Below are 107,607 nucleotides of genomic sequence, written 5' to 3' on the forward strand. Positions count from 1 at the left end.
TGCATCGTTCAAGAGAACGATTTTATCGGCGATGACTATTCTTGTAAATATCAACAGTAAGTTCAGAGACGCGCACGATCATAATATTTTCATCGTGACCTAGAATAACTCTGTTTGTTTAAACAACACCAATTTGTCGATTAGTTATGATCGAATAAGTAGAATCAGATATAAATCAATTGATTTACACAATTTTCTAATTACTACAGATAACACAATCGTTAACAAGACAGAAGTATAAATATTTATGTTTGAACGTTCTTATCAAGAATACTGTCACTTCTGCTATACTACAAGTATATTTTAACACAAAATCGATCATCGCGTTAAAAAATATAAATATTTAACTAAACTATTAATTTCATATTTTTTACAAAATCAAAATTAAACCTGAGAAAACCTTAGACACTTCTGAAATGTTCATGATAATAATACAACATATTCCAGCGAATATGAAAACAATATTTTTATAACAAATCAAATCTCTCTTTCTCTTTCTCACACAAAATCAACAAAAAGAACATTTGAGAGACAAGTGGCAAAAGGTGGTCAAGCATCTAAATCAGAAGAAAAAATTCGTATAGCTAGTTAACATTTAAACTTTATTAAAACCAACAACATTAACAAGAACAACAAGAACACACCATTCCGTCTGAAACAGTCCATAGAAACTCGACTTTAAACAAATTCAATTGTTCCGCCGCATTTCGGTCGACAACGCCGTGTACATTGGTTAGTTATGTGTGAACTCAGAACTCATCTAGAGCGGTTCGCATCATGAATGATCAAGTGCCGGGAGACCTACGACATTAGTAACATGATTGAAAATAATAATAGCCTCAAAATAGTGGACGCCTCTCTGTATCAAACCTTCTAATCACACAATGCGTTAAGACACCGCCGTTAATGAGCCGGTCATGATGCTGCTGCTAAGGTCGCTAAAAGCAGTGCGAGGAAACAAGCCAGCAAAACCATAGAATACGTGGTTATCGTAACGGTTATGAGGTTAGTGACATACGAAATACGCATTCCAGTCGAGCGAACGATCTTGTTGTTGTGCAGTCCACAAATATTTTCGCATTCTGTGCTCTCACCTTCATCATCTGGGTCATGTTCATCGGTCTGCGACTTAACATCAGTCGGTACTACAGTTTCCTCTTGATCGCATTCTAATTCCCCGCCATCATTCTCCACCGTACAAAGTTTTTCCGATGTTGACAACGGTGTTTCCCCTGCGACCGCGATCGAGGCTTCGGAAGGAGTATTGCTGGTGTCCTTCTTCCATAAAGCCTCTAACTGCTCGATCTCTTTTTCATGCTCGCACAAACTCGCTGCAGCTAACTGTAGATCATGAACAGCTTTGGACAGATCCAATTCCAGATCGATATTCGAGTTATTTTTCGCCTCCTCTGACTCAACCTCCTCATGGTCCCAGTCTATGTTTATCGGCGTATTTTCTTTAGGAACTATGTGTTGCGTATCGGTAGACTTCGACGAAGAAGACAGGTCGTCGTTCACATCGTCCGGGCTGTAGGTGATGGAGCTACGCGTGCTCGTATTGGGCGCCGTACTATCGGTTTCTATTTCAGAACGCCGCGACGTCAGCGAATTCTTTTGGCTTAAACGGCTATCGCGTAAGCGATCCGCCACGCTGCTGAACGCCTCCGCAATTAGTTTCACATTCTCGTCCGCGACACGCAGATAGAAGTCAAAGGCATTATCGTCAGTCTTCTCGGGATCATCGTTCCCATGATTACCGATGGATCCCGCCAGTCTTTCCGCGTCTCCATTTCCTTCGATCTCCTTACAATCTTCTACAGTGTGTTCAGTATACTGACTACCTAACGTCCTAATATGCAATATCGGGCTGTCGTCAGTTTCATTGATGTCCACTGGACTGTCCACTTTCGTCGGTTGCTCCGATTCAGCGTCATTCGCTTCTGTAGTCTCTCTTAAATCCCCATTCTCTTCCCCCTGTATCAAATTAACTAAGTCTTGGCACAAATTGCTATAAGCGGTGAAATCAGATTCCGTATCTCGATCAGCCGGCTCATTTGATTTTAAACGATCCTGCCAAAAGTCAGTGCTCAAAGCCTGCGACAGTATGCCATTCGACGCCGAGTTCTGAGCTACCGCCTCGTCCTCGCTGTTCTCTCCGGAGGTCTGTATTCTGGTCGATGGCGAGACGTAAACGCGTAGCTTCCTTCGGCTTATGTTGGAGACAGTATGATTGCCATTTATGTCGGTTCTCCTGTTTTTCAACAAACCATCCTCGCGCCACCGGGTGTCGTAATCGGAAAGCTCACCGTCGCTAACCACACGCCTAAAACAATCGGATCTAACAGGTAGTAATTTAACATCATTCATCGACGCGTCACTGACCCCGACCTTGATCTCCTGAAGACTGGGTTCCCGTCGAAGATGTATGCGATCCTGGTTTATCAGACCATACAGATTAGCGGACAGAGATCTAACCGCCCGTTTTTTCTTCATGCCGAAAGTGGTTTCCTGGTCTTTCGCAACGCCGCTTTTACTTTCGGCGGCATTCCTTGCCATGCTGGCATCCTTCCGCAAGGTTCTATATGCCAAATCGTCTGTAACAATGTCAGGCTCGCACTGTGGTATGTACGACGAACGAGGATGATCCGGCTTGGTTGGCGTGGTGTGCAGGTAGTCGCTCTCTGTGGCCGCAGTTACGGGTCCCAGAGGTATCCCGAACGGTGGTTGCGGATCGGCCACCTTCAATGTATTATTCGCGTGATGAATACTTCGGTAAACGACATCGTCGCGTGTTACGTCCGGCTCGTCTTTGCGGACTGGGTAATTTGAGGCGTACGGATAATCATCAGTCGCGTCTTTACGTGACAAGATAGGCGAGGCCATCAGATAGCTGATATTAGAGAGTGCGGATTGACTGATCACTTCTGACAAGGATGCCGGTCTTTCCTTAGGGTGCATTCGTCTATAGGCCATATCGTCTTTCGATCTGTCCGGCGAGTCCACCAAGTCTAACGCGAGGCTGCTATCGGCCTTACCGCGACGGAGACTAAACTCCTCCATACTACGTCGCTCCGCCCGATCGAGAAGATCCTCGTCTCCAAGGCACAAACTGTTGTATATCGCTTCCAATTCGGACAGCGCCTCTTCCAGGTTCTTTGAACTTCTTCTCCTTTCCAGAACATCTTTGTCGCTCGCTACTACTGGTTTCTCGTCCTTCTTTTCTGCACTTGGATTCGAGACGAATTTATCGTTTGATGAACTGTACGAACGTTCTCGGACAGTTCTCTCGGAAGGGGACTTTGCCGAAGGAGAGTTTGAACTCTTGTTGTAGATAAATGCTGAATTACTGTACATGTTTGGCGGTGAAATTGGAGAAAACTTTTGCTCGCGTTTTTGAATGTTACGATCGTTGAATTTTGAGTTGAGCTGGTCGTTTCGGTTGTTTCGCCGTTGACACTTCATCGCTTCTGTCTCGTGATACTTGCATTCGTCCATATGCCTGCCAGTTGAATTGTGCCTATTGTTTGTACATTCTGACGAATTACAGGATTGCGTTGGTATCACTGTTAAAGACAGTGGACGTCGTGGGCATTGTCTAGTTGAACTGCACCAGCTGATTTCGTTATTCGAGTCGTATGATCTTATGCCTTTCAAGCGATCCCATGAAGCTTCGTGCACATTGTCCACTCTTGGATGTGGAGATTCTGTGTGTCTTGGTACTCTGTATTTCCCACTAGATGGAAAGGAATTGCAACTATAAGCAAACACTTTACTACGTGGATTCCTTGGTGGGGGTTCTGGTGGAGAAGAACTTCGATATACTGACTGATCATTCCTTACATAATCATAGGATTTTGTATAATCACTGTGTAGTGGTGGAGAAGTTGAAAAGTAGTTGTGTTCTTCCTGGTTCATGTAATGCTTATCTTTGTACAAAACATTTGGTTTTGTGTACGTGTTATTCTGATTTAAATCTGTAATGTATCGATTTGAAGAATGTCGTGTGAGTTCAGTAGACGATTTGGTTTGATAGCTACATGATGCTGCCTGTCGTATGTTTTCCACAGATCTTTGTACTGGGAATGTGTAACTATTAGGCTGTGTAATAGAACGAGGTTGTACTTCAGGTTGAAATAAATCACTTTCACTGATATTGAGTGACTGATGTGCATCCATAAAATCAAGGCTATTGCGTTTGTTGGTTACATTGTTCATGTGTTCTGAAAATCTGTTACCCTCATCTTTTGATAAACGTTTTATGTAACGTTCTGTACGTGCAGCACGACTTTTTCTATTGCAGGAACTACTTTTCTGCATATTTTGGGTCGTAGATTCGCTCTGAAATCTAGTCAATGAATTACAAGACACTCGAGAATCTTCATCTGAACTACTATCTGCACAAATACGATCTCTCTTTGCTTCTACTCGAGCTTTGAGTACACTTTTACGTAACTTTTTACTTAATCTATCCAATGATCCATCACTACCACGAACATGCGTGGAATCTCTTTGTAGACTTGATGTGTCCACCAAGTTATCAATAGTACCATTGCTTGAATTATTTTTATTTAAATGTTCATCGGTACTTCTTTTAACTGGATGAAGTGTAACATTGTGTGATTTTCTATTAAACACTGAAAGAGGTCTCTGTTGCCTCGTGCAATATACCATTTCTTCATCATTCGAGGAACTGTCATAATCACGTATCGAAGATATTCGCTTTAAAATTCCACCAATAGACCACTTCTTTTCTTTCTTTTTATCCGACAAAGTTACTGCATCACAGACAGGCAATCGCCTTGTTGGTGGCAAAAGACCATCCATTCTTAGGATGTCTTTCCCAGTAATACTTCTCTTTTCCATTATAAATAATTTATCTACTTAAATACAAATGCCTGAAAGAAGTATACAAGCTATTTAATGGTTAAAAGTCAAATTATTCGTTAATTAGGGTCACTAGACTGCATAACCATATAAACATATAACATTTACAAGTCTACTTACGAATAAACATGTATGTAAATGCAGAGAATATATAAACGTGTAAAAATGTTTTGCAAAAATACTTTGCAACAATAGCCCAGTAGATTACATCTTACATTAACGACAAGTTTAATCTTTGATTCCGTTTACGGATATGTTTACAGTACGACCACCTTGAAACAGTACTTCCATTATAAACAATTATATAGTATTACGTGCATGTATATTAATAGAATATTGTCTGCTAACCTCCACGCAGACGTTCAGCCAAACGATTCAGATATGTATTTGGCGAAGGGCGAATTCTCTGTCTGTTTGCCAAAATTTTAATATGACTCACGAGTATCGGCCACGATCATTCACATCGTGTCCGCGCGATTGAAGAATGCATTTCTATAACTGTGGTCAGTATGCATTGGGTGCAGTGTCGATAACGTTGATAAGATATTCACACCTCCTTTCCTGCCTTTCGCAATAGGTCTGTCTCGCTCGTTATCTTGACAGATGATACGCAAGGGCGTATATAAACTTCACTTTCCTTGAGACACTGTTCGAGACGCGCTATTTTCGTCGTTCGTCAAATCGAAAGAAAAATATATTTAGATGTTGCGGCTGGGTTTCGGTCGGGTGCTCGAAACGTCTACGTTTTGCGACCGATATTTACCTAACCGCCAATTTAGTGCTGCCATTACATGAACATCGGTGAACGCGTATCACGCGTCGAACGCAAGGATACTGTTGGACTACACGAAACCGACTCGAATCAGCTCGAATCAGATATGAGAAGAGAAGGGATTCATCGTTCAAACCCCACCCATTACCAGATTCCCCCTAACTCTCGCGCAGAATCACACACTAAATACTCCACGCATCTTGCACACCCACACATTATGGGTATATACATTTCAGAGATGTGTCAGCGGTAATCTGTTAATGGGTAGATTACTTAGCAGACCTTCTGTCTTTGGGAACAGTATCACGTAAACATAACTGCAACAATTCCGCTAATAAGCCGCCATCTTTTGAATGACAAAGGAGGAAAGCGAATCGAAATATTGAAAATTCAAATATCAGTTCATTAATTTTTTAATTCCTACACGAAAAGCTGGTAATAATTTCTATTTAAATATTTGAAAATCAATTTATCGTTAATAGCAATATTCTATGCTATGTCAATGCTCTGAACTGATTCTTATTGTAACTGATACGTAGAACTGATAAAAAGTTTATTATTAGATGAAATCGTAACCTTTTATAATAATTATTTTTCATATATTTTTCACTTTATAAAGATCAATGGATTCACAGAATAAAATTCTATGAAAATATAGGTCAGAGTAGCGCGCAAAGTAAACGGTGGGGAGCCTTGTCAATGATCTCGAGAGGTTAATTCAGTTTGCTCCCACTGTATGAATCCAAATTGTGATTCATACTAATTTTAACGCGTGTATAATTAAGAGAATCATCGGTGCAATCGCTACACAAATTATCGATAAATACTACAGAATATTTGTCAAGATGACTTGAAAAAAATGCGACCGTTCTATTTAACAAGACAATTAGCGTGATCCAGCTATGCGACACTCTCTTATTTAGAAAGCCATGTTCTGCTCTTCTGATACCCGCAATCTCAACGACGAAGATGACTGGCGATATTACACCGTGTATATCGTGCAAGGTGTTAAAGGTCCAGCAAAAAAGATTGTTATTCCCTCGAAATTAGGTATTCGTGCTGCATCATTCCAGTTCGGGTACCATATACGGATGACCAAAGACACAGCATGATGTATACGTACGTATCTCATGGAGCACCAAGGAGAAAGCCGCTTTCAACATTAATTCAGGACGTACCTTGACTCTATATGGCAAAAACTCCATAAGAAAAATCGATGAGCGGCAATCAACGCCTGAAACATTGTGCTTTTTCCAACGCGACAGGATGTACCTAGTAATAGTTAAAATCCTAAACACGACGACATAGTTATCAAACGAAATGAAGAAAAAGGAACAAAGAAATGAATATTTATAAGAATATGTTTATAAAAAGAAGGAAAGTTTTATATCGAGTGACGCAGATACATTGTACCCTACCGATTCAAAGTTCCAGCCAGTATTATCAATTTTTCCATTTGTATGGACACACCGATATCTAAAAGCGAGGGTGTAAGATTAGAATGTCGGATTATCGAAATACTCGAATCACGTGATGCAACCGGTTATCGCATATTTTGGACCTAGCCTAACATTTTTGGCACTTGCGGGTGAAAAGTGGGGGCGAGGATCTGATGTGGTCACGTAGAGGGGAGTAACCTTCAGCGGTCAATTGAATTTGACGCGACTTTATAGTGTCAGTACCGTGCTGTCGTAATCAGCGGCCACGGGTTGGTATTTTCGTTTCTCGCGGGGCGGCTGTACAATTTACGGGAGCAATGAAAATTCCGTGAATGCAACAGGGTCAAGTGATGGCAAGGACAACAACCGTATGAGTGTTAAGCTTTTTCGTTTATTGAAAATATCTCTGTAAAACGTGTGTATATTGTGGCCGGGCGAGGTAAGCCGACAAAACCGAATCATTCGACAACGAAACGAAATCGGGTAGCAAACGAAGGAATACGGTGAAGACATTGAAAACAATATAGAGTCGAATCGTATTTAGTATCTACATAAGTAAAGGACGAATCAACGATGCATTCGCTTACTTTTTTCTTTTTTTTTTTAATCTTAGTATATTAATTATATTATGTATAACAAAGCGGTAACAACTTGTTAATTGTAACTATTACGGTAATAATCGTTTACTTTATATAATTACAATAATGTAATGTAAGGATGATCGTTAACTAATCGATAACAAACGAATCGTTTCCACCTCCATCCTTCCTTCGTCTTGATCATCATGTTCTCGTCACTTTTGTTCTCTTGTTGTTTTACTTTATTTTTTGTTTTGTTCTCTTACGTTTATGCTCGCTTCTTTTGTGGTTTTTTCTCCCCTATATTTTTATTAAATCCGATATCGGTCTTCGGTTGAATCTCTTTTTTTTTCGTTTATATTGTTACATTTTTTTTCTTATATCGCTCATCCTCTCTTTCGTATTAATTATTTAACAACAGTTTTTTCATCCCTTTTATTATTTGCTCTTTAATTTAATAATCGTAGTAAACATAGTAATTATTTATAATATTGTGCAAATAATCCATATTTTATTCTGTTTAATAGTAATGAATGTCATTCAACGGAGGAGCTCATCTACGTTTTCTTTTTCTCTCGCTTGCTCTCTATTTCTCTCTCTCTTTCTCTCTCTTTCTTTCTCCCTTTCACTCCCTCTCTTTCTTTCTCTCACTCTCTCTCTCACTCTCTCTATTTCTTTCACTCACTATCTTTCTCTCCCTCTCTCTATTTCCCTCTTTTACTCACTGTCTCTCTCTCTCTATTTCCCTCTTTTACTCACTGTCTCTCTCTCTCTCTCTCTCTATTTCTCTCCCTCCCTCTCCCTCACACACACATACACGCGCACGAACACACACACACCTCCTCGATTTCTTCCTCTCTTTCTTTCGGTAACACTATCATTCCTCATTCGCGCGAATTCTCTTTCTCTCTCTTTCTCTCCCTCTCTCGCTCTCTTTCTCTCTCGTTCTCTCATTCTGGCATTCTCAGCACACACGCACGTTATCTCGGTGTCTCTCGGTTTGCTTGCTCGCGCGCATCCACGATACGCGTCGGCGCACGCGCGCAACCACGACTCGTGTCCGTGCGCACGTGCAACCGCGATTCGCGTCCGCGCATGCGTACGAGCGCGCGAGCACGCACGGAGCACGCATTTAAATGGACGAACCTTCGCGCGTAATGTTTTGTTTTTTGGTTTAAATATGTATTTTTTTTTGTTTTCGACAGCTAGCTCGTTAAAATTGGATTTTTTTTTCTTAGCACATTTCGTCTATCTAGCTTGTTGACCCATGGCAGTTGCTTGTTCATTATACTGGCCGACAGGCTCCGCAGCTTGACACTTTTTTACGGTGATTACTTGTGTGTTTTATTTTATCATTTTTTTTAGACCAGCTCTAGGATCTTTGTGTTTCGTTATAACATTTTTTTTGCTTTTGTTCTGTACTCATTGTTTATTGTATTATCATGACGACGTTAGGTTAATGAGTTTCGAGAGTTTTCTTCGAGACACTACAAAGCCCTTTCTGTTTTATTTTATTTTCTGTATTTTCTTTGTTTTCTGTATTCGCTATCCGTTTAAGAAAAATTTCGTGCATTTACGATTAGTTAACTTAGTTTTCATTCTCTCTTTATACAATGCGTAACGGCAGTATCGTCCACGGAGAAAGTACGTTTAAACCTCGCCTTACCTCGCTTAAACGAAGGAAAGCCCTATATGTATATATTTATATTTATATTTATATTTATATTTATATTCATATTCATATTTATATGTATATATATACGTATGTGTGTATATATATATATATATATACATATATATGTATATATTTGTTTTTCTTTAATTATCTTACAGCCGTCGTCGCGCAAAAGCTGGTATTTTTTTTCATCTTTAATGTACGTTTCGGTAAAACGAACGAAAAAAATTCAATGAAGCACACCATGCATACTCGTCCACCCCCTTCCCCCTCGTTTCTTCTCTCGTTATCGTAGCAATTTGGCCGATCGAACGAACGTCTCCCCTCCCCTCACAGATCCACCTATCCCGAGCGTCACGACCAAACGAATTTCCGGACGATCCTTCGAGTACCCGTGTTCCTGACTTTCTTACGCTTCTCCTTTTATTTATATACCTATTAATTTATTTATTTATTTATTCATTTATTTATTTACGTTCCATCTTCCTTTCTTTTTTCTTTCGTTCCAACCAACGATTCGACGGACCGAATGTTCAAGCTCACCGACCGCGATCGGCGAACGCGATTGAAGACCGGGGAAGTTACGATTCAATCGAATATTCGATCGCGGCGAACGCGTCGATTACCGCGTCACGATTCAGAGGAAAAAAAAAAGGTCGAGAAAAAACTCCGGGCGAGAAGGAAACAAGACTTAGCCGAAGAACGAGGGGATCTTCATTTGCCCGTATCTCTCGGGGCGGGGACATAACCGATTTCCACGTGCGAGATCCGTAAGGTCTGGTACGCCGCGAAAGAGGCCAGTGTGTTTCGGGACACTTTCTGCGCGCGCAACAGGCAATTACGCCTCGTTCCATCCCGTCACGCCCTATTTACACTCTTCGTGTGTCTCTTTCAATCTTTTTCTCTTTTTTTCTTTCCGTCTCCCTTTTCTGCTTTCTTCTTCTTCCTTTTTCTTATCGTTTTCCATATATTTTCTTGCCGCTCTCTGTATCTTTCAGTTTCTCTCTTACTTTCTTTCTTTCTTTCTTTCTTTCTCTCTTTCTCTCTCTCTCTCTTTCACTTCTTTTTTTTTTATTGCTTCTAGGAGTTTCGCGGTTTGCCCATTCGACAAAGTAGTATCGAAAATATATGTGTATATTATATGCGTACAAACCATTTGATTATTATCGAATTATTTGCACATATTACAGCACGGTTAGGGGGGTCGAAACTGAACAAAAGGGGGCGAGAGGGGGTATCGGAGTAATTAGACAGTGAGCCGGACGGACCATCAGATTACGTCGTGCTTCGATAGAAGAAGGATCGACGAGATTTCTTATTTTTTTTGCACAAGACCCCGAATGAATAATTCTATTTAATCGTCGATCGATCTCGTGTGCCTCGATTCGTGTCGTTTCGTCGTCGTCGTTGTCCGTCGTGCTCCGTGTATACCGGGTTGCGCGTTAATAATTTGCTGTCGGTAAGTATTAATCGCGATCGTTCTGACCTCTGCGAGACAACGATAGAAACCTTACGTTTACGTTTACAACATGCGCCTATAGAAAAATTCGATGAGATTCGTGGCACGCGCGAGCACGCACGCACGCACACGCAATGCTCACACGCGGGAACAGCAACGGTATATAATAATAAACACTTGTGTACCATTAATGAATTCTTTTGCTTCATCTTTCTTTTAGGCGTAATCTTTCTCCGTTTCCGTTGCGAGTGGGATTGCCGATAATAATCATGAATAATAATAATAATAATAACAGTAATAAGAGACGTGTCGAGCCGATTCACGGTTTGTTTGATCGATGATCGCGCAGAGATATCGGAATCCCGGGATTGCGTGCCGATTTTTCTTTCCTTTCCAACGATATTCTTTCGTTTTTTTTCTCATTTTCTTTTGTTTCACTTTGAATTTCGCGTAGAGAGGATTCAGAGCGTAAGAAAGCCGAATCCCGCCGAGAAACGAAGAACGACGACCTATTCCGAACGAACGAGTCGCGAGGACGCAGCCACGCGTATACGCGGTATACGTTTGAAGCGTGCTCACGAAAGGATCATCGAATGGCCCGCGACGAGAATCGTGAAATGCAATTTATAATATACGTAGAAAAGGTACGAGGACATTAATATCGGACAGGCTTGTTTTTTTGTTTTCTCTAAAATACTTTGACAAAGCGGACTCGACACCGATAGTGTGTGTTTATGAATTATTTGTACGAGTAATATACAATGGATCCTCACCCTCTTTGAGCCTTCGTAGCTTAAAATAATGAACATTTTTTGTATTTTTGTTGCAGGTTTGCTTACTTGCTTACTTGCTTGCTTGCTTGCTTACTTGCTTACTTGCTTGCTTGTTTCTTTTCATGTTGCTTATCGCGTTGCGTCCCGTCCACCACGCGCCAAACCCCTACTACCACCCTCTTCTCGGATTACATAGTGACAACCGTTATACAGCATTTCTCTATTTTCCCCCTGGTTTCCTCGTTAACGTCCGTAACCGTCGTCCTTGTCGTCTGCATCGTGTTAATTCCTGGCCACGTTTCGGATAACGATCCTTCGAGCGAGCTGTCAACTTCCACGTTACGTACGTTTTCGACCAGCGAGAACGATCCCGTCCGTTTTCACTAACGCGCGCGTTCGTTTCTATATCTATAGTGTATACGCGTCGTATTGCCACGACATCTACTCACGGTTGCCGCGCGCGAACAACGTTACCGATCCTCGTTCCTTTTCTTCTTATTCTTTTCTTTCTTTTCTTTTTTTCGTTCAATCCGTGTGTGTTTGTGTGTGTTTTTTTTTCGTTTCCTCCTTTCGGATCGTGGATGTAAACGTAGAAAAATAACGATCGCACAGTCCGTGTAAATACACACGCATACACATACACTCACGCACTCACACGCTTGCTCTCTCTCATTCTCTCGCTCTCGCTCTCTCTCTCTCTTTCTTTCTCTCATATTTTTGTCCTATGTCACTCGCTTTCGACGCGCCATTTTTGTTGCGCGCGCGCGACCTCGAGATAACGTTCATTCGTTTTCGTCGAGTATCCTACGTGTGTACGATATACATACGTTCATCCGTATTCTCGTACGTATATACGGTGACGCGTGGGTCACGTGGAAATGGCAAAGTAAATCGCTGAACTTTCCCTCGATTTTTCGTTTTCACGTCGGTATACATAGAAACCGCGGTTCTCTCTTCCACCGTATGCATATGTACGCCGTCCGACGTTAGTTGCTCGATTTACCTTGCGTGATCTACAGTGGCGGCCAGGGAATCACGTGCGTCTATTACAATTTCGAGAATCGTTTGAATCGAGAACGGGGGAGGAACGTTTGTTTTCAAATGCTCGCTGGAAACAAAGATTTCTTGGCACTTTAGCTTCAGGTAGAAAACGAACTCACAGTGGCAAGAAACTTTTGGAAACGAAACTCTGGAAGTGTCTGACGAAATTTGAGGTTAGGTGTCAAGGACCGCCGAGCGATTGGTTTGTCGCGTTACGCTACCGAATGAAATTGGAATTGTAATAGAGACGTGACTGCACAGACACCGCTGTATGGGTACGTACTTACATTGCGCGATGCGATTTAGATATATTCACGGGAGAACCGCGCGCTGAGGTGGTCTAAGTACCTTTTCGTGAACCATGACGCGTTCCATCGCCTTCTATGGCGGCCGAAGATCGCCGGTACATGTCAGACGCGCGGTTCTCCGCGATATTAAGCACGTAAACCCGTTCGAAACCGACCTCGGGAACTGGAACGATCCCCTTCGACAAACGAAGCAGCGTTATTCCTTTTTTTTTATCTGTTCGCTCGGGCGCGATTATATCTCTGTTCAACCACGAACGAAAACACGGCTGCTTCATTAGTCGCGGCGTCGAATCGTAACCGTCCTTGAACGATCGTGCGGCAGTTCGAATTACGAACGAAGATCTCGGTTAACAGTTTTCCCGGCTTTCGTCATTTCCCGTTGAACACCACGGAGAAACGAGAAACGCTCGACAACGTAACGAAAACTACACGGTAAATATTTGAAGCAACGAACATCAAAGTGGTAAACGCTTTAAAATCTTAACAAACAAACCACATCGAAAACTTAACGTTTTTCGTTTTGGCATCCGCGATTTCAGCTAAATTAAAAGGAATGGCACAACTTCCTCGAACACTGTTCCATTATTTTCCTTTTATTTATTTATTTTTTTCAACAAGATCGAAAGCGTTTTTGGAACAGGATTAGATTGATTTCTCATGGTGTCACTGATTGGTTACCGATCAAGTGGTTATGGCAACTACCGGAAACGATGTACGCTTCATCTTTGATTTCAATTGTCAAACTTTGAATAGATCCTTGCTTTATAATCATTTCAAATACATCTTTCGTATCAATAACGTTCTCTTTAATATTTATTTTATTATCGAAATCATCACGTTCAGGTACTTAGGAATTAATCTGACTTCGGAAGAAACGTTCATCGGTTACGTAACGAATGGTTCAGCCCTACGAATCGAGGATAAAACTTTTCGACAGAGATCCCGCGACTGCTAGAGATAGTTGTGCCGATCTCCTTGTTACCGGCCGAGTGAATCGTTAAAATTTCCTCGTCGTACATTTTCATTGAAACGTGATCGCGCGAAAAACCACTTCACATTAGGCGACACACTACGCGTTATACTGCGAGACGGGTTTACGGGCGCACGGTTTTTCGATTACAATTATCTTCGAAGTTTAACGTTACACTATCGTGTATAATTCATTTATTCCAAAGCGCATTACTACGTCGTGTAAAGACTGTGTGTCTGTGTTAAGTTTTGCAAATGTGTATAAGTTATCTAGCTGATGATGATTGCGAGATTCTTATTTGCTACCACCCTCTCCGTCCCTTTTGGCAAGAATCGTAACGGCTATTTCGTAGTACTACTTCGCGATAGCCCATTCCGTTCAATACAAAGTAAATATAAAAACGGTTATTGCTCTAGAATAAATATACGAAACGAATCACGGAAACGCGTACCGCGCTAACAACATCTAGGGAGAGTTTCCGGTTTGAAGGGTGGAGGGGGTGGCGCGTCGGCGCGCGTCCCTTCACCCCTGGGTCCGACATTTTTTTGGTTTTTTCTTAAAAAAACAAAAACAAAAAGAAGAAGGAGAAGAAGTCCGACTAGTTTCTATAGCTCGAGCTAGTTTCGTAATTACGATAGAAGTTACTTTGTGTCGTAGACGATAGTTAAACGAACCGTACGCGAAACGTAAATGTAAAGGCACAAGGGTGAGTCCCATTTCTGAAAATTATGCAGAGGGAAAGAAAGTAGAATTCACTAGACGTTCAGAACACGCTAGGACCGAAATCTGAATCTGGACACTTTTTCTTTTTGGTTCAATTTTTTTTCGTTTTCGTTTTTCTCCCCCTTTTTGTCTAACGATTGAGCTACCGTCAGCGCCTCTCTTTCTCTCTTTCACTCACTCACTCTCTCTCTCTCTTTCTCTCTCTCTTTCACTCTCACTCTCACTCTCTCTCTTACAGGTTAACGATCAGATTCGTCATCGGAACACGAACGATATGATTGTAAAAAATTTCCATGCTTGTTCTGTGGAAACGCGGAACATCGAAACGGTCAAGAGAGCGGTCAGCGAGTCAGGAACAGAGAGGGAGGGGAGCCAGATAAAATTAAAGCCGCGCGAAGCCGAATTCGTTCGCGCGCCGTATTGCGCAAAATTTTATCAAGCCGAGCGAATGTAATTAGCTACGCGTACATTTCACCAATGGGTCTCTCACTTGTGACATTCTTCATCACCATCATCATCATTATCATCATCAATATCATCATCATCATCCTCATCACCAATATCATCATCAATATCATCATCTTCACCATCACTATCATCATCAATATCATCATAATCATATCATCATCACCCTTCTCCTCATCATCAACATCATCATCATCATCATCACCGTCATCATCATAATCATCATCATCATTATTAATATCAATATCAATATAAATATCAATATTAATATCAATATCAATATCAATACCAATATCAATATCAATATCAATATCAATATCAATATCAATATCAATATCATCATCATCATCATCGTATCTAATCATAATCTTAATCGTCCTATTGATCATCCTCACTATTATCGCGGCAATAATGATCAGTGTCTTCTTCGTCAATGTCTTCATTTTCTTCCGTCGTTTCATTCTCGTTCCCAATCGTCCTCGTTTCTCTCCCGTGTTGCTCATCGTTTCCCTCCAGTCTATAGAGTCCTCCGCGCACCACATCGCGTTTAATGACCGAGGGCAAACCGATCGGACAAGGAGAAAAAAAATGGAGAAAAAAAAATGTATTGAACAAATAGTCATCCGCGACGCGGTGTGGCCGCGTCGTCGCGCGTTTCAGCGAATTTCACGCGGATCGCTGTAAAACCATGTAAAAAATCCAAATGTCGCGCGAGATAGAGATTTACGAGAACCGGCCTACTCGTTCTGCTTCGTGTCCATAGGGATGATACGATCCGGGTGACAATTCGTGGGGTGGGGGTGGGGGAGGGAATGCGGCGTTTTATACTATTACATGTCTCACCGTTTTGAACGTGTCTAGGTCTTCGTTTCCATCGTTTTCTTCGTTCTTCGCTCTTCGCTCTTCGCTCTTCGCTCTTCGTTCTTCGTTCTTCTTCTTCGTCGTCCCAGGGGTCCTGCGATCACGATCGATCGCGACGACTCCGTGGTTCGCGTTACCCCGATCGCGTCACCAGTGTGCGACGCAGCCGGCCAGCAAATCGTCGTTTGCCGTGCAACGGTTGAACGTTTAACGTGCGCCATCACGAAGTCCATCGAAATCAAGATGCTGAGCAGATAGGGGGATGGTTAGCGGTGAGTCGGGGGTGGGTGGTTTGGCGGGGCAGGCGGGTTGTCCTGATCGAACGTCAACCCCCGAGCCTTGCGTTATTGGGGAAGTTGACTCGGGGGTTGCGTTTCGCGTCGAGTCTAGCCACGTGTCCCCGTCGATCATCCGCACCCCCGGTTCAAAGACCGAACTTCTTCGTCGAGCATCCAAGTTCTTGACCGTCGACTCCTCTCTCTCTTTCTCTCTCTCTCTCTCTCTCACTCTCTCTCTCCCTCTCTCTCCCTCTCTCTCTCTCTCTTTCTCTCTCTCTCTCTCTCAGCTCGCAGGCTCGTGGCTTCCGTTCCGGATTTCCGAGATCGGTTCGGTGGCACGACGCATCTCAACGACGCGTGGTCCACCGATCGCGCGATTCGTGTCCACGAGCGTGGAACGTTATTTGACTCGAAGCAGCGGATGCTGATAACGTGTCGGCGCGGTGCGATGTCCAGTAATTACGCCGGTTCAGTTTTCCGGTATCGTTCGGGACGGCTGTCCCCGGACGCTCGTGATTCTCGTCCTCTCGCCTTGCGTTACAGCTGTGGCGACCTGTATGTGTTGTGTGTGTCTCCCGACGTTCGTGGCGCGTTTATCGTATCAGAGTCGATTTAAAGGCAACTCGTTGGAGGAATGTAGGTATCGTATGTATATATTCGTGTGTAATCGTGTGTGTATTCTGTATGTATACTCTCTTTCGATTCTTTCTTTATACAACTATAAGGCTGTCGATGGAGAGCGCGCGCGCGCGCGCGAGTTTGCGCGTGGGGTCCGCGAGGCCGCTGCCCGCTCCCCGAGAGCGGTGGTGGTTTTCTTTGTTTCCGTTACTTCCGTTCTTACTTCGATTCGTCTTATTTTATTCACGGCATATCTGTTGGCTGGATCGACGATCGAAGCGTGTCCTTCTTTGAAAAAGAAAAGCTCGTCGTCGCTCGGCGATGGAGCGGGGTTCTTCGTCGTGGCTGCGAGCGCGGACGCCGCCGGTCCCGTTTTGTGTTTTGTTGGCTTACGGCGACGTTGCTGCTGCTGGGTACGACGGTGGCGGTGGTTGGGGCGTCAACGTCGCCGATCAGACGTCCGCGGTTTTCGAAGTGACGCTCGGCGATTGGCTGTGTATCACTACACGGTGCCCGTTCTTTGTTACGAAACCGTCGCTTTCGACTAGGACCGCTGTCTGCCGCACGCGCGGATCCGTGTCCGCGTCGTCGCTCTCCTCGCTGGGCCCGCCTAGGCGTTGCTGTTTGTGCTTACGCCAGGCGTTCTGTATCAGGCGCGCGCAATACTCCTCCCTTTGACGCCAGAGGGTCGAGGAGACTGGCTCGTAACCGGCCTCACCCGGACGCGTCTGCACCTCTAGCTCCGACGTCTCCTCTATCGGGTTACCTTTACGCGCGAAGAAGTCCTTGGTCAAGGCGTCGAGGATATCCACGCAGAACATCAGGTCACCTTTACAGATCGGTATATCCATCGACACGATCTTGTACTTGTTCGGCTTGTGTATTTGCAATGGCGGCTCTAACACGTCGAGGAACTCGGACAACTGGTCGTATCTGATGTACTGTGTACCGTCCGGGTCGAACTGCTGCCAGATCTCGTAGTACATGTCGTAGTCGTCGTCCGTCAGCCCCTCTTGCACGTCCTCGGTCGCTTGAGAGTAGTTCTCGAGGATCACGGCGATGTACATGTTTATCACGATCAAGAAGCTGATCACCAGGTACGAGAGAAGATAGGCGATCCCGATCGTTGACGAACCGCAGTTACCCGGATATCCTATCTCGTTGTTCGGCTCCTGGCAGTCTTCCTCGTTTATTATGCCGTCGAGCACGCCGTCCCAACCGGCGGATGTGGACATCTTTGGGGAATCGGAAGTTTCAACGTTATGACTAGTTTCAAGCTGGTTATTCACGTAGACTGTGTTACAGGAGCAATTGCGTACTACTGTTAGCCCTTTGCACTCTAGAGGTGACTCTCAGTCACCGTTTCATTTGATATAACAAAATTACAAAATTTTATCAACAAAACACAATTATTGTATATAATATTAAGTTTTGTATAATTCATCAATATGTGAAATATTTGTATAAAATAGCTTTGTTTCTTAACCCCTTGCCCTACAATACCGTGTCAGGCTCGTGGCGAAGATTTCAAATAGAATTTAACAAACATACATATTACTGAATTTGTTTGAATGCAAATTACATACTATTCCTCTATTATCAGTGATTATACCTTAGAGCACACGTTAATATAGAATAAGACTGGAATTTTCTCTTGTCTTCGATAAATTATTAATAACAAAGTAGTTACATCGATTTCAGAAAGAAATCATTGGGTAAGGGGTTAATTTACGTATGTTTTCTCATTAGTTCGTTTCAAATGGTGTCGTCTATACCTCATCGGAAAGTGTCGAATGTTTCTAGAGAAAAGCTTCCGAGTGCAAAGGGTTGGAAGACATCTTTATGATTCTAGCCGTGTCAGTTTTCTTTAAAATATCGTTGAAAATGAAAATTTGTGCAAAGATCTACGATCGACTGATAACGCATTAGATGTATTAGCACAGGAAATGAAATTTTAACGTCGCGATCCACAACGATTCAGTCTAATAACAGGGTGCAACGTTGCAATAGGTTTTTATGAGTAACTATTGTTGAAGTAACGAATTGTCTTCTTACCTGGAATAGCAATATCATCGACTGTCCAAACGTTTTGAAATTGTACACATCGTCCAGTCCACTTTTATCCTTGACGTGCATGAAGAAAGACATTCCGAAGATCGCGAAGATAAACATCACCAAAAAGAGTAACAGGCAAATATTGAAGAGGGCTGGCAACGACATCGCTAAGGCGAAGAGAAGCGTTCGAATACCCTTGGCACCTTTCACGAGTCGAAGCACACGACCGACTTTTGCCACCCTCACTACACGAAGCAACGTTGGCGACACGAAGTATTTCTCGATAATGTCGCTGAGTACCAGACCTGAAGAGGACAATTGTTAATTAATACCACTGTTCCGGTGATGTCTGTCGATGTTCTGGCTAATTCTACGATGGAATTGAGAGAGGAGGTAAAATTGTGCTGTTTCAAGTATCAAGGTGCTTTCTATGTTAATGGATGTTCCTCTAATTCTCATGCAGCTCTTTGGAAAGAGGATAATTCTTGCAAGAGTGAAGGATGTCTATATCTAAGAGTCTAATTCATTCACCGAGTGTAAAATATATGTATATATATATATATACATAAACAAAAATAATCTAGTCGTTGCATTCTCTATTCCTTTAATCCGTAAGCAAAATTGCAGAGATGTTTCCTCCAGTCTGATCCGTTTTGTCCAAGAAATTTGAAAATTCTGATGCATGACTACACGTGTCTCTCGTTTGTAGAAAAATAAAAATAAATGTGTGAACATGCATCGCTGCTCTAAATACCTATCTTCGAGCTCTATTCTATATTCCCGAGGATTCGGTGTTGCCTCGACATGCATCGCAGTTTGACTTAAAAGCTCGATCACTTGTTAAATGATTCGCGGTGCTGTATAAGAGAAACATATTGAATTTTCGTGTCAGGCATTCCAGTGTTTCAGAGTTGTTATACTAGCAGCCGATCGCTCCTCTCTAATAAGATGCTAATTCTGAATTAGAAATAGTAGTGGTAAACCTTTGTAATACAGACCCGCTCTTACCCGATGTTTCGACTAATGATCGTCTTTACATCAATTAACATATGCGAAATAAGTCGGATACGATATTACATTGCCAAACAGTTAAACGGAATCGGATCCGATAACAAAATTCTAATCTACCATTTGAAATATCAAAGTCAAAGCAAAGAATAGCCAATGGACCAAACGAGAATCTAACGTTTTCTTAATTAAACATTTCAACAATATCGATTTCATTTGTTAGTAACGCTAGGATATGCTTAAGGAATAATGTGAAATTTTGAATTTAAATAAACAAGTGGCCATCGTAATATTGTATCGAACCTTTCAGCAACAAGTTCCTATACACATTGTACTGGATAGAGGAGTGTGGAGGGTCACAGGGCGGCAAAAGGGGGGTTCAATACAACATCAATGTAAGGCTACGTAACGTAATGACGCTGATCAGTCGTTTCGGCACACGTGAAATATCGACCCTGTCCGCTTTTAAGTTTCTTGAGTAAAATTGTTCAATCGTCCCTGCGTGCATGATGAAAGAGAGAAAGACAGAAAGTGTGTGAAAGATCGTAATGCAAACGACATGCTCATTAATCTGATCAAGCCTCTAATCGTAGCGATGGGTGATTGATAAGTAGAAATAGTGAACTGTGTAATTGGAAAAAGCTAACAGGATTCTTTTCTGATCAACGTTAGTCAATTTCACTTGGGCCATACGACTGAACTAGTCATTACATTACATTACCTAATATTGACAATATAACAACAACAAAATCAAAGAGGTTCCACGGCTCCTTGAAATAGTGGTAACGCAGCGCGAAGATCTTCATGAGACACTCGCTGGTGAATATCACAATGAATATCATGTTCAGATAGTCTAGAACATCGCTGAAAGTCTGGGTCTGTTGATAATGGTCCAACGTCATCGTTAACATGTTCAGTCCGATAAACAACATGATTATCATATCGAACTTTTTGTCCGTCACTATTTCAAACACTATCGCCTGCGGTCTCCACTGAAACAAATCGAAAACACATCGATTAGTTGAACAATCGGTTCATCTATATTAACAAATGTCTATATAATTTCGTATCTCATTTTAATGGGTGTAACAAGCACACTTGAACCGTTAATTTTGAAAGTGGTTCAAGTCCATTTAAAACAGATGAAAAAACTATTAACCCTTTGCGGACGGATGTCGGCATTTCGTTGAGATGAAATGTTTAGATTTGGACGATTAAGTCGTGGACAAATCTAATTAGTTGAACACCAAAAGATCAGCACGTAATTTTTTTCTCTATTAATCAAGTAATTAATATGTAATTTAGCTTTATACGTTGAAGGCTTTGTATGTTTCGAAGAATAAAAAGATTATGTAGAACTGTGACTATTACAATGATTCACTTGATTCCTTTGAAAAATGAACTTAAGCCAGTTTCAAAATAAACGGCTTATTTATGGAAACAGAATTTAACAAATATTTTGTACTTACTCTCGGGCGTGGTATAGCTTTAAGAGGCTTCTTGCTGCCCATTTTCTTCATGGCGTTGTAATATTTCTTCTGATCTTCCGTCATGAACATCTCTAGCGACCCTCCGGCCTTTTTCTTTTGCTCGTTAAAGTTGTCGATGATAACTCCAATGAATAGATTAAGGGTAAAAAACGATCCGAATATAATGAAGAATACAAAATAGAAATACATGTAGATGTTCGTTTCACGAATTGGTTGTTTGTTGAGCTGCGAACGAAGATGAATTCAATGCGAAAACTGCTCTACTACAAGAGAAACATTTTTCTCCCTCGCATGACGATGATCAACTCCTTGACTTACAATAACGTGTGACTTGAGACGAAGATTTTAAATAGAATTTAGCGAAAATAAATATTACTCGAGTCTTGTGAGTTCAAATGAAATATCGTATTTCTGTTGTCAATTATTATATTCTAGAGCAAAGGTGGACATAGAATATGTCATTATTAATGACAAAATTATTGTATTGAACACAGTTGAGAAATAAAGCAAGGGGTTAAGGAGACAAATTTCAGAACAATGATTTTAAAGTTTATCATGCGAGGGTTGAACGTGTTTTATATTGACGACCTTACCTCCCTAGAATCGATAGCGTCGTTCATTATTTGAATCCAACCCTTGAACGTGGCCACTTGGAACAAACACAGATACGCTTTCCCTACGTGGTCGAAATTCATTGGAGAATTTTCCCAAGTGTAGTTCTCGGCTATACAAGCGTTTCGATCGGGAATTATTTCGTAGCTCAACGTTGTTTTGTTTGCGTCTACACACTGCAACAACAATAATATTCCATTAATTCTCTTCCATCGACAAAAGTTGTCATACAATCGTCCTTTCGAATGGATAACGGACATATCTGGATTACACGATTGCGAGTGACGAACCTTGAAGTATTTGCCGGCGAAAAGCTGTACACCCATAATGGCGAAGATCAGCCAGAAGATAAGACACACCAGTAACACGTTGAAAATGGATGGAATGGCTTGAACCAAGGCGTTGACGACTACCTGCGTGACGGAGACGTATCATTAGTGTTTGCAGGTGTTCGCCGATCGTGGATATTCTGTTTCTCTTTTCTATGCGTTTAGGTATGCGTTTATATGCAGCTATATGCGTCTCTATGCGACTACGCTATGTGTACGCATTATCGTATGTGCAATGTAAATTTTAATTCTCCTTGTTCGTCCACGCGGAAATAAAAGAAACGACAACGTCGGCCGAAGAAAAACCGGGAACATCCGAGATTCATCCGGAACGAAAGGAAATCGTCAACATTTTCGTTCGTAATTTATCCCAGTTTCCCGTTCCGACGGCGGTTGAAAGATCAAACCATAGAATTGAAACTTAGAACGTCGCTCGAGATTTCATCGATCGTCTCGCAAATGGAAGAAACGTCTTATTTATTTGCTTCGTGAAGCAAACCGAGGTAAATTTCGCATACTTACTTCGCCAAGCGTTTCTGAGAGATCGTTCGTTAACAGATATGCCAGTACACGCCGAGAAACAATACGTAATAATCAAGAAACTCAAAGAACTCGGTGTTTCTGTCACGAAACTCGAGAAACAAGGGAAATAAATAGAACGGAAAAGTCGAAAGGAAAAGAAAACTGTGAATGCAACGTTTGGCCAATCGATGTGACGTGTTCCAGAGTATCGCATCGCGGGGTACGACGCATGCAAACAACATTTTTACAAGTGAACTGAGTAAAAAGAAAAGAAGAAAACGTGGAAAATAAACGGGCCGGGGGAAGAAGATGGCGGCACATCAAGCGTACATCGAAACGAAATGCGAGGTGGGCCGGCCATGGCAGCTCCGGTAGTCTAACAGATATCTCATGCAAGAAATGATAAAACAAAAGAAAACCATTCAAAGTACATCGACATTTGCTGAAAGTCAGTAGCATCGAACTATCATAAAAAGATAGGATGAGATAGTGTCAGGGTGTGGGCATGACAGTAACGCTACGCCCAGTATCTCAGCGACCTTGTAATTACAATGATGTAGAATCAATTCAAGTCTGTAATGAGACGTAAACTGTTAATTAACCCATCGGGCTGTAATAGATGATATATCGCTAAATATGTATGTAGGTACGTGTGTTGATATGTATTCTAGCTGTATCTAGAGTAAAAGGCACGTTATCTAAAAGATCGAGGTAGTATCTAAGTACTACTCATCCATAAGTTTGGGGTCACGCGTTCGTTTACAATTTTATAGCATGCAATTATTAAGAGTATTTCAGACTATCGTTAAAACAGAATTCAGTAAAATAATCAATGATGTTTTCGATGAGCAATTCAGCAAGATAATCAAAGAGTTTAACAGCTCAATCGAAATAACAAAGGAAATAAATATTATAGTTGTAAATTCTTCAATTTGTTCTTTATCGTTGTCTGTATATCGTGAATTTTAAAGAAGGTGCGAATAAATCAGTTGAGATGCACGTTAACGTAGTGGGGGAAGCGTGGCTCCTCCCCCGCGACACGCGGCGCAGTTCAATTGGTTAAATGTTTGAGAGAACGTTCTGTGAGAAAACGGTTTGTTTCCGAACAATGATTCCTTCTTCAATTATGAATATCTCGTCGAATCATGTATGTAAAAGTGAACGTTTGTTTTCGAATTGAATCCATGTGTTAGACAGAAGCTCTGTTTTGAATTGCAGGCGGTGACCTCGAACTTACGAACAACAGTGTACGTGTATCCTCTAAAGTGCATATTTCGCAAAAGTTGTTCACGAAGAACAAGTCTACGTGCCGTTCAAACATTCGCAGTTTTAAAGCTCAAGTGCATTCGCGATTTTCCTACGCATGTTTACGTGCAAAAGGAGATTCTGCTGAGTCTCTGACACCGCGAGGCCGAAGAATTACACTCATTTCAATGTCTAATTACTGTTGCATCGACATTTCAAAATCGTTCTGCACGATTCTTCATTACTCTGTATCTATCAAGCCAGATTTGAAGAGGAAACAAAAAAAGAAAAGATCAAGGCAATCGAGTTCTTATTGTTACAAGCTCCTGTCGGCCTCTTTGTCGAGTCTCGCGACGGAAAATAGAAAAATGGTTCCGCCGTTAATCGACGGCACCGAGAAAGTCTAAATTGAAAACATATGAACGAACCGAAGGTTTTCGACAAAGTTGGACGTCCATGCACCAATCGTATTATTCGCTAATCGCCGTTCAACTACCATTCGATCTCTCTTTCTCTTCTGAGACACGTACGCGCACATTCAACACGTTGACTACCACGTGATCGACCGAGATTCCTAAAATTTCAACTTGACGAGTCAATCGCTCGAGTGAATTACAAAAATTTACGAAGCTTTTTGGCAGCTACGGTACTAATTCTCAAAGTGGAACACCGAATAGAATGAATTCAATCGAACGGTTAATAAGACAAACGAAACCTGAAGAGAGTCTATTCTCTCAGGAATGCCGGTTTCTCGAAATTTCTCTGTTCCAATAAGGTTGATCTCATTTAGTTTGGCAGTCCAAGTGTTAACAATGGCCTCGAACGATCGAGAAACCCGACGACCGCGACGGAATATAAAGAATTTCGAAGAAGCACGATCTAGTGCCCAACTCTGGCTATCGATTCGTCCAGACAGACTCCTATTCTAAGAGAAAAACTGATCCGGATGGGATACATGGAGTAATCGGCAAGGTCCGCTGAGACTGTGGGCTACATACCCGCATTCCCTGCATTCTAGACATCGCCCTGAGTGGCCTTAGGGCCCTTAGGGTCCTCATTGTTTTGAAGGCTTGGATCCCGCCAGCGCCACAGAGCGACGCTACGAAGTTAATGAGTGACACCTGCGAGCGAGAAACGAGAGCGAATCACAGCAACAGGTAGACAGGCTACATATAAGAAGAAGAAGAAGAAGAAGAAGAAGAAGAAGAAGAAGAAGAAGAAGAAGAAGAAGTAGAAGAAGAAGAAGTAGTAGAAGAAGAAGTAGTAGAAGAAGAAGAAGTGAGAAGGAAAAAAAGAAAATGAAAAGAAAAATAAAGGAAACCCAAAAATGATTCATCGTTTCCAAACTGTGGAGTAGTGATAGAGAACTTTGGGGTTTTTATGAGGTTAGGGTAGGTCACAGAGAGAAATAGAAAGAGATAGATAGAAAAGAGAACAGGGGAGAAAAGGAGGGTAGAAAGAGAGAAATAGAGAAAGAAAGAAAGAAAGAAAGAAAGAGAAAGAACGTTGACATGTCACTTCGTTTTTGATCACATGTTCGATGGATTCGAGGATTCTCATATCGAAGCGGCATTTATCAGACACAGGCGGCCGTCCTATCTGTGGGAGAGCTCAGATATCCATTTATATAGTGTATATACACGTTCGTAGATACGGTACAACAAATATCCAGAGCAGGGGGATTTGAAGACACAGATAGAAACCAGGTAATGGCACACGTAGCGGTTAACAGTGAACAGAGATGTACAGCAGGCGAAACGAGGATTCGTGCACGGCTTCTCCTTCGTTCGTATCGTTCGCAATTTTTCGTGTGTTAGTTTTGCGAAATGTTCATTAGTTGCTGATGCCAATCGGGAATCGAATGTTTGTTAGCAATAAGTTAGAATCGTGGAATATTCGGAAAGAGAAAGCTCATCGGTGCACGAACACTATTTTCTTCGACTGTTCCAGACTGAACGCTCGTTCGCGTATAATTAAGATTTATCTGAGGAATTGACTTGAATGAATTGTTGAACTAGTTTGGAATTAACTGATTATATATCTGTTATTTTTATTAAACGTCGATCAACGTGTAGATCAAATATTTCGATTTGAAACGCGTCGAATATCTTGATTAATTATACGCAAACGCGCGTTCGCAGTCAACAAGGCAGAGCAATGTACGGCTTGACAAGAATCATTATCAATTACGAGCATGATAGTCGGCTTCGTCCTGAAACAGATGAAAATGTTCGTCATACTTGCGATCGCGATGCACAGTTAATAGATCTCGATGATTCTTAATAGAATTGTGACCGATCATTTCTTTCATCGTTAGCTTCGCTCATGTAGAAATCGAATTCAAGCGAAGACGTGGAAGTTGGAAGATATTAACACGTTGATTGTTGCGCGATTTATATATTAACCCTTTGCACTCGAGAGATGACTCTCAGTCACCATTCGATTTCATACAACAAAATTACGAAGTGTTATGTATAATATTCAGTTTCATACGATACATCAATATGTGAGATATTCATATAAAATAGCTTTATTCCTTAATTTACGTATGTTTCCTCATTAGTTCGTATCAAATAGTGTCCTCTATGCCTCATCGTAAAGTGTCGAATGTTTCTAGTGAAATGCTTCCGAGTGCAAAGGGTTAATCGCATTAAATGCTCGGTAGGTCTCGTGTTAACACGTTGAATGCCATAGGGGTCACCGGTGACCCCAACCAAATTCAATTACTATAGTCCACTCAAAACGATGATTATTTGGAAACATTTCCATATTATAAATAATGCTACCTAATGCGATGACATTCAGCTAGATGAACGTGCCATAATAACAATGCAATTCAATCGAATGGTTCAATATTATATTTGGTCCATTTTGTGTATTTTGCTCTATCAAATCGTGCGGCATTCAACGTGTTATTCATTTTCGCCAGTGAGTTTTAGAAGAAGAATCGAATTCCAGATGTCAGTGTGCGTCGCGATACGAACAACTAAAACCCTTACAGTTACATTACAGTTTATACGCGTAGACGTACGTTAATACATACAAGGAAGATCAGTAACATTACACAAAAAGCATGTTTCATATATATATGTATATATACACATATATATACAGTATGTATATGTAAATACAGTATACGTTGCACAACGATCACTGTGCCAAAAAAGACTGTTTAGGAAAGGCGTACATAGACAATAGCTAGTACGACAAAAATTCCAAGATATCAGTGCAGACATCAAGTTAGAAACGCCAGTGTACCTCTGCACACTGGGAAGCATAGGACAGGCTACAATCACTGTAGCGATCTTTCTTTTTCGTCATTTTCCCTCGGTTTTGTTTACGTTCCTTTTCGTACACATTGCACTTAGTCCCCTTTTACAGATCGACTGTTAATAGCACCTGACGGTGAATGTGACGGATCGCTGGATAATGAATTCTAGTTGTATCTCTTATCGGAACAGATTGTTGCGCGTGAAATGTCTCCCTTCTTTCGATGAAAATGAAGAAATTCAGTAATCTAATAAAAGTAGATACTCTAAAACTAGTTTTATTTCTATCATTTAAGCATGGATTTACTTGTTATACTTGTCTTTTTATTGTAACATAATAAAAACAATTTCTTTACATTTTCTCTGTAGGCTTTCCACTTATATTCTTTCTTTCTTGTTTAATCAATTATTAAAAAGATAATTTCATTTGATTAAATGAATTAATGCCTCGATAGAAGCACTCGTTTCTATAAATTTCAAAGACTCAATTGAATGGCTCTGTAGTTTTAGTGTTAATACATAATTACCCAAGAATCATCTATATCTGACTTTCTGAATTATCCTTTTTTTTATACGGTAGTATCTTCTATAAACATCAAAAGTATTTAGTACATTACAAAAATGCAAGCTCCAAGGAAGCAACATTCCACGAGCAACAATATGATGAAACAACCGAAGCTACAAGTAGAAAATGAAACTTTCTTTAGCAGATTCAGCCTTTCAGATTGACATTATATGTAAAATATCGTCACATCACCGGATCAGGCCGATGGCATTTCTTTCTTTTTTCGAATTTAGTTCTCCTCGACCAATGTGACTTACTCTCATGCCCTCCCATCGTGATACAGCTCGTAAAGGCCTCAAGGCCCTCAGTGTTCTCATGGAACGGAAGGCCGGGATGTCGGCGGCGCCGGCCCAGATTGCGCCCAAGTTGATCAGTGAGAGCTATTATCATCAAATATTGATCAGATGGAAGATGATTTTCATAATAATTAGAATTAACGGGTAGACGAGTCTATTAGAGAACTCCGCTGGAAGTTTCCATGCTGCGCTCCCGCTTTTCAGGCAGATTTTCGGGGTTATTAGAAGGAGGAGGGGCACAAGATGGCGGACGTCTTGCGTTAACGAGTTCAGATAGGACAGTTCGGTTCTTTCTAATAAAATGTGTGCAACAAGTTTACAAAGTTCCTGTTTTACTCAACTTTTAGCGTGTCTCTTTTCTTTTTTATTTCTCATTCTTATCCTAATTTCTCACGGTGAGATTTTTCGCGAGGCTCTTTGAAAAGAACATTTGTAAGCTTGTTCTGAGGAAAGAAGATAAAGTATGTAAACCAAATTATTTAGTCACATTACAAATATTCATTAACATTTTATTATATGCGTGTAATCGCTTGCTTTATCCTGCTACGTATATTTCTCTTGTTAACGCCGGGTATTGAATGTTTCGTGGGAAACAAGTCGTCGGGAAATTCAAGTCGTTTATATAAGTCGAAGATCGTACGGAAGAGATTACGCGCATTTCAATTACATAACGAGGAGGTGTAACGTAATTCTTGGATAAACTGAACTCACCATAACAATGATGAAATCAAGCCAGCACCAAGCGTTCGTGAAGTACTTCTTAAAGCCGAGAGCCAACCATTTAATTAACATTTCGAGGAAGAAAATCACAGTGAAGATTCGGTCCATGTAATACAAGATATCTTGCAGAATGGGTCGTGATTGAAGATGCACATCTTCCAAGGCCTACAAACGCATTATAATCAGATTTCTTTCGCACAGATTCGTGAGGATCAAACGTTGTTCAACACTTTAAGCCAGGCTCAAGATATTTTTAGATATTCCACTGTTTTGTTTATCTTTTAATATTTTTTTCAATACTAGAACTACAGAGCATTTAACACGATTAATATATAGGATTATAGTATCCAAGTGAAACTATTTATTTTTAAGATCACTTACATAATTCAATGCTTTTAAGGCAGCCGTTTCCAACCTTTATGCTACTACGCCGCCCTAAAAAAATTTTTTTCTGCGCTTCCCTATCTTTTAATAGATATAATAATATAGACATGTTTTAAATAATAATAAATTTATTACAAAATAAACATTACTTCACGGAATTTCTGCTGTTACGTTACGATATGAACTTTATTTATTTCTAGATATTATGGTATGAACGTTAATTTTTTATTCAAAATTTCGGCGCCTCCTCTGGTAATAGTTCGCGCCTTCCAGGTTGGAAACCGTGGTTTTAAGGTATCAATAATTACGAAACCAGTCATTGTAACTAGTATGGTAGTTCTAGTATTAAAAAAAGAAAGGTAATTATTCGATGGACTTTTGGTACAGACTTTGTGCCAGGCTCATAGCGTGAAAAACTGTGGTAAATTCGACGTATACTCACGAGAGCCAAACTACTCAAAAGAATCATCAAAATGACGGCAGTCTCAAAATACTTGTTCTCAATTAGTTGGAAGGTCTTCAGTCTCAAGTTCGCCCAACCCTGCCAGAACGGCGCGTCGTCGTCACCGGCCAGAAATGGAAACTTTTTGTAACAATTTTCTGGGCAACAATCAGCTGGATAATCGGATTCGATTGGATCCTCGTCTGCGTGAATAATGGCGTCGTCTGCCGCGCCCTCTTCGTCTCCTTCTTTCCCAAGGTCTTGAAAAACATCATGGATTCTTAATACAGCTCACAATCCAAAAAAAGGCACTAAAATATACTTAACCCTTTGCACTCAACAATATTTTTCATTACAACCATTCGTTATTCTCCGACGAAATATCAACAGTATTATTTGCAACTTATATACAGGAACATCTTGCTTATTTTTGGGGCAGAATTGTTTTATTTCTATGTTTCATGTGTTTATATCTTATTCGACATTTTATATTGAATTGTTCATTTTGTAATTCTGCTGTGTCCAATTAAATGGCGACTGAGAGTGCAAAGGGTTAAAATAAAGAAATAAGTACCATCCTCTTGCTCCAGGTCCTCTTTGCTAGCATCTTTTTTCTCTTCTCCGTCCAATGAATCCATGCTACTCTTGTGACTTTCGTCCTTGAACGCCATGTTCTTGTGGCTGCCATACGACTTGATACTATTCAAATGCGTAGGAAAATGTTATCGTCAAATTAAACGTTCGATTGATAGGTTCATTTGAAATTATAGATCTAGGTGCGTCGATTATTTTAAATAGAAAATTGTATTCACATAATCGCTAATTTGATGAATCTAAAAATCGGAAATTCGATTGGAAGACACTAACCTGATCGTGTCATCCTCGTTCTGATTAATGTAATCATGGTCCAGCCTGTAGTCACGGTGATTAATCGAGTTGCCTATAATTTTGCTGTTGTTCATGCACAGTCTGCCACTCTTCAACTTATTCCTTACATCTCCTTCGAAAAACAAGAAATCGATTGTATTCAATGAAGACTATTAAAGATGTTCGAAGCGTGACGATGGTTTCGAGTGCACGATCGTATCGAATTCAGGATTCTAAATTGAAAATGGATGAACATCGATGATATTTATTCGCATTCCACGATACGCTTACCATGAATCGTGAATTCCATTCCGTCCCCAATCGCAACTTCGAGTTGGTTTAGCTCCTTGGGGCTCTTTTTATCTCTATACGCGTCGAGCTCGCCATCTGCAAGATCTAGGTTCCCATCGCGATCAATTCCATCTGCACAGTCACACAAAATCTCTAACCCGCCCTTATCAGAACCACTTTCTCAAAAAATACATCTGAGTACGGTTAATCAATCAAAGTGACCGATTGTCTTGCTTGTCTGTTAAGTTTTCGTTTCTCTCGTCTCGAAAATATATTTCAACAGAAAACGTACTCAAAGCTGTAAATAGACGTTCCTACCGTCCGATCGAATTTTTCATCTAACTCTCATGCAACTCTTTCTTTCTTTCATCTACGGCCAATTCTTTTCATCGCGACGTACGAGTTGTACTTGTTACATCAATTCCAGAAATCAAATAAACGTGACTAACCGAGCGTGGTACATAATGGATTGCGTTTCATTCCAATGGTCGTTAAGAAATTTCTTCGAAATTTCCCTCAATAAACTGTCAAATACTGGAAATGTTATCATTTCTGTATTAAACATCATTTATCAAAGAATCTTTATAACAAAACTCTCGATTATTCGGTGAAACCGTTAGAAATGGTTTCATTAACCCCTTGACCTACGATATCATGTCAGAAAATTTTAAACCGAATTAAAATTGATCGAAGTGTTATTCATTTTAAAATATCAATTACATATTACTTTTCCGTTGTCAATCGGTGACGTTTGGCTTAATTGTAGACATAAAAATAGCACCGAAAATTTGTCTTTTCCTAATGAATTATTAGCAATAAAGTAACGGTATTGACTATAGTTAAGAAATAAATCATAGAGCAAGGGGTTAATTTGCAAACAATTGAAAATCTCAACTAAATCGATAGATCCCGTGCTACGTGATTCATCAGACACATACTGTGCACCGTAAGTTACGTTTCTGGTCAACCAGATTGCATTTGTCAACAGAAAATCGCAACAGAATCTTAAAACGAAAACGGACATTAAGAAGCGAAATCAATGTAACATCGAAGTCTCGTGAAATCTCAGGTGGCACGGGTCTCGTTCGAAAGTTCTGGTACCGAGCGGTGCAACTTCGCTGGCAGTCGTTCGCATTGTAACCTCTAATCAACGAAAACGCTATTCTAACAAATCATAGAATAATTTGAACAGAAACCATACAATTTCAGTTCCACGTTGCTCGCTAACGATCGATCGGCTGCCACAAAGCCTCTCTCGCATTCTCCAGAACATGGTCAAACGCAAATCCACATGTACAACGCAACGATCTACAAAGAACTCGACTCGACGATATTATTCGACAGACGACACGATCATATATCCTTCAACGTCAAAAAATAATAGATAAAGCAACGTATAACTGCCAGGCTAATCAGCGAAGCAAAATTCAAAACTCCCGACTTATACGCCCCGTGTAATCGTCGCCGATCTTCGCCATCGAAGATCGTTCTCGCCCGGTGAACGAAGAGAAATAGCGAACCGATCAAAAAGTCTGCGTAAAAAAGTCGGGCATGCCAGTCAACGTATTGGTTGCCGCTAAACGATACAAGAATAGAGAAAGAGAGAGAGAGAGAGAGAAAAAAAATAGAAAACAATAAACGATACTGTCAACAGAATGTAATATGAAAAAGAAACTCGTCTCGAGCCGGTCATCTCTTTGTTAGCGCTGTATCGTCGTTCCCCTTCGCGCAGTTCACCGAAGGGGACGTCCTGCTTTCTGGATCGTCGACTGGCACCGGAAGTAACAGAACGCAAGGAAAGAAGTAACGAGAAAGGAGAACAGAGAGAGAAAAAAAACAGAAGAATTTCGAAAAAGTAGTGAAAAGCAGAACTGAAAACAGTGCCACGAACTACACAGCGCACACAGCAAGCGATCTGATTTGATATAAACCTTCTTTCCAACTGTTGGACGGTCCCTCACCTGGCGCCTGATCGGATATCTGATTGGTGAGTTTGGCTCGCATCATTTTAGCCAGAAATAGGACGTTTCGCTTGATCCACTTAACGAAACGTGCTATTCGATCGATCGCCTCTGTGATCTTGTTCGTATCGTTGTCCGCGGTCGGCGCCGAAAGATTCGACGAGCCGAAGTTGCTCAGCAACAAGGCCAAGAAAAGATTCAGCACCTATTTCGTCACAGACACAACGCAAACATTCCTTCGTAATTCCCGTGTCAATGGCTGCCGCGCGGCTGGTTCGTTCAAATACACTTGGTACACATAATTGGCAAGGGATTTTCGTGGAGGGTCGTTTCAAGGTTAGTCGAGGAGATCATTGGATACATTCGCATTCTTTGGTGATCATGATATGATAATCTGTAGTTTCCTCGTTGCTGTGTCTATGTCGTTATGGAAATTCGAGAAACTTCTGTTGCCAGGAAATTATGTGAGATTATTTTTGATAGAGTTTTTTTGGTAATCTGTGGTTTCCTCGTTGCTGTGTCTATGTCGTTATGGAAATTGGAAAAGCTTCTGCTGCCAGGAAATTATGTGAGCTTATTTTTGATAGTTCGTTCCTCGTTTTAAGAGACCAATCATTGCTCGATTTAGATGAATACATAGCAATGGAGACATGAAATATTTGTGAATACACACGATGAATGTCTAGTGTTTTCAAGAAGTTTCCGTAGACTTAGAATATAATACTGTCAAGATGATTTCTTAGATTTATTAGTAGACTGCGGATTTTTATGCATTTATGAGAAATTTGGAAGTGCAAAATTGCACAGAATGCATACGATGCGAAAAAGTATATAAAGTATCGAAAGTTTAGTACTTTTCATGACATTTGCCAGGAAAAACCATTTCCCATTATAATTCTTTTCTAATTACATTCTTGAAAATTTGAATTTCCATAAAGATCCATAGTCTACTCATTAATGTACAGTTTACTGAACTTCCAATATGGCGGAAACTCCCTGGAACCACTATTATATGTGTTCTCTTCCCAACGAATGATTTGTTCATTTTCTCTGTGCTCAGTGAATGTCTGCGCGTATTCGTGTCGAAGATTATCCTACCATTTTGGAGGGAATAATAAATAGAGTTAATAAATAATACCGTAGTCTATTACTTGGCTCCCTGCTTGCGTATACTTACAACCAAATTACCGATGACGACCGTGGCCAGGAAGAATGGTATGCAAGAGACATCGCCCACAAGCATACAGTCCCACATAGACTCGATCCATTCTCCGCACAACACGCGAAAAACGATCATGAACGAGTGCATGAAATCGGTGAAATTCCATCTCGGTAGATCGCCGTCCGGGAAACGATCCACGTTATCCGTGTAATTCTTGCCGAACAGCTGCATACCCATCACGGCGAATATGAAAATGATGATGCACAACACGAACGTCAGATTACCCAACGCGCCCACCGTTCTGCCCATGATGGAGATCAGCAGATTCAACGTAGGCCACGATTTCGCTAGTTTGAACACTCTTAGCTGCGGAATAATTATACTTAGTGAATCCACATGATCAGCTATATATATTTCTAAGAAGTAAATACAGCAATGACAGTCACGTATCATCGATTTCATTTCACCCTGCCACGACTTGGTCATTTAAAGATCTTTTTGTGTGAATTGTTCCGGTAGATTCAAAGTAGTAGATTTGATGCTTTCACGGTTTGAGTTGTTACATTGAAACTTGGTTTTAGAGTGAGAGTCGTGGCCGGTAGGAAAATGTTCCTTATGATTCGCCATCATTGCAGCTGGCTTTAGCAGTGGGATCAAACACACTGATAATGATGTATATTATGGACTATCTTTATATAGATAAATACTGTAGGAATCTTATGTTAAGCAAGTTGGCCAGTGGCTCAGAAGTGAAGAATATGGAGCCGTCATTACTGTCAGACCGAGTGTCATAAGTGGAAGAATCTCCTTGCCCCTTTTCATTTCTGAGCCACAGGCTGGCTTGGTTAACGTGAGATCTCTACAATACCTTGCTCACGTTCTGGACCAAAGAGCACCATTAGTTTTTTAGTTAGACAGCTGAACAATTAGAAAACTAATGGTGTTCTTTGATTCCTATAACACCTTGCTCATGTTCTGGATCAAAGAGCACCACTAGTTTTTTAATTAGGCAGCTGAACAATTAGAAAACTAATAGTGTTCTTTATTATCAGTGTATCTTTGACCTACTATTATTATTAGTGTGTCTTTGACCTCACTGATGAAGTCAGCTGCAATGATGATGGAACGTTGGGAACATTTTCCTACCGGAAACGGCTCTCACCTGAAAACCAAGTTTCAATGTAACATTCAAAGTGAGAAGTATTAACAACTGAATTGACAATTGCTTCTGAATCAATGATTTTTTCGAAAGATTATCGCTTTTAACCTCTTTTCATGTAGAAATAGGTATGGGATTAAGATTAATAAGTTTAGAAGGTCGTGGCAGCGTCAAATGTCGTGGAGAATATTTCGTTAGTGAAGTAATAACTTGTAGAAAGGTATGTATAGTGTGACGAGTTTGAAAAGATTTCTGTGACGAGACATAGGTTTCCAGCGTTGTTACGGTTCGTTGATTTTTCGACTCGAAGGATCAGTATTTTCTGGTGGCCATGATGGAATCCTTGGACATCCGACTTTTGAATCGCGCCACTGTCTTAGGTATCTTTTCAAACTGATCTGGCTTGTAATTGTTAATTAAGAAAGTGGTGACTTACTAATCTGAACGATCGTAACACGGAAAGACCTTGCACACCTTCTAAGCCTAACTCCAGCAGCGAGAGAGCGACGATGATAAAATCGAAAATATTCCATCCTTCTTGAAAGTAGTACTTGGGACTCATTGCGATTAGCTTCAGCGTTGCTTCGATACCGAATGTAGCCGTGAAGAACTGGAATTGCATAGAAAATATTTCAATCAAATCTCACAATGTATGTTCAATTGAATTTCAAATGAAAATTTCATAAAGAATATTTCAATTGAATCTCATAATCTACGTTGCCTTGAATTTCAAACTGGAATTTCGTAGAAAATATTTCAATCGAATCTCAATATCTATGCTGACTTGAATCTCAAATTGAAATTTCATAGAAAATATTTCAATCAAATTTCACAATCTATGTTGAAATGAATTTCAAACTGAAATTAGAGCACTGATCTTTCATAAAATATTACTTTCAAGTAAAATCGATTTTATAATTACCCTTCAAAAACTTTTCCAATTGATCGTGTGTCTCAATCTAATTTTTAATCTCCGATTGAATTTATACGAGTATAAAGTATCATGGACTGAATTGCTTACGTAATTTCCGGTCTTGAGCACCCGTTCCATGTCCTTGTCCATGTCGTGATGATCCAACGCCATGAAAAGTGTGTTGACGACGATACAAAGGGTGATGAAAAGCTCTACGAATGGATCGAACACCAAAAGAGACACGTATTTTTGAAACTCAAGCCACAACCAGCAGCAGTCCCACACGCAAAAGATATCGATGCAACGCAGCACCGCGGCCAACAGTTTGTCCTTGAATGTGGGCCCTTCTTCATCGTCGTCTGTCGGAAAGTAATAGGTCGAAGCTGTAACGCGTGTTAGTAATTTTGTCTGGCACCACTCTTTTTGGGGAAAGAGGTTTTAGTTTTATTTAGTTTTTCGCTTAGTTTCTCGTTCATCAAGCTTGTTCTTTGTTTCAGACCACAGATTACGTACGAACAGGCAGGTGCATGTAGCAGAAACGAAACGGAGAAGGAAACGAAAGTAAGTAGAGAGTTCGCATTGCTTGTAAAGCGACTAAGAAGAAGAAGAGATCCTTTGCGATTGCGTACAGAGGCTTACAGATCATTTCTTTTAATAGAAGTACAATAAAATCTTATTAACATAAACGTGATCACTTTGAAAATCCACACTTTAAACGGTTTCTTTACAGGAATGTTAATTTGAAGTTCAGTTTCTCATTAAAGAAAATGTTTGTTCATTGAAGATATGAATTTATAATTAACACTAGAATTAAACAAAATGAAAATGATAACAGATGATGACAATTATTGATATCTTAAAAGCATGGAATATTAGAAATGATCTTGAAAATAAATAGTTTCACTTGAATGCCATAATGAATGTCTGAATAAACTGAAAATAATGTATTGTTGCAATTTTTATAAAAGTTACATATTAATCGTATTAATTGTTCAGTAGTTCTAGTGTAATTAACTATCAAATGGCTAGTTTCCTTTGTTTAGCAATAATTGATATATTCAATGCATTGACTATTAGAAATGATCATGAAAATAAATAGTTTCACGTGAATACTATAATGAATGTCGGACGAAACTGAGAATAATCTGTCGTTACAATTTTTATAAAGATATAAATACATATTAATCATATTAAATACTCGGTAGTTCTAGTGTTAAGTCATAAAATTCTATGTTCAAGTATTACATTTCGTTTTCATTAAGCGATTCAAAGAATCGTAACAAAACTCTGTGAGGCCCTGTGTGTATGAGATGCAAGCAGCGAGAACGCACACGCGATAGCAGAGAAGCACTATCAAGGGACTGACGTAACTAAATTAGCGAAACACAAAATGCGAATGCTGTACAGACTTGTTGTGACCAAACGTAGACTATATCCGCTCGAAAAATGTGCTTCCTAAAAGAAAAACTGAAACGAAGAAACCTTGAACGAACTAAATCGAAAGAAATGATTGAAATCACGTTAATCCTTAACTGGTACGATTTCGTTCGGTCTCCTCAATTATAATATTTTCTTCAATCCAGTAAATCTAAACAAAATATTAGAAAAATGAAACTGAAACGAGTCATCGAGTTCCTAAATGTAATGTCGTAGTTTTTCATTTCTAATAACAAAATCCATAGGATTCATTTCGTTTTCATTATTTAAACAAAAATTAAACTGAAACGGAATCATTGGGTTCCTAAATATACTGTCGTAGTTTATAATTTCTAATAACAATATCCATAAGATTAATTTCATGTTCATTATGTAAAATATAGGATTACGGCCGTCACAAATATGCGACGCTACTAGCGAACGCGTTAGTCAATTGTTATTTCCTTCCACCAGTTAAGGGTAAACTTTACACGAAAACAAAAGAGAACGTCATATGATAAATTTCATCTAAGAAACGAGCGCACTTAACGCAACGAAAGAAAACGGTAAACAATGGAATACTGAATCTACCCTTCGATAACCGCCATGTTGGATATTGCAGCAGCGGAAACTTCCACGTCGAAGCGGCCGTAGTGCGACTATGTTTGCGTGCGTCTTTGATCCTCGCTAATTCTGAATTGGTAAGCTCTAATCGCGATCTCTAGAGCATGGGGACGAGAAGTGACATGTCGTAGCTTTTTGGTGAAGCTTCTCTTTGAAGTCTACTCTCTTGTTGTGCAGCTGAGGCGGACGCGGCGGTGCCCTCGACACGGCGAAGCGAGTGTCGTTACGAAAACTCATGATGTATCAACGAACTAAAATCCGCTGCAGTTCTAAAGACGATCAAGAGACAGCTCGGCACTGCTGTTGCTAACTCTACTCATTACTTTCCACAAAATCAATCTTTTTCTGCAGAATAATCTTGCTACCTATAAAAAGAGGAACTTAAAAACGTATACTTAATATTTCCTTTCTCACCTAATTTGCCATTTCAATGTCTACTCTAGCATTTAAGTAGTCACACGAATTTCTTTATTGTATTCTTTGTAAAAGGGGCTAATAGCCGTAATACGTACATCAAAATAGAATACTCGTGTATTTTATTATGAATGCTGCCGTTGTGCAATATAAAAATGGTAAAAGTTAGCGGTACCACTACAATAACAGTCTGTGATAAATTTAATCTGTTACTTAGTAGTTTCATCGTTACACTTGTACATTTCCGTGCCTCTTAACACTTTACCGGCGAGTATCAGGTTCTACTGCATTTTCATAATATTTTATAACTTTGTAATAGATCTAAGCTGTCGCGATTCGAAGGCAGCGACAGACAGTTTCAAACTAACAGAGGAAGCATTCGCTTAACCCCCTACCCTATGAGTTCTCAATTGTGATCGGTACAACTTTGTCATTAATTTATTAGGAAAAGATCAAAATTCGATGCATATTCTATGTCCTTTACTCTAAACTACAACAAATAATAGCGGAAAAATAATATCTCATTTGAATTTAGAAGAATCGAGTAATATTTATGTTAGTTAAATTCCGTTTAACACTAAAACTACCAGATGGCTCAAAACGATCCATTCCCGAATTCTTCTTCTCGAAATTATTAAAAAGATACAGATGCTTCTCTGGGAAATTATTAAAGAAACTGATGTAGCTGTACTCAAACTGAATTGTAAATCAATTGAAGTATCAATAGATACTCTTGGAGTTTCTACAGATGAATTTCGAAAAGTCAGTTTAACTGTTCGGTAGTTTTAGTGTTAAAACCTTCACGAGTCCCACACGTTTTTTTAAGGCAAGGGGTTCAAAGATTTGAGCAAAAGACGATCTGATAAATTAAGAAGGAAGAACAGTGGAAACAATTGTTTCTCAAAAATAGCATCGATATATGTTCCTATACAAACATCAGAATGACAAAATAGCATCACCGCTAGCGAAAAGAAAGAAGTGACGCGTGACAGTAGCCGATAATAGTTGCCGAAAAGAAAGTTGCCGATAGCAACCGGTAAAGTGTTAACTGCCGATCCCCGGAACTGTCTCTTAGCCGCCACCGTCTATCAAATGTAAAATGGAAAGCGGAATCCAGGCACGAAGCGACCGGGATGTCGTGCAGCTGCAGCGAGGATGTTAATCTGTGTCATATACCAGGAAACAAACTCTGTTTCCCCAAAAGAAAACTACTACAAACTGTTCTCACTCCATCCAACGAGTTCGAGGGGCTTACACGCGCTGCGGTTATTTAGAATCACGAATATTAATCGTCGACGAATGTCTCGGCGGTGTCTCCTCTTTACTTTTTCAGCGGCGGCATAAACGAGGGTAATCCTGCGCAATACCACCGGTCAGTGTAAAAGAATCACAAGGATATACGTGACACGCACTCCTTTTCTCGGGAGTTCTCTTGGTTCGTGTCTCTTTTCTTTTTCTCGTTTGGCACAATCATCAAATGAAATCGAAGGAACGAACAAAAACAAAAGAAGACCACACGAAAGAAAGTAAAGGATTCGGTCTACTATGTACAAGGCGCTCAGACAAAAATCTTCAGCACTGAATATCAACGGGATAGAAAGGAGTACAAGAGTTTTAACAACGGTGTACATCAAAGAAAATAGGATGCTCATCACACAAGAGATACACATCGGTGATTAGAGGGTGTTCAACTGGAAGAAACAGTGTGAGCGAGATACGGATGGTGACTCGACATTACCTCCTTGCTCGGGAGTACGGCTTTGGCGGCCCGCGGCTTGCTCTATAATATCGTTCAGCACCATCACGTCTGAAAGGAGAATATAGAAGTAATTCTATGATCTGATTATGGTGTGTATATAGGATGTTAGAGGGTTATTTAGGGGGCGTACTATAAGTATTAATTGATATCTTTGCTTTGAATCATATTAAGAATGCTTGAATCTGAGGAATTTTGTTATAACTGCTTTCTTTGGTTGTCTGTTTTTCGTCAATTAGAAAAGATTACAATTATTTTTACTTATAATACTCCAATAATTGATATCTTCGTTCTCAGATAATATTAACCCCTTGTCCTATGATTTATTTATTTCTATGATCGACAGAACTTCTTCGTTAATAATTTATTAGGACGAGGCGCAATTTTTATGATTATTCTATGTTTACGTTTCCTTCAAAGGTTAATGAATAATAACAGAATAGTAATATTTAATTGATATTTAAAAAATATAAACAACACTTAAATTTCGCAAATTCAGTGCGAAATTATCGTCACGAGTCTAACACGATATTGTAGATGAAGGGGTTAAGAACATTTGAATCTTTTGAATTTTGTCACAGCTACGTTTTCTACATCCTGTTTTCGTTCAATCGAGGAAAAATGACAGTTGTTTCTACTGATAATATCCTAGTAATTATTACCTTTACTTCCGGATAATATTGAGGATATATAATAGTAAATCATGTTCTACCTTTCATGTCGACCACGGCGTGTTGTTGAGAAGGCTCTATAAACGGATTGTCTTGTTGCTTCGCCTTGCCCATGGGATCGTCCAGATCACCCTCCTGTAGACAGATCACAGTGTTTATTCTCTCCAGCTTCTAATCCAAATAAATAGCATGTGAAACACAGTTGCACAAATGTGTAATTCGTTTGGAGAAGAACATCTTCGGTCCAAAGAATTCCTCAGACGACAGAGGCTAACATTGCTTGTAGACCAAAAACAGAATAAAAAGAACCAAAACTTCATCAAGCTCCATGCATTATTCCCGGCAGCTTCTACAAGCTACAACAGCTCCAAAGTCCGCAGTTCATCAGTTACACATTCTTCCGAGTGCCAATTCTACACGACACTGCGGAAAATTCGAAAGTGCCAAGCGGCGCGATCGCGCTCCTTTCGTTTCAATCCAGAAACTCAATGACTTTTCCATTTTCACACAAAAGAATTCTAAACAGCGCGATCGTACCGTTCCTACATTTCTAACCAGACTATAACAAAAATAACAATAACTAATTCGAAGGAAAACAGACGAATAAACTTAATCTAATCCCACGGGTCGATAGGCTGTCACTTTTAGACAATGTAAAGGCCCCCATAAATACAAAACATACAGCGATAGGTTTCAACCTTTTCCCTTTTGTTCGAAGGCAACATATATAACCTTTCAAAGACTCGAACCCATCGCTTCTAGCTACATAATCGCAGGTTTCAACAAATACGGGAGCCTCCACGGAGAACCATCGCGCCGCTTGCCACGGAAACAGTGAAGGATACGAAGGTGCGCTTGTCGAGGCACGGCACTCACATAATGGTACTTCTGATTGGAGTCCGTGAAGTGTCCATTGACGGAGGGCGGCCTGACCGATCTGATCCTCAGCTGGCTCTCCTTGGTCATCGGTTTGCCGGCGTTCGCCAGCCCGCCGATCAGGTCGCCGTGGGACGTGTACGAGAACCGCGAGGTGTGCGAGGTGTACGACGAGTGCCTAGAGCCAAGATTCGCATAGTAACCGGACACCACGATGATACCGTTCTCCTCGGACATCGGCGTGACCGCGTTCGAGTCGTCCGCGTACGGCAGGTGTTCCTGCGCGTCGAGGAACGTCGACAGCACCAGCGGCTTCCGGTCGCCGCCGGGCGGCGTCACGAAACGGCCGCGGCCATTCCTAATAGCGAACTGATGGCTGCCGCGGCTGCTTCGGCGTAGATTGAACGGTGAGCCGGGCAGGCTAAGGCTCGCCTGGAATTACAACAAGGCGGACCACCGCTTTTCTCTAATCACCGTTCTCTCGTCGTTCCACCGGAAGAATGGACGCGGATTTAAGGAACAGGATCGTTAAAGGAATAAGATCGGACCGGTAAACCTTAGGATGCGGCTCTCTCTCTATACCACCTCGAGCGGGGACAATCGCGATAAGCGACTGATTTCGTTTTATCGTCGACTATCGAAACGCTCGGGCGCGACGAGCATTGCGTGCTCGAAAAGCGCAGCCTTCTTCAGCGACCTCTTTCCTCATCTCTCATCCTCCTATCCCTCGAGATATTCGAACGGTGGGCGCTATTCAAGCTGGCTAGTAGTAGGGTATGTGAATGCCTCCCCGCATCACGGCGCAGTTACTCTCTGTACAGCGGTTGGCAGCGAAAGGCTTTGCTTTTTGCTCCGGTTCGCACGGGTCGTCGTTACCGATTAGAATCGTCCGGCAATGAATCTGACTATTTCGTTTCGGTGTTCGTTTACCGGGTATCTAAACGGAGGTTGCAGGTTATCAGAAGATTGTCGTTAAATTATTCGTTCAAGCTTCGATCTTGGAGCTGGGTGGTTCTTGTTCTTTTCTCGAATGGTTGGGTACGCTCGAATGAGACTAACTAAGACGTTCTTAATTATAGTGGGTGTTCAGTGTGATGCGACAAGATGGCCGTCGGTTGATATACGCGCGGACTGTGAGGGCTACGGTGAGAGGAGGAATTCTATGATGCTCGCATGTAACGGCTGATGTGAGTCTGAATTGGATCATGATAATCTTTCCACCATCCCGACACGTCAAACATACGGACGTATTGACATGATTTCGGCATCATGGATGTCGCTGTGTACAGCTAGGTAAAGTACGTACGCTCGCCGGTGACGGACACGGTCGTGACACACGTACCTTCCGCGGGCTTTCCTGGTAGGCATAAGTAAACTGGCCATTAGCGGCGCGAGAGACCTTAAGAAAAAAACAAGAAAAGACATCTCCTACCAAACGGCTCGTAACGTGGTCTAATTGTGTACACCAAGGAGGCACTCGATACGGATATATATGTATATGTATATATCTATGTATATATATATATATGTATATAAAGAAAATGTACAAGAAAAGTATGTTTCATGTAGACAGCTAGCAACAAGCGCAACAATGACACAGAGCAAGGTCGGTTTCGCATTACGCGGAGGATGATTTTACAGCTTGCCGCGGCGGACTGGGTTACAGAGATGTTTCTAGAATTCGTGGCTCAAGAAATGGAGACACGAAGATCGGTATGGTCTTCGATTTTGGGCTTGGTGTCCTTTCATTGATCATTCTTGAACAAAGTAATTTGAGCAATTTCCTTCGAATAGGATGAATCCTTTGCATTCGAGAGGCGACTCATCACTTGATTTGATGCAGTAAAACTATCAAATTTGATATTTAACCCCTTGGCGTACTATTTACTGTTACTACTAAGCTCGTGTAATATTTTACTATCGACAATTTGAAAGAAATGCAAGGAAATTGTCCATTCTACTTCAAACGGACATTTCATTTGAAGATCATAAATTGATAATAGCAAAATAGTTGGTTGCTTTGATCCGTGGGTAATGAACAACATTGATTGTTGTTAAATCAGTCTAGAAATCTTCGTCGCGAGTCTCACTCGTTATTGTACGACAAGAGGTTAACAACAATCGATGTTGTTCATTACCCACGGATCAAAGCAAACAACTATTTCGCTGTCATCAATGTATTATCTGTATTTCTGTCGTCCATCGATTTCAAAGTAATCAACGTGTTAAACGAGTCTCTAACACAAGTTTCTTTCTCGCTTATTTTCAATCACTTTGAAACCAACCATATTTACCGCCCAACAATTCGTATCTCCCTTCTCGGCTAGAACACATGCGGTTCGCATGCAAGACAGCACAATGACGATCAAGACGACTGTTCACGTGGATGTAGCGTCAGACCTGGTTTCTGTTACGCGTAGAGCCGCGAGCGACACGTAAAACTTAAACGAGCCTCAAGCTCAGCGTTACAGCTGGGAAGACAAACTGCGAGTAAATGAACATAACGAAAACAAGATGTCTGAAAGCGTCCTAACAATGGTACCGTTACGGTAAGCATGCTACAGAGCGACAGACTTTAATGGAACGGCTCGACTCGTCGAGGTAAGCGAAACGATCCTTTTCAGTATCTTTATTCGTGAATCATCTTAAGCTGGCGGTTTCCAACCTTTATACTACTACGTTCCCTTAAAAAAATTGCCTCTTCTGCGCCTCCCCTATCTTTTAACCCTTTGCACTCGAGAGGTGACTATCACTCACTTGATTTCATAAAGTAAAACTACAAAATTTGATTCTTTATATAACACTTCGTATGACGCATTCAATTTGAGAAATATTGAAATAAAATAGCATTGTTCTTCCATATTATCACTCGTTAACCTTTGGAGTAAATGTTTAAGTTTATAATTTTTTTTATAAGATTTTTTCCTTAATAAATCATTAACTATAAAGTATGTATCGATCATATTTAGGAAACAAATTATAGTGCAAGGGGTTAATAGTTTGATATCAGTTCTCGCGGTACACTATTATTTAGTTGCTCGTGTTATTGAATATTTTCATTCAACATCAGTTTCCTTGGTATAATTGTCTTCGAACATTCTAGTAGCTCCAGTCATCGATGACCATCATAGCAATCAACGTGTTAATAGATATAATAATATAGACACGTTTGAAATAGTAACTTTATTACAAAACATTACTTCACTGAATGTCTACTGTTACGTTACGATATGAAGTTTCTAGATATTATGGTATGAAGATTAACTTTTCATTAAAAATTTTGCTGCCTCCCCCGACAATAGTCCGCGTTTCTCAGGTTGGGAACCGCTGTAAGCTATCGTTCATTGCAATTCCTCGAATCCTTCGCAACAATATCTTCCTTCCATCCGAAGCTCGTAAGCTCGCCACCAAGTTCCTTCAAGTCCACTTCACAGCCTAAGGTACCACTTCATTGATCTATCCTCTATCCTTCTAGCCTTGCTGCTAGACGAACACTTGCCGCCTTCATCATCCCGAACTCATTCAGTGAAACCGTTACATGGATCATCAAGTCCTTAAACTGTCAACATTCTATTCTTGCTACGGTCAAACTTTGCATAGGGTGTTTCATAAAGGGAGAGAAGTTTATGCGAAAACTTGTATTCCTCGTCGGAAAGTTTCTCTTTATTATGCAGTTGTTTACTTAGATACCTAAGCCTTCGTGTCCTGAATTATAGTCTCGTGTTTTACCGTTGCTTCCGTTTGAGATACTTTAACCCCTTGCCCTATGACTTTTCCCAGTCGCGTTCAATAGAGACATTCTATTGTTCGTAATTCATTGGAAAAAGAGGAAAATTCTACACTTGTCTCATGTCTACATTTACTTAGAAAAAAAATAAGAAAAATAATATTCAATTCGGAGTTGGAAGAATTATGATATTTATATTTGTTAAACTCTATTGGAAATCTTCACCACGAGTCTGCCACGATATTAGGACAAGGGGTTAAGGCCGTTCACGAGAAACACTTTTCAAATATTTAACCCTTTGCGGACGAATGTCGACATTTCGACGAGATGAAATTTTCATATTTGGAAGTCCAAGTCGTAAACAAATGATTTAATTACTCGAATAGCAAGAGATCAGCACGTAGTTTTCTATTTTTCTAATGTTCAAGTAATTGATATATAATTTAGCTTCATCTGTCGATGGTTTTGTATATTTCAGAGAATCTTCGTCCGCAAAGGGTGAAAACGGTACTTTCGAGCATCTTCAGGACATGGAGGATTAACACTTCGACTGCCACGTTAGCCAAATTTCGGTGACGCCACTTTTTACGTAACTTTAACACGTTGATTGCCACGAGAATTTCCAGCGTTTTGAATAGAAATATTTATTCTTTATAACAAAGGCAAATGATATTGAAAATAATGATTAATGATTTAGTATCACAGTAGTCGTATTATGCTATCTAGCTACTTATGTTACTAAATGTTTTTATTTAAAATCAAGTTTTTTATTGTAATTGTTCTTCAGCAATTTGGAAGCTCCGGTCATCGGTGACCACCGTGGCAGTCAACGTGTTAAACATTCATTTTCCTAATAACGATATCTGACGAATCGAATGTTGGATATATGAGATATAAGAAAGACAATAGAGCAGTTGTTTTAAAGAATTTTCATTTTTTAGTTTCTGCTTCATTAGGAGAATTTTGATGTTATTTTGCTTGCCAGTCGAAGTGCTAACTTGTACCTATTCTAGTTTATGATACCACTTTATTGGGAAAACAACGGATTATTTATCATTAATGTAATGTTCAACCCTTTGTGATCGGTGTCACAGTGATTATCTCTTCTTCTGGGTAGTATTATTTAACAATCAGGAGCTGTTATAAGTACTTATTATTCTCTACAGTACATATATTCAACAAAATACATTAACTTAACACATTGCGCGCCGGCTCCGCGACAGTGAGTGATTTTTCGTCTATCGTTTAATTGCTAGTCCCATATTATTGTAACATTTTAGATATATACAAGAAAAATCCAAAGTAAAATTACAAAATCGAATTCTTCATTCCTTTTCGTAAGTTAAAAATCTCGGTTTGATCGATATTTCAAAATATATCAATATAATCACCGACGTTCGCGTTTCTAGAAGTTGAAATTTAGCTGGCGTACAATGTGTTGAAAAAATAATCCATATATTTACTGTAAATTACCTATAGAACAAATCTATAGAGAAATAACTTTAAAAATCTATATTTGCTTCGACCAGTTGGTAATGTCGCCAGAAGAATGTGCCGATCGTAAAGGGTTAATAACGATAAGTGACCTGTCTAAGAAGAACATTCTCTGTTAGCGAAGATTATTCTTATTGGGAAAGATTTCACATAAAAGTGTCTCTTCCTCTATCGATCACCCTGAGTTCAATATACCGACGAGTCGAGTCAAGATCGAGACAGCCTCGCGTGAACTGTTCTCGTGGAAGCGAGGTCGGGGAATTAAGTTAATAGGAACCACGTACATTACGTCAAGGGAGGACAAATCGATGGTAACGTCGCCGGTCAGATACTTACGGCGCTGACTTTTCGTACTTTAGTGGTGGTCGTGTGGTTGTTGATCTGTTTCACCCTATCGGACTCGATCGAACGTATGCTCATCCTCTCCTTGTTGTTGTCGTCGTTCCCTCGCTCCTGGCCGACGAAGAGCTCGTAGCTCTGGCATGAGAAATTCGACGGCGACTTGACGATCTGGTCCGCGGCGTGGGAGGCAGCGGCTGCCGCCTCCCTAGCTGCCGCTTGCGCCGCTAGCCTGTTCTCTTTCGCCAGAGCTGCCTCTTCGGCTTCCTGTTTGTTCGTCGATCAGAAAAGATTACGATTATTTTTACTTATACATTCATATCTTTGGTTTAAAATAATGTTAAGAATGTTTGAGTCGGAGGAATTTTGCTATAGCTGCCTCCTTGGTTTTCTGTTTGTTCGCCAATTAGAAAAGATTACAATTATTTTTACTTATAATACTCCGATAACTGATATCTTCATTCACAAATAATATTAAGAACATTTGAATCTTTTGAATTTTGTCATTGAATTTTGTACCTCTTCGACTTCCTGTTTTCGTTCAATCAAGAACAAATGATAATTATTTCTACTGATAATATCGTAGTAATTGTTACCTTTGATTTCGAATAATATTGAGAACACATAATAGTAAATCATGTTCTATTCGCAAGATATGAATACAGCATATGTTTCAATTGTGGAGAATTAAGCGTTATCATGATCCTTGTGTGATCGAATGAATTTGATCAGCGTACCCTTATAGCTTCCTCTTCGGCAGCCTCTTCTTCCTCAGCTTTCTTTTGCAACTCGTCGTAGGACATCGCGACAATGGCGAGAATCAAGTTGACAAGATAAAATGAGCCAAGAAAAATGATCACGATGAAGAACAACATGTGCCACGGTCCGGCCGATCTTAGTACCAACTGATACAAGTTCTCCCAGTAGTCTTGAGTCATCAGACGGAAAGCGGAGAGTAAGGCCCAGCCGAAGGTGTCGAAACTCGTGTAACCGTAATTCGGATTGTCGCCGTATCCTTGTAAACACGTGTAGCCAGGAAGGCACTGCCTGCGATACGGAACAAACATCATTAAACACATCAAACAAGTTATAACCATGCTAACCCTTTGCACTCGAGAGATGACTCTAGTCATCACTTGATTTGATTTGCAAAATTAGAAAGTCTTACATATAATATTAAGCTCTGTATGATGCATCAATATATGGAATATTGAAATAGAATGTTTTCTCATTAATTAGTTTCAAAGAACATCGTCTGCATTTCATCAGAGAATGTTGAATATTTCTAGTAAAACACTTTCGAGTGTAAAGGGCTAAACCAACTTTTAAAAAATGATTAAACTCTTAACAGGCGAGGATTTTTTCCAAATATCCAACATCTTCGACAGAGAAAGTTAAACTATGTGAACTTAGAATACTAGCAAACTGATCTTTTGTTCCTCAAATAATTAAATTAATATATAATTATTAAACATTCTTAATCCTAGATTTACGAAACCCGTCAATGTGACGGGCATTGAATCTTTTCAATATTATTCAGTAACAATTTAAGTCGATTCTGATTTGTGTAATTATATGAATACATATTGCAATACTCTAGCTTCGAAGCTAGAATCTCCGCGTAGTTTTCTAGGGCCAACAGAACAAAGTATAGAATAAACGTTCGTAAATGTAGTGTTAAGTAACGTTCGTTCTATATTCGTCTCTATCTTCTTAAACTAGTAAAAATAATAAACAACGAAAGTTACCCTGCTCCAGATGAATTTCCACACAAGGGCATATTTTTCGCCTCGTCCACGTACCAATTAGCTAGAGGGAAGAACAGAAATGAATTATTCAGAACGAAAGCTCACGATCCGCGTCGCGCAGAGTGGTCTAATTAGAAACAGGGATAAACAGACGGAAACGTCGATCGTCGTCTACATACTTTCGTTACTAACGAATCGCTCCCAGTTTTCGTCGGTGAGATTACCCCAGGAGCCGTCCTCAGGAAAGTTTTTTATACACTTTTGCGTGAGAACCCCCATGTAAATCTGGAGGCCCATCAGCGCAAAGACGGAAAGAGAGAACATCGTCAGGATTATCACATCGCGCAGGTTCTTCACGGATTCTATCACAGCGCCGACAATGGTTTTCAGACCTAGACAACGAGAGAAAAGGACAGTGGGCTCAGTCGGGTATTCCGTAAGCTTCAGCTGTCAGACTTTGACAGACCGCTTTCGTTTCAGCGTGTGGAAAGAGGTGATGAACTGAGTCGAAGATGATTGGACGATTGACGATCGTTCAGAGAATTATTCGGGCGGACACGTTGGATGCAGAGAAACGGGGATGTTCAATGGTAAACCTGAACGTTGGGGCAACATTAAATCGATGATCAACCGTGAAACATTGATCGACGTATCGGATTTTTGGGATGGTTCTGTCGCTTTTCCGAATATTCCGTGCAACGATTCTCTACGTTCGATCACTCGCGACATAAAGAAATTTTCTCTGTCTTCTTGGGTGCACGTGCTTTCGGCTAGATCACGTAACCGCAATCGCGGCGAATTGGGTAAATTTTCCGAATTGCACACAAGAATTTCAGGTAATTGATCGTTACTGCGGACAAAAGCTTAACTAGCAATGCAACAGACATCCTATTCGGTGTTCCAGTATTTGTTCGTGTACTGTTTCTCGATCAGCTTCGAATGTATTTACCTAATTGTCATACGAAAACCACAATTGTGCTGTAATTACGAGAAAAGATACCAGTAGTATATACACTAAAAAATAGCGAAGCACAAGCTACCACAGAAATGAAACATTACGTTACGAGTGGAATAAGACGGAAGAGACCCAGCAGTGTATCAGTTAAAAACGAGACGAAACTGAACGGTGTTTCCATTAATGAAGCAACTTAAGCGGTTTCGATTGGCGGCAACCCAAAGCGTCTAACATGGCGGACGGGACGGCCCGGCGTCCGCCATGTTTCTTTGGTTTCCCAGCGCGACGCTACGATAGGTATATGTTTTTAACCAATAGGACTGTTCGAGATCGTGGATCACCTGTCGTTAATGACAAGAAAGCGACAGAACACTCCCGCGGAGCCCAATAATTCGATGAATGACTCGATATGCCGATGTAATGAGCGCGACAGATAGAAGGCTGATGAGACAAAATGGCGGCGTGGCGATAGAACAGATCAGAAAGTAGAACAGGCGTTAATATCGGTGATGTGATTTGCGAGAGATAGAGAGATAGAGAGATAGAGAGATAGATGTGTAACAGCGACCGCGACAATTGTGTTCTATGACCTCTAATAAGTATATATATATATATATATATATCTGCGTCTACGACCAATTTCTATTTCACTAAGCATACCTGGTACAATAGCGACAGTCTTCAAGGCTCGGAGGACTCGAAATGTCCTGAGAGCGGCAAGGTTGCCTAGATCTATGCCCATCGTCACATAACTGCAATACACCCGAACATCACACACATTACAGTGATACAAACAAAAAAACAAAACGTTAGAAAAGATAGTTGAGGATAATTAAAAACGTTTACTCAAAGGGTTTTACTCGCTACTGTTCCTATGGCCTACCAAAAGTCTGCTTGGTATAACTGCGTGTATCGTAAGATAGCTATTACTGCATGCACGATGGAAATTTAATGTCGCGGCAACACGAGAACCACCGGTTTCGTTTTCTCCATTGATTCGGGGAATTCAACGGACGACGGTGCCTGGTTTCAGCAAAACGGAAACTTGGATGTTGTTTCTATATACCTAAGTACACTGATCCGTATGAAAATGGCAGTGCCATTAGATTTCAATGCTCCAGCCTTCCCAGTTTGCAATTAAGAACTTAACACGTTCGCGAATGTTATATTCATCTTCATTGTCAAGTCAAATGACTTGGATGCTACAACGTTCAAATTTATAAGCATTATTACGCATTTAATTCTACATAGCCTTCATTTTTGGAAATTGTCACGCATTTTAACTGAAGAACTGAGAACTGAATCTGCTTTTTTCTATTTTTACAGCTTATTAAAATTTTACTGTTTGTGAACGTGTTAAGTATGCGCAGGCATCACCGTTTGTTTGTTCTTTGATAGTATCTGACGTCTGGTCAATCCATTAGCTGCCAAGCGGAATATTTAAATTTTCTACGTTTATATTCTATGTTTAATATTCCGTCGCTGTAACAAGAATCGACTTTATATTCGTGTTTTCATCTTATTATTGACACAATCTCCGTCTACATTTTTGAATCTGGAACTGAACATTCGTATTTGCAATGAAATTACTGTATAAGGTTGGTTAAGATTCCTCAAGTTTTAAGAATAATTAATTTACATAGGAAAAGATTCGAGTTCTCGTGGACTATATAGTCCATTGATAAAGATCCTTTTAACAACGGAGAAACGACAGTTAATGGATCAAGCATCAACGAAGCGTAGTTATCTGTAATGGAGGAAGAATCTCATTGGTTAATTCTCGTGGTGCCGGTTACAATAATCGAATACTCGTTACGCCGAAAAAATACACGTATTGACCAATCTATCAACAATTACTTAGTATATATATATATGTTATAGAAGGTATATAATATATATATAATATATGTATATAGTCTAAACTACAACAATTAATAAAAGTGATTGAATCGAATCGACGTATAGGACTAAGTCTAAACCAACATTACGATGATCAATAAAAAATGGTACTCTTCGGTCCATGGTAAACTAGACATAATAAATAAGTCTCTAAATCCCCTATCTAAGTGGACTAATACTCGTAATAATAATACCTGTTACGTATTCATGTGACTATTGCGTGTGGTTAAGAATAAAATGTTCGGACGCGTCATGTACACGTCCGCGTGTACAATCGGCCAAGTTAACGTGTGTGTAAAGTAACATGAGGAGAAGAGAGTTCTGGCAAATTACGTGAATGTGTGTAAAAAGTAATTAAATACTCGATGCTACACGAATCTTCATAGCGTACTCAAGGTATATCTAGCGAGTGTCTACGGTTCACAACCTGATTCAACTAAAACTTGAATATGTACTAATCGTAAGTCAGCGTTCCGTGGCGGACGCTTCTCTGCGGTGAACCAGCGAGATCTTTTCTCTCGGGATCGGTTCTGTCCGAACGGCTCGCCTAAGACCGTCATCTTGTTTTCCGTGTTTACGCGGAATTTCTCATAATCTGATCGTTTCTTTCGTTTAAATCATAATTTCTCGTGACGTTAAAGAAACAAAGGATTAACAAGCTTAAGATGAACAATTAAAATCAACGAAATGTAAAGGAATAATTAGCGAAACAAAAGATTCCAGTTAGCTGTTTTCTATGGAAGATATTGAATCCTAGGCGGCCGCTGATCACACCGATTCAATGAACGTCATCTTGAGTTGACTATTTTGTTAACAAGAGTCGATCATTGCCGAGAGAATGAATATCTCACTCGTATTCCCATATTACGTGAGATCGTGGACTTATCAGCCTAAAGAGGATGTCCTATGGACACTGATCGTCGATCTCAAACACTGCGACACGCGTCTCGTCGAACAAAAAGAAAAATACAATCTAGGAAAAATCGTGTCGAGATTAGAGAGTCTTTATCTTTTTTTTTCGTACTCGATCTGTCGGACTTGTCCGTTGATCGGTGATCCATTTGGAAACTATTTCAGATTCTCTTTCGCCACACGCTGTACTCTACCGTTCAATGGTCGTTCTCTTTTCGTCATTTTCCGTAACGTTCGGGTCTCGCTCTTTTCTTTTCGTCTCTTTCTCTGTTCTTTCGTGTCTTTTTTTGTTCGTTCGTTTTCTCGGTTTCTTTCTCTTTCTCTTTCTTTTTTTTCTGTTGGTTATTAAAGAATAAGTTTTTAACTACTCACGCTAAAGCTATAACTACGAAGTCGAGCCAATTCCATGCATCTCTAAGATAGGTAAAAGGCTGCAGAATGAAACCCCTCGCCATCACCTTAACGGCGGACTCAAATGTGTAGATGCCCGTAAATATCACTCTGAAAACAACAAACACACCACTCAGCTTTAAAATGCGATTCGTAGCACGCGGGCGAGCGAGCGCGCGCGCGTCGACGAGTTCTCTACTGCCTAATCACTGTTCCGTCGCACTTGCGCTGAGGCTGCATCCGCGACGCCAAAGGAAAACCTCGAAAGGATACCGTTGAAACAATGTTCTTCAATCTTTTATTTATTTTCCGTGGATCTCTTTCTAAACTGAAGGTATTATAGCAATCGAATCGCTAGGTTTTTTGAATTACACAACTCGATTACATCAAGTCTCGGTACACTCAACACGTCCGCTATCAGCGTTTATTTCGGTAACAGTCTCCTCAATTATATTTTTTTCAATCCAATAAATTTAAACAAAATATTAGAAAAATGAAACTGAAACGAGTCACTGAGTTTCTAAATATAATGTAGTTTATAATTTTTAACAGCAATATCTATAGGATTAATTTCGTTTTCATTATGTAAAATATAAAATTACGGCTGTCACAAATGTGACACTGATAGCGAACGTGTTAAACCCATCGCTATTTACCAATAAATAATAAATCTCTTTATTGCTCTGTTTCGATCCTTTCCAGTGAGTAGCGTCGCTTCAGCTAAACTAGGCGATAGTGTCTGATGTCTGATTGATCTTCAGACTGCAGATTTTTATGTAAAATCTAATCAAATAAATATTCGAATGAAATTCTACTTAAATTTAATATTCTTCCTCGCAGTTCGTCAAGTGAATTCTTGTTTATCCGAAGTTTCTTCGCATTGAGAATGCAAACTCGCATAAATATCCGCAGTCGATCGATCGCAGATCACCGTGGACAAGTAACTCTATTCAGAGCACGATCCGAGCGAACAACGATTACCCCGTCAAGCTAATTAGCGTACGTGACAAATATGTTTTCCCCGGACACTGGCGCTCTACGATCATCGTTACGATTATTCGCACAGATCGGTGGTTTTCTACGCTACCTCTATAGAGACTAGAACAAAACTTACCAACGGAATACAATTTATCACAGTCTCTACTCATATATTTAGAGCTATAACACGTAGAACATCGCTCCAAAGTATCTATACGTTACAAACGTGTACTCGCCGTAAGCTTTCGATGGCTTTCCTATCTAAACGATTTCGACAAAATCGGGGAGGAAACAGACGGAAAAAAACGAAAGAAGAGGTAGTTAGACAGGGTGAAAACCATTAAAACGCGTGCCTCGTCATCTCCGGCTTAGGCTCGTAAGCACGCTAAAGCTACGTCGATTCACAGTCACTGCAGAGCAAGCGGAAATATACGTATATTCGCTGAGAGAAGAAAAATATTCGTTGAATTCGTGTGTACGGGGTGTCCTGTGAAGTACGATACCGACGAACAGAAAATCATTCTAAAATGAAAAAGAATTTTCGTCCTCTGAAGAGATCAGTGTTGACTCAAGCTTTCCTCGCACCTTTTGTTTCCATGAATGTTAACTCTTTGCCTTACAATAACGTGTGAGACTCGTGGTAAAGATTTTAATGGAATTTAACAAACATAAATATTACTTAATTACTTTGAATTATAATTAAATATTATTAATATAATTATATGCTTAAATATGATTAATATAATGATATTATTAAATATTATTCTTCTGTTATCAATGATTATATTGCAGAAAAAACGCAGACATAGAATATGCATTGGATCTTTCTCTTTTTTTCAATAATTATTAGTGACGAAGTTGTATCGATCGCAGTTGGATAATAAATCATAGAGCAAGCGGTTAAGAAACTTATTGGTTTAGTAATATAATATAAAAACGAATGAGAACATGAATATTGTTTTCCATTTTTCGTCTGTTTTTCACGTGAATTTACCGTGCTCGTTGATACAGTACATTTTACTGGACACCCTGTACACGTAAGTCTCATTGTTTCGATGCCAAGAGTCCTAAGGTTCAGCTTTCACTGACATTGAGTCGAATCTCTCATATTTTCTTTTTCGTAAACGGTAACTTTACAAACAACGATCGTTTAATTTCGAGCCGCTCTTAATACACTGTTATGATTGTTGAATCCGTTAATAAAAAATAATCGTTCGATTGAAATACAAAACACCTGTTCGTGTACTTTTGGTTACTCGCTTCCATCCGACCGAGAATCATTCGAGTTGCCTTTTCAGTTAGAATTCTTTGTTTCTCGTACGAGTATCGTTCTTTCATCTCAAGCTGACTCATGAAAATTTATTATCAACACATTCCGTGCCACCGGAAATTTCGGTTGTATCTTGCTTATCAGTGCACTGATTTTTTCAATGAAATATTAACACGTTAAGCGCCACGAGAATCTTGAATGCCTTATGCATGATTTGTTCCTTCGTGGCAAGGGTAAATAGGAACAATTATTAATCATTTTGCATCAGAATTCTTACATTACACTATCGTTAACTTATTTATGTTATTAAATATTTTTAGTCGACAGCAGTCATCTTGTATATTGTAATTTTTATCAAGCAATTCAGAAGCGTCAGTCACTGGTGACCTAACATTCAACGTGTTAACACGTTCGCTACCATCATTTATTTCGCTGACGGTCTCAATTATCACATTTCCTTCAATCCAATAAACCTTCTAAACAAAATATTATAAATATCAAACTGAAACAAGTCACTGAGTTCCTAAATATACTGTCGTAGTTTATCATTTCTAATAACAATATCCATACAATTAATTTCGTTTTCATTATGTAAAGAAAAATGAAACTGAAACGAGTCATTGAGTTCCGAAATATAATGTAGTTTATAATTTCTAATAACAATTGTTATTTCCTTCCACCAGTTAAGGGTAAACTTCACACGAAAACAAAAGAGAACGTCATATGATAAATCTCATCTAAGAAACGAGCGCACTTAACGCAACGAAAGAAAACGGTAAACAATGGAATACTGAATCTACCCTTCGATAGCTGCCATATTGGATATTGCAGCAGCGGAAACTTCCACGTCGAAGCGGCTGTAGTGCGACTATGTTTGCGTGCGTCTTTGATCTTCGCTAATTCTGGATTGGTAAGCTCTAATCACGATCTCTAAAGCATGAGGACGAGAAGTGACATGTCGTAGCTTTTTGGTGAAGCTTCTCTTTGAAGTCTACTCTCTTGTTGTGCAGCTGAGGCGGACGCGACAGTCCCTCGACATAGCGAAGCGAGTGTCGTTACGAAAACTCATGATGTATCAACGAACTAAAATCCGCTGCAGTTCTAAAAACGATCAAGAGACAGCTTGGCACTGTTGTTAACTCCAACCACCATATTGGATATTGCAGCAGCGGCAACTTCCACGTCGAAGCGGCCGTAGTGTGCTTAAGCGAACATTCAAGTTTTTGCCGTCTTTAATTTACATTTTCATATTATTTCTTTACGTTTCCGCTGCTTCGCAACATGTACTATTATCCTTTGCCACATGTTTCACAAAATATATTTCCTCAAAAAAATTCGGCGTGTACCACAAATGGTACACGTGGCACGGAACGTGTTAAACTTCAATTGTAAACGTTTCTACGTTTCTCTAAACAAAACAGTTGCTTCGTTTCCAATGAAACGCAGCTGGGTGAAGCATTACATCGCAGTTCTCTGTCCGTTTCAAACTGGCGGACACCGGTGTAGCTTAAAAGTCCTGTGCGTTCAACTTCTCTGACAGGAACGACGCTCGTACGGGTCGTATAAATAAATAAAAGTCAAGTAGAAGGTAAAACATAGAAACGGTGAGAGTAGGCAAAGAGATAAATCGAGGTCTCGCCTTTGTTTCGGTGTTATCGGGCGCGCGAGGCGAGAACGGACGAACGATACTCACTCCGTAGACTCGATGGTGGGCGTAGTGGGCATGATCATGAGTATGCAGTTAACCAATATTGTAGTGATAATGAAGAGGGAGAACAGGGGGTGAACCAATATGTAAATGGCCACGCGTCGTATCGGGTTGAACGGGTCGAGGATCCACATCGCGTCTGTCGCTGAGAACCTGAATATATCCTTTCCCTTGCTGATGACGACGAAGGTCTACAACGCAGAATATTTCAGAATTAGAGTCAATCTTACAATTAGAAATCCCTTTTCAGGGACAATGATGACTGAGTTTCTTTCATTAGTCTTTCTTTCTTTTCACTATGTTTTCTTATTTAACCATTGTACGCCGGTACTGGGTAATTGTGGGATTTTTAGTCTGTTGTTTAATTGCTAGTTCTACGTTAACACGTTAAGCGCCATGAAAATCATGACCATTTTTCTGTACGGTTGTCCTTTTCAGCAAAGAGAAGTAGCAATGATTATTCACTGTTTAGCGTTATCAATTTAGTTACGTTATTAAACATTTTGATTCAACATTGATTATCTTGAGTGTTACAATTGTTTCAAGTAATTCAGAAGCGTCGATCATCGGTGACTGATGTAACATTTAACGTGTTAATGTAACATTTTACATATGTATAATAAAAATCCGAAGTAAATCGTTGAAATTGAAATCACAAATAAACTCAGACATCAATGTCCAAGAATTAGACAGTCTTAAAAATAGTTCCTTTATAAGAGTAACACTTCAGGGACAATATCGGTGCAACCAGCAACTAGCTATAATTCTACTTTATTTAATTAAAAATGTCTAATTAATCTATCGCAATCCAAATACCTTTAATAAAAGATTTCCTTATTTCCAGGATTAAATATAGATACAGAAACTATTGAGGTATCTGAACTGTCAATAAAGTGTAATAATTTACATATAGAAACTATCGAGATATCTAAATTATCAATAACTTATGATCATTTAGATATAGAAACTATCGAGATATCTAAAATATCAATAACTTGTAATAATTACGATAATATAAGAAACTTGATGCTCCTGAGGGGTTACAGAATAAATACTCTACCTCTAAGATAAATAATATTAACGATATTATATTAAACAATAATATTAATAATAATATAAGTAATAATTCTTCGATGTCTGCGTGATAAAACTGGTACCCTTTGGTTATGATAGAAACTATCGATATCCTCGAGAGGTGTGGAGGCCAGCTCGGGTGGAAATTCGTTGTGCAGTCGGACCGGGATCGGTGCTCCTTGCTCGAGCATCGGATCCGGCTGAGGACCCTCGTCCTCGTCCTCGTCGTCATACCGTACCTGTGAAATCGAGAAACGTCTGAGTCACGCCCGCTACCAGCGAATCAGAGCTATCTATATAGAACAAAAAAAAATATATAGAGTTCTTTTATTATGTTGCAATAGAAATCATCGTTACCGTATAGACGTGCCTTATATTGAATTATTTACAAAATGTACGCGCGCTATCATCGTCGTCCTTGTGTTCACCACTCCGTGAATGAACAAAGATCCGTCGAGCGACTGAGAGGAAAAGGGTGAAACAAATATTTCCAAAAAATACGATCTCTATAGACAAATAGATTCTCGTGCACTCAAAAATTTTCATGTTCAAATACGAGTATAATCGATTCACTTAATGTATTGGATGGATAACTGGAAACAAACTACCGTAGTGTCTTCCGTTGAATTTCTGTTACCGAAACTGTCACTTCTATACGAATGTTAGACGATTGAAAGAAGCGAACACAAAATTGAATATTTCAATCATTTCCCTTTAGCCCTATTAACCCCTTGCCCTATAATATCATGTCAGACTCGTGAAGATTTCAAACAGAGTTTAACAAACATTATTCAATTTGTTTGAAGGAAACTTGCATATTATTTCTCAGTTATCAATGATTACCTCAGAGCACACGTTGTCAGAATAAAACTGGTTTCTCTTAGTTTCAATAAATCATTAATAACAAAGTAGTTAGATCACAGTTCGTTAAGGAATCATAGGGCAAGTGGTTAAAAAGTATATTAATGTATCTGTATGTATTTGAATTCAAAGAAAATACATCAATCTATACGTGACTACATTCAAAATCAGAATCCTCAAGTTAGAACAGATCAAGAAAGCCTCAATTACAAAAACCATTTAGAGGAAGCTGAAAATTTCACATTGCAGAATGTTCGTTTCCCTTAATCGTCTATCTCCCGCCAAGCGTATCTTCCAACAACAGAAATGCAACAGAAGATATCAAGGAGGCGTGTTCCCGGCACGCCATCCAACGTGCGCGCCCGATAATCGTGCTTGGAAATATTCATTTGTATCGTTTTCTATGTGTGCACCGGTTATTCATAACCCGCTTCTAGATGAGCGTCTATACGTCGTAATCGTTCGTTATTGCGTTCAAGTTAAGTTTGTGCATCGCAAGGCAACGGTCCCGAGCTTCGAGGCGGGCTCTAGCTTCCAAGCGTGGCGAGAAAACAATCGTACAAAATGGCGGCGCCGGTTCTGAACGCGCGATCGGGTCTCCATCAATCCCAGTGTCTTGCGTACCGGAAGTCGAGCGATTCGCCATCTTTCTGTAACATTGATCCGCGCGCGACACGTTCGAGAGCGGTTTCAATTTATTTTCGTTGCCCGCTCCGTAATTATTGATGCGCAGCGTGGTTGCTCCCACGCTGTGGCAACGAAAGCGGCGAAAAGAGGAAGGAGAGGAGAAGAAGAAGAAAAAACACACGTCGAAGAAACAGAAGAAGAAGAAGAGATAGAGGGAGAGAGAGACAGAGATAGAGAGAGACAGAGAGAGAGGGAGAGAGAGAGAGAGAGAGAGAGAGGGAGAGAGAGAGAGGGAGAGAGAGAGAGAGAGAGAGAAAGAGACAGAGAGAAAGGGAACATGGCGGACCGCGCCAACGTTACAGAAAACGACAGCGAAACCGTCCCTCCGTTTTTCCACGTGCATACACGTGTACTACTTTACCGATAGTACGGCGTTGCCCCACATTTTTTCTTTTCCCACTTTGGAAGCATCGGGAACATCTATTCCGCGTCTAGTCTGAAAAGCAGCTACGGCAGCTAGTCGTATAGAAGCCGAGTCTACGTATATACGTGTGTACAGTACGGAATTGGTGCTAAAAGCGGGTCGTGAACATACGAACCTGGTGGAGGTCCACGTGATCCCTGCTCGTTTCCGCTCCCTCTCACCCGAATTTCTCCCGGGAGAGTGATTATTAGAAATTCCAGGTGCTATGCCCACCTGCTTCTTTTCTTTCCCTTTTACATTTCCTTCCCTCTAACCTTTTTTGTTAAAAACACCTTCGGTACTCTCTGTTTTTATCGTTGTTCGGTGAACACGCTCACCGAACTCGAGAACGCGGCGTCCGCGATTGCAAGACAAAATGGCCGGCGGTCGCATGCTGCGATCGTAAGGGACGCTCTTTGGAAAACGATTCTTTCCTCATGCAAACATTGAATTTCGTTTGTCTTGCAGCCACAGAATATTCTAATGAATTCGGTTCTCGATAGCAGCGAATCAGTGTTGCGAGTCGATTTAGTAATCCTAATTCGCGTGCATGCCAAATTTCGAATTTCTTTCAATGGAATCGTTTTGTTTCCTCGATTCTGTCGAATTCCCGACGGACCGAAGAGATCGATCGTTACGCCTAGGCTAACCAGACTATCTAAAAGCGACTTACATTACAGAAAGAAAGATCGTACTCTCAGCTGGATGCACATACACGAACCTCCTACGCCTAGTGAATCATCTATGACTAAGGTTGTATCATATGTACAGTCTACCTAGGATCTAATTTACGCAAGCGAGACGTGTCTGTCGATGAATATTCAGGCTTCAGCGTTACTGGCCAGAGCGCGCGGCCGCGGCAGGACATGTTCCGTCGTCGATCGGCTCCGTTCTTTCCCGCCCGGAGACGTTGAATAGAGAATGCGCGCGAGCGGTCTCGAGTGGGCTCGTTCGAGATCAATCAAGGATAAAAATTGCCTCCGTGTGTCAAGAATCCGTCCATTGTCTCCGAAACGCGAGCCTCTTCGAAGTACAGGGCGATTTCGAGTCGGAACGAACAGTGTTTGCGATTATGTTGCTCGATAACCGATCAAGGAAGAACAACATAGCGGCGTGTATATTGGGAAAGATAAATATTAACTGTTTTCTGACTATATTGTTACTAGAAGATTACAATCGTGATGCGATCTGTTAAACCGCACTCAAAAGATTTCCGCTGGAAATATTCAATATTTTCCGACGAGATAGATGATATTGTTTGAAACTGATCTAACGATAATTCGCAGATAAATTAAGCGACAAAGCTATTTCATTTAAATATTTTATGTAATAAAATTTTACCCTTTGCAGACGAATGTCGGCATTTTGAGATGAAATGTTCATATTTGGAACACTAAGGCGTACGAGAGATTTAATTACTCGAACATCTAGCAATCACATTGATTAAGCGATGGATAGATAGTTTAGCTTCTGTTGAAGGTTTTGTATATTTCTAAGAACCTTCGTCCGCAAAGGGTTAATTTAAAATACTAAATATTCGACTTCATAGTTTCGTGTTAAATCAAGACTGAGTCACCTTTCGAGTGCAAAGGGTTAATAACTAATTTATCTCTATTAATAATTAATCTGTTTAATTAATCATTCATTTCATCCAAATAAATCTATAATTGATAATTGAATATTCTTTCTTTCAAACTGTACATAAAAAATTCGAGAAAAAGATTAACCTTGTTCACGCAGTCTGAACTAAACCAGAACAGATCTACTAACAATGTGAGAATAAATTCTCGAAAGAATTCACGAGTTACCTCCGAATCGCCCTGTATCTTCACTTGAAAGACAAACTCCGTTTCACTCGACACTCGCCGAGAACGCAAGCCGGAGAGCAATAAATGAATATCATTCGAAAAGGAAGGAACGAAAATCTCGCGAGAAGATCGAATTTTTAACCGGAGCGTTACGTAACGGGTGGCCGAGAAATTTCGGTGAACAAAATTCCACGCGATCGATGTTCTTTGATGCGGCGGAGCATCGTTTCGGCGAACACTGTATTGCGACGTGCTGGCGATAAATCAATACGATCCCAGGAGAGGCTACGCCACTGCGATCGTGTGTAAATTCCGCGTATCTTGCACGCTTGTGCTGCTACGCGAGAGGCGCACAGTTAATGAATAAAAGAGAAGATAGAGATAGACAGAGACAAAGAGATAGACAAAGTGAAGAGAGAGACAGAGTGAGAAGAAGAGAGAAAGATAGAGAAAGTTGGAGAAAGAAAGAAAAAGATACGTATTACGGCACGTAGTATAAAGAGTTTCAGCGGCAAGCATTGCGGATACGGCATACGATCTATAAAAGCGTTTCTCGGGCGGCTGCGAGCTCTAACGCCAGACGTACGACACTCGAGAAGAAAAGAAAACGGACGCTACAATTGTTTTCTCTCATTACGGTTGTTCTTCCCTTCGGTCACGAGACCTGATTAAATTTCTCCGTGCCGCTGAAGGATAATTGCAGACTGAACTCTGTTGTCTCGCAAATCTAATCCAGACTGTGCATTAATTGAGGAAAAAATACATTAAAACGAACGTCCCTGCCAGCGATCGCGCTCCCCGTTAACGACCAACTCTTTTCTTCCGTAATTTAGAACCCCGACAATGAACGTTACACCTTGAAAGATTTTGTTCGGTAGTTTTTCTTGAATTTATTTAGTTTATGCGAACGGTAATTGGATTTTGAACCTAATATTCATATTGGGAAACATTGAATTGGATTGTAAGTTGTCGAGCCCGTTGTTACTTTTGACCGGCGTCACGCGTTGAGACGTTCGCTACCAGCGTTATATATTTGTGACGATCGTAATCGTATATTTTATAGAATGAAAATGAAATTAGTCTTATGGATATTGTTGTTAGAAATGATAAACTACATTATATTTAGCAACCCAATGACTCGTTTCAATTCAATTTTTCTAATATTTTGTTTAGATTTCTTAGATTGAAGAAAATATAACTGAGGAGACCGTCACCGAAATAAGTATTGGTAGCGAACGTGTTAACACATTGACTGCCAAGTTAGTCACCGATAACCGGAGCTTCCAAATTACTTGAAGACAATTATAATTTCTCAAGCAATTGACGTCGAATGAAAATGTTCAATAGTAAATAGCTAGATAATAATGTAATCTAATAATCACGATACCAAAAGGAAAGTAATCACTCCTTTCTACCTCTGCTATAAAAGAATAATCGATACATAAAACTCTTACGTTTTTCGTAGGAATCAACGCGTTAAACGAAATGATCTGCGCACCTACGCGATAATCAATGTTCGTTCATTATAATAACTTCTCACCTCGATCGAAAAGTTCATGTATTTACGTTCAATTATTTTTATGGCAAATAATGCTCTTAGTAAAAATACATGCAGAAGAGAAGGTGCTGTTGAAACCAGAAGTATTCGTGGTAGAAATGAAAGAGGAACGTGAACTCCATTTGTTCCTTCACGATAAAACACATGTGATTATTCGAATAAAAGCTGAACTGAAAGCGTGTTCAAGTTTTCTCGTCAAGCGCCGTACTCGCTCAGCAAAGCTAATTAGAATGCGTGTGTGCATCACGCCGACGAACCGCGATCGAGTCTCCTTAGAAATCATTGAGATGACTTGATCCCGACCGATCGGCCAATCGCTGCATTATCATCGAGATCTGAGAATATTTACCTGACCCAGTAAACAAAAGCATACACGATCCGACGTGTTACGTGCGAGTACATTCGTACACGTGGATTCGAATACCGTCTAGATACGAGAATTACTTTGAGGAAGCGCACAGGCGGGTCTCGCTTTACGATCGTGTCGGTAAGGCGTCAAGGCACTTGCGACGAAGCGCATGATATACTCGGTGGCCCTTTACCAGCGACACTGCCAGCGATCCGACAATTCTCCGAGGAAAAATAAATGAAAACTATGAAATGAAATGCTCGTTAACCTTTTGCGGTCGATTGTCCAGTATCACTGGACATATTCCATTGACACACTTATAACGGTTCTTCAATTGCAATTCACGTAGGAAGTTGTTTTAAAAGATACCATATGTTAGCTAATTTAAAATTATAATTTGTTTTCATAAGCAAACAAATGAATACACTACAATTGCACTTTTTCCATTTATTCAAATCGACTTATTTCTTTCTATAAATTAACTTGGACCTGCCTACTAGCGCTCTAATCAAATCGATGGATCGCAAAGGTTTAAAGCTTCTTCCTTGAGAAACTGAGAATAATTAGCTCTCTTAATAGAACATTTAATCAATTACTTCTAGAAAGAGAAGACCAGTTCATCTCTCGAAAACGAAGAATTTATCACGAACATTTCATTTTAGAAGTTTCGTTTTATTTTCATGGAGGATATCATCGGTTGTGTCGTTAATAGTGGACCACCCAGTATACGTGGACAGCAGTAGAATACAAGAAGCGTATACAAGTGGTACCCTGTGGTCTTGTTCGCGTGGCGTGTGTCTAACGTGTCTAAAGTGTCTAAAGCTGGCATGCCCAGCTGGAGCGTTGGCGAACACGAGCGTTCGCTATGGCTCGCGAGCAGCTCCGCCAGCTAGGGCTAACAGAGATGGCGTCCGGCGTTCCATCTCGCGATTGTCGCCCGTGGAAGCCCTACTCGCGAGCCTTGGCTCGCTCTTTGCTCCCCACAGGCCGAGGACGGCTTATTATGCGAGCAACTGGGCGTACCTGAACTAAGCGTGTGTTTCTTTTTGACCACGATGTATTCTCGATTGTAATTAGTGATAGGTTGTCTGTCGGAAATTAGTTATGCAGTCGCCATTGTAGAGACAAATGTTTGTGGACGTGTTAGTTTAGCCGGGAGCGAAGGGGGATTTTTGTGTACAGAGTGCTCCGAAGTTGAATTGTTTGTAGATATTTACGTTTCAGTTTCATTTCATGGTTTCCATGGTTTTCCATGGTTTCATGGTATGTATTAATGAAACTCCATACTTTGGAACACTTTGTAAGACCATTAATATATTCGGGATCACTTGTAAAGTGTTTTAGTTGGTGTTTACAGAATGAAAATTATTTTTGAAGTAAAAGAAGTGATGAATGTAAATATTTGTTTTTTGAAAAATGGTCCCGAATACTTGAGCGGATAAGTGGTTTCGATGGAAGTAATTTGGTGAAGTATAAAATCTCTGGCGACGGATTCAAGTTAGTGGATTCATTAGAGAAATGATATGTACGTAAAGTATATAAGGTGAAGAATTAAAAAAGGCAGATGTAGAATTATTCAAAGATGTTAATGAAAATAAGGGTAACGTAATTATATAGAATAACCAGAGATTTTATAATTACTTCCGCCTTGATTTAATCAGGTACACAGAGTGATCCCTCAATAAAACCAATAACTTACATCAAACGCCGTTCGTTATCGATGCAATAATGTCAAATAAATAATAAAAAACAAATAATAGATTTGGTAAAAGTACCAAAGAAAATGTCCCCTTCCAGCGTCGAGAATATTCAGAGATAACTTCTCGAATCTAGAATCACAATTTCGTAAATTCAAGAAACTCAAGAATCTTCAATTAAGATTTCATTGAAAATCACCCTGACGCACAGTGCGGCCAAATGGTCATTTTCTGGACAAAACTCGATAACTTAAAAAATGTGAGCGATATAAACAAACGTTTCTGACAGAAGTTGTGAGGTACAGAGCTAAATATATGGTGGTCATATTTTTCTTTACATTATGTATATATTATGAAGCTTTTTCAATGACAATAGATATGTTGCGTTCCAATTCCAACGTTATATAAATAGAGAAACGGAATTTATTCGCGCAAAATTGTTATTTGTGAGATGAAAATCATTTCATATAGCTTAACAACACATTAACCTTCAATAATAATAAATCAATAATAATAAATAGCTTCCCTTCAATTTCCCTTACGCGAACAGTCAAATTTACCAGTTTCGTCCACAGAAGGCCGCACCATGCGACATCCAAACGATTGCCCTCGAAACAAACGGACCACTCTGTATACAAAGCAACGACCACCAGTCCCGCGACGGTGGTCGTCGTCGCGAACAAGCGACACATATACACGGTGTCGGAAAACCGTCCCCCAATCGATCGACCGAGGAAACGTGGAACGCGACGTTCATGACAGCGCAATATTATTGAAATCGTCTAATTAATGTCTCGAATCGATGTACACCGTGGCGCTCGTCGGTACGTGCGAAAACAGGGCCGGGGGACAGAGAATTGTTAAGTGTATCGGGTGTTGTCCGAGTCGTGTGTACCGGTCAGCATGATCGACGACCGGATACGTGGAGAATAGACAGAGGTGTCCGTGTGACTGGATGCAGTGCGCGTCGATGCGTGTACTTTGTATCGTGCACGATCGAGAGTAGACAGTTTGTATGGCGGAGAGAGAGAGAGAGAGAGAGAGAGATAGATAGATAGATAGATAGAGAAATAGATAGAGAGATAGATAGATAGATAGATAGATAGAGATAAAGATAGAGAGACAGTGCGCGAGTAACCTGTGTACATGTGTGAGATGTGTGCGTGAATACAGATGTTCGTGTTTGTCACGTGTAAACATGTATGCGTGTGTATATGTGTGTATGTTTGCGCGAGTGTAAGGTGTTATTTACTTAGCGTGACATAACGTCTTACTTCTTTTTTCTTTTTCTTCCGTCCAAAACCTCCCTGAAATTGGAGAAATGGAGAAACAGTCGTTACACACAGAAACAACACAGAATAAAGGGGGTTCGGGTGGAGCGGGGTAGTTTGGAGTAGACGTAAATTTTTCGTGTCAGATAGAAACAAGGTTCACGCTAATGTACAAGGTTCACGGGATAAATAGGCACGTGTGACGAACAGGGATGGGGGGGGGGGTGGTAGTCGAGGATTGATTCGTAAAGCTTTTAGAGATAGAGGCTAGAAAAGATAGAGAAAACGGGTGCTGTTGGAGATGGAGATAGAGAAAGTTGTTGAGAGAGGTACATATATGTGTATATATGTATACGTGTGTGTTTATATATATACATATATATTGGACTGATTTATGTATGTATATAGCGTTGTACATGTTAACATTAGGGTTCTACGAGATAGAGGGGTAACGGTGAAGCGGGAGAACGCTATGGGGCTAAAGGTTAGAGGATAGGAAGATATTGTGATGTATCAATTGATGTATGGAGTTTCTCTTTCTCTCTTTGTTCTTGGTTGGATTTGTTAGTTGAGATTGTTGAAGAAAAGTGAATGGTTTAACTGATATAGAAATAGTGAATTGTTTTTCAGATATGTTCTGTATTTCTTGGAAGAGAGTTTAGTTGACAACGAAGTAGCGAATGGATTGGCTTATTTGACTCATCGTGTGATTGAGAATTTTTTCATGTTTTTCTTAAGTGATTAGTACTATGTCATAAATGGAAAGAAACAGTAAATAGATTGGTTTATTTGATTCATCGTGCAATTGAGAATTTTTTAATGGTTTTCTTAAGTAATCAGCACAATGTTGTAAATGTTTTTCTTAAGTGATCAGTATGTTATAAATGAATGATCTCGTTAGATAAATGATTTACGAGTAGATTCGTGTTAAGTGAATATGGCTTGTCTACAAATAGCTTCATATTTACACTGTTTAAAGATTTCGGTTTATAATTCAACTGTTTTATATTGATAATAAGAATCCATATTAACACCATACTGTAACAGTAATTTATAACATGTAAATACTTGTGGTTCAAGTGGAAGTCAATCACAGTTCTGACATTGAATCACTAATATTCCATACTCAGTTAAACGACTGCACATCTGTCCGTGTTATTCACTGCATTTATAAGCATTCATGAGGTATTTATAATAATCCAATAAACAGAAACGATATCTCTTTAAAGAAACGTGTCACTTGAATAATATCAACGATAATCCAACTTCAAGAACCTCGGGCACATTGAACACCCTGTGCATAGCCAGTAGTAGGCCTCCTCTGCTATGCAGACGTACGTGCGTAAGGATGGTTTGCATTGAACAGTATAAGTGTCAATATATATACAGGGTGTCCCGCGACTCATGGTCAACCGATTAGGTTATTCTACATGTAAAAATGAGTCGAAAAAAGGAATAAAATGTTTTCCTGCGAGTGTTCGTTTTCGAGAAAATCGAAGTCGAAAATTTATTCGGTACGTGTACACCCCGTACATGTCCACATACTGAGAAACTGTTAGATACTGAATAATTATACGACAATAGAACAGCACGAACGATAAACTATCAATCGAGGTCATTACTATGTCTTTAAATACAAATAAGAATCAAAACAAGAGTGTATAGTGAGATGTACAAAGTCGAAGAAAAAGGAACAAATTTTATTCTTTTTTTTCGACTCATTCTTACATGTAGAATGACCTCCTAATTGGTTGACCATGAGTCGCGATACAACCTGTATAAACAGAGACAGAAAGAGAGAGAAAGAGAGAGGGAGGGGGAGAAGAGAGACAGAGAGAGAGACAGAGAGAGAGAGAGACAAGTATAGGACACAGCGGTATTTATGTACGTATAGAAACAGGCACAGATAGTGACACTGCAGACATCGAGCTCGTAACGCGAACATATCTTTGGTAACACAAAAACAATACATTACTTGACGACATGTCGTATTATACATGTATATATATATATATATACATACATATAAATTATATAATATATATATATAAATATATATGGACAGAGACAAATAGAGACAGATATAGAAATATAGAACAAAAGTCATTGATATATTTATATACATATATATATATATATATATATACATATATATATGTATATATATGTATATTATATATAGGGTAGACCATCATCACTACGTTAGCAGTAAATCAAGCAAAAAACAATGAACGCGACGGGTAGCGTTTTACAATCGGTTCGTCACAAACGGGGGTTGAAGATTGAAACACCGCAGCTTGACGTATAATCATAATATGATCGTGAACATGAAGTAACAGATATCTCGCAGAAAAACGGCATTGCATCTACGCACAAGAAAAAAAAACCAAATATACAATTACGGGGTGGTAAGAGAACGAACGGAAAGAAACACGGAAGAAAACTAGAGGTATAGTTAATGTCCATCGAGCGTCACGACAACACCGTGAGAAACAATGGTGCTCGAACCACGATCGAATCTGATCACAACGTCTCGAATATTGATTGGTTTTCTCATGTTTAATTGATTGTTTTGTTAGTAATATTTTTAAGAGAAATATTTGATGTTTCTCTTCGAATCCTTTGATTCTTCTTTGAATCGGTTTACGTTTGTGGGAGTCGATGATTCAGCGGATCATTCGATTGATCGATGTTCGAGCGACGATGACAACCAGTGGAGACATGGAAACGCACTTGTAGTAGCGATGCTTTTGTACGTTCGACGACTCGCTAATACAATATCTGCAAAAAGTGGAACAACCTTGTGTATCGATGTTAACACGCGCACGTTCGCGTACGACAATCGTCGCTGGCTTCTTCGAGGAGCGAGGGGGAACTTCCGTTTTACTGAAAAAAACCCGTACACGTTCTGCGCGCTCGGTCGGTTTCTTGTTCACGGGAGAAAAGGAAATCGTCTGACTTCTGGGCCCGTTGATTGTTTGGTCACACGAGAATGGGGGATATCTCGGTTTCTGTTACAGTGTCATTGGTCGCGTTTCTGCTCATCTTCGCTATATACGTACGTGGATACGTTATAGGACATGTGGTTTCATGGGAGATTGAGTGGATGCTAAAGACCAGTGCGAAGATAATCGACCAAATCCATCCGCGTGCGTTCGACTGGTTAGAGGATCATCGGTTACACGCATCTCTTTGATTAATCGTTTTCGCCTTAGGAAATTGAGTTTAGCTTTTCTGATCTTTTGTTAGGCTGCGGTGTACAGTGTTGGCGAACGTGGGTTGAATTCGAGTTGAGGATACAAGTGATGTTTGAATAAAGATGAAAGGGTCGGGAATTGGAAGTTCGAAGCTTTGGTTGGGTGGATGTTGAAATTGAATATTTGAAGTTGAAGATTTTTAATTGGACATTTGATTATTTGAAGTTGAAGATTTCAAATTGGAAATTAAGTTATTCAGAGTTGAAGATTTCAAATTGTTAATTAAGGTATTCAAAGTTGAAGATTTCAAATTGGAAATTAAGTTATTCAAAGTTGAAGATTCCGGATTGGAAATTTTATTATTCAAAGTTGAAGATTTCACATTGCGAATTGAACATTCGAAATTAAAGATTTCAAATGCCAAATAAAATGATTCAAAACTTAAATCTTTAAATTGAAGATGTCCAGTTTCAAATAGAATATTCCCGGTTCCAAATGAAAATATTAAGACTCCCAGACTACACTCAATCCCATCATCCTCATCGCAGAAAATCGAAATGTAAAGCCAACAACAAAAACTACGTAGCTCGCAAAGGATCAGTTCATCAACTCCCTAAGAAGAGACCGTGTACATCGAAGTCAGAAGCTTCGCACAGATGTATTTCGTCGACCAAGCCTAACGAAACGAAAAGAAGAACAGCGCGAAAAAATCGTCTGGTAACTGAAACGAAAAGTCAAAAGAAAAAATTGATCCTACTAGCCAGTCACGATCACTCGAATCGATGATGGCTATTCTATGTAGGCGTAAGGGAATGTACTCCCATGTCCCTACCTCGCTTTCCGCTCTCTTCTTCTCGAGCTCCTTCTGCTTGGCATGTTCTTCGGCAATGCGAGCCTCAATCGCTGCCAGGGACTCCCGCGTGAACGGACGGAACAAACTTCTTTCTTCCTCTGATACACAGTCAGGATCTTCGGACATTGTCTAAGCTGCACACAGCTGAGCCACCTTCCTGGACAAAAGTATACCATAACATCGTCAGATTCTATTGATAGAAACAACATTCATACTCAATATTTCAATATTAATACATTGCGCGCCGGCCCCGCAATAATGCAGGATTTTTAGCCTGTCGTTTAATTACTAGTTCTACATTAATGTAACATTTTAGATATGCATAACACAAATCCAAAGTAAAGTTACAAAATCGAATTCCTTATTCTTTTTCGCAAGTTACAAATTTCTCACTAGAAATCTTTAACACTTTTTGACGAGACAAAGACGATATTTTTTCACACTAGTTATTTTATTCCAATACTTAACGTATCAAGGCATTATACGAAGTTTTCCTTTTTTTCTTCCAAATCATCGATAGTAAACTGTCACATGAGCTTAACCCTTTGCACTCGGAAGTTTTTCACTAAAGTGCACGAAACGTGTTAACCTTAAGTCTTAAGGGTCATTGAAAAAAAAGTCGAAAAACCGAACAGCGGAGTAGCTTGTTTAAACTAATTGCGAAGAGCCAAGCAGTGCGATGGCGGTTTTCTTATTTTGTGTCGACAAATAGCAATCAGCGCTTGTCTGGATTTATATAAAGACTTGGTTACGTGAATTTGCTAATTACAGCATTCAAAAACATATTAAATTTGATTAGAATTGATTATCTATTTAGAATATATTACATAACATTTTATATATGATATTTTAGTTTTTCTACGTATAGTGATATAGATTTCACTGAAAATCAGCATCCGTACAAATCAGGTTTCTAAAAATTAGCCAGTGCGCAATATGTTAAGTTGTTGTCAAGTTTTTACGTTAAAATTAACAAATTTTATTTTAAACATTAAAAAATTATGTAGAATCATTCGATAAGAATTGCAATAGCAGGTAGCTGTTGTGTAGTATTAGAATCAGAATATAAAAGAGGAATTGTTAATTTGAAGAAACTGTAAGGTCCGTTTTATCGTTGTTCCATTAATAGTTAATATAAACCGTTAATTAGACGCTAAAAACAGGAATAAGCACATCCCGTTCGTTAATTTGTGGAACGCCTGAAGTCTGTTTTGAATAAGTAAAACACTCCGGAAATAGAGAAACTAATGTCTAGCTCCTGAGGACGCTTTTAAGCGGAACTAGAAACCGCATTAAGTATGCATGAGATTTATCGAACATTCAACTTTCACGCTAACACAATGTCCTGAAAATGGCGTTTCACGGGTCTCTTTGGCCACGAATCTATTAAGTACAGCTGTTCCAGGCCTCCGTCTCGGGTAATACAATAACACGCGAGGAGATGATTGGAAATATTCAACGGAAAGGGCCAATTCCGACAATAAATAAATACCGTGTTCAATTAGAATTCTAAAAGGAACTCTTACGAACTCACTATTGAATTACGGGCTTTATTTATAATAAATAGAAGACTGATTTTTATGCGTTTGTAGGAAATGGTAAAAATGGCACGGAATATAGTATACGAAAAAATATGTGGAACATTCAAAGTGTGGTTTTATAGTGTTCATTAGGAAAAACCTTTTCCTCTGGTGATTCTATTTGCTCTAATTGTAGCCTTAACAATTACAATTTACGCGAGGATCAACAATTTAATAATAAACTGCAGAAACCTTTTGTATAAAATACTTTCACGCAAAACTATGAGAATATATAAAATTAATATAAAATTAATATAAATTTACATAAAAATACTTTCGCATAAAATACTTCCACACAAAATTATCAGAATATAATACTTTTACATAAAACTACTTTTGTAAAAAATGCTTTCACACAAAATTATCAGAATATAATACTTTTACAAAAAAATACTTCGGTATAAAATATTTCCACGGAAAATTATGAAAATACAATACTTTTACATAAAGCGTACTTGTATCTAAAATAATCTTGCTTCATTAGTGCAACAAGGAAACCTCCAGCAACAAAGGGAACGTGAAATTGACAACGCAGACATTCAAGATCCATCGCTTTCTACGAAGTTTCCGTTTTCTGAGGAAAAGCCTGGTCGAGGGAAATTGGGCAAACAATTCTATATAATTCCTACTTATGAGAGTTAAAGGTTGAATTACTCCGAGGTCAATTCTCAATTAAGCACTTGACGCTGTTATCGCTGTAACGGAAGACCTCTTTACTCCAAAACGTTTTGAACTTCGTAAGTGCACTAACTGGATCATACTTCCTGGAATGTTACATTATTTGTCGTCTTATCCGAACCTGTTGCGTCTACTAACATCTGACGTCTAGTGGCGTCGAACGCGTCCCGTGCCACTCGACAAAAAAATATTATGGTGCAAAGTTGTTCGACTATAACTTTCTTTTTTCAGAAAGTACGTTGGGAGCGTGAGAGAAAGTTTCTCGCGCGAGGAATCTTATCTTTGATTTTAGGGTGAAACTTCCCTTGGGTGCTGTGGCATTAATGGAACCTGTTAGCACTGATGCTATTAATGTGAAATGAATTTTAACAATAGAACTAACGAGCACTGATCAAAAATTAGGGCCATTCGTAATTTTCTGAGGATAATTGTAGAAGTGAACGGTTGAAATGTAGTTAGTATTCAACTCAGTAGAGAAAGAAAAGGATTTTATGATTATTTTATATGTATGTTTAGTCTAAAACTTAAAGATTGATGATAGGCGAATAATATTTCATTTATATGGGAAATAAATAACGTAATAAATAAGCTTAAAAAAAGTTTGATGAGTTTTCATGGAACAGCGTGAAGTTGCATGAACTATCGTCACTGATAAATAGTATTATTTATCACATGACGTCCGCGACAGGGTCTGACAAGATTTATCTGCAGAATGATAGAAGTATTGAAATATCGGTGGATCAAGCGAACCAGAGACTAGGTTATATTACTGTGCGCTATGAGACTAAAATATTTTATAGTTGTTTAACGGGTTGAATTCAAAGAAGTTAAGACCTAACTACAGTATATATAGGATTAATATTTCGTTATTTTACAAATGAAACTTTCAAACGCAGTCCTCAGAATCCAATGCCCCAAATCATTACCTTCACTATTACTGTTCATTTTCCATAGGATACTTCTAAGTAACACACTCTAATCCCATTAGATTGACGAATCCAATTAATTGTTACTACTAACTAATAAAATAAGCTCGTATTTTAATAAAAATTCAAGATCACTACACACACGATACATGACTGATCATTTTAATGAGGTACTTCGTCACACTAGTGTCTAATTCTTCTCGAATGGGTTAACCCTTTGCACTTCGAATTTCTTTTGCATATTTTCCTCGATAACTCTGTATTATTACGATAATTGATTTGAAATACATTTTAAATTTTGTAGAGAGCAATATAAACGATTCTTCTTACTAATAATATTGAAAATAACATAATAATATAATCATAATAATACATGACAGTATCAACATACACAATATAATATAATGATAATAATATAAACATAATAAAAGTAAAAACAAAAATAATATAATATATAATATAATAACATAATATAAAATAATATTTTATAAATATCTTGACAAATCACAGCTGTGAATAAAACTGATATCGAGTTACGCTCGATATAGGAGAGCAAATGGTTAATATGATTGATATGTAATCTATAAAAATTTCAACAATAGATTATTTTCAGTTTCTTCCGACATTCATTATAGTACTCAAGTGAAACTATTTATTTTCAAAGTCATTTCGAATATCCAATGCTTTGAAAATATCAATAAGTACTAAACAAAACAATCGAAACTACTCATTTTGACTAGTTTGACTAGTTCTAGTGTTAACGTTAAATACTAGAAAACAAGGAAAGTATATATAAGTCTCTCGCTGTTTACATAATTTTCAAAATCATTTCGAATATTCAATGCTCTTAAAATATCGATCCACGCTCAAGCACGTAGAAGCACAAAGGGTTAAGTACTAACTAAAATTATAACAATAGATTATTCTCAGTTTCTTCAAACGTTCATTATAGTATTCGAGTAAAACTATTTATTTCCAAAATCATTTTGAAGCTCGACATAGTAGCGCAAAGGGTTAACTACCAAGTAACTACAGTACACACAACATTGAAACTGAAGATACTCACTTTTGATCGGTGCTAACAGTTTCTGAAGTGTAATGTGCGCGTGTCCCACGATGCGGGGGGGTAATAGAGTGGCTGCGGCTGCGGTGGCTGCGGCTGCGGCTGGCGAGGACGAGACCGGTGCTGAGAACCGCGCGACTTGCCGGCTAGAGGCCGGTACCTGGGCGTCGATTCGGAACGCGTCGTGCCGTCGTCGATGCGATTCGACGACGCCGTTACGTACGATCGGACGGATAAATGCGCCTGGTGCAGCACGCCGGTTGCCGATCTGCCGATCCTCCTAGTCTCCCACTTCTTGTCGATCGCCGTGACGCCCTCGATCACGTGGATACCAACGTGGACACCTTCGTTACCGTTGCTGCAGCTACCGCTACACCTAACAACGTTGCTTCCTCCTCTGGTTTTGATGATACTGGTGCTCTTACGGCCGATGTTGCTGCGTCTGATACTGTAACCGCGGTTGCTGCTGCTGCTACCTGAATCTCGTTCCGACGAAATGGCGACGAGAAATGACGAACGCGCTGCGGCAGTGCGTGCTATGTCGGGGACCGTCCAACGCGAACCAAGATTTTTCATGTCCGACCTGTTACAATCGAAAGTTTCGTGATTTAGTAATTGGTTGGTTCACACGTTATATGCGGGAAACGTGAAAGTACTATTTTCATGTATCATAATACTGAAGTATTGAATGAATACTTGTATTACTTCATTAACATTTTTAATAAAAGTAGATAGTTGATTTCTTTTGCGTATGAATGAAAGTACTTCTGTTTGCAATGGAAACTCTCGGAAATATGTTGAATAAGAAATGAATGTATCGAATGTAACTGATATAAGTTAAAATGAACAAAATGGCCGGCACGCAATGTGTTAACGTGTGTAGTTGTTTTAACCCCTTGTCCTGTGATTAATTTCCGAACTATAATCGATACGACTACTTTATCGTTGATAATTTGTTAGGAAAAGAAACAATTTGGATGTTTATTCTATGTGTACGTTTACTTCGAAGGTCAACGATTGATAATAGAATAATAATACTTAATTTATATTTTAATTTTTCAAATTCAGTTGAAAATTTTCTTCGCGAGTCTGACACGATATTGTAAGTCAAGCAGTTAACACTATTTCTACCGAACGTATCGGAAACTTTTGAAATTTCAACTTGAAATTATTTTCCAAGCTTAGTCGTATATTTTGAATTGACTTTTCAAATGTTCCAATAAAGATTATAAAATTAACTGTAAGAAATGTCCAAAATTCGATTAAGAAAAACTGATTAAACTGAGAAAATTTTGAGCTAAAACTTCAAGAAGTGTCTTTTGATAACTTTGGTAGAAATAGTGTTGACACTAGAACTGTTGAGTGGATAGACTGATTGTTTGGAATGTTGCTGTGGGAACTAAGAATATAGTTATTGAGATTTCGATTGACTTATGTGTCAGTTTTCTTATTAGTAAATCGATGTGTTTAGTTTGTCGGAAAAGTTTGTTATTTTTTTAATTATTCAGTAGTTCTAGTGTTAATTTAATTATTTAGTAGTTCTAGTGTTAAGGGATGGGGAGTTTTGGGTTGTAAGTCAGTGTTAACGGAGAAACAAGATTGTTGAGACAGGTTTTGAAAGGACGTTTGTGCCTTAGTAACTGATCAGTAAATGTTAAAGGAAACACTGTGTGATGCTGTTGTTATTGATTTGCTACTTGTTGATTTTGTAATTTATATTTTTTAAAAGCATTCTGAGTAGTAGAGGTTATCAATGGATAAAGCTGAAAGGTAGATCTTTGGATAGATACTTCTAGAACAGTTTCTAGTTTTGGAAATACTGTTTGGAATACATCTGAATATTAACGCTTTTATAAATGAACTGATTCAAACTCTGAAACTGATGAACTCAAGATAATGATAGTTTGTAATGAAATACATATGTAAATTATTGAAACTGGAACATAATATCTGCAACGATTCTGAAGCTAGAAGATTAACTTCAGAACACACACGATTAAAAAGAATTGAATTTCTTAAAAAAATACAAAAGAACCTTTTGGTCGATATTTTAATAAAATATACCTTCGCGTGATTGCGTTAATGATTGAGAGTAATCAAAGTTTGCATTTTAAACTTCGAAGTTATCAAAAAATTACTAAATAAACTGATCATTGGCAGTTACTCGAAGAGAATTGAGAAATATTATCGATGAAATATTTAATTGAAAAACCGTCGCGCGATTCCTCAATGACCTTTGTGCTGAACAGTCAACACTCGACTTCACACGAGTAGAAGCACTTTATCAGCCTTTGTTGATTAAAAAAGAATAGACCTCCCAGGGACGCGCGGACACAGAAACAAAAAGAATCAGACGATCGGATTTCTTAGGCAGGGATTTTAGTAAGGATCTCTCGTTTCCTAGCAATTGTTCCAGAAATCGAACTATCTAGGTCATCAACAGATTCTTTCCTCCTCGGGCTTAGCGTTCGAAAATGACCGGCGTATGTGCAAGAACACTTCAAACTACTCGATTCCTTCTAAAGAATAAAAAATAAGTACATCCCTCCTACTGTCCCAAAAAATATGACACTCCGAAAAATATCGACTTCCCAAAAATACAAGCTCAAGAAAAACATCGTCGCCAGAATACAGGAACACAAAGGTCTAAATATTCTCTCTTAACAATAACCTAACCTACAAATACCCGTTCAAACCTAGATTATTACGAAAAAGCTACAATAACACCAGCTCCGACGTCAAAGCAGAACCTAATGAAACACTATGTCCGTATACTCACGTGTGAATGAAGCGACGGGTACGATCAATCCGTTATCCGAAATAACATAGTCTGATTCCCAAGTCGATCGATACTTATCTACAACAGTAACAAAGAGAAATCTACATAAATCCGGAGCGAACTCCAACCCCAGTTCAAACAATGAAAATATCCTCGCAACCGTACGCTCAATCCTCCCAGAGAACCAAAAAAGAACAACAATTCTTTCCCCAAGGAAAGAAACAACGAAAGAAAAAAAGAGAAGAAAGGAAAAAAGGGAAAATTAGAAAGTCAGAAACTAGAAAACGAAACGTTACGTTAGGGGTTGCAGCGAAGTGTCCCCAAGAATTAAATATCTGTCGGCGTTGAAGGGTACGGGTCCTCGAGTTTTTCGCGGCGGGGCGACAGAGCGCGGCGTGTTCACGCATATTCACGACAACAAAAATTTCCACGGAGCATGCGATATAGGGGGCGGCCCGCGCGAAGGGTGTCGGTGGTCTTTGACCGAGTTTCGCGCGGTCGATCATATTCCGCCGGAACTCGGTCACGCGCTTATGCATCGGTGTCGTCGTCGTCGTAGTCGTCGACGTGGTGGTGGTGGTGGTCGTAGTCGTCGTCGTCGCCGCGGCGCCAACAGGGAACGCGCGCGCCCATACGCAAACCAGGAAAAGTAAGAGTGAAGGGTTGATCGCCGGGCGGTCTGCACGGTGTGCATATGCACGGGTCGCGGGATCGGCCCGGAGCTCGAGTTACCCTGCCCGAGAAAGAACGAAGACACCCGAGCCAATTTGCCGGACTGTCCTCAGACAGCTGGACACCACCCCATTAGGTCGATCGCGGAGGGTTTCTATGTCGGCGGGGAACTTTTTTCTAGATACTCGCGTCACTTTCAGCGCTGGATTGAGGTGTTCTAATGAAACGATTAGTTGGTTATACTCGGCGAATAGAGGTTTTCAATGTTTAACCCCTTAACCCACTTGCGTCGAGGCGAATGGGCTGGGTTCGTTTGGTTACTATGATCTCAGTGGTTATTTACGATTTTAGAAGGCATTTTTATGGTTGTGGGGAAAAGAAGATACTCAGATTGCTAAAATGTCTTCAGACAGCTGGACACCACCCTATTAAGTCGATCGCGGAGGGTTTCTATGTCGGCGAGGAACTTTTTTCTAAATACACGCGTCACTTTCAGCGCTGAATTGAGGTGTTCTAATGAAACGATTAGTTGGTTATACTCGGCGAGTAGAGGTTTTCAATGTTTAACCCCTTAACCCACTTGCAACGTGGCGAACGGGCTGGGTTTGCTTGGTTACTATGATCTGAATGATTATTTGCGATTTTTGAATATGTTTGGATGATTGGGAAGGAACGCAAATACTCAGTCTGCTCGACTATCTTCCGACAACTGGACACTACTCTATTATGTTGATCGCGGATGATTTCTATGTCCAGTTGAACCTTTCTTTCGATTATTGCGGCATTTTCAGTGTTACACTGAGGTCTTCTGATAGAAAGATTAGTTGGTTGCACTTATTGACAATCGAAACTGTTAATGCTTTAAATATTATCATGTTTCTAACACTAAAACTACTGGGCAGGTCAAATTGACTTACTTAAGAATTTTTATTTTCTAAGTATTTAAATTATAAAGTCGTTTTTGCGGAAGATTTTAATTGATAAAAACCTAAAAGACCCTTCGAATGTCAAGAAACCTATTGTTCTATTTTTTATAAGAAATTGGAAATAAATAACTCGAACTGCTCGATAGTTCTAGCGTTAAACGATAATGGTTTAACAGCGACGATATTTTATTCCGTTTGATTATAAATCTCACTATTTGTAGTACAGGAAAATAGAAAGAAAACAGGAAAGCCAAAGGACAACGTGTTATTAAGAGAAATAGGGGATCTGCCCTGTTGCTTGATAACGTGTTAACAATGCTACGACCGAGTGTGTATGGAATCGAGGTTTTTCGATATTTAACCCCCTAACCCACTTGCATCATTAGCGCGCGAATGGGCTCGATTTGCTTGGTCAATATCATCGGACTGTTTATTTGCGATTTTGGAATTTCTGGAAAATTTGCTGGGCGGAATTAACGTTCCGAGAATATAATAAATTATTATATCACATTATTATTGTTCAACGTTATCATATTATTAGACAATCATATTACTACCACCAGATTATTAAATCATTATATTCTTTTGCATATAAATAAATATTAACCCTTTGCAGTCGAGAGTTTTTCGCTAGATATATTCAACATTTTCTGATGAGATACAGACAACATTTTTTGAAACTAAATAATGAGAAAACATTCATAAGTTAATAAGAAAATTATTTTCTTTCAATATCTATATCTATATATATCTCACATATATAAAATTAAGTGGTGAGTGAGAGTCATTTCTCGAGTGAAAATTATTTTCTTTCGATATCCTACATGTTGAAACATTATACAGAATTTAATATTATATTTAAAATTTTATAATTTTATATGAAATTAAGTGAGAGTCATCTCTCGAATGCAAAGAATTAAGCTACTAAACCCTTCGAAATATTTATACTATACATTGCTTTCCACGAGTACCTCAGTAATTATCAATTCACTGTACATATAAAAACCTCTCCACACTGCGAAACGAAAAGTTCACTTCATCGACTGTCGCGAGGAAGGGACAAAATTCTGCTGAATTCAAGTTGAACAGCGAACAGAAAGTTTCGAGTACAACGCTGGTTACTTCCAAAGAAACGTCGGCCATATTGATTGCTCTGTTGCGGCTGACTCCGCGCTCCAACAGTTGAAAACAACAAGATATTACGCGCGTGCAGTGCATACACGTTTTTCGTTAATCAACGAAAACCCTGGAACCGCACGCACGAATCCTCGGCGGTCAGAGAGCGAGTTAATGCGACGAAACAATACACCGTTGAAGCGTTTTCCGCGGCGAAATGGCTTCAACGAGAAAACCGGTGGTCTGAAACAACCCGTTACTCATTGTTACGATGAAAAGATGTTTCATGGAAAATATTGCATCGGCTAAAATTCGACGAACGAATGCATTTCGATTATTCCATTGAATTAACCCTCGCAGTGTGCGCGATAAGATAACCCCCGCGGCGCACAGTGCGGCCGCCTGTGGACAAAAGCCGAAAATTTGACTATTCGCATAACGAGAATTGAAGGTTACTAATGCGTTGCTAAGTAATCTTTGCTATACAAAGTGATTTTCATCGCAAAAATCAAATATTGTGCAAATAAATTCCGTTTCTCTATTGATATAACGTCGGAATTAAAACGCAATATACCCATTTTCATTGGAGAAACTTCATAATCTGCCCATAATGCAAACAAAGATGTAACCATTATATATTTAACTCTGTACCTTATAACTTTTGTCTGAAGCATTTTATTGTATCACTCATATTTTTTAAGTTAGTGAGTTTTGTTCAGAAAATGGCTGTTTGGCCACACCGTGGACAAAACACGAAAATTCGACTACTCGCATAAGGAACATTGAAGGGTACCTATTTATTATTATTGATTTATTATTATTGAAGTTTAATGTGTTATGAAGCTATACGAAATGATTTTCATTTGAAAAATAACAATTTTATGCAAATAAATTCCGTATCTGTATTCATGTATACGTTGGAATCGAAGCACAACATATCCATTTTCATTGAGAAAACTTCATAATATCCACATACTGTAAAGAAAAATGTAACCATTGTATATTTAGCTCTATACCCTACAATTTTCGTCTGAAGCACTTTGTTGTATCACTTGTACTTTTTATGTTATCGAGTTTTGTTCAGAAAACGGCCGTTCGGCCGCAGAGTGCGCTACAGCGGGCGTAAAGTGATTTTGACTCATTCGCAGCTGTTGCTGGAAATGTTTATGTTGCGCTTTCAATTACTTAAGTATGCGTACAGAGGGGAAAAAATTAATTACTTTCGTTTGTGGACTAGATACGCGAGCAAACAAAGCTGAATTCTTATTAGATGACTCGACGTGAGCAACATTTTGCTTAATATTTTGCTTGAAACGTTCCAATCGACCGATAGTCTAAAAAACTACCTAAAAACCCAACAAAATAATTAAAAGGAAACCATAATGTGTTTTCATTTAGAGTTCCAATTCCGAGAAAATCGAATTTTTAAATTCGAAATCAAATTCTGATTTTTAACTGTTTCTATCTATGATCGAAGCATCTCATTACTTGGAATTTTGTTTAATATCACCAACGAGATATCTTGAGTCTATAGAGAATCTAAAATCTTCATTCTGCTGCATTCAACGTATTTAATGCGTTCGAAGAATATTCAACGAATTGGGGATTCGCTGGGAAAATACGCACGAGGTATCTCGTGCATGCGAGAGGATTGCGAAAGAGCCGGATTTCTAATAAATAGTTATCGTTAGTCGATACGTTCGCAACTCCCGTAACACTTGGCAGACGTGAAGTAGTTTCGCGAAAGTTTTAAAATGGCGCTGAAGCGAATGGATGGTTTTATTATCCGGCGACTAGTCAAGTTGAGCAAACTCTATTTATGTTAACATTCTGTTAAGACGCCGAAGATCTTGATCATCTTGCTGAGTATTGTCTGAGAACTGGACAGACTATATTTAAGTTTAGTTATTAAAGACCTTGGTAAATGCAATTTGAGAAGGATAGAAGCGGGACAAACTGTAAACGGGTTGGTATTGAATAACAGAGATGGTGGCAAACACAAATCCTCGTTGTCACGTCACATTTCCACGAAATCGAGTGGATAGTCTACTAAACTTGCGGATTTTCTTCATTTATGACTTTTAAAAATATCTACAAAGATTATAACAAATCCTCTATAAAGATTTTGACAAATTAAAATGTTCATTTCACCTATTAGACTCATATGAAAAATGATATTCGACAGAAATATATAAATCAAAAATGTATCACATATTACTCAACCGTTCCTTTACAAACTCTCGGAACAAATGCTTGTTCCTTGAATCTACTGAAAAGTACGAGTACAGCGAGTAACTGAAACTTTTGTATTTATTTCACCTTACGATGGCAAGAGAAGAATCTGTATGGAGTTCGACTGAAAATATGCGAGTTCTTTTTAACTGTATCTTCAAGACTCGAAGTAGAGTAAAAACCTAGGAATTCAATTTCAAAATGAAATCGGAGAATCTGTCTTTCCGCTGAAATGTTCAATTACCTCTGAAATTATTAGAGAAATCTGAAATTTTCCGAGTGAACTTCTGGATCGATCGTGTAGAAATATCTGAAATTTGGTCATTCCGACAGTGCCACTCTCCGGTATCGCGTTAATTTTCAGTTACGGCTGCACCGAAGAACCACAGGTGTCCAAACGCATTGACGAACGTCCTACATTGCAACGTGATGCTGTTGCACTCGTTAATCGTTTGGACATTCGATTAAATAGCGTAAATGGTGTTTCATTGCGTCCCAATTACGTAGATCATACGTTGGTTCGACTAAAAAGGATAAAAGGCCTTCCAGTCCTCGCGTAAATCGTTATCCGCATACTATAAAGCATTACACGTGTTTTAATTACGAAGAAAGAGGGGAAAAGAATATTTTAATTCCGTGAGATTTATGTAAATCGTCGGTACTCCGACCACGGGCAACGAGGAATCCCACATTCGAGCAATTACGCGTTTTTACTTCCGGTAAGAGGAGAGCGCGGCGCGCGCAACGAAAAAGAATTGTTATGCGCACGGTAATGCCGCTGTAAGAGAACGAATGGCTCAAAAATGCTTGTAAAAAACTACGAGATGAAGATTTTACTCTGACTAACGATAAACGCTCTGGTAAGCCTACAGGGATTGAGGTCATGCTACGTGTGCGGCAGGATTCGAAGCCAGGGCTCCGCTATAAGCTTCTGCCACCCAATTAAACAATTAATCTTGCCAAGTATTACCTCTAGTCGAAACAACTGAAGCCGATCGTCGATGAAAAACAGGGGAAATCCGTGAAGAGGAAGAAACGAAAAGAACTAATGAACAAGAAAATTTGAAAGCCTGGAGATCGCACGTGATCACGCATCAAATTAAATTTCACTTCGATCTCTGTAAAATTCAAAACGGATCACATACAAATTACAAAGATTTCATAGTGCCTCTATTGTTAAAGCACCACAGAAGTGGTCCTAAAGAATTCATTCAAAACCTCTGTATACACTACAAAGGATTTTCAAATAATCTTTACCCAAGACACAACAGGAGTCTAGTCAAACGGAAGCTAACACAGAATTTCCCAAAACATGCACAATTCGATCGTACACATCCTAAGCAGCAACCTAACGATCCAAATTATCGAGTTCCAATTTAACGCTAGAACAACCGAGCAATTAAACCGACGTTCCGAAAATTTTCTACGAGAACCGACTCCGTCCACAGAGACTTCGACTGATTCGAAATTCAGCTTGCGTATTGCGAAATACTAAAACAAAGTAAAATAGATCAATTCCCTCGGCGATTGCTGGGAGAAGCATCTCTGTTCGGTAGTTCCAAAGAGAAGGAACTGGGAACAATTGAGTTTAACGCGTCCGGTAGTTCCAGCGCGAATCGAAGTCCTGAAGTACGCTAAACGCGTGGTATCCTAATAATCCCGAGTATTGTTATACCATAGGTAGTTCGCGTTGCCCGCGAACGTACACGCAGCGTCCGCCATTTAGCGGCGAACAGTGCGGCGTCGACGAGTTGTCCCATAGGCGTAGGAAGGGTGAAGTTTTCAAGTGTTCTCCGATACTCGACGTCCCGGGAGCCCGATAAACCGGATACTGTCGGAAGCAATGGGGCAGGGGGTAGTTCAGGAGGAACGCGCGACGACGAATATTAGGGAGACACATAATTCAACGGTTATGGAGTACGACGAAGCTCAATTTAATTGCCTATTGCAGCTTTTATCCTGCGGATATATGACTACAATAAAAACGGCACTCTGCCAACACGCAGGCCGAAGAGAAACGGGGTCAGGTATGTCTATGGTAAATTAGCCTTCATCGGGGAATCAACAAAAGCATTCGACGTTACGAGAGGGCCTCCGCTAAAAGGACTAAGAACCCGCTCCTTTTTTCTCTTCTTCTCGTTCGACGAATGTTTTTTTTCTTCCTTTCTTCCCGTACTGTTGTCACGAGGACGCTCGAAAATACGATTAACCCGGACCCGCCGTTTTTTCTCGCGAGACTGTTAATACTTCGCGAGGAACGATTGCTAGGAATTGTGTATTGAGTATTGATGTTGTTCGACTGACTTTCAGGTAGAACTGTTTTTGTGTTTGAACGGTATTCCTGATGGAAATGTTAGTTGTTACGAAGGTTGAAATTAGGCTTGGAATAAGTGTATTATTGGGATTTTGGATGATGTGTAGTTTGAAGTTGTGTACTGATACGTGCAGTGTGATTTTATCGTTTAGTTGTGATTAAATTTATTTAGAAGAAAGAATTCACGTGTTGTTATAATATATGCAGAGATATGTGACGAAGATCTGTTGTTACTGAGATTGGCTAGATTACTAGAAGTGTGTTCTCGTCGGAGGAATTGTTAGAAATGATCCGTGGAACGAATAAAAACTGCGAGCCCGTTGGTATGAGAATAGAAACGGGATTAATTGAGACCATAAACGTGTTGTCGAGGATTTTCAGTGTTACACTCGATAATATGTGGAAGACAATAACTGGTGGATTCTCTCGGCTGTATAGGCACAGCGGAGTATTCATCACTGGCTGGCGTATTATCGAACTTGTGCTACTTATTACAGGCTGTGTAAGGCACGGTTTCCATCGACTTCCGAGCGTTACGGAAATATCGAGAGAAGACGGTCCAAAGGTCTTCTTGAAAGCCCGAATCACGGATCAATAAATAGTCGTAATTCATACAGCGGCTTGTGATACGGAATGAGCACATGATCTGCCTCCGGTACTCCCGGAACCTCTCGGATCCCAAATTTTCTGCCGGCTTTCGTATTTCGAAGACACGTTCGGTTTTCCGTGTTATGTACCTTTCAGTATTAAATCCCTCCAATATTAAATCCCCATAATGAAAATATAACGATAACTGACCAGTTAAGTTTGGACGAATATAAACATCAATATTTGAATATAAACTTTTAATATTAAATGTTTATATAAATATTTTGATGTGAAATATTCGATATAAATAGTTATATTTATATTTATAATATAATAGAGAGATTATTTCTTAATTTTCATAAAATCGGAGAATACAATACACTTCAAACGAAAGTGAAGAAACAAACGACTTCACAAGAAAATATCTTCAAAAATCTCCTAACCCTAATCACTCCGTACACAATCAATATACCTAAACATCACATTCGAACATCAAACTCCGCAAGAACAGAGACTCCGTGAAACAGCAATCACCAATCAAGAGCCGACATTCCCAAGCTCCTAATTCCCGAAGCGAAAGCATCATTCCAGAACCGACGTGATCGACCGTTAACAACCCCATAGTTTACATAAAGAAACTAAAACAAATACTATATTCATTATCATTCAAAGCTACAAGCCTGTATTCATCAACTCGATAATTCTTCTCAGTTCTCTTCTCTCAATACCTCTCTCAATCCTTCGAATTCAATGGAATCTTGCGACTAAGAAGATCGTAAAACAAAATGGCGACGGTGAGAATATGAAACCGAAAACCGTTTTATCTCCAAACGTCGATTCGAAACGATTGAAACCCGATGGAAGATAAAAACGCGGGTGGTGCGTTCGTCGTGGGCGACTGCATTCCCCGTAATTGCGAGTCTGCCATCTTGATGAAGCGTCGAGCGCCCAGTGGCGCCACCAGAAACCACCGACGACGGAAAACCGTTTTCTCCGCGTCGTGATGTGGCATAGCAGCGACCCGACGCCGACACCGCTGCCGACGTTGCGTGACGTCACGAACCAGGCCGGGTACGTTGCGGAAAAACGTTGTCATGACGACGACCGCTGACGCTACCGTCGCCGCACCGTCGTTACCACCACCATCCGCGATCCCGCTGGCTTTGTCCACCAATGCCAAGGATCGAAAAACGGCGAAATAGAAAAAAGAAACCAGGAAAAAAGAATCCCCGAAGGGAGAAACGATTTTCAACCGATCCGTCCGTGCCGTTTCTTTCGCTTTGGCCCCCATTAATCCTTTTCGTGGTGCCCGTTAATCGTCGCGGGGATCGCGAAGACGATTGAAAAGGGTGGAACTCGGAGTGGCCATGTAGGTCACCCCGTTTGAAATGGAACTACTGGCACGAAGTTCGAAATCGTTCGAGGAAACGCCGGAATAATCGAAAACCGGGGAAACGGTTAGCATTTTCTTCCCATTCCGAGGAAAGCGGTCGATTATAATTTCGAGAATTGCTACCGGGAATGGTAATGTTACTTCGGAGACACCGGTGGTCGATGGGGATCAGTTTTTCGAGCCTTTTGTGAAACTGTTGTGTTAACTGGGATTTGAGGTGGTTCGAGGGAACGGTGAAATGATCGAAAACTGGGGAAACGGTTGGTATTTTCTTGTTGTTTCGGGGAAAGCGGTCGATTATAATTTCGAGAATTGGTGTCGGGAACGGTAATGTTACGTATGAGACACCGATAGTCGATGGGAATCGGTTTTTCGAGTTTTTGGTAAAATTGTTGTGTTAATTCGAATTTGAGATGGTTCGAGGAAACGGTGAGATAATCATACCTGGAGAATTGTTTGGAATTGTCTTCTCGTGTCGAGGAAAGCGATCAATTATAATTTCGAAAATTGGTACCGGCAACGACAATGTTGCGATCGAGACTGCATTAGTCAATTGAAATCGAATTTTCGAATTTTAATGATATTGTAATATTAATCAAAGTTCGAAGTGGTTTGAATTATAGAATTACATTGTTTTAATGGTCAGATTGGTATTAACGATAAAATAGTTATCTAGTAACACTAACGACATTGTTAACATAGGGACTGTTAACACCAGTTGACGGGTGGTACTATTCACATATAGCTTTTGTTAAGTAAAAACTTTTAATGTTTAATAAAGTATGTGATAATGAGTTTTTGATGGGAACGAAAGTTCACATACTCGGACAGTAGTAAATTATTCGTACAAGAGAAGCTACCGCAGTGGAAAAGGCGCTCGGAGTAGTATGAAACGTTAAGAGTCAGACACAACAGATAAATTCTAGTTTCTAATAAAATATGCAACAATTCATTGTTCAGCGAGAAGAGAACAGTGTACTGGTATTCACACAGACAAATTCTTCACAAGAATATTAATATTCTGCTGAAAGAACGATTCCAAATTAGTATAAGACGACGATGGCCAGACATAGCCGATAAATTCAGATAAAAATCTGAATATTTCCCTGAGAAACAAATAAATGCACAATATTGATCTATCATTGAGGACAAAACCATGCATGTATACTCGAGCAGAACAAAACTATGCACGAACGTGCGATTCCTCTAATGCATTGTGAGGAGCTCGAAGTAGTAGAGAATGACGAGAGTCAGACACACTAGAGCGAAACACTTCGGTGAATTCAAGAAGTTCCCCCACGAACTGCGGCCTATACTTCGAACTCCGGTATTAATCACCGAAGGTTATTCATTTTTAAACCACGACAAACCGTCCTTTCCGTATTATCCTTCCCAGCAACTTTCTAAATTCATTAAAAATTATATCGACACAGGAAGGAGAAAAACTTCAAACACAAAAGTTTCCGAACAAACGAGTGCAAGTTAATACACCGTCCATTATTCACGAAGCTAAGATAACAATTCATTGCGCAAACTAAAATTACATCTGTTCCCCGGCGAGGAGAAATTTTTTTACGCGAGCAACCGCTCGAAAGACACGTTTAAGCCCTTTACCGCTGTCGCAACCGATTAGAAAAGTCTTTTAATAAGACTCGAATGCACACCGAACTCTATGGGATTAAATACGAGTAACTCGCTCACCGCGAACAACTTTCGAACTTGCAACGTAACAAGACGGAATCGCGTTCACAGAAATATCATTCGAAAGTTTCGCCTTGTTTCCACGAGAAAAATGATCCTGCTCTCGATTAACGTTCTCTATCTTAAACAAAATCGCGGCTGTGTCTGGAACAATCGACGCCTAGCGTGTCGCTCGAGACGGAAATCAAAGTATTCAGTTCATAATACGGATTGTTGCTCTCTCACGGCATCAGCTGCAACGACACGACCCACAAAAGACAAAGTACGTATATCTGAAGCTAAAGTATAGTGCAGAACAGGGCCATGCGTTCTTGCGAGGACAATCGATCGATTGTCCGTTTGCCAGCCTGCCTAACGCCTGACTCCTCTTACGGGGCTAACTGGTCGCTGCGCTTCAGGAGACCAACCAACCAACCGACCGACCGACCGACCGACCGACCGACCGACCGACCGACCAGCAGATGCGATTTCGATCAAGTGTTCATCAATCGATAGAACCTTGAACCCTCTTATTATTTTCCCTATTGCTTCGTATACGTGTGCCGCCTCGAGAAGTCTTCCCACCCTCCTCGGCCAGAGTCTAATGTTAGAAATCCCCTTTCGATCTTCGCAACCGCTCCTTCGCCGTTTCATTCGAATCATTGTATCAAATTTCGATGCGCGTGGAAAACCATTATATCCGAGAATGGGGTCAGTAGTATCGCGCAAGACTTCGCCTTGTTAATTCTAGGGAGTTGTAACGCTTGACGTACCATGGGGCAAATGCATTTACGTTTGGACCACGTCCAGTGGGTATTAAACAAGACGAGTAGCTTCATTTAGAATAGAATTCCTTCGTTCGCCGTTCCGCTTTACGGATTATCAAAGTTCGCTCGAGCTAATCACCTTTATTAGCGATTTTCTGTTATGAATTTACTCTCTCATGAAGAATTTACTGCTTTGCTCAATAATAGCTGATTGTTGTCCTCTTTATGAATCCTATGAGTACTGTGTGCTTTTTTAAAGAAGATTCCTAGATTTGTGTTAAGGAGGTCTATGCTTCATAAAGAATTGATGTTCAAATATTGAATACTTATCGTAACCGAGCAAGGTTACTAAGATACGAATTGAAAAGTTCATGGAAAGTTATCCCTTAAACCATTCCCCCGGTGAAACTGCTACTTTCAAGTCCCGCCGATCATCGGCTTCCCGCGGCTAACGTAGAGGCACTAGAAAAGTGGCCAGAATCCCCGAAAGCTGTGCGAAAATCGACGAAGCAATAAAGTCGATCGAAGCCCGGTGGACACCTACAGCTTTCGGAGCATTTGTGCTCCGAACGTTGTGCGATGCATATCGCACCTGTTGCGTTTGCTCGCCCATCGTTTGCCCTGCAAAATCTCCCTCCTCCTTCTTTCACCCTCGCCGTTTCTGGTGCGCGCGCGTTTTTGTGCTACCGTTCCCCGACATGGCGCATTCGAGATTAGAAAGACTCGAACCATCCTCGAGCGAAGTTGCGAACCCCCTTCGAAACACACCCTCGGCCAAAAACCGTCGCTAGCACGTTTGAAAATCGCCGTCAAGGTTCCCTGAGGGAATTCCTAGCCGGCCGCCGGTGACCGACGCTGCCGCATGTACCAAATTACGATTCATTATGCGGCGCTGGCGGAAAGAGCTGGCAGCCTAGAGCAGTATTTCACAACGTGGGACCGTCGCCTCATAGAGGGGCAGTTTGATTTTTAGGGAGCGCAATTTGAAATTTGAAATATCACTTCATATATCTCACAATATTTACGCGCATAAACAAAATAACAAAAATATTATAATATTAAAAATTATATATATATATGTTACGTAGGGGAGCAGTTTGATTTTTAAGGGGAACAATTTGAAATTTGAAGTGTCACTTCCTAGATTTCACAAAATTTACACGCGTAAACAAAATGGCAAAAATATTATAATATTAAAAATTATATATATTACATAGAGAGGCATAAGAATTTTAGAAAGGCTTAGGTGGGACATGCCACAAAAAAGGTGAAACACTGGCCTAGAGGATCGCCAGCTCTAGGTAGCTAAGAGACCTGCGAATGGATTGGAATTGAGATTTCTTAGAACCGTCCACGCAGGAATTGACGTTGGTAACTGGTAATTGTTACATTGAATATTAATCCCATGCAATGACGAGTGAAACTCGTGAAGATTTCTAAATGAATTTAACACTAGATTTACTGACATTTACTGTACAGTTTGTTCTATTGTTCTAAATCGACCGAAACATTTACCAAGTAATGCTTATAAAATTCAATATGAGTCAAATTAACTCAATCCGTAAATCTAGTGTTAACAAAAATCAACGTTGTTCATTGCTCGATGATTCATTATGCGGCGCTGACGAAAAAACTGGCAGTCTAGAGGATCGCCAGCTCTAGAACCGCGATAGTTAAGAAGATAGCTACGAATCTACTGCAATTGAGATAGTTTAGAACCATCCACATAGGAATTGACGTTAATGACGATGATAAAGGTTACATTGAATATTAACCCTTTGCAGACAAGAATTTTTTGAAATAGTGGAAAGCTTTCGTAGAGGAAGCGAAGTTCTGCGAACTGATCACTGATATCTTGTCATTTGATCAAACCAATCGTTTCTTCACAATTTCGTATTCTGAATATGAGAACTTCGTGTCCCCAAAATGACGACGTTCGTCTTGAAACGGTTAACCCCAGGCAATGACGAGTGAGACTCGTAATGAAGATTTCTAAATGAATTTAACAAAAATCAATGTTGCTCATTGCTCGACGATTCATTATGCGACGGTGGCGGAAAGAGCTTGCAGCCTAGAGCATCGGTAGATAAGAGGATAGCTGCGAATTGACTGGAATTGAGATCTTTTAGAACCGTCCACGCAGAAAGTGACGTCGATGACTGGTAACAGTTACATTTGTAACCATTTGCACTTGGAAGTTTCTCACTAGAAATATGGAACATTTTTGACAAGATAAAGACGCTTCTTTGAAACTAACTTGAAGGAAATCACAAGGACATTGAGGAACAAAGCTATTTTACTGTAATATTTCACGTATCGAGGCATTATACAACGTTCAACATGAAATATCAAATTTCATAGTTTCACTGCGTCAAATCAAGTGTTGAGAGTCACCTCACGAGTGCAAGGGGTTAACCCCATACAATGACGAGTGAGAATCGCGATGAAGGTTTCCAAATGAATTTAACAAACCAATGTTGCCATTGCTCACGGATCGAAGCAAATTATTTTGCTATCGTCAACATATCATCTTCAAATGAAATTTCCGCTTAAAGCAGAAAACTTGGCTCTTCCAAATTTCCGATAGTAAAATGCTACATTTTAGTCAAACTAAATGGTAATTTAACTTAATGGTAATTAAGTGCGAATAAGTAATTAAGTAATGGCATTACTTAGTGGTAATTATAAATGGTAATTACACGTAAATGATACGTCAAGGGGTTGAATGCTCGGAAGTTATCGGCGATTTGATGATCGCGAGCAAATTGATAACTGGAACCTTCGAAGCTTGCGATTCGGGAATGGTAGATCGCAATTTTGGTATTTTTGTAGAAGTTCTGTGAGACGAGACACTGGAATTATTTCCAGTGAATATTCTGGTTGTCAACCCTGAGACTTGGATCTGTGAGACGGTCAAGTATACAGAAAAATATTAGTTTCTAATATTCGGGTTCAGTATTAGAAGTTGCAGTGACAGAGATTGTCGAGAAAACCACCGCAATTAATTAGTATTGTTGGAAATAAAAATTGAATGGGGTGACGGGCGACGATAAGATTTGCATGGCAAACGCCAACAAGTAAACCCAGCCACAACGATTTTCCTGAATTAAACATCGTATGCCCGAGGTAGCAGCAACAGGGACGACGTCTAAGGAATCAGCTTTGACGTCACGCTTTTCTCGCGCCGAATGGATGAGAAAATACGCTTCCTTTTAGCACAGACAATGTAGCTTTGATACGACCTTTGACATTACACGGCTATAGTATCGATCTTTTATTTATTAAGGAAAATAGTTCATCAAATTTTAAACGACAAACATATAACGTTGTAACGATCGATTCCATTTATTCCCTGCATAATTAATTAATTTCCCCCAACGATTAATTCGAAATAACGTACGACCGCGAGCCGATCGAAACGTGCCAACGGATAAAATTTTTAAAAAATCTAAAAACGTACCTTACGTTCTAACCTATTATCCATCATGCTTCGATTTATCATCGATAATCGTCAGCTCGGAGTCACCAACGCTGGTGACTTAACCTACAAAACTAACGTTCCTATCCTCAAGCACCGAGAGGTTAGGTCGAACGATCAAACGGTTCGAAACGTTGGAAAACAGTCGATCCCGCTACGAATCGAAACAGCGATATCTCGTATAATCCGTGCACGGAGTTTCACGCCGCTAAAGAATAGTCACCGCGTACGACGGTGTGCACGATAGTCCGGTGATCGATACCATCGCACGGCTCTTAAGCGGATCGTGCACGTCGTATTGACCGGCAATTTTCGCGCGGAGGAAGGTCATCACGAGACACAAGAATACAAGCATACGGGCATACGGAGGAACACGATATAACCTACTGTCACGAGCGCTCTGTGAAATACGACCTTCGCGGCGGCACACACGAAGCACGGCCAGAAAGCTTATTTTCACGTGCCAGCCGATCTCTCGAGAGTACCGAGCGAACGAACAAGGAACAACGGAAAGACATACAGAAACATAGAAGAAGATGAAGAAGATGAAGAAGATGAAGAAGAAGAAGAAGATGAAGAAGAAGTAAGTAACCAAAAGCGCTTATCGTGTGATTCGCGAGTGAACCCCTAACTGATCCCTGACCGAGGCGGGTATCGATCGATATATCGAGAATGGAACAGCAGTCGCGCGTCACGCTATAAGCAGATATATGTCACCTGTGTGTGTGTGTGTGTGTGTGTGCGCGCGCGTGTGCGTGTGTGTGTGTCACCCGACGGATTCGATTCGTGCACCTATTCTTTACGGTCTAATCGAAATAGGCATAGGTAGTCGCGAGGATAATTGATTAGGCGAATGAAGAAATATTCTACGTCATCGACTAGGACACACTGTGTTTATTTGTATATATGTCACCTGTGTGTTGGTGTGTCACCCGACGGATTCGTGCGTCTATTCTTTATAGTCTAATCGAAATAGGCATGGACAGTCGCGAGGATAATTAATTACACGAAAGTCGAAATATTCTACGTCATCGACTAGAGGACACACCGTGTTTATTTGTCGTGTGCACGCGTGCGTACGTGTGTGTCCCGACGGAGAGCGGTTAGAAAACGATGGAACGGACGGGATCCGCACGGGAAGCGCCATTAGCGCCTCTAGGTGGACACACGCGGTCTCGAACCGTAACGAAATCGTCGACGGTTGCGGGCAAGCCGGACAGGGCACACACGGGACACACATAGGTACACGCACACACGTACACAGAACGGTGTTTATGCTCGGCAGAACAAATTCCACTCGCGACGAACCCGCGTTTACTCGGCGAGGTGCTTTCTCGGTCGGTCTGATCGATTCCCCTTTGGTCGATGTTTCGTACCGATACGCGGTGAGACATGTTACAAGTTACACTTACGGTCGAGGAGTTTCTCCGGTAGCGTAGAATAGTCGCGGCTCGAACGAAAAGAAGCACGACGTAGCGATATGGAGAAGAGGCACTGCGACGTCGAGGAGGGGCGGGTTCTGAGATACCTCCGCGGGCCTTGCTTGTTCAGCTTCGGCAAGGGTAGCACACTACCAAGCAACGACACTGTAAACTTAACACCGTACCACGACAAACTTTTTATTTTTTTGTTTCTTGTCTCTATCTTTCTGTCTCTCTGCCTCTCTCTCCCCCTCTCTCTCTCTCTCTCTCACTCCCTCTCTCTCTCACACTCACTCTCTCTCTCTCGCTCGCTCTCTCCCTGTCTGTTCCTCTAGTCCTCTCTTTCGGTCTCTAACTCTCGTTTCTTTTTCTTGTATCCTTTGCAACAAGGGATAACGAGAGTTCAGGTATCAATTTCCAAAAATCTTCTTATCTCTTCTATCTTCTTCCTTCTTCTTTCTTTCTTCTTCTCTCTTTTGTTCACGTCTCACCTCAACCACCTCTCAGGTCTCTCCGTTCTTCACCGCAGCGGCAAGGACCCGCCCCGTGTCGCGCTACACAAACGTGTAGTGGATAAAGAGAGCGTAAAATTTGCTCTGCGACAACATTATCCGGCCGGTTATCGGTATCTCGCTGCAGTCGTCATTTCTTCCTTTCCTCCAGTCTCGCCGCCCGCGTCGCAACGAAAATTGATCGCGTTGCGCGCGACGGTCCCTTTCTGGGGGACAGACCCGACGCGTTTCCACCACGGGCACCGCTGTCACCCCCGTATTCGCTGCGAGCTCTGGCTACGATCCTACCGTCCTGTTCCTCGCCTTCCTGCCGTTCTTCGTACCCTTAACTTCCCTGACCAACTGGATCCTTTCCCACTTCCTTTCTCCGTTTGCCTCCTCCTGGCACATACACGCGCGCGCGCGCGCGCGCCACCTATTCTTCTCTCTCTCTCTCTCTCGTTACGCTCGCCGTCTTCAACCACCTCTACCAACCCTCTCCTGCGTCCCTCTTTCACCCGTATCGCTCGGTCTGTTTCTCTCACTGCCTCCCACCTACATGTATATATTTTACATATCTATATAATACATATATACTGCTATACATATATATATATATATATATAGATTTCTATATATATATATATATATATATAGAAATATATATATAGACATATATATTTAGATACATATATAAATATATATATATATATATATATTTATACATGTATATATATATATATATTCGTACACTTGCTCACTCTTTCCATCCAAAACCCCCCGTTCCAACCCTTTCACTTAGCCGCCACTGTTAGCACACTCTCTGTCCCTCGACGGTTTCTTCGTGTTACCTGGAACTGTCTCCGTTATCCAGCTAACCTGGCCACGCGAAAAACTTCACCCCTGTACCCCAGTCTGAAATCCCCCACCGAGTCTGTAACCACTCTCTCTCTCTCTCTCTCTCTCTCTCTCTTTCTTTCTCTCTCTCACTCTCACTCTCTCTCTCTCTCTCTCTCTCTAAGTCTGGCGCGGCGTTTTTCTGCCGGAAAAGCTTCTCCTCGCAGACTGTCGCGATTAGACAAACCCGACGCGGACGTTATTGCACCGCCACGCGCCAATCTCGCGCAGCGGATTCAACTGGAACTAGTTTCGAGGCGCCCCACTATTACCCGCACCATTCGCAACCCGCTACGCGAATCCGCCACCCACTTTGCCTCCCCCACCCGGTTTGCCCCGTATAGCCGGCCACCCACCGAACTCGGCTACCCCTGCGCGAGAGACTGTCGCAACTACAAATCCGTAACTCGACCAATCACGATTGCGGTATATGGTACCTACGCGGTAACATTGGATCGGGCACGACACGACGAGGCTTTTCATGGAATTCTTATCCGTTGTTACACAGATAAACGGGTCCGGCGATCCGCGGGGCCACCAGGACAAACCGGAGGTAGACAAAACCGTTCGTCTCGTATGATACGGGGTTTAATTATAAATCGTGGGAGGGTCGATATCGCGGTTAGGATTCGTAAATTCGCACGCCCCGGACTTCCGTGCCACGGACGGATCAATGAAATGTACTCCTCCACCGGCAGCACCTCACCCGCCACCCCCGTGATAGCGAGAAACACGGTACCACACCGCGCCACCCTTACTATCTTCACCTGAAAACATTCGACCACCTTTACAGAACGACCGACCGTTTCTGCGAGCTCGGCTGGTAGAAGCTTTCTTCTTGGAACCGCTCGGGCGATCGTGCTGCGATCTTACCCGTCATTCTGGTACCGGCGCCATTGTAGTACGGTACAATTGACTGCCATTCAGCGGGAATTATCGTGGAGTTGATACTTGGTTCTCTGTCACCGGTTTTCCTCGGTTGTACTTTTTATTTTATAGATGTTTGATCGTATCGCGTTTCGAGAGAAATCTTTATGATACGCGTGATCGTGTTGGATTAATGAGAGAAATGTATATATGTATATCGGTTAATATGCTTATGTAGTTTTGATTTATTAATGAAACGTGTATAAATTTGTACAGAATAGTTCGTTTGCATTACATTAATGTATTCTTCAAGTTGATTCGTGGGTCAACTTGAAAAATCGTGTAAAAAATATATGTGCTATTTATAAATATAGTAAATCTCTTTTTGTATTTGTCTAACGGTGGTATCTCGTAAATGCAACTAAACGTGCTCTGAATTCTATCGAACACGACGTAGTCGGAATTTTGTTTAACGTCTAAAGGCCCCTTCATTGACTTATATACGTATCACTGTTCCGTTTGGGACTCTTTCGAATGCATAGAAACACACTAGTCGCTATCAGGATAATGAGCGGGAGGCCAAGGCCAATTGAAATAATCAGTATCACCAAGTAAGAAAATCTTTCGTTCGGCGGTGTGCCGTAACCAATTAAAAACGTCCTACAAGAAAGATTATTATCGGATTTGTTCTAAAGCAGGATATTATTAAGATGAAAGTAGAATTACCATGTAGAGTAGTACGTCCTTTTATAGAAACCATCCCCTTTCGCACCTAGTGAAACTATGATCCTTTGCGTGAGTAAATTGTCCACTTCGTCTCCGTAATAACAGTACAACATTGAATTTTTAATCGCATTTGTGTGGTCGGATACTTTCAATGGCGGGTATTGTATTATTTCCGTGGCATTCGCTATTTCACGAGATATACTTGTATAAGAGACTGGTCTCCATTGCAGATAAGCACCTTGTGTTTGATAATCATCCATATTTGTATGAGGTGGAGTTCTAACTTCAACAACCTGAATTAAGAATAAAATTGTGATAACGATTTTTATTATACATAAAGTAATATAGTAAAATCTATTATTAAATATTACCTCAAATACACCTGGGGTGTGTTCGTCATCTAAACTCTTCTTAGGATTAATGAACATGGGTATTTCTGGATCTCCTCCTCCTACTACTAGTAATTCAATAGCAAATCTACTGTGGGAAAAGTTGTTATTCGTTTGTACATGGTCAAGTATAATGTCCACCTGAGTAGAATTCTCTGTATGCAACATGTGAGGCATTATTTCTGAATGGTCCAGGGTACAAAATCCTCTTAGCTGTAAAATCATTAAAGTAATATAACAGTTTAAAATATACAGATGAGATTGGATATTTAATATGTTTACCGAAAGCTTCATTGTCCCATGTCTGCTGGTATTTGTAAGAATATCATTATAAGTGTTGCCTTCCATCTCCAAGGAAACAAATTCATTGTCTTGTAACAAAATCTTGCGCTCCCATTGGAAAAACATAGGATATAGAACACTTGTGTTTATAACATTATTAATGTTTATCAATGCTGTGTCATTTATATCATTAAATTCTATAATCTAAAAGTTGAATTGATTATTGTTTAACTGAATGTTGCCTCCAGTGATCTATCTGCATACTGACCTTATTTATAATTACACCAAAAGTATAAACAGGTGTTTCTGTAAAGTTTATAGAATACTTTTTCCTTGCAAGAAAGTCCTCCCAATTTATATTGAGAGATGCTGAAGACGAAGTAAGAGCTAATAGTACAGACGGATTGCCACCAAAATCCCATAGATAGTGCAATGTATCATTAAGACCATCAGCTCTTAGGTAAACTGTTGTCAAATTTGTGTCTTTACATAATTCGCCACAGTCAGGATTCACCCATGATCGTAACTAGTGCCAGGCAAATTCTTTTATATAAAAAAATGTAAATATATTGTTTACAGCTCAATATGTATGAAGTATATAATTATAGTTTCACATTTTAATTACCATATATTATACGGTTTCACCGATTAATTAAAAAAAAATTATAAATAATATTTTTATAACATTATTGTTGTACAGTATGTTTGATATCAATTACATTTCTATTTTTCATATTAAAATATAATTATATATAACGTATAATGAGATTAAATTATGTTATGATATTATCTATATTTTCTTTCTTAGCAACACGATTGGATTGACAATACCTATTAGAATTAATTCCGAAGTTTTCGTACATTATGACATTACCGCACGATTATTTCTCACGTTAATTAATAAATGGGTTATGGGATCTCGGGTTCCTGATTAAGGAACGGATTGTTCTCAATTACCATTGAATTGTTATTCAACGACTAATCCCGCGATATGACTATAACTACTAAGCAAAGTCTGGACATAAGATACAACAATCAAATGATGAATCATATATGCACGACCTTTGTTTTTCATTTAAAAGGACATTGATCCAACCACATAAATAAAATAGAATCTCGTTGATTTGATATTGTAATGTTATACCACTTACAGTTCTTTGCGTGCAATATCCAAAATTTATTAACGTTAAAAACAATAACAATGATATAACAACATTATCCATTCTGTCTGATATGTATAACAAATCCAAGCCTTCATCAACACCACCACCACTACTTACGACGCTACGGATCGCTACTGAGACGCCCTCGTATCAAAATGGAACTTCAATATGGCGACTGTGGCGACGCCTGCGAAGAATTCGTCAACGGAGAACTATTATCAATCAATTTTTGCGAACTCTGCACATTAAAAATATTCGAAATTATCTGCTTCCGCTTGTTAATTTCTCGCACTACAATTCACAGTGCAATAAACAATAATATTCTTCAACATTCTAAACAATCGAGACAAAACCTCTAATTTATTTGGAAGTAGAATATAAAATGAAGTAAGCTAAATATCAACTAATATACTTATTCGACTTTTGTTACATTATTTATTTTAGATACATATGCAAAGCACGAAACAATCGATCAATCAATCATTTTCATGTCACTGCTGACATTAGCATATACATCGAATGTTCTAGTCTTTTCCCATGACGCATAAATCATTTATTTATACAACCAACAACAATTTAAACGAAAATAATCTAACAAATATATATATTAGTCAAAAATGTCTTTAAAGTATCACATAATAATTCATTACTCAAGACAATGTATCAGAGTTACCATAGGACAAAACAGTTCTCGTAGTTCAACACAGATGACACCACTGTCAAAAGTCCACAAAACAGGAAACGTACTTATTGACACTGTTGTTCTACAATAATTAGATTTGTTCATATTTAAAAATTACTTTAACAACTGACTAACATTTCGATTCCATGCATTTCAACTATTTCTCTTACTTAATTAAGTGCATCACCAATAACTCGTATACTTACTCGCATACTTACGCGATTGTAAAACATTGGTATAAGTCATTCCGCTAAATCCGTGTTCGGTGAAACGTTAAATTACCATAAGATTTAAATATCCTTAAGGCTGCGTTTCGCGACGAGGGAAGGAAACTCGTACCCCATTGGCCATCGAACTCCGCCAACGGTGGTGGAGTTACCAATCCTCGACACAGTACTTCCTTTTTCCTGAATTCTCAACGGTTCACTGATTCGCCGGTGAGAAACCAAAACGTTAAATCCAAATTATAATTCACGCTATTAAAGAAAGAACACATTACAGATCATTTTATTCTCAATTTTATTCATTCGTATTACTGAGTATCGCCTAATGTCTTCATCCTTCGTACGTTGTACCATTTACAACAGTTGGAGATTCAATTAGTTCCATTTCAGATTTCAACTCGACGATAACGTTACTTAACACTGGGACTACCGTAACAGTTAAAGTTTCGTTGTCTCGCAATTATTGACGCAAAAGCATTGAATATTCCAAATGATTTCGAAAATAAATAGTTCCATTTGAATATTATTATGAACGTCTGAAGAAACTGAAAATATTGTTACAATTTTCATAGGGATTAAATAGTAATCGTATTAAATGCTCGGTAGTTCTAGTGTTAATTAAGAGTCAAAATGGCTGATTTCGATTCTCTTCTTTCGCAGTTCTCGATATATTAAAGGCGTTGAATATTTGAAAGGATTTTGAAAATAAATAGATCCACTTGAATATTATTATGAACGTTTGAAGAAACTGAAAATATTGTTACAGTTTTTATAGGGAGTACATATTAATCGTATTAAATGCTTGGTAGTTCTAGTACTAATTAACAGTCAAAATGATTCTGTAAATAAATACTTTCACTTGAATATTATTAGAAATGTCTGAAGAAATCGAAGATAATCTATTGTTATAATTTTTATAGAGATTACATATCAATCGTATTAAATGCTCGGTAATTCTAGTATTAATTAAGAGTCAAAATGGCTGATTTCGATTCTTTTGTCTCGCAATTATCAATATCTTAAAGGCGTTGAATATTCGAAATGATTTCAAAAATAAATAGTTCCATTTGAATATTATTATGAACGTCTGAAGGAACTGAAAATGTTCTTACAATTTTTATGGGGATTACATATCAGTCGTACTAAATGCTCGGTAGCTCTATCATTAATCCAATTTCATTTACTGTACTTCTTCCAACGCGATAATCATTAATTCTTAACACCAACTTTCACTGGAATCGCTTTTCCCAGCCAGACAATAGCTCCGCTTTTTCAGGACACCGTGTACAGCCGGGGAACGAGAACGTGTAAAAAGAACATTAACTTGCAGACTACGACCTTGACCGAAGCAGTGTCCGCGCCTGAAGCACATACATACGTACGTACAAATGTTCGTACGTACGTCTAGCGTTTCAAGGAACTTTGTTTCACCGGGTTCCCACTGAGTTCCCTCCGCTATGCAGAATACCGGCAAGTTAAGAGTACACCTGCAACAATGTTGCCTCCTTTAAAACCTCCGGCAAAACGAAATTTCGACGAGAGACCAAACGAAACACGATTTATCTAAGCAGTTCGCTCGCTTCGGCAGAAGCAGTCGCGGCCAATGCTCTTCGACGATTTAACGATACCGTGGTGAAGGTCGTCTGAGGAAGTCGGGATTCGCGGGAGAATACAACCGTCCCACGTACCGGGTAGCCTACTCCAAAACCGCTCCCACACCGAACATTCTACCTTCAAACAGAAAAACCGTTGAACACGAAAATCGCGAAAGATAAACTTCCACTTCTAGCCTACACATCTCCACCGGCTCTAAAACATCTCATTCATCGAAACCTATTCAACCAGTGTACTCAAAAATGAACTCGAGATTCATTTAATCCCATCAAGCATCGATTTTATCAAAGATTTTACAAAAATCTCTGAAAATCCACCGAGACTAACGCGTTTAACCCTTTGTAGACAATGATCGTTGAAAGTATATGAAACCTTTTGCAGATTCTGCTAAATTAAATATTCACTGCTTAAATCATAGAGAATATTGAAATTGTGTACTGATTTCTTACCGTTCAAATAGCTAAATCATTTTTTTGTAACTTGGTACTCCAAACATGGAAGTTTCCCGGCAAAATGCCGACGTTCGTTCGCGAAGGGTTAACACGTTAATCGCCATGAAAATCATAAGCGTTTCCTGTAGAGTTTTTCTGTTATAGCAAAGAAAGGCAGGGATAATTATTAATTATTTACCGTTACAATGTTTGCGTTACACTATTATCAACTTAGTTATTATTAAATGTTCATTTCACATCGGTCATCTTGTTACGATTGTTCTCTAGTCATTCAGAAGCGTCAGTCACCGGTGCCTGCCATGGCGCTTAACGTGTTAACACTAGATTCACGAACATTTATTGTACAGTTTATTCTATTGTTCCCAGAAAGATTGATGTTCGTATAGATCTAGAAAATCAGTTTAAGAATGTATCATTAGAAACCATAATCGCGTAATTGAATGAATGAAAATCGACCGAAACATTCGCCAAATAATGTTTATAAAATTCAATATGAGTGAAATTGACTCGTTTCGTGAATCTATTGTTAATAGACAACTCGTTACATCACTTTTTATTAGATTAACCATTAGCAGTATGGTTAGTTTCGCAACTGCGAAATTATTTTATTGTTCGTTGGGAAAAGAAGAGGATTTTATAATTATTCTATGTACACTACTTTGAGACACTGCTATTGATAATAGAGAAATCATGTTTAGTTTGAACTTGAAAGGATTCACTAATACTTGATTGCATTCGTTAAATTCTATTCGAAATCTTCGCTAAGAGTGTGATAGGATATTATAGGCTAAACGATCAACCTGGATCTATATGAAATCTAGTGTTTCAGCTGAATTTCTGAATGTCGACATGATGCTTCACGTGTTAACGAAAAATCGAAGCTTAATCGAAGTTAAATTCTATTCGAAATGTTCGCCAAGAGTGCGACAGGATATTGTAAGCTAAAGGATCAACCTGGATCTATATGAAATCTAGTGTTTCAGCTGAATTTCTGAATGTCGACATGGCGCTTAATATGTTAACGAAAAATCGAAACCTTACCTGGCACCGAGATGCTGACGTTCCCAGGTTATCCTAGCGCGGAGGGAGAACTTCTCGACGAACACTAGCACACCTTTGGCTCTCCGTTGTCAGACAGCGAGCGTTAACGATAATGATAAGGAAAGGTCGCCCGTTGGACTCGCGGCGCAGACGGGACCGTGATCGGATCCGAAAGCCGAGCGTAATAATTGCAGCCGGCGCGACGGCTGAAGGACCTCCGACTGCACGTATAAACTTGCGCTCGGCCGGTTGCCGGCTGCTCGGCCGGACGAAAAACAGACAAAGAGTCTTCTTGCGCCGTGAGTAACGCCGGGGTCTCTCGGCCAATCAGAGGAATCGGCACGATCGCAGCCCGCGTTCAATCGGCCGGTCGTTGAGGAGCTTGATGACGCTGCCGTCGACGCCGAGCGTTTTGTCAGACCCGGCCACGCTACGACACGTTTTTCCAGGGAGCCTGGATGAACTTATCGAACCCATTTCGTCCCGCAAGCAACTCGTTTCGGAACTGTTGGAAACAATGATTTCTTTCTTGTCGAAAACCTCTTCGGAGACTAACATCTTTAATACATTGCGTACGAGAATCTCGTCTTTATTTAAACCTACCTTCGTAACTTTTCTAACTACCACGCCATTTAAAAAGGTATTAAATGTTATTAGAACTGATTACTTGTTTAATACTTATGAAAAAATAATAAGATATTTGAATATTTTGCATACAGTGATACATCACAAACTTATAAGTTGATCTCATTGAAAAATCGGCCATTTTTCGAAGAATTAACCGGTACGCAATGTAACACTCGTGAAAACTCCCATGTACTCGAAATGGTTTTCTTCATTAACCAGAAACGATTTCTCAGTTTCTGGTTAAGATTCAATAATTGCTCTACTATGTTCCTTATGTCTCATATATCGAAGAAAATTCGGTTTGTTCGATACGTTATTAAAAATATTAATGTCCAAGTTCCTGTGAAAAATGTCACCCGAATTTGGGTAACGTGGCAGTCAAATTTCAATCGTTTATCGTAATGGAAGAGAATACTACCACTGAAACCTTTCGTTACACGTGTACTCGAGTACACTGGGGTAGAGTGGATTGATAGAATACTGGGTGTCCTGGAAAATAGGCTGTTAACTCGTCTACCACCTCGAATTTCTTGAAATTTTCTGTAGATTGACCCTTTGCTCTGTGATTTCTTTCTGAACTGTGAACGATTTAGGTAATTTGTTCTTAACACATTGTACGCGGAAATGTAAAAATACTATTTTCATGTACTGTAGTACTAAAGTACTAAATAAATACTTGTATAATTTCATGGACATTTTTGACAAAAGCAAATAGTTATTTTCGAGAGTTTCCGTTGCAAATATATCAGTTACATTCAATTCATTTATTTGTTATTCAACATGATTCCTTTTGCGTATGATTGATATTTCTAAGTTGAAATGAACAAAATAGCCCACACGCAATGTGTTAATAATTTATTGAAAATAAAAGAACACTCTAGTCTTGTTCTATGTCAACGTGTGCTCCAAAGTATAATTGATGACAGAGAAACAGAATGTAATTTGCATTCAAACGAATTGAATAATATTTATGTTTGTTCAATTCTATTTCAAATCTCCATTATAAGCCTGACACGATATTGTAGTTGAAGGGGTTAACCCTTTCGGTCACGAATGATTTTTTCCATTTGAATGTGCGTCTTCCGTTTGATTTTGTGACAACACAATATTATAAGATGGTCGACATTGTCAAATAAAATCTACAATTGTGATAATGTGAAGACAATCTTTAGAAACGATAAAATTTACCGAATTTAGATACACCAAGCATTTATTCTATTTTAAATCTTCATCATAAGTGCCACGATATTGTAGTTAAAGGAATTAACCCTTTTTTGCGAATGATTTTTCTTTACTTTGATTTTGTGACAATGCAATATTATAAGATGGTCGACAGTGTCAAATAAAATCTACGATTGTGATAATATGAAGACAATTTTTATAAACAATGAAATTCACCGAATTTAGATACACCAAGCATTTATTTAATATGTCCTTATATAAGGACGCCATGACTGAAAGGGTTAATGTTCACAGTTTCTAGGCTGAATCGTTCCCAATACTGAGTACACGGTCTTTGTTAGGAGATATTTTCGATCGTGATTGGGTTTGAATGAATTTAGGCTACTTTATTTTAGCCCCAGTGCCATCTGCACTCTGCAGTCTGCATCTTGTCCGCGTATACTACTCCAGTGATCCTTGTCGCTTATAGCTGGACGTGGCGCGGCTTGAACGGGAAAAATCGCTGGAGATCCTTGTACAGTCAGCGGACGATCTTTTCCTGGAAGTTCGGCTTGTACTCCTTCGGTGAATAGATGAGCAATGTTTTGGCGATCCTATAGTATGCAGGTCTTCGAGGGAAAGTATCACGCGGCGTTACGTTTATTCTTTAATACTAGATTCACTGATATTTACTGTACAGTTTGCTCTGTTGTTCTTAGAAAAATTGTTAACTGTTCATGTAGATCTTAGAAATTAGAGGTTTAAGAGACAATTAGGATACATAATTTGCATAACTGCGTTAATAGAAATCGATTCAAACATTTACCAATAATGCTTATAAAATTCAATATGAGTCAATTGACTCGTTCCGTAAATCTAGTGTTAAATATGATTTATTGATGCTTAATCTTCCGAATCTCGACTGGAAAAATGTGAATCGACGCGTCGTGATAAGCGTAAGAGTTTGAAACGGTCTACCGGTGGAATACGAAAAACTGCGCGAAGATTGCGTCGCGTGTTCGAATTTCACAGTTATCAATTCGAAGAATGCGTAGCAAACTCGTTTCTTCATGCATCAGAGGCATTATTTATGCCGCTTCGCGGAGGTGACAGGGAATGAAGCGGACGGCGAAGCAGAACGGCGGAAAACGAAACGAAACGTAACGCCTGGCCGCAGCCAAAGGACGAAGGGCCCGCGCTACTGTACTCGAAAGTTCGAAGCGTGCGAACATCGGCCGCGATCGCGAACCATGAACGTCCAGAGTGTTCTAAACCATCGGACTGCCATCTATGGTTACCACTGGTATCCAGTTTGTCCGGATTTACATGCCTCGCGTAGGAATCACGGGCTATTAATTACAAAAGACACCACGTTCGTTGACAGGCCTGCGTAAGGTTTTTAAACCGCAACGTGGAAAATGAACTAAACACTCGTATGAAAATGAACTAAACGCTCGTAAGCGTTTTACGAAGGACACTCTAATATAGCAGGGGATATTAGTTGAACAGTTGGAAAAATGAAAGAAGAGAACAGGGATGATAAAGATTAAAATTATTTAATGACTTATGGATTATTTGTTATTCGAATCACCGATGCAGTAATTGATGGACTAATATTAAGACATTCCTGATAACTAAACGTTTGGAAGCATTTTACGAAGCACATTCTAACATAGCAGGGGATATTGAACAATTGGAGAAATGAAAGAAGAGAACTGGGAGCGTAAATATCGTAATTATTTAATGACTTGTGGATTATCTATGATTCAAATCATCGACGGAGCAATCGACGAACCAATATTAACCCATTCCTATTCGTTTCTATACTTTCCATCGCAAGGTCTTTACACTTCTAATCAATCTAACAAGCACATTTGCTGAATTCCTCTGAGTTCGCGTTAATTATTACCCTCTCGCTAGCAATTACGTATCACTCGTATCTCCCATAAACGAGAAACAAATTAATCCCCCTCAATTCCTCGACTCGCAAATTCCACCCGACAGCCATAATTCTACAACACCCAGTACATGACCCTCCTTTCATCCCCGATGCCCAGAGCTAACCCAGAACCGTGCAAAAACATACTCCCTGATCGTGTTCCCGAAGATTTCCAGCGAAAGATGCGCGCCCGGGAAAATCGCGGGAAACATATGCCACGAAATTTCGCGTTGTACCGTGTATTTCGGTTCGGTGTGCGTTCCACGCGTATTAACAACGCGTGTATCCGCAGTAGTACCAGCCGATGGTTACACGGCGTCTACGGGCCCCGGGAAGAGGAGAAAAAGAAAAGAAGAGGCAAGAAGAGGAG

At 39.8% G+C, this 107,607-nt stretch overlaps 3 protein-coding genes and 1 long non-coding RNA gene across 52 annotated transcripts; 1 reads left to right on the forward strand and 3 right to left on the reverse strand.

The window, feature by feature from the left end:
* Window positions 1-583: 583 nt before the first annotated feature.
* On the reverse strand, window positions 584-5,893 carry LOC116432877 (uncharacterized). The gene is made up of 4 exons (XM_031990331.2): window positions 5,233-5,893; window positions 5,005-5,156; window positions 1,095-4,895; window positions 584-801 (listed from the first exon to the last, which is right to left on the reverse strand). The coding sequence occupies exons 3-4, from the start codon at window positions 4,861-4,863 to the stop codon at window positions 776-778; spliced, it is 3,795 nt and encodes a 1,264-aa protein (XP_031846191.2). The 5' UTR covers window positions 4,864-4,895; window positions 5,005-5,156; window positions 5,233-5,893; the 3' UTR covers window positions 584-775.
* A 1,456-nt stretch (window positions 5,894-7,349) lies between these two features.
* Window positions 7,350-61,116, forward strand: LOC116432441 (uncharacterized). Of its 7 annotated transcripts, XR_012998153.1 has the most exons (5): window positions 12,796-12,896; window positions 32,644-32,926; window positions 36,632-36,695; window positions 38,173-38,251; window positions 38,352-39,580. It is a non-coding gene; the product is annotated as an uncharacterized LOC116432441 (long non-coding RNA). The 7 variants fall into 7 exon arrangements; XR_012998148.1 differs by lacking the exon at window positions 32,644-32,926 and having other exon boundaries at window positions 12,749-12,896; XR_012998151.1 differs by lacking the exons at window positions 32,644-32,926; window positions 36,632-36,695; window positions 38,173-38,251; window positions 38,352-39,580 and adding exons at window positions 17,498-18,133; window positions 18,909-19,292; window positions 19,363-20,632 and having other exon boundaries at window positions 12,763-12,896.
* Window positions 15,053-96,754, reverse strand: para (sodium voltage-gated channel paralytic). Of its 43 annotated transcripts, none has more exons than XM_076365444.1 (33): window positions 95,925-96,754; window positions 94,674-95,728; window positions 75,320-75,899; window positions 71,049-71,226; window positions 67,023-67,055; window positions 58,469-58,624; window positions 57,297-57,502; window positions 53,338-53,466; window positions 50,815-50,906; window positions 49,379-49,591; window positions 49,200-49,260; window positions 48,189-48,498; window positions 47,449-47,718; window positions 43,234-43,290; window positions 41,892-42,323; window positions 41,057-41,150; window positions 40,327-40,395; window positions 36,243-36,493; window positions 35,658-35,831; window positions 34,078-34,428; window positions 32,901-33,105; window positions 30,940-31,071; window positions 30,649-30,781; window positions 30,356-30,480; window positions 29,782-30,041; window positions 28,947-29,120; window positions 25,104-25,226; window positions 22,300-22,422; window positions 21,991-22,185; window positions 21,377-21,622; window positions 20,629-20,899; window positions 18,900-19,204; window positions 15,053-18,079 (listed from the first exon to the last, which is right to left on the reverse strand). In XM_076365444.1, exons 4-33 carry the CDS (start codon window positions 71,193-71,195, stop codon window positions 17,297-17,299), a joined length of 6,120 nt encoding a protein of 2,039 aa, XP_076221559.1. In that variant the 5' UTR covers window positions 71,196-71,226; window positions 75,320-75,899; window positions 94,674-95,728; window positions 95,925-96,754; the 3' UTR covers window positions 15,053-17,296. The 43 variants fall into 43 exon arrangements, 42 of the variants coding, with proteins under 42 accessions (XP_076221559.1, XP_076221558.1, XP_076221556.1 ...); XM_076365443.1 differs by having other exon boundaries at window positions 30,940-31,044; window positions 32,871-33,105; XM_076365441.1 differs by having other exon boundaries at window positions 32,871-33,105.
* Window positions 96,755-97,162: 408 nt separating this feature from the next.
* On the reverse strand, window positions 97,163-99,655 carry LOC116432421 (glycosylated lysosomal membrane protein). The gene is made up of 6 exons (XM_031989278.2): window positions 99,486-99,655; window positions 98,603-98,860; window positions 98,335-98,538; window positions 98,035-98,265; window positions 97,664-97,956; window positions 97,163-97,597 (listed from the first exon to the last, which is right to left on the reverse strand). Exons 1-6 carry the CDS (start codon window positions 99,555-99,557, stop codon window positions 97,426-97,428), a joined length of 1,230 nt encoding a protein of 409 aa, XP_031845138.1. The 5' UTR covers window positions 99,558-99,655; the 3' UTR covers window positions 97,163-97,425.
* Between the last annotated feature and the right edge of the window lie 7,952 nt (window positions 99,656-107,607).

This window comes from Nomia melanderi, chromosome 3, assembly GCF_051020985.1.
Source record: "Nomia melanderi isolate GNS246 chromosome 3, iyNomMela1, whole genome shotgun sequence".
Taxonomy (NCBI): Eukaryota; Metazoa; Arthropoda; class Insecta; order Hymenoptera; family Halictidae; genus Nomia; species Nomia melanderi.

What these genes read in the sequence shown, in the direction of transcription:
- LOC116432421 (XM_031989278.2), bottom strand. Translation starts at nt 99,557, where the DNA reads ATGGATAATGTTGTTATATCATTGTTATTGTTTTTAACGTTAATAAAT. An exon ending in TTGGTGTAATTATAAATAAG is followed by an intron (nt 98,539 to 98,602) that starts GTCAGTATGCAG and finishes TTCAACTTTTAG; the next exon opens with ATTATAGAATTTAATGATAT. An exon ending in ATGGGACAATGAAGCTTTCG is followed by an intron (nt 98,266 to 98,334) that starts GTAAACATATTA and finishes ATGATTTTACAG; the next exon opens with CTAAGAGGATTTTGTACCCT.
- para (XM_076365425.1), bottom strand. Translation starts at nt 71,195, where the DNA reads ATGTCCGAAGATCCTGACTGTGTATCAGAGGAAGAAAGAAGTTTGTTC. An exon ending in GCGATTCGTTAGTAACGAAA is followed by an intron (nt 49,261 to 49,378) that starts GTATGTAGACGA and finishes TCTTCCCTCTAG; the next exon opens with CTAATTGGTACGTGGACGAG. An exon ending in AAGCTATACCACGCCCGAGA is followed by an intron (nt 20,900 to 21,376) that starts GTAAGTACAAAA and finishes GATTTGTTTCAG; the next exon opens with TGGAGACCGCAGGCGATAGT.
- LOC116432877 (XM_031990331.2), bottom strand. Translation starts at nt 4,863, where the DNA reads ATGGAAAAGAGAAGTATTACTGGGAAAGACATCCTAAGAATGGATGGT. An exon ending in ACATGACCCAGATGATGAAG is followed by an intron (nt 802 to 1,094) that starts GTGAGAGCACAG and finishes CTAATGTCGTAG; the next exon opens with GTCTCCCGGCACTTGATCAT.